A 144179-nucleotide genomic window follows, 5' to 3' on the forward strand; every position below is an offset into this window, starting at 1 on the left:
GGAATTCATGTTGCATTCATCATTTTGTGCTCTTTACTTTTAGGAGACCCCCGTCCCCCCAGATTGAGTAAGCTTCAGGAGCTCCACCCAACCTGGAGGAGCCAAGGCGGCAGTGGGGGCAGCAGCAGAGGATAAAGAGGATAAAGTGACAGAGGCAGAGAGCCGCAGGTTGGCCAGCCGGGAAGTGTGGATTCTGTCCTAAGGGCAATGGGGTCCCATTAAAAGGCTGGAACAGGAGAATGGTCAGGCCACTCCTGAGTCTGAAAGTTTTCTGCAGAACAAGGAGCTCTCCCAGTGCAACCCCCAGACCCAGGCAAGAGGAACCCCTGCCGTGGTCCCCATGCTTTGAAAGACCCTGTCCTGGCCCTCCAGCTGGGCTGCTCCCCATGGGCGAGGAGTCCATGGGCCCTGGAGGATGTGCCACCTGGAGCCCACTGCCAACCCCTCTTCCAGATCGCATCCTGGGGACCTGGGACCTGATTCCAGGATCTGTGCAGGCCTTGCCCCAGCTCCAGCCTCCCAAGGGTGGACCATACCGATGGTATGTGCATGGCTAGGCCCGAGGGTGGCTATTTTGGGGGTGTGGAGGGGTAGTTGGAGGGGGCCTAATGTAGAGCAGCAGGCAGCTGGAGCTGCTCTCAGGTAGGGGAGAAGGCCACCTCTGTGGCCTCTCTTCATTGACCTTCATCCTCTCCACAGTGATCTGTGAGCTCCTGCACTGTGCCCTATGCTGGGCTCACCCAGGGCCGGGCCAGGCTGGGCTTCCCGGGTGGGATGTGCTCTGCAGGCCTGGGTGCTGCTGGCAGGAAGTGCCAAGAATGGGTCCTGCAGGTGGATTGTGGAAGCCAGAGGCCGGGAACTGCACACAAGCAGGAGGGGTATTCCAAGAGGAGCCAGGCTGGGAACAGACTCTAGGCCAGACAGGGGAGACAGAGCCCCAGGGCTGACTGTGCCTAGGGTACAGACCCACGGGGAGGGAAGGGCAAGGGAGAGGGCCAAGACCCAGATGCCAGCACAGAGAACCCTCTGCTCATATTTGGTGCTTGTGTGTAGCACAGGAGTAGGTCAAGTGGCTTAAGAGCCCAGGGCTGGGGCAGAAACCCATGGGGAGAGGCCACTCTTGGCTGCGGAGCCTTATCTGGGGGTGGCCTATCCCTGGCCATCTGGTCTCTGGGACACAGGCCAGAAATCCCGTTTCTCCAGGAATGGGATTTCCACGGTGTCTGTAGCCCCCAAGAGGCAGCAGGAATCTCCCCAAAGGTGGGGAGGAAGTGCTTCTCTGGCCCAGCCTGGTAATTAGATCCTTCAATTGCAATTACTTTTGCAATTAGCTCAGCTGGTAATTGGAACTGGAGGTGGTAATTTCTGCCCTTCATGGAAGCTCCCTCTGAATTGGGCTTTGCTTATCTGTCCAGGGTACAGGGTGGTGCTCTGGGAGCCCTGGGCTCTGTGGCGGGAGCCATACACACTCAGCCCAGGGCTTTTGGGTTCTGCTGGAGCCCCTGGGGTGGGACATTTTGGGCATGGCAAGGGGGTGCTTTGTGTTCTCCCCTTGAGTGCAGGAGAACACTCTGGCTTAGTGCCTTGCTTCTAACCAACAGACTATGACAAAGGTGATGGGTGCCACTTCCATAATAGTTTACAAAACTATCCATGATGGTTTCATGGCTTGCTAGCAGACTCTCTTTCTTGCCTGTGGCTTGCATGCTTCGATGAAGTCAGCTGCCATGTGGGGGAGGCCCACGTGGCAAGGAACTGATCCAAGGTCTGTGAGGAACAGAATGCTACCCACAACCACCGAATGAACCTAGTCAGACCTTCAGATGAGACCGTAGCCCCTGGGCCGACACACCTTAGTTGCAGCCTCCTGAGACTGTGAAGCAGAAAAGTCAACTTAGCAGGTCCCAGATTCCTGATGCTAGACACTGTGAGAGAACAAATGTGTGCTGTTTTAAGTTGCTAAGTTTGGGGGTAATTTGTTATACAGCAATAGGTAACCAGTACACAGACAAACTATTAAAATTACATACGTTCTATCTTTTGACCTTGACAAAGTATACTTTAAAAACTACCTGGAAGGTCAGGTTCAAATCTAGAATCTTTAGACTCCTTGGAGATCTTTACCAGAACATGGTGGGAGAGACATTGGCATGAGGCCACCCCTCCTCTCTTCCACCTTGGCTCCATCCCCTATATCCCAGGTCTTGCAACATACTCAAGGGTTAAAACCCCCTACATCTCCCCCTGCAAATAGCCCCCCGGGGCCCAGCCATGCATATAGTGCATAGTCTGCCCTCTCGAGATTAGATCTGGCACAAGGGCTGCACAGGACCTAGAACTGGGCTTTAGCACCATGTGGCTGAGGAAATCCAGGGATCTAATTCCTCCAAGTGTGCTTTACAAGGGAGGAGCGGGTTCCTGTGAGCACATCCTCTTGGCCCGACAGACCCATGACCCCGGGAGGTGCAGCTGGAGGGCCAAAGAAGGATTTTCCAAAGCACAGGAACCACAGTGGGGGCCCTCTTGCTTGGCATCCATGGGTGATCTTGGGAGAGACCCTCATTCCAACCTTCTCAGATGGGTGAGGTACCCCCAGGGATACACCTGAGCAAAAGCCACCCCAGAGAGACAGGAATGAAAGGGAGGATAGAGGTCATGAAAAAATACCAACCCAGGGTCAGAGCTGGTGCCACACATCTGCTCCCTCCTCCCTGATTCAATATTCATCGGGATCCACTCTGTGCCAAGCTCTTGCCAGGCCCAGGCAACCAAGGATTTGAAGGGCACAGCCCCTGCCTTCTCAGTGAACCAGGGAAGACATAACTCGAAGCAGATCCAGTCCTTCTCCCCAAGCATGCATGCGGGTTCTTGAAAAGCTGTGCCCAGCAGAGGTTTTGGTTCGACAGACCCTCATTCAGTGAGAATTCACTGAGTACCTATTACATGCCGGGAGCTGGGTATTAGGCAGGAAAGGATTTATCAGCAGAGGGGTTATTAGAAAGCTCACAGATTTGTGGCAGAACTGGCTGGCTGGAGCTGTGACTGCGTCCCGCCCACCAGCTTGATGCACTGCTGCCTGAACCCACCACTTTTTGCACAGAGCTTCTTTTTATTTATTTTATTTTATTTTATTTATTTATTTTAACATCTTTATTAGAGTATAATTGCTTTACAATGGTGTGTTAGTTTCTGCTTTATAACAAAGTGAATCAGTTATACATATGTCCCCATATCTCTTCCCTCTTGCGTCTCCCTCCCTCCCTCCCTAACCCACCCCTCTAGGTGGTCACAAAGCCCCGAGCTGATCTCCCTGTGCTATGCGGCTGCTTCCCACTAGCTATCTATTTTACATTTGGTAGTGTATATATGTCCATGCCACTCTCTCACTTCGTCCCAGCTTACCCTTCCCCCTCCCCGTATCCTCAAGTCCATTCTCTAGTAGGTCTGTGTCTTTATTCCCGACAGAGCTTCTTTTTAAATCAAAGGCTCTTACTGCCTTTGATTGGGAAATTCTAAGTCACATGTCTGCATCCGAGGCAAAGGCAGATGTTTGCATTCTCCATTGGGCAGGAGAAATTCACAACAGAGGATACTACAAAAAAAGGGAGGGGATGCTCACAGGTTTGGGCAGCCATGATTGATAGCTGCCTGCCAGGGCAAGAAATAGACTAAATAGACGGAAGAACAAGTTTAGCAGGAGCAAACCCAGCAGCCTTAACTCAGCAATGTGCAAAAGTGCAACATTTACATTTTCTCCTAATAGCATGTCACTTTTGTTTTTGGAGACCACTGGTTGCAAGGAGGAGGATTGATCTGATCTTGCCAAATAAAGGATTTCAATCCTTTCCAATTCTTTGCAAGTCACATTCTATTTCAGCGTTGGTTAAATATTTAAACAACTCCATGAGTGCTCCTACGGCAGTTGCTGCAGTTTATAACCTTCAGCTCAGCGCTTCCTGCCCTTCTCACTTGTTCGTCACCCTCCCCCGTGTAGCTTCTGCCTCATATTATTCCAGAATATAAAAATAAGACTGCAAAATCAAAACTAATCAATGTTTATATTTAAACATATTCTGCAAGCAGTAATATTATGCCAGCTGGTGAACTGCAGTTGAATTCAGCACTAATAGAGTCATTTAAGATGGGGTCTGAAAACATCTTCATATGTTGACAAGATGTGGAGTAAGTCTCCCAGGTCAGTATATCTTCATCACTCATCAAACTACAGAATTATTTTAAACCTAGAAACCTTTACTACCTTCAGTTGGTGACATGTGAAATAGTTATTTACTTTAAAATTGTGGGACTTATAAAGCAAATATTTACTAGGTACCAAATAGGTGCTGGGTACTGTGTAGACATTGTCTTATTCAATCATGACCTGATCCTTACACTAATGGCCACTCCCATTTTACAGATGGGGAAACTGAGGTACAAATGAGTAAGTGACAAGCCCCAAAGTTTCCTTAGGACTTGAACTGGAGCAGGAATTCAGATCTTAAGGTTTTGAGGCTGAGAGAGGAGTGGGGTTCTTCTTAGTAAAAACCTTGAAACCCAGGGCTTGCGTATTTGCTTTCTCCTCCTATCTTGGGTCAAAATAGAATTTGGCTTTGTCAACAGTGATATGGTGGGCCAGACCACAATTTCAGAACAGTGAGAATGGGAGCCTTAACCTCCACTCCATGGCTGTTAAGAGTGATTTTGGTGTGGTTCTTGTGCTTGAAACAGATGGTGATGCTATTTTATAATGTTACTTTCTGTCCATGGCAGATCAAAATCGATACTTCTAGATTATCAAACAATGAAATGAGGATCTTTAAAAAAATTAGTTGATGACCTGACCTTGTGGACGTGAGGACATGAAATCCCTGTTGAGACCTCTTCTTTGCCCCTAAGGGTTACCATGGTTACCAGTGGTGAATGGATTACCCAGAAGACAGCTCAAAACCAGAATATTCTTAGTATTTCTTAGTGCCAGGTCCTCACGGCCTGCAGCAAAGATTCTATGAAACCAAATCAGTTGGCTGGCTGTTGTCACCAGGTAGTAGAAGGAGCCTCCTATTGGAATGCTTTCCCATGAAGTTTGGTGGGTTATGCAGAGGGGGAGGTGGGTTTTGTTGCCAGGACGGACAGCTGACGTGCATCATGACCCCAGCCTAACCCAGAGGCCCTGAAGCATGGCAACTGACAGAGAGAGATGACATAGTGGCCTGGAGATGTAGGAAGTCACAGGAGGGCATAAATTGTGCCCACCCTCTCCCACCAGATCCTGGGGAATCCCAGGTGGGTTTGGCATGAGGACCTGGGTTTCTGTAGCCTAGAATCAATCTCATCTTAGAAGTAAGGCAGGTGGGACCAGCTGTCCCTCTAAGAGATTGTCTCCAAGTACATAGCTATTTTTATTTCCATTTTACAGTTGGTGAAACCGGCACGCAGAATATGCCTTCCTCTTTTGTCTTGAGGGATTCCCGACAACAGAAGTTGTGACCACGGAGAATATCCCATATTAAAAATAATTTCTATATAATCATGAGTTGAGGTGATCTATGATGATAAGCTATACTTTATGCAGACATTTAAAATATTGTATTTTGTAGATATTTAACTAAGCATTTATCGATTCTTTAATTTACATTTTTCTTTTCATATTTTGGAGGCTCTGAATTTTTTTCAGGTCCCAAATATCTTTGTACATCTTGGAAGTGCTTGTGCTCAGGGTGTCCAGTGGATAGAATGACACTTCAGCAGCATTAATTCTCACTGGCTGTGGTTAGAAACCTGACATTTTGTTAAAGTATAATTTTTGAAAGATTAAAAACATGACATACAAACGTATAGTCAACATGTGACAGATTAATTTAACCCATTAATGAGGGAACAAGAAGGAAGGTAGAACCAGCTCAAAGAAGTATCTGAGAAGCAGCTATATATCCGGAAAAGAAGAATCTTGAAATTGCTAAATCAGACGCAAAACTGGCTGGTGTCCCTCAGAACAATAACCATAGCCTTTGGCCTTGTCTTTTCTACTGTACAGAAATCCTTTGCATTTCTCCTGGTCCAAAAGAAAATTATTTGCAACTTCGCACTCTTAAACAAGTTATGTAACTTTGCAGAGTCTGGTCCCTAATCAACAGTAAACAGTAAATCAAACAAAGGGATGTTCCCCTAGAGAATCAAGTAATCTCGGTCAGGCCTGCTATGTACACTCCCATATGACATTCAAAGGACATGTTGTCACCCTTTAGCTTTATTCCCAAGTTTTGAATGAATTTTCTTAACAGTAGAAAAGGGGTTTCCTGAGCAAGTCTTTGCCACGGTCAGGGCTGGACCTAGATGAGGGGGTACCCAGGCAGGTCAATAGTTTGGCACCCCTTCAAATCTATGCCTTTCAATCTCTGTTCCACGTTTATGCAGATGGGTCAGGGGAAAACTGATTTTTCTGTTAGTAAACACTACATACAGAAAGAAAGTCATTTACTCCTTCCTGTTCATCATCCCAGCAGAGTCAGTTCTGAAAGTATTCAGCTAAACATTTCCTTTTTTTTTTGATCATGGTTCCTTCCTCAGGTTCCTTTGGGGAGTATCTAAATCAAATAACTTAGTGGGAGGTAGAGCAAAGAGTTTTAATTTTAGGTAATACATTTTTTTTTTATTGGTAAGTAGTGTGATTTTTATTGGTAAGCAGCAGAAATGACTGAACTTCTAAATTTCAGCAGATATCACTGTGGGCACCAAGTGCTCTCCAACTGCACGCGTATACTGCAAAATGTCCAAAATAGGCGAATCCATAGAGAACAGAAAGGAGATGAGTGGTTGTCAGAACTGGGGGAGTGACTGCCAGTGGGCATGGGATTTCTTTTGGGCTGATGAAAATGTTCTGGAATTAGACAGTGGTGATGGTTGCACAACTTTGTGAATATACTAAAAAGGACTGAATTGTATATTTTAAAAGGGTGGATTTTATAGTATGTGAATTATATCTCATTTTAAAAAATTGAAAACCCAGAGAAGGATCAGCACAGCAAGAGATTTTTTTTTTAATTCCAAAAGAGGGTGACATTTACTTTGTTGCAAGTGTAGGGGTCAATGCACATTTTGCCATCTAAGAGAAAAGAATGGTCTGGATATCAGAGTGAACATATTTGAGGCTTATTTCCATGGTGTTTCAGAGCTCCCTACCCTGCCTGCCTGGCTCAAACCATAGTTCAGCTTGGGCTGAGACTGTCTTTAGTGACCTGTTTCAGTGGAGACAGGCTCCAAGGACTAAGAGGACCCTCTCATCTCCTCTTCCCACGTGTAATATGAGTCTAAACTTTTTCAGACCATTTGAAACACCTGCTTAGATCCACCTGGTGCTTTAGCATTTTATGCTTGTGAGACCTGCTCTTCAAATTAGAAATTTCATCATGTTGTGTCTAGCATTATGAGGCAGCCATTTTTTGGAGGGTGTAACCATGAAAAAATCCACTTCAGATCATTGTCTCAGTGTATTCATCAATGGTTTTTTTCATCATATCTCTTAAACCTACAAGGTAGATTTTATGAACACTGTGTAACCAAAATGACATCTGAGGCCTCCCGATCCCTTGAGATCTGGACAAGGTTGGTTTGATCCCACTCATTCACCACCCTCTAAGAAGTCCACAGTCATCCCCAAGACTCTGGTGACTTCCCAAAGGGCTCAGGCTCTCAGATTCTTACAGTCTCCTCTGTCTCTGGGTACCTACCTCCTCTAGGGTCCCTTCTGTTATGTTCTACATGGACCCAGGTGTGAAACTCCACTCCCTTCCCAGATTCCCCCCAAAAGCCACTCATACGAAATATGCACAAGGACAGTGGACTCTTCTGGAGATCTTTTTGGAGGAGGAGATGTGGAGAAGGGTTTACATCACATTAATGCTCCCAAAAATAACATGAACACTAGGCATTCCCTTTTCCTTGAAGTGCCATTTTGGGAATGTGCATGATTCCCATCTTGGTGGCTCTTGTCTCTTTCCTCTTTTCCCATCCCTCCTCCTCACCATCTGCCACCCCAGACTGTGCCTCAGGAACTCCAAATTCTTCTCCCAAATAAATGTGTTTTCAGATTCATCCAGATGCTAAACAGAAAAAAGGGGACTCAGTTAACAATAAAGGGGCCTTCTCTTAAAAAGGCCATTTAGGTTAGAAATAGCATAAAGGAAAATGTATGCAGCACCACCATTTCATGGATGAGGAAATGAGGGTCAGAAAGGACTGCATCTGTCACTCTCATTGTCCTGTCTGGCTCAGCCCACTAGATCAGATGCACACTGGATCCCAGGGAGAAGGGCTTGAAGTAAACTCAGAATGATCTTCATCCCTAAATCTCTATGAGATATTGGGTACCCAGGGAAGCCCTGACTTGGTCTCACATCCTGGACTGAGCTCCAAGGGTGGTGGGGGATTTCCCCAACTTTGGGGAAGGGGTGGCTTGCCAGGTCTCAGCACTTGGAAGACTCAGAACTGACAAAGCAAGAATGCACAGCCATTCAAGGTAGGGTGTGTACATCTCATGGCTGGAACCTACGTCCAGATGGGAGCACCAAGGGACAGCATGGCTAGATCAGGCAGTGTTGTGAATGCCAAGCCAAGTAGCCTGGTCTGTATCCACAGGTTATGAAAGCCACACAGGTGCTTAAGCACAAGAGTGCCGAGAATGATTTGCCTTTTAGCGGTAACAATGGTTGACGTTTATTGAGCATGTATTAATATCTAAGTTCTTTTATTGCATTTTTCTAAGCACCTTGCAAGCATGATCTCCAGCAACGCTGGTGTGCAAGGAGGTAAAGTAACTGGTTCACACAACCAGATTTCAAAGCCAGACTGAGACCATGATCTACTCACCCTTTGTGGGTGCAACAAGGTGGCCGGACATATTAGAGGAGGAGAGAAGTGAGACTGCAAAGCTAGTTGGAACCCAAGAAAGCACAGCTAGGCCTGATCCAGGCTGCTGGTCATGGAGATAGGAGGAGAGAGCACATCGAAGACCCTTTTGGCGGACCAGGAGGCTCTTTGGATCTCTCAAGCACTGCAGAGAAACGTTTTTCAAGACAGAAGCAATTCACGTTCTCTCCATGATTTTTCTCCTCTGCTCTCTCCCCACCCTCACCACCTCACCCAGAGGGAGAAGGGAAGCAGGAAGGGCTGGGAGTGTGGTTGATGGAGACATCCTCAGTGATGTCTGCTCTGAGTGGGAAGCTACATGCCATATCCCTGCTCTTTCCTCCAAGGTTTCCTGCAGAGAAACAGGGCACTTCTCCTGTATCTGAGGCCAAGTACTGGGCCTTCTGGTCAAATGTGGCCTGTGAAAAGTCTTGGTTTTGCCTGTACAGTGTTTTTAAAAATTTTTGCCATCTTTTCAAAGATCTCTCTAAGATCTATTTCAAAGATAGATATGCCTATCTATCTATCTATCTATCTATCTATCTATCTATCTATCTATCTATCTATCTATCATCTGTCTCTCTATCTTATTTATCTATCTTTCTATTATCTATCAATCTATCTATTCATTCATTTATTCTAACACTTCTGCGATATTTATTATGTGCCCAGCACTTTTCTGAGATCTTTATAAATGTTAATTCATTGAAAATTACTAATAGAAATCCAGATTTATGGCTTCTCTTAAAAAATAGATTCAGGCCCCACATCCCCAAAAAGTAACATCACTGTGCACGGAGTTGCTGCAGCCCCTTTCAGCTGGGGTGTTACTCAGAATATATATAATTAGTATGGCAGGGGCATAGACCAACTGCAGGAATGTTGGTCAAAAACCACCAGTGTGCCCTTTTCTGTTGTCTTACGCCAGTGAACTTAGGTGGCCCCTCTGGGCATCCGAGTCTGGGAACCCCTGGGATGAGTGAGATGTGTCCTGTGACAGAGACGTGCACCAGGAAGAAAGTGATAAGCTATTCTAAGACGGGGCAGGGATAGTTTTGAAATGGAGGTGATGCCGAAGCTGAAATTTGAAGTATGGCTAAGGGAAATTCTTCAGGTTGGGAAGGGAACTCTGCAGGGGACATAGTCATAGAGTGAGACTGTGCAAGAGGCTAAGGCCTTGGGCTGGATGGGGAGGGTGGAGCATAGGGAGAGAGGTACGAGTTGAGCCTGGACCACTAGGCAGAGCCAGACCGTGGTGTGGCCCTGAATGCCCTGCTCAAGTGATGATAGTTTGAGGGAGCAGTAGAAATGGTGGTGGTGGAGCACTGAAGGGTTTTCAGCCAGGCAATACCAAGGCCCAGATTTGAGTCTTAAAGATCTTGCTGTAGGCCAGGGTAAAGAACGAGCATAAGGTATGTAGGAGGCTGGAAGCAAATGTAATATTGAGGAGTAGGAGATTTAGGTAGCCCCAGGGAATTTCCAATCACTTGAGAGACCCAGGTCTCCTCCATCCTGAGGATGTCGAGATTTGGAGTCAGGCAGACTTCAGTTCCCACCCAGACTCTGCCACTGTAGTGCATTAGATGGTCATCCAGTAACATTCATCCCTCACTCCACCTCAATTCCGTGGGAGGGGTAGATATACTCACTCCGTCCTTGACTTGTCTATGAGACTTACTTTGGTTAATGGTATGTTTGCAGGCAAGATGCTCAGGAGTCTGAAATGCACTTGTGTTCTTGGGCTTGCTCTCTGTGTCCCTGCCATTTTTGTGAGAAGAACATGCCTGGGTTGGCCTGCTGGTCCCAAGAGAAGAAGAGAGATTTATGGAGCAAAGATGAACAACCCCAGCAGAGCCCATCCTTGTTAGCCAGCCTACAGCTTCATGAGTTATATAAATGTTACTGTCATATGCTGAGAGTGTTTGTGGATGTTTGTTACGCAGCACTACTGCGGCTCTTGTGAACTGATACAACCTCTCTCCAGTGGTGTGGCTTCGTCAAGGCTGCCCTCCGCTAAAGAGACCCCAAGGCAGAAGGCAAGGCTTGGTAGAGCTCATGGGAAACCTGGGGCAAACCCAAGGGGGTCTCTGAAAATTTCTTCTACCTAAATGACTTGCCTGCACTGACTGGAGGTAGGGCATCTCTAGGAGGAATATTCTAATTTCTCAGAGATGAAAGAAGCCAGAGGGCATGGTAGAAAAGGCACAAGTGGATGGTGGGACTTTGGGGAGCCAGGCCCCGCCTAGTGTTATTGGTGGGAGCTTGAACGAGCTGTGCCTCTCTGGAGGGCTATTCAGCAACCCATATGCTCCTTATCCACAGTTACACTTGTAGGTATGCTAAACACACGTGCACAGACAGACGGACACACACACGCACCACCCCCAATAACAACAGAACCCACTTGCAGGTGTACACAAGGAAACATTGTTTTAGATGGTCAGCATATTATTATTTTTTAAATTGAAGTATAGTTGATTTACAATGTTGTGTTAGCTTCAGGTGTACAGCAAAGTGATTCAAATGAACTTACTTACAAAACAGAAACACCACTCACAGACATAGAAAACAAATTTATGGGTTACCAAACAGGAAAGGGTCAGGCAAGGGATAAATTAGGAGTTTGGGATTAACAGATACAAACTACCATATATAAAATCGATAAACAACAAGGATCTATTGTATAGCACAGAGAGCTGTATTCAATATCTTGTAATAACCTATAATGGAAAAGCATATTATTATTTAAATAGCTAGAAATCAGAAGCGATTCAGATGTCCACGGCTAGGGGAAACAGCTAAATGAACTGTGGGTACCGATACCATGGGACAAAATAAGGAAGGAGCCCTTTATGTGCTAATATGGTTGAACCTTGAAGACAGATTATTGAGTTCAGTTCCTGAGGTGCAGTATAACTTTTATGTTGAAAACCAAGCAAAACTGAACCAAACACCATACAGCAAACTTGTTAGCAGTGGTTGCCTTGGAAATCACTAGAGGAAAAGGATGGGCAGGGGTGGTCCAAGGAACTCTGGCTTTCTCTGTAGTGTCACAATTTTGAAAAGAGGCTGTGTCTGATTATTGCTTAATCCTTACAAATTAATTTCATAATATGAATGATTAAAAAAATGTCTGGACTTTGGAGACAAGTAGGTCTGGGCTGGAAACCACGTCACTTGGATTTTTAACTTGGGGTGGGCCCTGTCCCTGTTCAGGCCCCAGGTGGTGGGGATGTTAACCTCTGCCTGTGCCCAGTGGAAAAACTGGACCAGTGCCTGTGGAGGGGCTGACGTAACGTCTAGATGCGTGAAAGGGCTGGTAATTGTCAGTTGAAAGTGAAGGACAGGTTTATCCGGGAATAGCACAGCCCAGAGGGCATGTCCCTCTGGGGCTCTATTTCCTTGGGAATCCTGCCAGACCCACCGGGCACATGAGAGCCTTCGCAAAGCCCCAGGGAGTGAGGACCGAGGTCCAGCCAGGCCGGTGCTCTGACTCACACGGTGGCATCTCAGGGTGTGAGAAGCATGTTGTTCTGCGTGACCCCGAATGGGGAGGTTGGGGTCACGGCTCAATGGCCTCCAAAATCACAAAATTATGAGCCCCGTAGGGCTGCTGGCAAGGCGAAAGGGGCCTTTTCCCAGTCACCCTGTGGGCTGTTGGTGACCATTGAGGGCTCCTGAATTATCACTGGAATGTTTGGAATTCTGGTGGGATTTGGGAATTGGGGTGGGAGAAGTGTGTCCTAGACTGTCATTCCTTGCTTGAGTGACCTGGAAAGAGCCCCTTAAAATGGACAATGAAGACGATAAACTCTCCCCCAAAGCTCCAGATGGCGTCTGATCAGCCAAGTGTTGACTGTCAGCGGTTTAGCTGAGATGAGATGCCAAGTGGATTCCCTCCATCCTGGCTCCGAGCATTCCTACCACCTGCCACACTTCTACCCTGCGTTTAAACACAGCCCGATGTGCACCAGGAATGTTTCCTCTTAGAAGTTCATGCTGCTTTGGTCCACATCCTTCCACAAGCCACACACACACAACTCCCACACTTTCCACCCCGAGCGACCCCAGCACTGGCCCCCATGTCCCATTCCTTCTCTCATTCCCTGATAATGCCTGTCTCTCTGGAGGGCATGGAGGGTCTGATTCCTTTGGGTTCCCAGCCTGTAGCCTGAAGTCTGCTGTAGGGTCTGGGGTAGATCCTAATAAGATGCAGCTGTCAACCCACCCCTGCAATGGAGCTGCCTGCACTCACTCCGCCTCTACCCGCTGCCCCCTCAGTGGATTTCCCCAGACTGGACTCTGAAAGATCTTTTTATAGTACAGACCTCATCATTTTAGTCCCCTCTTGATGATGGCCTTTCAAAGCCTTCCCATTACTCACAGGATGAGACAACGTTCCCTAGTGCAGCTCCCTCTAGAACTTCTCTACTCCAAGACTCCTGCGGTAGCCCCTTGTACCCACCTGGGCCTACTTCCCCTCCTCCTGTCCCTCCCCCCTTGGCCTACTTGGCAACAATGGTTTTGCTTCTCCTCTGCTTCCCACTGCTGGAAGCTGAACCTGTTGGAACAGGATTCTGGAAATTGTGGTTCCCAGGCTTCCAGCCCTGGCTGGGTGCCCCGATATTCACTGCACACACAGTGATCATTCAGGGGACACTACCCCATCCTTTTTATACCACCTACATAGAACTGCTTGACATCATCTAATGACTCCATCGGTCTACTACTTTCATCTTCCCCAAGGACCTCTTAACACGCTTTGTCTTCTCTGCCCTGAAATATATCAAAATCCATTTCTGGCAGATCAGCTCCTGTAAGCTTTGATTGTGATGACTCACGATCGCTTCTCTGCCTCCTATGGAAATTCATCATGGTGTGTCTTGGTGCCTCCTTCTGCAAGGCCCGAAGTTCAAGATTTCACAGCCTCCTACAGCCTCCTCCTTCCACCCCAGGGGACACTGCTCACTACCGACACTGCAGTTATCAAATGGTGAACTTGACACTGGTCAACTCCCTCCATTTTCCAAACCTTTTCATGGGTGCCTTTGGGAATCATTCCTTGCACAGAATCGATGAATTTTTTCCTTGACCTGGTTTTTTACTTACACTTCACCCACCTACTCGTGACTGTGGAAGACTTCCCCGATTGACAAGTTTTCCATTTTAAAGATGTCTTTTTCTCCCACCTACCAAAAGCATCTCTGCATCGGACAATTTCTGAAATATTCCATTCCACAAACACTTACTGAGTGCCTACCATGTACCTGGCTCACTAGGTGAGCAGGAAGAAGATCTGATGTTTATAATCAGCCCGTCCCTCATTTCTAACAGGGCATTTCAAGATGAGACCTAATTACCTGAAAACTCTTTTACCTTTTAAGGCAATTTCCCAGTTGGCCTTTACCCCAACATTTTATGATAATTCTTTTTCTAAATCAAGACACACCATATGATGAAGTTTGGGAAGTATTTCCTCACCAGGAAGTTAAAAAATAAAACCGCAAGGCAGCATCTGTTTTGATAGCTTTATTGGAACACGATGGTAACACAAAACAAGGATTTGGGGGCCCACCACAGATGGTTCTCCTCTAGGGAGCATGCGCCTCACTTCTGCAGCCAGCAGGGGCTCCAGGAGGCCCCCAGGAGGGCAGGGGCAGCTAGAGACAGACCTGCAGTGGCAAGTGGCATGTGAGCACCTTGACCTCAGCCCTGACCAGCTGAGTCTGTGATCAGCCAGACCAGTCTTATGCTCTATCTACTTGGCCATGACTTAGAGATTCACCTGTCTCAGACTCCTGGGGAAATTTCCAAGAAGGGGATTCTGGGGTTTCCAGAAGGAATCCAGCCAAGAGACTGAGCATCTCTGGGGGCCACTGGGGCAAATCGTGCCTTCAGGTGTATTGGCAGATAAACTGCTTAAAGCTCCTACTATATAGGCCAAACAGTCTTCTAAGGGCTAGGCATACAATGGTCAACAGAAACAGGCAGGACTCATGACCTCCTGAGTAGGGGAGACGGACAGGGGTCAGGGAACCACACAGATGACTGTAAATGACAACCATGCCCATGGCTTCCAAGGACAGTTCTGGGGGTATGGGTGGGAGGACTGACCCAATAGGGAGGGTCAAAGAAGACTCCCTCAAGAAGTGATGTTTTGGCTGAGATCCTGTGGCTGAAAGGGCAAGAGGAGCTTTTCAAGTCATGAAAGCAGCTCTGTGTGCGGCCTAGTAGCTGGAAGGAGCAGTGAGATAAATACACCCAAAGGAGAAGGCCGGTAGGGTTGGGATGAAGAGATGGAAGGGAGTGTGGGGCAAGAGGAGGCTGGAAGGCACGTCGGAGCCCACCACGCGGGGCCTGAGGGCTGTGGGAAAGATGGTTTTCTGTATGGGTTTGCATTTTGCACAGCCCAGTGTGGCTGTGGGGTGGAGGGTGGGCTGGGGGGAGGCCAGTGGGGAATATGGGAAGCTGTTTCAATTGTCCTGATGGAGGGGATGGCAGTGGGACTGAGTGATGACAAGGCAGGTGGAGAGAACCAGGTAAACGGTGGATACAAGTGGGAGCTAGGATACAAGAGGATGGACCATGCGGAGCCAGGAGAAAGTTGATGCCAAGATTGACTTTTGAAGACAATGGCAGGGCTTCTGTCCGAGAAGGGGGACCCTGGGAGAGGAGCAGGTGCAGGGAGATGGTCAAGGTGCAGTTGTGGACATGCTCAGGGTGAGGTTGAAAGCCGGTCAAAGGCTCCCAGAAGGAGCCTGGGCTCCAGGTACACATGTGTGAGTAATCTCCTTAGAGATAAGTCTCCTGGTACCTTCAGAGGGTGGAGACGAGGCCACAGAGGGCGAGAAATCGCAGTGAGAGGAGAAGACTCAGGACTGAGCCTTGGGGAACAGCACATGTGGTGGCTCGGGAGAGAACGGTGGGCTGAAAGAGGGACTGAAAAGGTATGGGTGGATGGGGAGGACCACAACAGGGGTTCTTGGAACCAAGGGAAGAGTGGGCTCAGGGAGGGGCAGCGGTCAGCGAGGAGAGCCCAGGAACACCCTTTTCTCTCTGGGGCTCCACCTCCTTGGGCCTCTTCAACAACCCTGAAAATAGGAAAGGGGAGCGTAGCCCCTGGGGCAGAGGAGTAAAGAGCTACTCCAAGGTGTCCGCCGCTACGCCCACGGTCCCACATCCAGCAGAGAGTGCAGCGGGGCCAACTTCCTCACCCCCGCCTGTCATGTCCTCACCACCCCACCTCTCCCTGTCCCTCCCTGTGGCCCCGCACACTTTCCCCAGCAAGTCTGCTCCATGCCCCTCCTTGTTGATGGAAAGCACCAGAGAGGGTCAGAACTGCAGCATGAAGGGACCCCCCAGGCTCCGGGTCTGAGCCTTGCTAGCAGGAGGGTCGGCTGAGTCAAGGAAATATCGTGGCCTCTCTTGAGAGGCAGTGTAGTGTTGTGTCAAGAGCTTCTACCCATCCTCTCATTTGTCTATTCGTCTGTTTCTTCCTTCCTTCCTTTAACAACTATTCTCAAGTGCCTCCTATGTGCCAGGCACACTTTCTAGCTGAGTGGCCCCTTACTTCTCTGAGCCTCAGTCTCCATTCCTGTAAAGACAGGTCGACCATCCCTGCCACATGTAACGAGGATGACGTGAGCTCATGCGGCATGAGCTCATGTGTACTCGGCACACAGTAGGTGTTCATTAAAGGCTAACGTCCTTCCTTTCCCTTCCCTTCCCTCCCTTCATCCCGCAGAACCCACGAGGGAGTGAGAGGCCAATGCTTCATGCCAACAACCCTCTGCTGTGCTCAGAGGGCAGGCGTGTGTCTGCACATACACCTCCGTGTACGCACCTGTGTGCACATCCCCGAAAGTCCCACCGTCTCTGCCCGTGACTCAGGGCCAGCACCAACGTGAGCTCTGAACCCATGGGATTCAGCAGACCCAGACCCAGGGGAGTCTGAGCGCAGAGCAGTCTGCTCCATCCGAGGCCAGAGGACCCCAGAACCCACCATGTGCCCTGGGAGTCCCCAGACTCAGGCTAGGGTGTGTCCTCGGTGGTTTGGGGGTGCTGCTGGGTCCTTAGTGGCTCCAGGAGTCAAATTTTGGTGACCAGAAGCAGGATCTTCAGCGTTTTGGGGCTGGGTCTAGACAGCCTCGGAGGGCAGCATCCTCACCGATTCCTGGGCCAGTGTCCTTAGCAGCTCCTCAGACAGTGGCTTTCCCGGCTGCTCCTCCAAGGGGCCTCCCACGTGTCTCTGGAGGAATCTAAGCGCCCACAGGCTCTTGCAGCAGCTCAGAAGATTGCTGGAGCACAGGGTGCAGGACATTGCTGGCTTCCTGGGGAGACACAAGCATAGGTTAGGGCTGAGGTGACCACCGAGCAAGGCCAGTAGGGCCAGACCTAGCCTCTGGCCTTTGCTTCTTCTAAGCCGGGAGCTGGGAAGGGTGGGGTGGTATGGGGCGGGGAACCTCCCACGCCTCCCACGTGCAACAGGGACTTGTTCCCTCAACCCACAATGGGGAGCATTCAGGAGACTTGCTTTCAAACCCTAAATCAGCTTCTAACATGCTGTGTACCCTTGGTCAAGTTACTTAACCTCTCTGAACCTTAAGTGGAGGTAAAAATAACCACCTTTCCAATTCTTGAAAGGATTAAGTGTTATAAAATATGTTTGAAAGTATCCCACACATTGCCTGGCTCATGGTAGGAGCCCAATGAATGTTTGCTATTTCTGTGTCTGAATAAAATGATGCCTGAACACCTACATCATGTTTTGCATGAGTTGGGGGAAGGCTGGGAGAAGAAGACACAAAGATTTATTCACCCTTGCATTAAAATCAGTTGTGAATGCGTCTGTCTCTCCATTAGAATGTGTGGTCCCTGAAGGCAAGGCGCTTGCCTTTCAAACCCCTACTAAGTGGCTGCCGGCGCATAGTAGGCCCTCAGTTGTGTCCATTGAGTCAAGCTGATTGAAGGTCACTGAAGGTAAGTTAGCCAAACACTTGGGAGGAAAGTTTTTAACAAAGTATTTGACATACATTTTCAGAAGGATGAAGACTTCCCCCGTATCTGGTTATACAAAATTCCTTTGCCCTGTTGCCTGCTAAGATGTAGACAGCTGACCTGCTTTTTCCTTCTGATACTTTCAGTGAGTAAGAATTCCTTCATCGTTTTTATTTCAAGCCTTCTGAGGTCAAGAGAAAAAGCCTCAGTGTGTAGGGTCTGTGTTTTTAGCACTCAACACGCAGGTGTCCCTTTATAACCTGGAGTGGGGACAGGCTCAGAGCTTTAATCAGGCAATGGGATCTGGCCAAACTTGGGTGGCATTGTTCTGTGTCATTGTTTCTATGATCACAAGTACTTTCTGTTTTCCACAAGCGATACTGCATTTCCATTTATGGTGATGATATAAAGTCTTATAAATATATTTCAGTGAAAACAGCCAGGTGGTGTAGAGATTTAAGTGAATATAATGCAGCTGGGAGAGGACTGTGGGCTGCACAGGGAAGGGGATTTGCAAGCGAGTGTGGTTTGAGAAGTGTCCTTGCAAGTCCTGGCCCATCCTGGCTCACGCTTGGCCCCAATGCAAGAGAAGCAAAGCATTGCTTGGTGTCCCTAGACACTCTGCCTGGGGTCTCTGCAGCTTCAGGGCAGGACAAAATCTGGCTTTAGCTCTGTCTAAGGCAATGGATGCCACCTAGTTTCTTGTTTCCCTGCCTAGGCTGGAGCAGTAGTTTTCTTCGTCCAGTTTCAGGCTGGAAGCTAGCCCTCGCTTGGTCCTGAGACTCACTGTGGGTCCTCCGGATGTCCCATGAAACTCGTGCCTGGCCTCAGCTCTAGCCATCATCTGTTAAGGTATTCTGGCCGCCAGAGGAATCGAACTCACTCCCTTCCGCATGGAGAGAGAGAAAAGCATCATGCTTCCCCTTAGAGACCATCAGAGGGGAGGTGTAGATTTGGATGCCTGCCTTTGTAAAGGCTTTGTGAACAACGACACAGCCAGCACCCACAGCCAACACCCAAGCTTCCTTCAGTGCATGGTGTGTTCTGGCTTAGCCAGTGCTGGAGGCCTTGCATGGCCCAAGCTCTCTCGTGGGTTTGGCCAGCCCCACCGTCCCCAGAACACCTGCCCTCACCTGGACCTCCAGGTCACACCCCTGCACTTCAGAGGCTCCGGTTCTTCTCCGCGCCAGCAGTGTACATATTTGATCAAGTAGGCAGGTATCTACCCTTGGATTAACATTCCAGATGGAGCCTGAAGTGTGATAAAGTGACTTTCACGTAGATTAGTGAAATTATCAAAGACAAGCTAGCTCGAGGCTAGGAAATTACCTCCCTTCTTCTAAAAGGCTGTAAAATCATTTAAAATAATATTATTATGGAAGTATCACATGTTCATAGTAAAAAATTCAGAACATAGAGACTAACAAAAAGAAGAAAATAAACATCTCAAATAACTCCTCTACTCAGACATATCCTTTTGCTACATGGAGATTGTGTCATTAAATATTTTTATATGAAATACATCAAAGAGGCTACATAAAAAACACATATGTGTGGCTTAAAATATTAAAGAATATTAAAATGAATACAAGTGTAACCACCTCTCAGGTTAAGAAACAGAATTTACCAGCCCCTGACTTGTTTCAGCAAATATGTATGTACCCCTGAATAATATACTGTGTTGTTCTGCCAGCATTTTACTTTTATATAAATGGAACCATGTTTTAGGATTTTTTTCTGTAGCTTCCTTTTTTTAGTTGTTGTTTAACATTATACTTTTAAGATTAAACTCTGTCAATGTGTGAATGTGTTCATTTTCACAGTCATAAAGTATTCCATCATGGGAAGATACTCCAATTTATTTATCCATTCACCTGCTGGTGGACATCTGGGTTGTTTCTCATTTTTATCTTCTCCCTTCTCATACTTGTTTTCGAATCTATACTCTACTGGCCTCATCAAATAAACAGGAGAGTTTCCCTTTTACTCTCCTCTGAAGAGTTTGAGCAGGACTGGAACAATCTGTTCCTTGAGTGTTTGGTAGAAATCCTTGGCAAAACCAAGTACTACTGGTGTTTCATTCACTTTCTTTATTTTTTATTTTTTTTTTTATTTTTTAAACAATCTTTTCTCCTTCTCATTTTTTTTTTAAATTTATTTATTTATTTATTTATTTATGGCTGTGTTGGGTCTTCGTTTCTGTGCGAGGGCTTTCCCTAGCTGCGGCAAGCGGGGGCCACTCTTCATCGCAGTGCGCGGGCCTCTCACTATCGTGGCCCTTCTTGTTGCGGAGCACAGGCTCCAGACGCGCAGGCTCAGCAATTGTGGCTCACGGGCCCAGTTGCTCCGCGGCATGTGGGATCCTCCCAGACCAGGGCTCGAACCCGTGTCCCCTGCATTAGCAGGCAGATTCTCAACCACTGCGCCACCAGGGAAGTCCACTTTCTTTATTTTTTAATGGTTATAGGACCATTCGGGTTTTCTACTTCTTCCCAAGTCAGTTTTGGCAAGTTCTGTTGCTAGGAATTCGTGCATTGCATCTGAATTTTCCCTTGTTTTGGGCATAAAATCGACCACAATGTTCTTATCATCTTTCTTAATCTCTGCAAAATCTATAATAATATCTCCCTTTTAGTCTTAATATTGTTTGCTTATGATGTTAATGATTAATTTCTCTTTGTAATTTTGTCAATATTACTTTGTCAGTTTTACTTTTTGAAGCTGGTTTATTTGGTACATACAAGTTTAGAATTCTTATCCTTCTAGTGAATTGAATCTTTTTTCAAAAGATGGTGACACTCTTTATCTTTAGTAATACTTTTTGCTTACAGTTCACTTTGTCTGCTATTAATATAGCTACCCAGATTTCTTTTGGTTAGTATTTGCCTAGTGTATCTTATTTTCCTTCCTTATACTTTCAACTTTTTTGTTTCCTTAAGTCTATCTCTTGTAAAAATATTTGTTTGGGTTTAAAAAAAATCAAGTCTGACAATCTCCATTGTTTTAATTGGCCCAGGTTATTCCATTTACATGTCTTGTGATTACTGATATATTTTGACTAATTTCTTCTATGTGATTTTGTGTTCTACATTTGTCCCATCTTTTCTAAAATTTCCAGTCTTTTTTTTTTTTTTTGCTTTGTTTTAAACTGCCTTTTTTCTCCTTCTCTTTCCTCCTTACCATATGGACTTTCCATCCTCTTATTAAAATTTTTTGCCATGTGTATTTAACTTAATAATGTCTAGTGGTATGGAGTCCTTCCTCCTTTACTTAGCTTCCCATTCATGCCAAATGTAAGTTGGGATGAGACACTAAGCTGGATTCCCACACTGTGTAGACTTCATTACATTACACACGTCTAGAGATACTTGTATGTTTAATATTCCTGGACTCCTTTATGGCCCATCTTTGCCCTGAGCTCTGACACTTGAGGCTCGGAGATGTTAATGGGGTTCTAGGAGAGCACATAATAGGTTGTCTGCCATTCGGTAAGTGCTTATGGTAAACATCTTATTTTTACCTTCCCATCATCAATCCCCCTTCTCTTGGTAATAACATCTTGATTCTTCTTTGGGATCCAAACTTCCCTACTCTTTGTCCATGTGGGTGAGGTGAGATTTACCTTATTCATTGCATTGGCTCCAGGTCTGGGTACAGAGGTAGAGACAGGACCCCATCCAGCCAATGAAACTTAAGCCTAAAACTTTCTGTTGGAATGGAAGGAAAGGGGCATGTTTTCCATTGGGGCTACTAAGATGGTAAGATGTAAGCTTGGAGCTCCTGGTGGCACCATGGGGAGACTCTAACTGAAAATGAAGGCAACACAGGGTGAAACTGCGTTGAAAGCTGGAGAAAGACAAATTTATGATGATATTTTAGCTCCTGAATCCAACTTGAAGCTACTCTTGATTTCTTCAGTTCTATAAGCTAGTTCCCTACCTCCACCAATCCCAGCATCTTTTAACTGGGTTTCTGCTACTGGCAGTTAATAGTGTCCTAATAGCTTTCTTAAATAAATGTTCTTTGAATATCTTTTCACATGTGGGTGCTATAATATATTCAGCCACCAGGGGTCAGGACCCAGTTTCAATGAGAAGCCTTGCTCAGTCTCGCTCTGAACCTCGGTTTTCTCGTCTGTGAAATATGTTAATAATATCAAACTCACAGGACAATTGTAAGGACTCAGATAATGACTGTCAATGACCTTTTCCATTACCGTCTACTACTGCTTATAGTACAAATTATCACACAGAACCACCTCATGCACACATTACTCTGCTCTGTCTTGTACTTGCACCTATACACATGTCATCCCCATTGCTTGAAATTCCTTTACCTTCTTTGCTGTGCACTTTGAAGTGTTTCAAGGTTCTGTTCAGGCATCACCTCCTCTGGGAAGGTGTCTCTGAGGTCTCTCAGGATTACTGATTCCCTCCTGGCTCCTACAGCCCCTCCGCTGAGACACTTAACTTCCTTGGGTTAACCATCAGTTTACCTGTCTATCTCCCAGACTAAAGGCAGGTGTTGGATCTTTCATCATCTACCCCACTGTCCAAGTTTATAGCAGGTGTTCAATCGTGTGTGTGAACTAATGAATGAAAAACCCAGCCAATCTCATTTTCGATAGTGATTCTCCCATTTTCTGACTTCCCAAGTTCACAGGTCAGCAGAAGCAGAAGCACTTCCCCTGGCTGTGGGACAGCCCTTACCCCTCTGTGTGGTGTCTCATGCTTTATTTCTATATCTACCTTCCCACTACTACCAGCCCAGAAGAGCATTGTGAGCCAGGACCTTGGGACAGACAGTGAGGCATGGTGACCATTTCAGCAAATACCTGCTGAGCACCAGCCCTGCGTTGGGATGATTGGGACAAAATGTGAGATTTAGAACCAGGAGTCATGCATTCAGTTTGAGGCTTCCTCACTCCCCTGCTGTCGGGTCTCAGACAGCTCCACCTCCCTGTCGAAGCCCATCTCCTCATCTGTAAAATGGGCATAATCCCAGGGGAAGTGCTGTAGAAGCCAGGAGAAGTGATGGGAGAAGAGAAATGTTTAGAAATTCCAGAAGATTCTCCCTTTCTCCCTCCTCCTTTGTTTCCCGCGATAGGTACAGCCATTAGCTGCTTTTCCCTGAGGGTCACCAAGAACTGGCACTTGAGGGACTGCATGTTGAAGGCTGGGCTGATCCCTGAACCCAGACCCTTGCTTATCCCGCACCCAAGCATCTGGGGGAACTGCCACACCCAGAAGGGCAGTTTCACATATATCCTGCAAACTGGGTCAGTGCAAAGTCCCCTCTCCTTTTTGAGGAAAGGGAAGTGGAGGAACTTAGAAAGGGGAAGTGGCCCTCTAGTGTCCTGGGAGCCAGCCACAACCCACCAAGTGTCTGTCCCCTTGCCTTACACTTTTGCCAAAATCAGGGGTGACCCTCTTCTCCAAGCAGACCTAATTTCTGGTTGTCCTAAAATAAGCTATGAGGTGGAAATTTCAGGATGCCAAGTTACCCAGGGCCCACTCATATGAGTGTTATCTTCAAATAACTTTGTTTCCTACCACAAACCAGTACTACCCAGTATTTGGCCGAAATGACCAAACTTCAGCCCTCCGCTCATGAAAGAAATGATTTTTTTCAGGGCCTTCTCATACTTTTCTGGAAGTAAACACAGAGGGTTTGCCTGCATCAGCGTCTGCTTTGAAGGGTGGAGGGCCGGGGTAGGATGATGGGCGCCCATGGCTAAGTCCATAGATGGAGCTCTCTTTCTGTCCTTCAAGCTGGGCAAAGGCTTCCTGCAGGAGTTTTGCAAAAACAGTGTTCATTTTCATGACAAATAAGGTGGGAGAAGCATGCACCCACCACTGGGAGAGCCAAGGCCTCAGGGCATGGGTCTGGCAGTTTCCATGGGGTCCTCTTTAAGGCCCTCAGTCAATAGTCACGTTGAGTGCTTACTGTGTGTTTGGGGTGCCTTGGGGGCCCCACCACCCACTTCTTTACAGATGAGGGAACTGGTTCTTCGTGGGATTAAGTGACCTGCCTGACCAAGGTCACACCAGTGCGTGGAGGAACAGGGCTCTGTGCCACGTCTGCTAGGTCCAAAGCCTGTGCTCTGAGCCCTAAGAGCAACCAGATGACAGCCGCTATGCACGGAGCTCCTGCTGCACGCCAGGCCTGGTTCTGGGCGTTTTGTAAATATGAGCTCAACCTCAAGGGGTAGGTACCGTTAGTCCCCCTATTTGATGGAGGAGGAAACTAAGGCACAGAGAGGTTAGGAAACTTGCCCGAGGTCACACAGCCGGTAAGGAGTGTTGGGCATGTTATAGCACACTGGGCTTGCTGCTTGAAGGAGCAGTGAAGGCGTGGCGCGGCTTACTTCCACTCAACCCTTCCTTTGCCTCCGTGTCACCCACTTTTTGCTGATGAATGAGACGGCAGAATAATAAAACGTTGAGAGTGATCATGGGTCAGGCACTTAACGTTGAACTCTCACAATATCCATGTGATACATATGATAGAGTTACGATATTCTTATCTCCAACAGATGAGGAAGTCTGAGCCCAAAGAACTTTAGTTCACTTGCACAGCCAATAAGTGGTGGAGGATTGAAAGAGCCCAGCTTGGCCCACCTGCAAAGCTGGAGATTCCCTGCCCCCACCTCCCCTCCCCGTCCAGTGCATGTGGACTCTGGGCCATGCTCAGATCTCCCCAGTCCCAAGGGAGATCTTGTGTTCACCCTGCCCGGCTGCTCCAACCCTAAGTAACCTCTCTTTGAGACTGGCTGGCTTGCCCAATCCTCTCCCTGAAACTCTGGAATGTTTTTTAAAACCGAAGGAAACCCCCAAAACCCTGCCCGCTCACGCCAGTGGCTGCTCACAGAAAAAGAACCCACAGTGCCCGAGGCAACTCTCAAAGTCATGTCCTATCACTCACTCCATCCCACCCCGCTGAGGCAGGCGAAAGGTCACGCCCATTTCATAGATGGGAAATTGAGGCTCAGAGAGGCTGCCATTTGCCCAAGGTCATCCAGGTGGGTCAGGCGCTGCATCCTGGGCTCAGCTCCTGGCATCACTATGCCAGTTCTTTTGACTGAAGACTTATTTGCTCTGTAGTCTCTGAACGGCTCAGGCCCTGGGCGTGGGCTCACCTCTCTGATGGTTCCTCCTTAGCCCTTTCTTCTCCCTCTTCCCTGCCCCTCTGTCCACCCTTAAATGCCAAAGACCTCTTCTCCTTGCCAGCTATACCTCTGCCCTAGTCAGCCCCCCTCACAGCCCTTCTGGGACCCTCCCCCTGCGTGGCGTCCAGGAAGTGATGCCTTCAGAGGTGGCTGGTGGGCCCCCGTACAGCCAGTCTAGAAAACAATTAAGCAAAGTGTAACAAAAGGCCTCAAATATCCCTCTCCTTTCACCAGTAATTCCGGTTCCAGAAATTCAGTTTCTGGGGAAATAATTTGAAAGAAACAGAACAGTCTCGGCATGGAGATGTTCATCAGAGGATTGCTTATAAAAGCAAAAATAACGTCGAGACAAGGGCAAAATACAACAATAGGGGAACATTTTAGTCAATCTCAAGGCTCCTCATGGAGCCCCATGCCTGCCACTGAACTGCTGTGGACGATACTGTTCTCGGGCCTGTATATCTATTCTCTCCTCGAACCCTTACAACGACCTTTTGAAGCGGGTACTAGCAACATCCCCATTTACAGATGAAGAAGTGGAGGCACGGAGAGGTAACGTGCCCAGGGTCAATCAGCTCCCAGGCAGTCTGACTCTACCAGGCTCAGCCATTCCCAGGGCAGTGGTGGTTACTAGTCACCATCACCGGCTAGTTAGGTGTTGAACGTGGGCCAGTGTGTCAGGTGTGTGGTGCGTTGCTGGTGGGGTAGGAGAGGGTACTAATTTGAGATGTAGTGGGCTTGTCCCCATTGCCAGTGCCGCCCCCCACCCCCCACTCCGCCATTCAGGCAGTGACTCGGAACAGAAACAGAAACAATGGTGAGAGAGTTCAAGGGCATTTGGCTTTCAGGAGGCTGTGAGAGCAGTTCCCCAGCACCCAGAGAGGAAGCTGGGGCAGGAGGCTGAGTTAGCTGCTAGAGTGGGCCCTGCCCCCAGCCTCTCCTTTGGGGTCAGAATGCTCACTGGAGGCGAGGTGAGGGGGTCACCGGAGGATGAGTGTGAGTGTCTGAAAGTAGAGGGGCTTGTGTCCGACTTCCTAGGACAAGGCGGGGGGTGGGCCTGCAGACATGGCCGTGAGGAGGCTTCACGGAGCTCTGTACCCCAGTTCCTCTGCTCTCACATGGGGTACAAGAGGCCCCTAAAATCTCCCAGACCTACAGTGAGCCCTAGCGTGTGGCTAGGCCTTGGGGCGTGCCTGCTGGGGGATTCCTGGGGGCCTGGGGGCCTGTAGCAGAGGCCGAGGCCCTTGGGAGGGTGTGACTCTTCCTCAGCAACCCAGGGGAGGCCTGGAGCAGGCCAGCTGTGTCCTCAGGGCCCAGGCATGGCATGGGCACCAGGGAGGGAGAAGATAGCCATGGGGGCCAGACAGCCTCCGGGAGCTTAGCTTGCCCTGGAGGGAAGGAGGGGGCAGTGGAGAGACTCTTGTGTTGACTGAGTTCAACTTCCAAAGTCATCATGTTTACAGCTGGAAGTGCCTGAGAGTCCCTGACCTGGAAAATGTACGTTTTTCCACCATCTGTGAAGTGGTGGCCTGTGGGCGTCCAGAGCAGAATGAAGCAAAGAATCTTACACGTGAGCGGACTCAGCGCTCTGCCCTAAGCTTCCGTCCCAGGTCAAGCATTAACGCCCCTGGTCCTTTTCCCAGCCCTGGGAGGGAGGGGCTGGGATGATCAGTCCTACTTTTCAGATGGGGACAAAGTTTTAGCAAAGGAAGTACCTGCCCATCAGTCGCCTTCCCATCATCTGTGAATCCCCGGTCCCTCTCTCCCTTCCCCGTCCCTCCTTTCCTCCCCCACTTCCAGCCTCCTCTGCCTAGGATGGCACCTCTAACCTCTGCCCTTCAGCTTAGAAAACTCCTGCTTGTCCCTTAGGAGTCAGCTGAGCCATCACCCCTTCCAGGAGGCTTTGCCCGATTCCCGGGCCACCCCGGGGCCCCCTGGGCGCCCACACCTGCCAGGTCCCAGCACTTATCCCACAGCTCATCTCACAGATCCATTAGTCGCCCCCTTTACCCCCCACCCCCACACCCTACGGGGAAGGGCCAGTAAAGGGCGACTGAGTGAATGAATCAGTAAGACTCAGCAGCCTCTAAAGCAGAGACCCGTTTAGGATCTCCACATGTGGATCCTCTTGTCGCCATGATATTAGGACCACATCTCTCATGAGTGACAGAAAGGGAGTACGGAGCGTGACTTCAGGGCTTGTGTGAGATGGCAACAGGAATGGGGTTTCTCTTTGACTTTCAATTTTAACGTTCCATTTCAATGATGATGAAGTATTCGTAAATATTCTGTGTTTCCCAAGTCAGTGTGGAAAAGGCAAGTTCCCCCAAATCCGCTGGGTGCTGGGGAATGCCCTGCTGCCCACCCACCCAGAGCGTCCGTCCCTGGGTGACATTGGCATGTGCTCAGTCCTGGAATGAGGAAGCCCTGAGTCTCATCCACCCGCCCGTGGGTCCCAAAGCCTGTGGCCCTCCCTGCAAGCTGCAGCCTTCTGCACGGTCAGATGTGGACAAGCAGAGCCACGTGCCACTTTGGGGAGCTGGGACAAACTCCCCTGCCCCCCACCTCCCTGCCCAGAGGTGGGCAGCGAGGGAATGGTCCTCACTTCTCAGGGGTTCCTCAGGGGCTGTGGACGCCCTAAAATACCCACTGGGTCTCAGGCACACCCCGTCCCTGTCCCCTGACACGACCACAAACAGCTGCTGTAGGCTTAATGAACACAGCATCACCTGAAAACAGAGAGCCCTGTGGCTCACTGCTGTTGCTTTAAGAGCAGTGACATCTGCTAGAAGCCTTAGCTCTCCTTGACAGATGAGGAAACTGGGGCTCAGAGAGGGATGTGATCTTCTAAAGGCCATACAGCCTGTCAGTGGCGGAGGCAGTGAGAAACCCCGGTCCCCTGTCTGCCAGGCTGGGTCTCTCTAGGAGCTCTGTCCTGCACCCAATCTGCATCCCTACCTGCCTGTGACCCCTGCACTCAAGGCTCAGGTTGCGACAAGGACATGTTTTACTGCATTTGCCTCCATACTCAGGGTGACTCATTAGTATGAAAAACAGGTTCCTCCTCGCCCTCGCCAGAAGATTTTTGACACAAACACAGTTGGGGGTTTGGCATAATTTCTCTCTCTTGTTAAGCATTTATATATAATTAGTGTTGGAATGGTCCCCTGAGATGGATCCAAGCCCCCCATTTTCAGAGGAGGGACACGAGCCTCAGGGTCAGGGTCCAAACTGAGCGATTCAGTGGCACAGCGGAGACACAAGTCCACAGAGCCTGCCATGGACTTTTCAGCTGCTCCTTTACAGAGGGGCCACAGGAGGGAAGGAAGGAAGGAAGGGAGGGAGGGAGGGAGGGAGGGAAGGAGGGAGGGGGGAAGGAAGAAATAAAGGGAAAAGAAAGGAAGAAAGAAAAATTACCCCTTACAAGCATCTACCCGGTGTCGGGAGCTTTGCACAAATCGGTGCTAAGCCTCATCACAATCCTCACAGGGAGGTATTTTTATCCCCATTTTGCAGATGGGCAAGCTGAGGCTCAGAGAGGGCAAGCCACCTGCCTACAGTCCAGGAGCCAGCAAGTGCTGGGGCTGGAATTGGCACCCTTTTCTTTCCCCTACACCAGCGGTTGGCAGACGATAGCCTGTGGGCCAAATTCAGCCCACCGCCTATTTTGTTGAAATGGTTGAAAAAAAAGTGAATAGAAGAATAACATTTTGTGACTGGTGAAAATGATATGGAACTCCAATTTTGGTGCCCATAAATAAAGTTTTATTGGAAGACAGCCACCCCCATTCATTTAAGGATCATCTGGGGCTGCTTTTGTGCCATACCACCAGGGTTGAGTAGTGGTGACGGAGAACATAGGCGCCGCAAAGCTAACTTATTTACTATCTGGCCCTTTGCAGAAGAGGCTGGCAGAGCCCTGCCCTCCACCCTGCCGTCTCCCAGGGGTCTGGAAGGTCTGCAGGGCCTCCCTGTAGTTGTGCAGGCTGTTCTCTGCACAAGAGCATCGGGGCTGAAATCCAGACCTCTTTCTGCTTGCCAAGCTGTGTGGCCTGGGGCTGGGTCCCCTGGAGAAAGGGCTTTCTCTTAATTTGTTCACCTAGAGTGTTCACCTTTTTCTCATGGGTACGAAGCTACTAGCAGCGGCCCCGAAGGCATGGTTCCCCTTTCCTCCCCTTCACAGCCCCTGGGAAGGCAGTTCCATAGCAATCCTGTCAGATCTGCGGCACAAGGAGCCAGAAGGGAAGGTGGGGAGAGCGCAGGGGCAGGGGTCTGTGCAAAGCCAGGGAGGGAGGGAGGATGGCGGGGCACAGACGGGGCCTCCAGCTCGCTTCAAAGGCATAAACACCAGGGAGGTAAAGGAGGGGTTCTCTACCTTTCAAGTGACTCCTGGGGGGGCCACCATTTATTCTCCTTGACTTCTGAGGTTGTAAAAGGCTTCCCACCTCCTCTCCCTCTGCTCTTCCCCTGACTTCCTCTCCAGGGCTGGGAAGGGGGTCTCACTCCCCAAACTCTCTGAAGAGACAGAAGATGAAAAGGGTTAATACCTTGCTGCAGTCCGCTGCTCTGCCCGCAGCTGTGTAGAAGTGCGGGCCCCGCAGGCCTGAGAACGGCCTTTCCGAGCCCACCCAGGTGGGAGGTAGGGACGTGGGCCACCTGCGGGTCCAGGATGCAGCCTCCCGCCCCCCTCCCCAAGGGCCTACCAACCGCCGAGAGCTGCCATAAAGCCGGAGCGCTTGGTGAAGGAGAAACGGGACCATGAACACAGAAGGGAATGGGGGAAGGGAGGGAAAGAAAACACAAAACAGAACGGAAAAAGGAAAGGAAGGAAGAACAGACAGAAAATAACGAAAGAATCTCAACAGCATTATGCTAAGTGACACAGCCAGGCACAAAAGCACACGGATTATCTGAAATGTCCAGAATAGGCACATCTATAGAGATAGAAAGTAGATTTGTGGTTGTCTGGGGAATGCAGGGATCGGGAGGTTGATAGTTGAAGGCTACAGGGTTTCTTTGGGGTGATGAAAATGTTCTAAAATTGATTGTGGTGGTGGCTGCACAGCTCTGTGAACAGACCAAAACCCGGAGAACTGTACACTTGAAATGAGTGAATCGTACAGCATGTGAAGTATATCTCGATAAAACTGTTATAAAAAAGAAAGATAGAAAACGACAGAAAAGAGACAAAATGAAAAGAAAGAAAAAGAGAAAGAGATGGATGGCAAAGAAGGAAAATTCATGTCTGTTAAGTCTGTTAAAGCACCTGCCACCTGCTAGGAACTGTGCTAAGTGCCTGTATCCTTGACTCCATTATATTCTCACAATTCTGCGAAGTAGGTCTGATAATTATCATAGTTTTATAGGTAAGGAAACTTCAGCTCAGACTGTCAACGACTTGTCTAACATCACCCAACCCCTAACTAGTGGGGGACCAGGGCTCATACCGGGCTCCCTAACTTCCACACAGAGGCAGGAAGACACCCCAGTAGCCTTGTGGTGTGACCACCAGGCACAGAGGGCAGAGGTGACAAAGCAGCAGCCAGCAGGATACCAGTGTGCAGGGGGCGGCCAGGCCCCTTAGCCGGGGGTAGGGCGGGGGCTGGGAGGTTGGCGGGGAGAAGGGAGGGGGACCAGCTACTCTGGGCGCCTCTACAAAGAGTGCTCAGAAAGGCCCCTTAAGAGATGCTGGAATCAATGTGCCAAAAAGTTAGACTATTTCAGGACCCAAATGATACAAATAAACAAGTCTGGGCTCTTGAAGGGGTAAATTATGCAAAACTTCCTTTCTGAGCAAAGTTCCTTCTTAAGAAGTGTGTGTACATCAGTCATGTAAACTTTTTACTGCTAAGGGAATTGCAGCCTCCTCCGCCAGACCAGACTGGACTTTGAGCAGAAGATAAAGCCACCTCCGCCCTCCCCCAGCCCCCAGACTCTGGCCAAATGGGGACATGGCGTGGAGACGCAATGGACCGCATCCAGCTTGTCCGAACTCTGGATTCCCATCCCGACTCCTGGATCCCTTCACCTCTCCTGGGAGGCAGGGTGAGGGGTGTGACTCTTTCCACCCGCAGACTCTATGATTTAGAGCAGCTGGTGGATTCCTCTGTGAGGCCCGCTGCTGACACCACTACTTGGAGGGAGGCCCACGGTGATGTCAAAGTTAGAAAAGGGAACCAGGAATTTCTGAGTTCCCACTGTGTTCCTGGAACTTAGCATTTCGAGACTTGGTTCCCTGATCTCTAAAGCGACTGGTGGTATTAGTCACTTCTCAGGGCTCTTGGGGACCTAGAATGAGATATTCATGCATTCATTCATTCACTTATTCATTCAACAAATATTACTGGGCGTCCTGTGCCAGGTACTGTGCTAGGTGTTAGACAGGGACCAACAGAGACGTGAGCCTGCCCCCAGGGAGCTTGCGGTCTTGGGGAGCAGATACAGAACAGATAGGATGTCCCAAGATGGGTAAGAAGACTGTCTTGGGCTGAGAGGAGGGTGCGTGGGATGGGAATAGGCATGGCCTGGGGACAGGACCGAGGGGCCCAGAGGAGGAGTTAGGGCAGCGGAAAGAGTCGGGCAGGGCAGGGCCTTGTTGGTCAGGATAAGAACTCTGTATCAGAGTCCAAGAGCACCAGAAGGGCAGAGCAGAGGCCCATTCCCAGCTGGAGGAAATGCTCTCTCACTGGCAGCAGAAGGAGGGCAGGCCCTGGCAGTGCTGGCGAGAGGCCTGTGAGGGGAGAGAGCTGGCAGCAGGGGGGCACCTGTGGCTCCTGGCCTCCCTTTGCGCCTCTTCTTCCTGAGCTCTGACTCCAAACTCCAGCCCCCGGGAGGGTGACAGCCGCAAGCACAGGGCCTCTGCAGAGAGGAGGAAGTGCCCGCCCGCCCCGGAGAGAGACGGCTGGCGCTCAGGAGTCTTATCTCCCTGCCTGGGGAGATTACGCAGGGCAAGGGAGTGTATGGGGAAAGACCCAAGAGCCCTGGGCAGGGGTCCAGAGATACACGGTCTACTACCTGCCCCTCCCCAGCTTGCTCTGGGCCTCAGGTCACTTGCCTCCCTGGGCCTTAGTTTCCCCATCTGCTGTCTATGGGAGTAGCACTCTGAGCCTGGGCTAAATTCAAGTCCATTCAGCATTTCCTCATGGAAAGAGCCTGGCTTTGGGGTCAGACGGGCTTGGGTTGGAATCCTAGCTCTGCCACGGATGGATGAGGCTGAGTGGCCCGACGTCATCTACTTTGCTCCCAGAAGCCTGCTGCTGGCTGGGGGCCCACATTTTGAGAACCACTGCCCTAGAATAACATCCCTCTGGGAGGAGGGCCTCTGCTTGGCTCACTGCTACACCCCCAACAGTGCTGGCGTGTAGCAAATTCTTGGTGAGAGCTTGTGAATGAATGAACGCTGAGTGGTTTGTTTTGGTGGGGGCAGAAGGGGCTGGAGGGTGGGTGTGGCCTGGGGATGGTGTCAGGAGGTGGTCAGGGACCAAATCATGAAGGGTCTCTAATGCTAAGCCAGGGAGCTGGGACTTGTGGTAGCTGAATGTGGACCCCAGACGTCTACATCCTCATCGCTGGAACCTGAGAAAGTTATCTTATATGGCAAAAAGGACTTTGCAGATGTGATTAAGTTAAGGACTTTGGGATGGGGAGGTTATCCAGGATTATCCCAGTGGGCCCTAAATGTAATCACAAGTGCCCTTATTAAAAGAAGGAGGCAGAGGGAGATTTGGCTACCGAAGATGGGAAGGAGATGTGACCATGGAGGCGAGAGGTCAGAGTGATGTGAGGAAGGGGCCACAAGCCAAGGAGAGCGGGTGGCCCCCAGAAGCCGGAAAAGGCAAGGAAACGGATTCTCCTCTGAAGCCTCCAGAAGGAACCAGCCCTACCAACATCTTGATCTCAGTCTCTTGATCTCCCAAACTGTAAGAAAAGAAATCCGTCTCGTTTCCAGTCACCAAGTTCACCATCATTTGTTACAGCAGCCCTACCTTGGAAACGAAAGCAGGCCTGTATTCAGTAGAAGCAGTGGAGGTTACTGAGCAGGGTCAGTGGAGCAGAAGGGGTGAGGTTGGGGACCCGGGACCAGAGAAGGGCAGAGGTGATAAGGGGCGGGGTAAGGGTGGACAATGGGATCAGGAAGGGGCAGACAGAGCATCCTGCTGGGGAGGTGGCTGCTGGTTGGCCTCGGGGCAGGGAGGACCAGCCAGCTGTCACTGTCTCCTGGAGTCTCCCCTTGGGTGACTGTGCCGCCGCCCCCCGCCCCCCCCCTGCAACCTCCGCCATCACCAACCAAGGGCAGACACCTGGCCCCTTGGCAGGGATAAGGGCTCTCTGTCAGGTCAATGCTGGGATTTGTTCCCAGATGGGGAGCAGGAAGGACACACTATCGGTCATCAGGGAAGCTGGGCGCCAACCTTATGGAGGGCCACACAAGTCCCCAGTCGCCCTGGCAGCCTCTACTGGAAAATCAAACTCTGGCTGTCCCTGGCTTCCTGGGTCCCCATCCCCCCAACCATAGGACGAGGCCCTCCAACTCGTTCCCCATCCTCCTCTGCCGGACCCCTCTGCTCCGCGGTTGCTGTGTGTGACCCAGGCAGGCACGGCCTCTCAGCTGGCCTTGGTGGCCAGGGTGGCTGTGATGGTCAGAAGAGGAGGTGGACACTCCCTGCCCCAGCGTGCCCGGCACCCAGAAGACAGGTGGTAATGGGGCTGCCGTTTCCGTTTTTGCTCAGCTCTTGGCTTTGGCTGCATCACTAGCTTGTGTCCCTTGAACAATTTACTTAAGTTCTCTGAGCCTCAGTTTCCCCATCTGCAAAGTGGAAACTAAACAAGCATCAACTGCACAGGGTTGTGTGGAGAATGAAATGAGGCCCCGGGTCTAAAGGGTCCAGCACCACCCTGGAGGAACGGGTCTTTCCCCTCCGCATTTGAGGCTCAGCTCAGAGGTCTGCTCCCGGGGACGGGCTCTTTGGACCAGGCGCTGCCTCCTTTGGCTGCCCTGCGCACTGGGTTTCAAGCCTGGGCACGTGCTGCTCTGAACCGTGGCCAGTCTGTTCCTCAACCAGACAGGTGGTGAAGGTGGTGGCATGAGATGGGGGGCTGGCTTTATTTCCCTTTGCACCCTAGCACCTGGTACAGGGGTGGGGATAAGATGCCGTCACAGAAAGATTAATACCTAGGAATAGTGGCAAACCTAAAACTGGTACCTAGTGGGTGTTCAGTGAGGGCTGGCCATTGCTGGTGAGTGCCTGCTGAGTGTCTCCCTAAGGACTGGGGGTAGAGGCAGCCTATTAACCCGGGTCCCACAGGTAAGAGCAGTAGGAAGTGGGATGGCAACGAGAATGAACGGTGCCAATGGCCTCCTCTAGAGTCCACACCCCGTGCTTTGTCCTTTGTTTGTTTTGTGAACTAACTCTGCTTTGTACCAGAGTCTGCTTCCTGAATGAGGCAGTGTGGAAGGACAGGGTCATCTTATCTATCAAGGCCAGACGTGGAAGCCTCCCCATCTGCATTTGGGAGAGATGCCTTTGGGTGGCTTGGAGGATGGATTTGAGAGGGAGAGTCTGGAGGCAGGGAGGCCTGGAGGAGGCTGGTTGCAGGAGCAATGAAGCTTGTTCCCGAAGGATAGCAGTGGACGGGTGGAGGGCCCAGGACCCAAGTCTATGGGGGGACACTCCACACCTGGCTCCTGCAAGGACCAGAGGGACACAAGGCCGAGGGGTCCAGTTGGGCCGTTTCACCCCCACAATGCTCCACAGGGCCCAGCGCCCAGAGGGGGTGAGTGTGCCGAGTCCATCCAAGCTTTTCTCAAGTCTGATGCTCAAAGGTCGAGAGACGACAAGCATCCTACCGGGGGTCCTAGAGCCTGTTGGCGCCCCTTAGCACATGTGTGCTTCAGGTGGCTCTGGGAGGTGACCAGGGCAGGCTGCTTGAAGACAGACCCCACATTCTACGAGATGAGGAAACTGAGGCCCAAGAGGGGCAGAGACTCGCTCAAACCACAGAGCTGAGACCGAGGCTGTACAGTTGACCTGCCATACCCGTCCATCAAAACAGATGCCAAAATGTCACTTCTACATCTCTGGCGCTCAGCACTGTTCCTGGCATGTGATAGGAAGTTGACAAATGTTTGTGAATGAATGAATAAATGAATGAATGAATGAATGGATGGATGGATGAGTCAGTCACACAGACCAGCATTCTGGGGGGCAAAGGCATGGTCTGTGGGAAGACAAAGGAAAGTGACATTTATTGAGCATTTGTATGTGTCAGATGTTTTACCAGCATCCTTTCATTTATTCCTCTCAACAGCTAGATAGAGCTTCCTCAGACCTATAAACCTTCTCTCCATGTGTGAGCTTCCTCAGGCCACTCAAGTCTTTGGTGAGGTACCCCTTAATACCTGGCATGGGCTTTGTCAACAGTGAGTTGATCTCAATGTCATTCTGATCCTGTTTATCTTTTCAGCCTGGGTACCTCTCGGGGGTGGAGTCCTGGGGCATCCTCTCTCTTGCATCTCCTGCATCCCAGACATCCAATGGTCTACAAGACTATTTTTTAATAGCCTCCTAGATTTTGCTCTGTTCTCTTCTCTCTCATGGACCAGTACCACATCCCCCTTCACTGTTGTCCCCATCTCATTCTTCTGGTCCATGTGTTAGGGGACAACCAGAGCCCTCTTTCCAAAGTACAGAGATGCTTGGGTTATACCCATCCTTGCTTCTGATCCTTCCATCTTCCCCTAAGACCTACAGTACAATGTCCAAGCCTGGCTTTCAAGGCTTTGCCTCCCCAACTTGGCCAGTCCTCTTTCTCCTCCCACTTGAGCACCCCGAAAGTAAGAGCTGATGCATAAAAGGTGCTCAGTGATGGTGGGCTGAGTGGGGTCTCTGATTTAACCCCCAGGCAGCAGCATTATTACATGGCCATTTGAGGGCTGTCCTGGCAGATTTAGGTGAACACTTATGACCATTAACCAAGTGGCCGAGTTGGACCTCAAACTTAGGACTCCTGATTGTAAGGACAAGGTAGCTAGAAAAAAAGTCCACCAGTTCTGAGTCAGGGGAGCTCTATCCAGATCCCAACTGTGTGGCCCTGGCCAAGTTCTCTGAGATTTGACTTGCTCCTTTTAAAAATGGAGGTAAAAAGTTCTACCTCAGGGGGTGTTTGGGAGGATGGAATAACACGAGGTTTGCAAAGTGCTCATGAAGAATTCCCAGCACATAACATCCAAAGCAGCACCTCGTGAACAGCTGTTACCACGAGTGGGACCCCGTCCCTGTGCCCCATCCAACACACGAACTGCCAGGACAGTTACCTGTCTGTGGCTCCCTGGGGGGCCGTGACCTCTGTCCCACTCCACACCTGGAGCCTCAGGGGCCTCTCTTCCTGCCACCTGGGTCCTTGGCTTGGAATCCTCATCAGCTGAGAGTTGTTGGACTTCAGAGAAGTTCTGTGGGTGTCGTGGTCGGTGGGGCTGCAGCAGAAGAGCTGCTGGTATGCCGTGCGGAAGTCTCTATTCAGTGCAGCGTACAGGATGGGGTTCAGGGCTGAGTTGGCATAGCCCAGCCACAGAACCACGGCTTCGAAGGTCTCGTTGATGGCATTATCCCCTTTTAGCCCACGGTAAACAAACACGGTGAAGTAGGGGAACCAGCAGATGATGAAGGCCCCCATCACGGCTGCCAGGGTCACTGTGGCTTTGTGTTCCCTGATGGTGGCAGTCCTCCGGGAGCCCACGTTATGGATCCTCTTGGCCTGGTCCCACGCGATCTTGAAGATGCGGTAGTAGGTGATGCACATGACCAGCAGAGGCAGGTAGAAGGTGACCAGCCCGTCCACCAGGCCATACACCAAGTTGACCTGGACTTTGCACTTTGGGATGGTGTGATTGGCACTGCTGGTCTCAGTCCTGCTGTTCCATCCCAGGTGGATACACAGGAAGGATAGGGTGACGGAGATGACCCAAATTAAGACCAGGGAGATGGTGACACGGACAGGGGTGACCAGCATGGGGTAACGCAGGGGATCTGTGACGGCGCAGTACCGGTCGAGGCTGATCATGAAGAGGTTGAGGATGGAGGCCGTGCAGAGCATGACATCTAGGCTGGTATAGATATTGCAGAAGACCTTGCCGAAGTTCCACCTGCAGGACAGCTGGTGGAAGGCCGAAAAGGGCAGCACCAGGAGGCCGAGGAGCAGGTCAGTGATGGCCAAGGACACGATGAAGCAGTTGGTCAGACTGCGGAGCCGGCGGTTCAAGCCCACGGCCAGGCAGACGACTACATTGCCGGCGATGGTGATGAGGATGAGGAGGGTGAGGACCACGCTGACGGTGATCTTCAACGCAGCAGGGTCCAGACAAAAGGAAGAGGTCGTGCCATTGGACGCCATCCTGGGACCCTACGGCTCCTTCCGCTGCCTCCGGCCCCTGGTTGCTTCTCTTCCAGCTCCCCAAAGGGTCAGTTATGTCAACCACTGGGTTCCAAGCTGCCCAACAGAGCCAAGAGAAGTGTCCAAATGTGGAGAGGCTGCAATGACCGATCCAGTGCTGTTTTTCTAGAAATAAATAAAGCTGTCTCTTAGGAGGTGTTGGGCATGAGTATGAAGGAAGATGAGGGAAAGCTAGTCCTTGAAGCGAGGTTCCTGGTTCAAACCCCAGTCCTCAAATGACCCCTTGGCAGAGCCGGCTTCCTCCTGGGACTGAACAGATCTCCACTCTCCAGGTTTTGCATAGAGACGGACGCACCGGGGCATGAGTCAGGAGGTGGCTTTGGTTTTATTTGGGAGGCATCATGTGGAGACATGGCTGCAGCCTTCTCCATAGCGGGCGGCTGCTCCCATCCACGTGACGGGGGTCTAGCACTGTTGCCTCTCCCTCTGGGGTCCACTGGAGTGCGTGAGCTAGAAATGCAAAGATTGAGTGTTGAGCATGTTGAAACCAGACTGAGAGTGTGACCTGATTCAAGACGAACCCTTCTAGACCTTGACCTCCCTTCGAGACACCAGGAGGCATGGGACCAGTCCGGCACCACTCCTTAGAAGGGACAGAAGCAATCAAGATACATAGCGGGAGGAGGACGGGAGACAGGATGCAAGGGGCTGGACCACCAAGTCATCATGTGAGATACACTTGGAGGGGCTAGGGTTGTTTATACTAGACAAAGAAAGATCTAGACACAGACTCTAAGGTCCATGAAAACAGGGGCTGTATCTGTAGGTTCACTGCTAGTTCCCAGTGCCTGGCCCCACCGGTAGGCATTAAGCCTATGAAGAATAAATGAAAAAAATGAATGAAAAAGTAAGCAAATGTAATACATTTACTCTGATAAAGCGCCTAAAACAGTGTTCCACACTCTCGTTTTACAAAATGTCACCATACTCTAAATGCGGAGCCAAAAAACTTTTTCAGGAAAGGGCCAGGTAACGAATATTTTCTGTTTGCATTCTTCAAGGTCTCTGCTGCAATTACTCAACTCTTGTTTAGTGTGAAAGCACCTCCACAGACAATGTGCAGATGAGCGATCATGGCTATGCTCCAAGAAGACTTTACTACGGACACTGAAATTTGAATTTTACATCATTTTCTCGTGTTGCAAAATATTCTTCTTCTTTTGATTTTTTTTCTCAAACTCTTTAAAACAATTTCCAAGCTAAAAATGTAAAAGCTATTCTTAGATCATGGGCTGCACAAAACCAGGAAGAGGACCAGATCTAGCTTGCTGTTGTAGTCTGCCAACTGCAGCCCCTCTCCACACCCGCTCTTAACATCTCTCTAAACCTCACTTTCCAGGTCAGCTGGTACAGAACTCACTCAGTCTTTCTAATGGCTGCATAACAGTCCCCAGGTTGGCTGGCTGTGGTTTATTTATCATCACTCTATCGCAGGTATTTCGGTTGTTTCTAGTTCCTTCCTTCCTCTTTCTTTCTTACCTCCTGTCTCACGGCAAACATCACTTCAACAGAATGGCTGCATATGCAATGCTTCTTGGTTAAATCTCAGGTTAAATTCCTTCCTACTGGTGATATTCCATGATTCCAATTGATGCAAAACAAGCAAAGGCCCCGTTTGATTCCTGGACCCTTTATCTCAAGCTGATCCTGGTTTTCCAGAGAGCAGCCAGCAGGCAATCCCCTGGGATCCGGGAGTGTGCAGAAAATCAAGCTGACAGCGGAACCCCTCTCAGAAACAAGCTCATTACCATCTGACAAAAATTAAGCCTCTCCTAGGCTCTTGCCTGGAGCGGTTTTGCAACCTGAATACGAGAGACATCATTTAGTCATAACCACTGTGTCGGTGCAGGGATCACGGCTCCTGGTCACCTTCTGCCACTCTAGCAGGCTGGGCTAGAGTGGTGGTTCCTTTTTTCTTGGAGTTTCAGATAAGAACCACCCCTGTCATGTTTCTGTCTTACAGCCTAGGTCCCAGAAGTTTCCAGTGACCTTTGTGAAGGCAGGAGCTTTTGCCAATCTGTGGGTAGAATGATGGCCCTAGAGGGTCAAGGCACCCCAAGATCACCGTCATCATGATCACCGTCATTGTCACTATCACAGTTAATATAAAAAACGCTTTCTTGAACTTTCCTTTCAAATGTTAAAAGCAATGACATGCTTATTGAAGTAAACCAAGGGTCCTGAGGTATACAGGAAGGGCCAACTATTTGGGCCATCACATACCCAAGCCCTCACGCCAGGGAGGTGACCGTTGCTCACCATTTGGTGTGATGGAGACCATACATTCTTCCTCTGAAGCTCTGCATGTACCAGACACATGTAGGACACTGTTTTATACACACTGTACACATTACACTGCTACTTCTTTTCCTCGTTTCTTTTAAAATGCCTATTATATAACGGACACCCCTCTGGATCACTTAGATCTAACTCATTCTTTTGGGAACCTAGGCTGTGGCAATACAACCACCACCATGAGAAGAGCCATGAAGAAGGACGTCTGCATCAGCAGGTGTGCAAGTGGCAAACAATGGGAGGCAACCTGAATGTCCATCAGCAGGGGAACGGTTCAACCAAGGATGGCACATCTGTACTGTAGAAGAGTCCTGGGCAAGGTGATATCATACATATTAAATGAAATATCATCTCATCCTCACAATGACCCCCAAGTGAGGGGAATCACTGTCTCTATTTAACAGTTGAGGAGAGCAAGGCTTGGAGAGGCCAAGTGACATCTCACCCTTAGTAAGTGTCCAGAGAGCCTGGCTTCAAACTCGGCTCACACCCTTCCAGCCTGCCTTCATGTCCGTTCTTGCACCAGACTTCAACTTGTCCTTCTAAGTGGATCTCACCAAACAGCCCTGTAATTGTCCCCCTGACTCTGCCGTTCAGGCAACCAGGACTTTGCCCAAATGCAGCACGTCTCTTCCCTCCTGCCTTTGCCTTTGCTGTCTCCTTCACCTGGAGTCCCGTTCTTCCCTGTCTTCAGTCAGCTACTCCCTTTTCAAGGCCTGGCTCAAACACGTTTCCCCCCCCCCACCCATCTGAAAGTCCAGCATTCTTTTGAAACCTTTAGAAAGCTGAAATGGCGTAAAGCAAAGAAGTTATCTTAGGACACATCTTGACAACGGATGCACAAAATAAATCGAGATAAAGCACAGATGCTCAGACACAGTTCACAGCTACGGTGACTTGTTGCTGAGATGCTGAATGTGGTTCCTGGGGAAGGAGCTCTGGGGGGGCCACCCTATGCTTGGGGTGCAGGCTGCCTCTGTGATGGCTTACCGCAAGACAAACCTGAACGCCATTTTTGCTTTTCACATTTTTTCGTAAAAGCAAAAACCCTCCTTGGGTTTCTTTCAGTTAGCAAAAACAGGTACTAATGTAGGTCTTTGGTAAAAGAGAAGTGGGGTAAAGTGAACTTTCAAAAAGCAGGGGCACCCTGAACCCATCCTGAACGCCTGCAGGCAGGGACACCCTCTCCTGAACTTTGTACTGAGTTATACTGCTGGCACCTTGCATTGTTAATACGGCTCTGCGTCTGTCCGCAAGCAGGTCCTGGATCTGGACCACCTCTCTCCACCTTCCATCCACCTATCCATCTGTCCTGTCCGTCCATCCATCCAGCAAACATTTCTTGTTGTCTAAGGGAGAGGTCCAGGGTACACAGAGTGTGTGTGTATGTATATATGTGTGTGTGTGAAAATGATATGGGATTCATTAAAACCGGCTTCAGCCACTTCCTCTCCCCATCTTGCAGGTTGACCACAGATGCTGCAGTTGAATGTGTCACACTGCTTCCTCTCACATCATCTCATCTTTGTCTTAAGGGCCTCTGAAAAGGCACTTTCTGGAGAATTTGCTCGTGGGTTGCTGTGCCCCTCACTGCTCCCTGGGGAGGCTTCTGACCTTCACCTACAGTCATCACCTAGCAAATGTGGCCGTAACAAAAGGCAGGGCCCCGCTCAGTCTGACTCATCTCATCAAGTGCCTCTGGGAGGCCACGGTGGCCAATTAGCCCTGAAGAGCAGCCACAGCTGAGTATGTTAAATGCACTCAATGTGCTCATAGGTGTGTATTAAACCCACTGTGCTGGGCTCTGCCTGGGGAAGTCTGCTTTGATCACTCCCATTACCAGCCTTGGTTGTCTCTAAGTATAGATAGATCTTTGATGTGACATTTAAGGTTCTTCGTGACCTGGTTCTGCCTTCTCTCTTTAGCCTTAGCTCCTGCTGCCGAGTGCCCTTTAGTTGGACAACACTTTGAGAAACAGCTCTGGTGGCATTTAATTCCTCCTGGTTTTGAAAGTCCTAGGCCCATTCTGACTCTGTGCCTTTGCACATGCTATTCCCACTGCCTGGAGTGCCCTTCCTCCCTTCCATGCTTGGGGAACTCTCACTCTTCCTTCAAGACTTGGCTTCCGCTGTCACCTCCTCCAGGAAGTCTTCCAGAGGTACCTGCTCCATCCCGTCTCACTTTTACCTCCCATTTATACCCACCTCTGGCAGAGGCTTGTGATTTCTGGGGTGCACAGGAAGGAGAGGTTCTTTAACGCCAGTGGGTAGAATTCTGAGTTTCCAGGGCCCTAGGAAAATTCTCCTCTGAGTGTGGTCCTTGGTGATTCCCCATCAGAATGTGTCTCCCTAGGAATGAGTTGTGGTGGGTGGAATCCAGAATATCATTACCCTCCTCAATCCTCCCCTGTGGCAGCAAAGAAAATGGGGGCTTGAAGGGTTGAAGTTCACCCCACCAGCAGAGGTATAGCCCAAAGGCCGACCGGGTCTGCCTGATGCCCCAACTCCCCTCTCACTGCTCCTCACCCACAAAATCCCAGAAGAGTTGTCACTGGTGGTATGTTCTGTTTGCCAACAGAGGGGCGAGGTCATCTAGAAGATTAACTAGTCTGGGGGCTGGAGTCTCCTCCCATCAAATTTTATCAAACCGAGTCCAACACTTTTCTCTTTTCATTAGGAAGTAAAATGAAGCTCCCCTTTTCTGTTACCCCAGGCACAGCCACTGGGGGAGTAGCCAGCAATTTGGGGGAATCAGTTAAGGCTCCTTTGGGTTTCTCACTTGACCTTGAAGATGAATCTGATTTTCCAGGCAATCATTTACAATTGTTTTCTTTAAACGATATTCAGCAGGCAACCACTGTGTGCCAGGCACCTTCTGGGGGAGCCGGTGGGCAAGTCTGCGGAGTAGGTCGTTTGATCCTTATTCTGCAAAAATTGACACTCAGAGAAGTGAAGGGAGCCCCAGGGGCTGAAAGGCAAGGACTTTGACATTGGACAGATCTGGGTTTTAATCCCAATGGTGTCATTTAATAACTTTGTGACCTCAGGCACAAGACTGCAACTTCTCCGAGCCTTAGTTTTCTCATTTGTAAAATGGGGATAATAATATGTCCTTGTTCACTTGGTGAATGTGAAAATGCAGAGAGTAAAGGTCTGTAAAACACTTAGTACCTGGCGTATGGCAGGTTACATTATACATAATAATAGTATAAGATTATTATTTCATAATAATAAATATTATTTTTTATTATTGTCTAAAGCGGCACAACCAGGAAATAGCATTCACATATGCTCCATATATTTATGGAGTGCTTTTCAGGGGCAGACACTGTGCTGGGTGCTGGGGTACAGCGGTGAGCCTGGCAGGCACGTCTTGGAGCTTCTACAACAGCTTGGTGTGGGGCAAACGTGAAGTAACTCACGGCAGAGCTGCTGATTTAACTGCAGTGTGTTGACAGTTATATAAAGGGGCAGCATAGGGAGACACAGGAATATGTAGTGTGGAGACCTGACTTGGTCTGGGGGATATGTGAGTTGAGATCTGTACAGACAGGAAAAAGGTTAACTCAGTGAAAATGGGGAACAAGCAGATTCCACAGAGAACAGCCCCCTATAAAAACCTGGAGGCAGAGAGATGGTGGATTTTAACCACAGAACCATGGGAAGCCGCGGGGGTGGAGGGGGGAGTGTGAGCGGAGGGGATGTGAGTGGAAGGCAGAAGACGGCTCCACGTCCGGCTGTCCTGCTGGGAATCAGGCGCTGGGGGAGCGGCAGCGGGGGCAGGCCCAGCTGGGCCCTGCTGGCCGCTCCCAGTTACCACCACAGGTAATGAGATGCTGGTGTCGCTGGGCCCCTGGCAGGCAGTTCCTCAGCTTTATGAGCCGTAATGTCTCAGAACGCTCCCCCTGTCATTGGCCGTTTTGAATGTCCTGGGTACCTGGTGCCGAGGGCATCAGCGAGTGGCGGCAGCATCAGACCCTCGGGAGCTCTGCCCCTGGCAGGAGTCCCAAAGGGGCCTGAGCGGCGGGAGTTACGTCAGCGGGGTGACTTTCATTCTTTAAGGACGGAAGACGAGCCTTCCAAGCCCCACGGTGGCCGCCACACATGGGGTGCTGACCCACGTGACTGAGGCCCAGCCACTGGCTGCAGCTCCACTTCCGAAAGGCTGACGGCGCTTTGGGGCTCCCTCTTACCTTCACACAGGAGCCCGAGGCAAGATGCGGGCCCAGGGCCGGGAGACTAACCTAAAGGACGAGGGGGGTCCCAGACCCCGGCGGTTCAGACACAGCCTAGCGGTGAGTAGCAGGGGCCGTGATGGGGGCAGCAAGAGGCTGTGCGAACTGGGAGGAATGAGGTTTGATGCTGTGGGTGGTGGCCGGTGACAGCTGTGTGCATGTGTGTGTGTGTGTGTGCACATATGTGTGCAGAAAGCAACGTTTTATTGGGCCTGGAAAACCCCATGAATATTAAAAACAGACTACTGGGGCTTCCCTGGTGGCGCAGTGGTTGAGAATCTGCCTGCTAATGCAGGGGACACGGGTTCGAGCCCTGGTCTGGGAAGATCCCACATGCCACGGAGCAACTAGGCCCGTGAGCCACAATTACCGAGCCTGCGCGTCTGGAGCCTGTGCTCCGCAACAAGAGAGGCCGCGATAGTGAGAGGCCCGCACACCGCGATGAAGAGTGGCCCCCACTCGCTGCAACTGGAGAAAGCCCTCGCACAGAAACGAAGACCCAACACAGCCAAAAATAAATAAATAAATAAATTTTTAAAAAACCAAAAAAACAAAAACAGACTACTGACCCAGCAGTTGCACTTCTAGGAATTTGTCATGTGACCTGGAAATGGTGTAAAAGTGCCTGTGGTGACAGTATGCAGTGCAGTCATCAAAAGGACTGTTGCACTGGTTTGCTGTACTTTTTAGATTCCACGTATAAGTGATATTATACAGTATTTGTCTTTCTCTGTCTGACTTATTTCACGTAGCATAATACCCTCCAAGTCCATCCATGTTTCTGCAAATGGCAATATTTCGTTCTTTGCTATGGCTGAGTACTATTCCATTGTATACATATACCACATCTTCTTTATCCATTCACCTGTTGATGGACACTTAGGTTGCTTCCATACCTTGGCTATTGTAAATAGAGCTGCTATGAGCATTGGGGTGCATGTGTCTTTTCAAATTAGTGTTTTTGTTGTTTTCAGATATATACCCAAGAGTGGAATTGCTGGGTCATATGGTAGTTCTTTTTACAGTTTTTTGAGAAACCTCCATACTATTTTCCACAAAAAGAAGCAGACTCAGATATAGAGAACAAACTAGTAGTTACCAGTAGGGAGAGGGAAGGCGGAAGGGGTGATATAGGGGTAGGGGATTAAGAGGTACAAACTATTATGTATAAAATAAGCTACAAGGATATATTGTACAACACAGGGAATATAGCCAATATTTTATAATAACTATAAATGGAGTTTAATCAAATAATTGTGAATTACTATATTGTATACCTGTAACTTACATCATATTGTACATCAACAATACGTCAATAAAAAATAAATAAAAATTAAAATTAAAAAAAAGGACTGTCGCAGGCTTTCGGGCTGACGTGGGATGGGTTCCACATGTGTGGAGTGTGACATGCGAAAGGGGGAACGTGTATGTGCACTCGTGCATTGACACACAGACTGGCCCAGGAAGGGCACATGTGAAAAGGGACTGACTGCTTCCAGGGTGGGATATGGGGGCTGGGCAAAGAGTGGGGGTAAGACTTCTTTCACCATATGTCCTTTGGGACCTTTTGAATCTTCTTACCTGGGGTAGATGTCACCTACTGCCAAACTAACATCCAGGCCACACGGTTTGGCGGGTGGAGAAGGGAAGAGGGAGGGCACACGGGGTAGAGGGAACAACAGTAAAGGAAAGGCAGCTGTGTGCTCAGGTGGTGCTTAGGAGGGGAACCTGCTTGATCAGGGCTCCAGGCCAGGGCTGGCGCTCGGTCTGCTCAGTCAGGAGCCCCTTAACAGTAAGTCCACCGCTCCAAGCTCATCACCCTCAGGGACCTCTCTCCCCGCAGACACCGCGCAGGCCTTGGGCTGGTCAGGCCAGGCCCCTCCAATGTTTCCCCTGTTGTTTGCATAAAGATGCCAGTGCCTGCCAAGCCCTGGCCCTGCATGATCTGGCCTCTGCCAACCTCTCCAGCTGATTCTCAGGGTGGGGGTGGAAATGTAGCTGTGGATGGCGTGCTAAGGAGTTTGGATTCAGTTTTGAAGGCAATAGGCAGCCCTGAAGGTTCAATCAACAGGCCCGAGGTTGCCCAGGGAACTGGTAGCATCTGGGACCCCAGATCTCTGGATCCCAGTCAGCCATCAATCAATGAGGCTTCTCTCACTCATTAACAACTGTAGGATGCTTACTTCACAACACGCCTGGGGCTCCCTGCTCTCTGAACACCCTCTCACTTATGCTTTATTGCAACATCCTGTGGCAAGAGATCTTTTCCTCTTTTTACAAATGCAGAAACCCAGGCTCAGAAAAGTTAAGTTGCCCAAAGTCTCAACATCACCAAGTGGAAAAGTCAGGATTTGAACCCCAGGCTGTCTGACTCCAGAATCCCTGTTCTCAGTTGTTACTATTTCACTTTTCCTATAGAGAAAGAAACTACCCTTAGGGGTTTTCAAAGAGACAGCACGAGTCCCCTGGCATTTGCAGCAGAAAATACTTCCACCTTTGCAATACCATTCCAGGGTGTCTTTGATCTTTGTGGTTGCAGATTTCTAACTCTTTCCTCACAGTGGGCTGGACGTTTGGTAAAAGCCTCTTAAGGCAGTAACAGATTTCTGGTTGAGGCTGTTCTTTAGAGAGAAAGGCTCTGGGCTCCTGGTGGTCTGAGTTTTGGTCCCACTCTTTCATTTCTTCTGAGCCACGAGGGGCCAGAAGCCAGGATTGTTTTCACTTCTGTTCTCAAGCTCATCTTGTCCCAAGCACTGCAGCCCCCCGGGGGGTCCCCTCTGCACAGCCTGAGAGGTGAACGAACCCAAATATTGTCTGGAATTTGGGGCAGGTTCTGTAACCATGGCTGAAGAGCCCCACCCACCCCTTCGAGGTGTGTACCAGCCCAGAAAGGGATGATGGCATCAAAGTGGACATTTTCTTATGATGAATGTTATCACTCGAGCATCACCGGGGAAGGTGACCTGGACCAGAGGCCAGGACACTGACCTTTTCCATTTACTGAGAACCCACAGATAATTTAATATCTTTGTGAGGCAGAGATTATTATTATTCCCATTTGACAGATGGTGAAACTCAGGTTCAGAGAGGTTAAGTCACTTGTCCAAGGGCACACAGCTGGTAAAGAGGCAGGCAGGGCTTTGACTGACTCCATAGTCTCTGAGTGTCCAAGCCAACCACCCCTCCAAGACATGCATCTAATCCAGTTCATTCGCTGACTATTTGTGTGACCAGTTCTTTTTGTGGTGTTTTCTTTTCAGTGAAAGACCCCAGGCCATTTACCTGGCTTCTGCCAATGGCTGATGTGGGAACCTGAAGCCACATCTGGTGACAACAAATTCCCTTGGTCACTGCTTGTTTAAGAGAGTCTTTATTTCTCCTTCATATTTTTTTTCAATTTAGGTGAAAGGCACATAACGTAAAATCAGAGTGTACAATTCAGTAGCATTCAGTCCATTCACAATGTTGTGTAACTACCATCTCTATTTGGTTTTAAAACATTTTCATCACCCCAAAAGGAAACTCCAAGGCCATTAAGCAATCACTCCCTCTCCCTGGTCCCTGGCAACCACCCACCTGCTTTCTGGCTCCATAGATTTGACTATTCTGGACATTGTGGGCACAAAGTGCATGTAACTTGGGACTGAGGGAGGATCCCTGAGTCTCTTATCTAGCCTCTGCCTCCCCTTCATCCACCTAGGGGATCAGGCTACATATTCAAGCATCATCCTGGACTCCTGTCTTTCCTTCATCCCCGGCATCCAACCCATCAGCAAGCCCAGTGGATCCTGCCTCTGAAATACCTACATCTTGGATACGGCTACTTTCCTTGGTTGCTGCCATCCTGGTCCTAGTCCAAGCCAGCACCATCTCTTGCCTGGACTTTTGCTCCCGACAGACATCCTGCAACTCCCTTCAGCCCCCAGCACCACCCTCTTGCTTCTGTCACACCCACACTGTCCCTTTACACACTCCCATTGGCTCACAAGGCCCCATGGGATCTGTGCCCCACCTCTCTGACCTCCTACCTTACCCTCAGGTCTCAGTGGCTACCTGGCCACAGTGCCCCTGCCCCAGTGCCTTGGACATGCTGCACTCTCCTCCTTGGGGCTCTGCCTGTGATCTGCTGCCGATGTGGACGTTGGCACCTTGGAGCAAATATCAGTTCTGTGGGGGGGGTCCTCCTCGACCCCCAAAGCAGCTCCCTTGACCTTCCATCACATCCCTGCCATTTGGTTTTCTGCAGAGCACAATTTTTCTTGGCTTTTTTTCTTGCTTCCCTATTTGTTCCCTATATCTCTCTCCCAAGTGGAATGTAGGCATCGTGAGGACCAGGATCAATTTTTTGTTCCTGGACAGGCACTTAATGGGGGCTCTTAATTTATTAAATAAATTAATATTTATTGGATTGACTGATGCATACTGAAAACAACCATCATAATATAATATCCTATTTATGGGGCGCTTGGAAAGTGTAGGCAATGTTCTAAGTATTTTATATTATCCAATTTAATCTCTCTGCAACAACCCTCTTACATGGACACCATTACTTATCTCCATTTTATAGATGAGGAAATTGAGGTTTACTGTGTTTTGTAACTTGGCCAAAGCCCACAGCCAGCAGTGGGCTGGCAAGTGTGGGAAAGACCTTGGGTGGACTTTTCAGGGCAGGGGTTGGACAGGGCCAAATGAAAATTCTACCTTGGTTCTTCTGGGGGAGGTGAGACCCTGGATCGCCAATGTTTGCAGGGGGGGTCTGAATCTCTGCCACCCAGGGGCAAAACTCCCCAGGGGGGAGGGGAGGGGTGGAGAGGGCACTGGGCTGGGAATTTGGACCCTGAGTTTGAGTCCCTGTTATGACTCTGACTTGCCATGTTACCTCCCACTAGTTTAGTGCCCCCAGTTTCCTCAGCAAAAAAGTGGGGAGATGGGCTTAGAATATTTCAAAGGTTTCCTCCAGCAACTTGATGTGTGTGTGTGTCTGGAGGGGGTGGGAGGGAAGGAATCAGGAGCCCCCAAAATAATAAAATAGGAGGGCTCTGGGTAGAAACAAAACTCAGTGGTCATATGGTGTTCAGGAACCCCTTCTATAGCATCCCAGAGAGGCAGTCATCCCTGATTGCCTTGCATACTTCCAACGATGGGGGGCTTACTATCTTACAAGTTATTTGCCAATCAGTCATGGCCATTTAAAAACCTTATAGAGCCCTATGTATTCTTTTTCCTGGAGGCATACCCCATACTGCATAATAAATGCATTGTAATATCCATAGAACACATTCCATAGAAAATAGGATTCATATTTAGCTGTTTAGTTTAATGAGCTGCCACTGACTAGCTGTCATAAGTTTCCAATTAAACAATTATTACTTGAAATTTTGTGGGGTCTTTTTTGTATTTTAGATCTGGTATTTGTGTGTGTGTGTGTGTGTGTGTGAGTTTGCAGACATTTTTGTAGGCTCCTGAAAAGCTCTGAAGCCCCAGAGAACAAATCTAAGTCCCTCCGGGCAGCCCCGCAGAGCTCTTGAGTTGTTGCTTCTCTATGGATACAAAAGCCCTCAGGCCCTCCAACTGGTCACATCACTGCCATTGTCACTGCCAGTATTGCCTTCACCAAAATCACTACCATTATCACCACCACCACCTCTATCACCACCAGCGGCGGCAGCAGAGCTGGGCACCAGAACCACCCCCGCCAACATCATAGCTTCCTTTCTCTCTGTTCTTCTTTCCCCCAAACTCACTCCAGAAAGATGTTGCCCTTCCAGCAGGGTACAGCTTGCTCTTACAAGGCGAAAGTCCTGAAGCCGGCTGGGTCACCTTAAAGATATCCACAGCAAACAGCTAACGCTTGCCAGGAACATTCACACACACTGGTTATCTTATGTAATCCTCTTTGCCCTCCCCCACTTTCCATGGTCCCTCCACATGCTCATTACCTCATCCTGAGTCCTGCCGGAGAGCTCTGTGGAGCCGCCAGGGCAGAGTCACTATTACTCCACTTGGCAAAGATGCCACAGAGAGGCTGAATGCCTGGGCCGAGGCCACACAGCTGGTCAGAAGTGGGAAGAGCCCTCTCGGTTTCCAATTGCCAACAGTGTAGCCTGTCCTAAGCCTCCTGTGTTTCCCAAACCTCATGCGTTCAGGTACCAACTCCATGATTTTTGCCAAACCCACAAAATACCAGTTCTATTTTGTACTTAACATTTTTCTTTAAAGTGATGGAATTAATTGCAAAAGGAACTGTTTTATCATTACAGTAACCACCAGGATCACTTTCCCTCAAATAGATTACCCTGAAAATAAAGGCAGTGGAAACACAGATGGTGCTGTTAAATTCCGTGTAGCTACTGCTGCCTGAAAAGCCAGCCTAACCCTCTCCTAATTAGAAAGGCTGTGCTATAAGGTATTAAAGACAGATTAGCACCTAACTGATAACTTTCTTTGACACAAAGAGGAAAGCCTGAAGGAGAACCGAAAGCAAAACCCACTCACTGTATGATTGGATGGTTGTGGTTATCTGTGCCACTGACCACCCAAGTCCACTTCAGGACCCCCAGGACCGCCTGCCCCACATTTAAGGGAGTATTTTGCTCATGCCAGGAAGCTAACACCGTAGAGTGGAAAGGAACCCGGAACCAGTCGGAGGCTCAGTTTTCCCACCTGTAAATGGGCATAAAACCACAGCACATGATGCTGGGAAGATGAAATGTGAAGGTAAGGGGATGGCGCTAGAGGCGTGATGCCTCCTCGGTAAACGTCCCTCCCCTCCCCATGGCCATTCTCTGGTCTTCTTGTCCTCCTCTCCTGCGAGAGAAGGCACCCAAGTAAACACGTCTTCATCTGGAAGAGTCTGAGTACAGGGGCGGCTCCCGGAGTCTGAGTTTGGGGCAGAAGGCTTCTCCTCCCAGCGCACCCCTCACCCCACCCCCATCTCAGCCTCCAGGACCCCCTGATGAAAATCAGGTCTTTTCCAGCAGCTGCTGTGGGTTCAAATCCCAGCTCTGCTGCTTGCCAGGGAGGCACTGTTAGCTGGGTGGCTCTGATTTGAGCCTCAGTTTTTCTTCCTGAGAAGTGGGGATAATAATCCCAACTACACAAGGGTGCCGAGAGGCTTGTGGGGGTTAAGAGCAAGGTGCTCCTAGGACCAGCTACCTGGGTCCAATTCTGGCCGCACTGCTTCTCTGTGTGACCGAAGGGAACAACGGCTTACATTCTTCCCTCCTCAGGTTCCTCACCTGGCAGAATGGAAATAACAATAATCCTCACATTATCTGGCTGTTGTGAGGAGTAACTGGGCAAACGTGTGTGAAGCCCCAGCGCTTACCAAGCCCTCAGCAGGTGTGAACGCTCTACGGATGCACAAGCACTCAGCACAATGCTGGGCCCAGAGCCTGCCTTCCTGCAGCTGCCCACTGGCCTCCTGGTCCCTTCTCCCTCCAGGACCTCACCCACATCCCCTCCCTCAGCTATGCTCTCCCAGCCCCCCAGCCACCAGCCCTGGGGGACCAACTCATGGCTACTCAGCTTCTGCTCTAGATGCCAGGCTTTCTGAAGGTGCTCACTCAACACAACTCCAAAGACATACAGAACTGTAGGTTTCACTATTATTTACGATAGGTGAATACTGCAAATGCCTTTTACACGGTCAAAACTAGAAGAACAGTTGAGTAAATGATGCCGTAATGGAATTACTAGAGCTGTTGCTATCACATTTTGGAAACTATGAAATAAGGGAAAATGCTTATATTTAAGTAATAAAACAGCAGGATTCAGATTGTATATAGAGGGTGACTAACTACGCCTACCCTGTTAACCTGCAGGGGAGAAACACAACAAATAAAATTTATGTGTAGAAGGGTAGGCTGAATGGTAATAGTGGTTTTCTTTGGATGGTAGTACAATGATTTGTCACTGTTTTCTTCTACATCTCCTTATTCAAAATCTTCTACACTAAGAATTAATTCTACAGGGACTAAAAATCAACACGAAGATGCAAAATTGTGTATAATATGCTCCCCTTATGTCAAAGGTGAGAATACATACGTACATAGACATGTGTTTATATATGAAATGTATATGTTTTTGGATAAAGAAAATCTGAAAAGATACATCACAACAAAATAACAAAATTGACCCCCTCTTTTGGGCAGGGCAGACAGGGCCAGGGTGGAGGGGGCCTTTGTATATTGTACACCATGTGCCTTTGTATGTTGCACTTCTGAACCGTATCAGTGTTTTATTTAATCAAAAAGTGAAAAGAAAAAACCCTAACTATCTAATAAACCTTTCGAAAAAGGCAGTATTTCCCCAAATGGGGACAGGGTGCTACTTAAACAATGGAATCTGTGCTGGGAATGAATCAGGGGCAAATCAAGTCAGCTGGGGCCTTACTGTGGACTTGACTGAGCTCACGGGCATGTGCTGTGGCTGACAGGGGCTATGGATTGCAGGGCTTCCAGAAAGTCAAATAAGGTCCTAGAACCCGCTCTCCACCGCCACCCCCAGCCCTATTTTTACCGTGGAGGCTCCCCTGAGAATGAGGCTCCTAGGACCCGTTTAGGGAATGCAGGGCAAGGGAAAGGCATGGGGGTAGAGAAAGTTAGGAGGCTGGTTCTGCCTCCCAGATCCAAAGGCCTCCTGACCCAGGCAGGCTGTGTGTGAACTGTCTGCACCCTCTGTGGGACTGTGTGGGTGCGGGCATGGTGACCCAGAGAGCGGATGCGTGCCTGGGCCAGAGGGGTGGCCACTGTGGTCACTATGGGCCCGGTGCCCCCCAATCACCACATTCTGCAAGAGAAGCTGGAAATCTGGCTTTTATGTGAATTCTTCTGGCTTTAAAATAAAATATCCAAACTTTTCAATGAAACCTCATTTTTAAATGTTGGCTCTTTTTTTTAAAAAAATATCTTAGAGTTCCCTGCGCATATCCTCCACCAGCTACCGTCTATGATCTTGGCACGCTCCCGGTATTCTCGGAGGGCAAGTTCAGCCCCCAGGATTTCCCTGCTTCTCTAACCACCCTCCCACCTTTCATTATGCCTTTGAGAATTCTGCCCTAGACCAAATTCATTGGTCAGTTGTTCGGGGGGAGTCTGCCTTCTTCCTGGTTGAAGATCAGGCTGACGTTTACCCATCTCTGCCCTGGAAGTCTGGTAAGGAGTCCAGGAGAGGGGTGACTAACCCTAGCGATGGGCTTTCTCGGGGGTAGTGAGCGCTCTGCGTCTGGAAGTGATGGTTTAATAGTGCTGTAGCTGGGACTTCTGCTCCGGCATCTAACAGCCTCCCGATGCCAGAGCCTCTGCCCCTCTGCCCTCCCCCGCCTCAGTTTCCCCTCCCCTCCTATCATGCCCTCTGTGCTCCAGTCAACCAGAAAGCCTCACCCTTTCCTTAACTCTTGACATTCTCACACCTCCGTGCCTTTGTACATCCTGACCCCTGGGTCTGGATCACCCTCTCCCGAGGCCTCTATCCTGTCTCTCAGCCACCTGGAAAATGCCACACTCGTACGCCAGCTCCCGCAGCTCCCGTGCCTCCTTCGTCATAGCTGGGACCCTGGGAGGCTGGCATCAGCTCTTCCCGTGTCGTTCATTATTTAGACTCTCTCACCTCCTTCACGTGCTTTTACCTCCCAAACAGCTTTTGAATCTGTTGTCTTCTCTCCAGCTGCAGCATTTCAGCCTTCATCCCTGCTCACCTGGACAAGAGCAAGGGCATCCCGATTAGGTGCCTGGCCTCCCGCTCTCTCCTCAGCCCCACCTGCCTCCGTGCTGTCTGGAGAAAGGGCATTTTCAAAAGTGCAACCTAATCGCCTCTATCCTCAGCCTAAAGTCTCTGCGTGACTCCTGCAGCCTACAGGGGCAAAGTCCAAACTCCTCAGCTTGGCATTGCAGGCTTTTCATGATCAGGGCCCTGGCAAATCGAATCCTCCGTTACCTCCTTCCACTGTCCCTGGCGCCTCAGGCAAAACCTAATTCTTCTGAATGCCCTGAGCACACCTGGAGGTTTCGCAGCTATGTCCCTGCACACCTCTTTCTCCACCTTTAATACCCGGACACTCTCTGTCTACCTGCTGCACTCCATTTCACCTGCACACCCAGCTCTGCAAATCCTCCCCTGATTCCCCCAGGGCAGTGGGTAATGGAGTCTCTGAGGTTTGCTCATGGCTTCAGGGCTGCATGTGTCCCACTGTGGGTTACACGTCTGCCTTCCCCACTACACCGGGATCTTTTGGCAGGTGTCCCATTCATCCATCCCCGTGTCTTCGGCACACTGCCCAGGACTAGGGCACAAGCAGACCCCCGGGACCGAATGGCTCTAGTGCTCAGAGAGGGTTTGGAAGTTAGAAGATTATTCTCATGGGAAAAGTGGGTGACTCCAGAGCTGAAAGTGGCCAAGGTGGAGACCTTGTTGGAGCTGTTGACAATTCTTCCTGCCGTTCCTGGAGGCTGGGCACCAGGTCCAGGCTGCCACGTGCTCCTAGAGACTGTCCCCACGGGGCTGGCGATAATCAGCCACGCCACCTGCTCCGTTCCGATCCGTGACCAACTTGGCTCCAGCCATCTCTCCCTCACTGCCACGGCGCCAAGCCTGCGCCCTCCTGGCAGCACTGTCACAGGGAAGCCGGCATCAAAGGAGGGCAGAGCTGAGAAGGCCCTATGAGATCAGTCAATACGGCCCCCTCTGGTTTTCAGATGGGGCAGCTGGGACCCAGAGAGGGACAGCCGCTTGCCCAGGGTCACACAGGAGGCCAGTTCCTCTGGATCTTATCAGATAGTAAAAAGAACGATCAAAAGAAACCTTGAGATGTGCTAGAATGGGCCTAGGGGTGGAGGGAGCCCCTTGAGACTGAGAGAACAGTGAAGCCCTTTCTGAGGCTGACCCCAGAGCTGCTATGCAAATGATGACCTGGGCAGAGGAAACGACCAACCTTTCGACCAACCGTGCAGAGGTCTTGCATGGGGACCAGCTTGCTGCTTTGAGGCCAGCGTGGCCAGAGCAGCGTGAGTGAGGGGAGGTGCAGTAGAAGGTGGGGACAAGGCCCAGTCCTGTAGGGCTTGTACACCTTAATGGGGTTTGCATTTCGGTCTAAGTAAGGGAAGGACGCAACCGAGTTTCAAAAGATGATTCTGATCTGAATAGACAGTGCTGCAAACAAGATACACAAATGGCCAATAAGCACCCGAAAAGATGTTCAAATTCATTAGCCATCCGGGGAATGCAAATCAAAACCACAGTGATATCGCTTCACACCCACTAGGATGGCTAGAATCCAAAAGTCAGATCGTAAACATTGGTGAGGGTGTGGAGAAGCTGGAAACCTCAGACACTGCTGGTGGGAATGTAAAATGGTAACACTGCTTTGGAAAACACTCTGACGGTTCCTCAAAGGATTAAACATAGCGTTATCATATGACCTAATAATCCTACTTTTAGGTATATACCCCAAAGAAATGAAAATTTATGTCCTGACAAAACCTGTACACAAATGTTCAGAGCAACATTATTCATAAAATAGCCAAAAAAGTGGAAACAACCCAAATAGCCATCAACTGATGAATGGATAAACAAAATGCTGTATATCTATACAATGGAGTATTATTCTGGCCATAAAAAAACGATGAAGTACTGACACACGCTACAACATGGATGAACCTTGAGGACATTATGCTAAGCGAAATAAGCCAGACACAAAAGGCCACACACTGTATGATTCCGTTGGTATGAAATGTCCAGAATAGGCACATCTACAAAGAGAGAAAGTAGATCAGTGGTTGGGTGGGAGCGGGGGTGGATAGGGAGTGACAGCCAATGTTTACAAAGTTTCTTTTTGGGGTGATGAAAATGTTCTGGAATTAGATAGCAGTAATGGTTGTACAATTCTGTGAATATACCCAAAGCAACTGACTTGTATAATTTAAGGGGGTGAATTTTATGGCATGTGATTTATATCTCTAAACAGCTTTTATGTTTTAAAAAAAGAGACCACTCTGGTGGGTGGTGGGGGCAGAGTGGCAGCAGGGAGGCCAGACAGCCAGCAATGCAATCACAGGCTCAAAGGAGGCACTCAGTAAATATGCATGGAGGCTGAACCCTGTTCAGGAAGGCCCTTCTCTTCTGAGCCAGGGTTCCTCAACTCAGCACTGTTGACATTTTGGACAGGTTAATTCTTTGTTACGGGGGCATTGTGGGATGTTTAGCAGCACACCTGCCCTCCACTCACTAGATGTCAGCACACCCCCCCACCCCAGTTGTAACAATCAAAAATATCTCCAGACATTGACAAATGTCCCTGGGGACCAAACTGTGCCCCGTTGAGAACCACTGTTCTAACCTCTCTTACTCACCTGGTGGATTCCTGCTTAGCTTTCCAGAAGCATTTCAGATATCATCTTGTCTGGGGAGCCTTCACCCTTTGTCCTCTGAGGTCCCACAGTTTCCTAAACAACCCCACCTGCATGAAAGCCCTGGGGACACTGTTTACACACCACTCTTCCCCACACCCGTGTAGGGAGGGCACCTTATGTACCTTTGGGTCCCCAGCATCCAGCACAAGGCCTGGCACTTTGGAGGTCACTGCTGTGCCATTTGTTTTCTTTTTTTAAAAAAAATTTAACTTAATTATTTTTTTTCTTTTTTTTGGCCATGCCATGCAGCTTGTGGGATCTTTTTTTTTTTTTTTTTTTGACATTTAAAATAATTTTTTTAATTGAAGTTTAGTTGATTTACAATGTTGTGTTAATTTCTACTGTACAGCAAAGTGATTCAGTTATACATACACATACATTCTTTTTCATATTCTTTTCCATTATGATTTATCACAAGATATTGAATATAGTTCCCTGTGCTATACGGTAGGACCTTGTTGTTTATCCATTCTATATACAATAGTTTGCATCTACTCACCCCAAACTCCCACTCCATCCTCTCCCCACCCACCCAGCAACCACAAGTCTGTTCCCTATGTCTGTGAGTCTGTTTCTTTTTCGTAGGTACATTCATTTGTGACATATTTTAGATTCCACATATAAGTGATATCATGTGGTATTTGTCTTTCTCTGTCTGCCTTACTTCACTTAGTATGATAATCTCTAGTTGCATCCATGTTGCTGCAAATGGCATTATTTTGTTCTTTTTTATGGCTGGTAATATTCCATTGTATATATGTACCACATCTTCTTTATCCATTCATCTGTCGATGGACATTTAGGTTGGCTAATTATAAATAGTGCAATGAACATTGGGGTGAATGTATCTTTTCAAATTATAGTTTCCTCCAGATATATGCCCAGAAATGGGATTGCAGGATCATATGGCAACTTTATTTTTAGTTTTTTGAGGAACCTCCCTACTGTTCTCCATAGTGGCTGTATCAATTTACATTCCCACCAACAGTGTAGGAGGGTTCCCTTTTCTCCACACCCTCTCCAGCATTTGTTATTTGTGGACTTTTTAACGATGGCCATTCTGAGCCATCAAGATGTTGAGCATCTTTTCATATGCCTATTGGCCATCTGTATGTCTTCTTTGTAGAAATGTCTATTTAGGTCTTCTGCCCATTTTTTGACTGGATTTTTTAAAAAAATAAATTTATTATTTATTTTTGGCTGCGTTGGGTCTTCGTTGCTGCACGTGGGCTTTCTCTAGTTGCGGCGAGCGGGGGCTACTCTTCGTTGCAGTGTGCGGGCTTCTCATTGTGGTGGCTTCTCTTGTTGCAGAGTACGGGCTCTAGGCGTGCAGGCTTCAGTAGTTGTGGCTCGCGGGATCTAGAGCGCAGGCTCAGTAGTTGTGGTGCACAGGCTTAGTTGCTCCATGGCATGTGGGATGTTCCCAGACCAGATCAAACCCACGTCCCCTGCATTGGCAGGTGGATTCTTAACCACTGAGCCACCAGGGAAGTCCAGGTTGTTTTTTTGTTATTGAGTTGTATGAGCTGTTTGTATATTTTGGAAATTAAGTCCTTGTCGGTTGCATCATTTGCAAATATTTTCTCCCAGTCTGTAAGTTTGGACATATTTTTAAGATAAAGCCAATGGTATTTGATGATGGATTGCATGTGATACATGAGAAAAAGAGAACTTTTAAGGATGGCTCCAGGAACCATACTCAACATCTCGTAACAACCCACAATGGAAAAGAATCCGAAAAAGAACACATGTACATATAGGTATCTGAATCACTTTGCTGCACACCCGAAACCAACACAACACTGAAAATCAACGAGACTTCAACTTAAAAAATTGATTAAAAATTTTTTAAAATAAATAAAATAAAAAAGAAAAGGATGGTTCCGGGATTTTCAGTCTGGGCAACCAAAAGGATGGAATTGCCAATGAATTGAGATGAATAAGAGAGCAGGTTGGTCAGACTTTGGGGAAGGACAGGAGTTCCATTTCTGACATGCTAAGTATCAGTCAGAGTTCTTCAGAGAAGAGAAACAGAACCATTAGGATATATATATATATATATATATATATATAAAATATATGTTATTTATATATATAATATATATTTTTTCATGGCTGAGTAGTATTCCACTGTATGTGTGTACCACATCTTCTTTATCCATTCATCTGTTGATGGACATTTAGGTTGCTTCCATGTCTTGGCTATTGTAAATAGTGCCGTTATGAACATTGGTGTTGATGCTGCCATCTTTATTTATTTATTATTTTAGTTCCATGACCAGGGATCGAACCCGGGCCCCCACAGTGAAAGTGCCGAGTCCTAACCACTGGACCACCGGGGAATTCCCTGAGCCATTTCTTTACCTATAAAGTGCAGAGATGCATTGCTTCCCCCAGGGTTTCTGTGATAGGTACTAAAATGTCAGCCAATGGAGTCTGTTGACACTTCCGGACTCTGGCTAGGAGTGTAGACTCTGAATTTAGATGGCCTGGGTTTGAATCCTGTGTGACACTAGGCAAGTGGCTGAAGGTATCTGACTCTTGGTTTCTTCTCTGTAAAATGGGGTATTGATAGTACCTGCCCCATAGGGTTATCACGAGCACACAGTAAGAACATAACCAATGCCAGATATTAGTGGTCTTAAAATTTTAGTATTCCTTCTTCCTTCTAAGGTGTCTGCCAGACCTCAACACAGAGGTGTCCTTATTACTGACAAGCATCCGTGCGCCAGCCCTGTCCTGGGTGCTGACCAGGAGGAGGTGGGAGAGGGTGGGGTATATTGTCACTAGAAGCCAGACAATTCTATGTCTGCTAATTATTATAGTATAAAATACTACATTTGCATAAAATCTGGAAAGTTCAAAAATTATAAAGAAAGACTAAATCTCCCACTGGCAAACACTGTTAACACCATTTGACTTATCTCCTTCCAGTCTTTTTTACGTGCTTGTCACCAATTTGTGACTATGCCATATATACGCATATGCATAAGCATAAGCATGTCCCCATCCATTAAGAACTGTCCATTTTTCATAGAGAAGAGACTGGTGGTGGCCAAGGGGGAGAGGGTTGGGGGAGGGATGGAGTGGGAGTTTGGGGTTAGCAGATGTAAGCTGTTATATATAGAATGGAAGAGCAACAGGGTCCTATTGTATAGCACAGAGAACTATATTCAATAGCCTATGATAAACCATAATGGAAAAGAATATTAAAAAAAGAATGTATATATATATGTATATGTATAACTGAATCACTTTGCCGTACAGCAGAAATTAACACAACATTGTAAATCAACTATAATTTAAAAAAAAGAATTTAGGCTTTTAGTCTGAGATGGGTGACCATTCAAGTTTGTTTTTTATTTTAATATTGTGGTAAAATAGACATAACATAAAATTTATCATTTAAAAAAAAGAACTGTCCATTTTTAGTAGCCACATGGTTGTCCCATAGTTTACTTAATTGATCTCCTACTGTCAGACATTTAGGTGCTCTCTGATTGCTGCTGAATATCTTTCCAATTGAAAGAGCCTTTGTCCATATTTCCATCCTTTTGTTTGGATGTCCTCCTCTTCTCTTAAAACATTTTTGGCAAAGGAACCTCTCCAGCCTGCTGGGACACCCATTTTCCCATAGCAAGGAGTCCATTTTCCCATCACCAGAGACTTTCTCCCTAAGCTGAGCTAAATCCTTGGGATTGGGACGTAATCCTGTTTCCCTTTCTCTGGGGGCCTTAGTGGAGATGGACAACAGCTGGCCTTCTTTTCTCGTTGGACACATCAGCTGGTAGGGTTAGTTGCATTAGTCATCAGGGGAGGATGCAGAAATCGTTCTTGCAGCCCAGAGAAGTCTAGGCTGAGGTTAATGGAGGTGAGGTGAACTGGGACAAGGTGGTAGAGGAAGGAAGAGAAGTTGGTGGGCTGGAATGAGTCAGCCTGGTGTCTGCTTCCTAGGTGGTGTTGAGTCGTGACCTTCCTTGCTTCCAGACCCCTAGAGAAATCACCTGGCAAAGGCACCCCCCACCCCACCGCCAGCCTTCAGACTCACTTTCCCCAGTGATTATGCAGCAGCTCTTCCTAGTACATGTTTAACAAGAAACCAGCCAACAAGAAACCAACTAACCAGGTGCCAGGAACACCATTCACAGACATATTTTGGGGGTGGTTTGGTCCTATGAGAAGCACTCTACAGTCAGGCAGAACTGGGGCCAATCCCAGGTCAGGCACATCCCACCAGTGTGACCCTGTGGAAATCACAGACCCTGTGAGCCTTGATTTTCTTATCTGTAAATTGGGGTTTAATGGCGCTGGCTTCCATGATTATTGTGATGATTACAGCCAATACCGTATACATAATGCTTTGAGTACCAGGTCTTCACGGGGCAGGTGCAAGAGAAGTGTTCTTTTCTCATTCTATTCAATCTCCTCATATCTCAAGCTAGAGATGTCAATAAATCTAATTTACTAATTGCCTTTCATAAACTCCAGCAACAGGAATTCATGAATAGAGAGGAATTCATAACTTTCTATTACAAATAAGGAAACTGAGGCTCGGAGAGATTCAGCCAGGAGTCTTTACTGGATATGAGCTGTCATCTCAAAGATTTCATGTCTAAAAGAAACACCAGGATGTATGTCTGGGTCGGGGAGTGGGACCCCTGACACCCCCGCCCCCCATTCTCTGGGCCCTGCTTCACGCCCAGCTGGACCACTAACCACCTCTGGCAAATGAGACCAGAGAGGACCTGGCACGTACAAATGAGTTCCCAGGAGGCAACCAGCACCAGGACTCTGGCCACGCGAGTTAGGATATGACAGCTGCCACTGGGGAATGCCACAACCCGCAGGTACTTTCCTACCCCCACCTCCTTATGCTCACAACCACCTCAAAGGCGGCGGTAGCACGGCCCTTTTCATGGGGGAGGAAACTGAGGCTCCCACGCTCAAGGTCAGCTGTACTACTCAAGCGGCACAACTGGATTTCCAAGCCTCTAAGCCGAGGCCACTTGCCTGGCTCATCCTGGAAGCTCCCGCTCCCGGGCATCGGGCATCCGGGGGGACGAAGGCTGCCTGAGGAGCTAGGAGCCTCCTCCCCGCCCACCCCCTGCCCTCTACCTGCTTTCCTTAAGCAGAAAGTCGTGCCCTGTGCCCGCAGACACATGGTCCTGAGAAAACGCCAGCGCCCAGACCCGGGAACAAAACAGGGGCTATTTCGGCGAAAGTGGATTTTCCAAATCCACCCCCAAGGGGGTTTGAGCGGACCTCCACCCGACCCCGCGCCCAGAGCACTGCCGCAGACCGACCGGGGTTGCATCCCGCGCTCGCAAGGCGTCCCAGGGCGCCACCCCTCGCCCCCGCCCCCGCCCCCGCGAGTCACAGAGGGTAACTGAAGCTCGCCAGCGCAGCGACGTTCCCAAGGTCAGGCACAGTCAGCGCGCGGAGGGGCCGGGGTTCGAACCCGGGGTCAGAGTCAAGACGGCGGCGGGGAACCGGGAGCAGCCGCCCGAGGCGGCTCCTCTACTCACCAGCGCCCGCCAGGGGACCCCACCCCGAGCTCAGGCCCCGCGGGGAGGCGGCGGCGGCGCTACCTGGAGCTGCTGCCGCTGCGGTGGCTCCGCTCCGGCTCGCCTCCGTCCGGCGCCCGCGCCGGCTGCGCTCCGGCCGGGGATGGAGCTGGCGGTGCGCCCCGCCCGCGCCCTGCGCCTCGCACCCACTTCCTCGTCTCCGCCTCCAACTCGCTCCTCCTGGCTTCCAAGCGCTGCTTCCCTTCCTTCCCTCTCCAAGTCTCTTTCTCTCCCCCTCTCTCTCCTCTCTTTCTCCCACTCCGTGCGCGCGGCGCGCACACACTCACATTCTCTCTTCCTTGGCTTTTCTCCCTCTCCACACGCTCTCCCACATTCTCTCTTTTCCTTTCTCCTGGACCTTCTTTCCTTCTCTCTCTGGCTCTGACACTTTCCCTTTCGTCTTTCTTTCTGTCAGGCGGCCCCCTCTTTCTCTCGCTTTTCTCCCCCCACCCACTCCCCGCACTCCCCCCAACTGCCTGGCCTGGGAGCCAGCTTCCAGCTGTGCAGTAACCGGCTGAGTGCAAGGGGACTTCCCTCTGCGGCCCAGCGCTGGCTTCTGCCCATAGCTGGAGGGCCTGCCCTGGGAGGGCTAGACCCACGGGATCAGGTGGCACCCCTTCCCTTGGGTGCCCGGCTCCTAGCCGCCTGGAATCAAGCTAGAAGAGGGAGAAAGAACTAGTTTCAAGGGAAAAGTCTGGATAATTCTGGGATCCGAAGTCTGGAAAGACAGAGGGTCCGAGGCTTAAGGCACAGAGAAATCAGTTCAGGGGTTATTAATTTAAAAAAAGAAAAAAAAAAATCAGTGGAGCTTCAGAAACCCCCCGAGTGGATTTGCTCTAGTTGAAGGGATAGATGGAGAGAGAGAAGAGGTAGGGAGGAGGGTCTTGGGAAAAGGGGCTCTTGGGGTAGGGAAAATGATACCCACCTTCCAGATGAAAACATGGAGGCTCAATGGGAGAAACTCTCTCTTAAATATCAAGATGTCCAGGCTGTTGTGCTAACCACGCAGACCTCGGTGGAGCGGAGCCTGCGTGGGCAGGATGGCGAGGGTTGTGCCAGGCCTGGCTTGCTAACCCAGAGTAAGCGAGGCAGGTGGTCAGATGGGCTGCCCCATATGATACCTGGAGGGGAGTTCCAGCAGAAGCTTGACAAAGGAGAGGGAAAGGGAGCTGGTTCTGCTGAGTGTAAGTTTCAGGCACGTGCTACTGATGATTGACACGCCATCCTAAGTCATTCTGTCCCTGTGGGCCCACCCTGTGCTATGTGTGTGCTGAGATGCAGAGACTAAGGTCACAGTTCCCTGGACCTCTGAGGTCACAGCTTCTGGGAGGCTGTTGAAGGCTGTGCATCCAGGTCACCAGCATCTTGGAATGACAGCAGGAGCCTCCAAGCTGGTCTCGCAGCCTCTGCTCTTGTTCACCAGCAATTCACAAAGCAATATAGGTCATCTCAAAAAAGTATAAACCAGATCACGCCTCTCTACTCCCCTGATGAAAACCCTTCCGGGACTTCTGGTTGTAGTTAGAATTAAATCCAAGCTTCTTCTCACCGTCAACGTGATCTGGCCACGGCGCACCTCTCTGAGCTCATGTCTCACGATTCTCCTCCTGCCTCTGGGTGCCTCAGCGGCAGTTGGTTCCTCCTTGTGCCCAGAACAGGCCAAGCTGGACCACACGACAGGCCATCTGCACTGGCTGTTCCCTCTGCCGGGAATCCTCTTCCCCACATCTTCCCACGGCTGCCCAAATATCAGAGAGGCCACGAAGCCTGATCATCTTACCTAAAGCAGTCACCTCCATGCCACTGGGTTTTTCCTATCATCCCTTTTTTATTGTAATGAAAACACGTATCACCGTCTAAAATTATTTTTTTTATTCATTTGTTTATGTGCTTATTGCCTGCTTTAACGCACCAGAATGGAACGAGTGAAGGAGCAAGAACCTTGTTTGTGTTATTCCTTGTGTCTCCTCAGAGCCTGGAGCAGTCATAAATGATCAAAAAGTGTTGGTCAAACGAGTGAATGAATAGATGCTATAATGAAGAGGTTTAGAAAAAGGAAAAGTTGGTTGACCCTGCCAAAGGAAACAAAAGTTGTCTTCAGAGAGGAGTGGTTTTCGAGGCAGAGCTTAAAAGGAAAACAACATTTCACAGTGGAAGGGCCACAGAGGCAGAGGAAACAGCATGGAGACCCGCAAAAGGCATCAAACAGCCTGGGGCATTCATGGAGTGCAGGCCGGCAGGCCGGCAGGAATCAGACCATGGGACACTTATAAGGACACAGGTAGGACTTTGGAGCAATGGGAGGCTATGGTAGGTTATTGCACTGGGTGGCTGGAAGGGCCGGGATGTGCATCCTGGAGAAGAGACGGCTCCAGTGACCTTCGTCTCTCTGCTCTCTGGGCAGAGGGAGCTGATGAGACAGCAGCACTTGGACCAACAGTAGAAATAGAATGAGACAGACTTTGGATCTGTGAAGGATATTTTTTTTTAAAGGATCTGAAGAGGAAAATGGGCTCCATGTGGATGAGATTATTGTCCACCCATATTCAGTGTCCCTCCCAGGAGAGGAGGAAATGTCTGTGACCTGATTGGCCACTGATGTATTGGTGGATGTGATTTGTGTCACTTCTGTGCAGAGGCTCTGGGCCAGTGAGTCCTTGTCATTTCCCTTTCCTGTGTGTCACGAGACTGGCTCTGTTCAGGAGATATGCCAGGAAGAGGTTGCTCCCTTACTTTGGGTCCCAGAGTGAAGTCTCAGAAGCCCAGCCAGCCCCTGGTGGACACGTAATGTGAGTGAGAGATAAATTTGATTCAGGCCATTTAGATTTGCAGAGTCACAGGTAATCATGGTCCCTTGGTCTTCCTTGCTGAGTCAGAGCTTCAGTCAAGCTGGTTCCAGCACTTACTATCTGTGACAGATTTTCAAAGATGGCCACAACATGGCCCTGGCTCCTTTGCAATGTGACAGCACCTCCCACTGAGAGTGGAGTCTATGTCCTTTCCCCTAGTTTGGGCCTGCCTTTGATGGCTAGAACCCAGAGCAAGTACTGCTGTGCCATTTCTGAGGCTAGGCCTTAAGAGGCCTTGATGCTTCGGATTTTACTCTCTTGGGATAATGCCCTGAGGCCACCAGGCTGTGAAGACATCTGAAGGACCACATGGAGGAAGAGGGTCAGCTGTCCGCGCTCTTATAGCCATATGGGTGAACTCAGGCAAGCCCAGCAGAAGACCCACTCAGCCAACCCACAGAACTGAGGGAAATGACATATTCTTGTTGTTTTACACCAGTAAGCTCTGGGGTGGTTTACTACAAAGCAATGAATAACTAGATAAGGGGCCTTGGGAATCAGTTTGCATCTCTAAGCCCACTTAGGAAATAGGCTTTTTTTTAAAAAAAAAAATTAAAAAACATTCAATTTTATTAGTTAACGTGTCAATTTCATACATAGTCTAAATAAAACCTTTCAAAATCCGCTGTAGGATCCTTAATCAAAATACAGATTACAAGCATTCAGAAACATTCTTGTTCTTCTGATATAATGGTCTGAGAATTACAGTTTTCATGGTTTACAAAACCGAGGCTAACCATTTAGAAAATATGGATGGACATTAACTTTATGACCTTTTACTGAAGGGGTTACCTATACGTTTCTTGGGTATCTGTAAAGATGTCTTTATTTCAACCATGTCAACTCACCATTAAATAAGCATAACAGTAACTTCTGCTTCAAAGGGTTTGGATGAGGCTCACATGAAAAAAGAAATGAATATTAAATTCATTCATTCTTTCAACACAGGATACTGGACCTACAATGTGTCAGGCACTGAGTTAACTCTGGGATACAGTGATGAACAAGATAGACAAAGATCTGACATGCTAGAAGGCATAAAAAGACAACGAACAAGCCGGATAATTTTAGCTAAAGAGAATCGCTATGAGAAAAGCAAAGCAGAGTAGTGTAGTTGAGCGTGACTGGGGGCGGTACTTTGTTTAAGACAGTTGGAGAAAGTTTTTCTGAGCTTGTGACATTTGAGCCGAGCCAGGATTATGAAGATAAGGGGGAGAAGTGTCCCGTGTAGAGGGAGCAGTAGGTGCAAATGCCCCAAGGTAGGGACGCGCTTGGCCTCAGCAAGGAACACGAAGAAGTTCATCATGGCTGAGTGTAGGAGGGGGAGGGACCATGGCTGGAAATGGTATTGGCGCAAGGTCATGATGAGGCATGTGGACTTCATCCTAAATGAAATTGAGTCACTGGAGGGTTTTAATAGAGAACTGACACCCTTCATACACTGTAAAGTGAGGCAATCCATGGTTGGCCACCCAACAGATTGGGATGACATTTGCAAACTCTTCCAGCTCTGAAAGTTTCCAGTTCTGTACGAAAAATCTGAAGCCCTTTGGAAGCTAAGCACTTTGATCATAGAAGACATCATCATTATTACTGGTAGGCTGCTTACCATGCAAGAGGGCTTTGGGATCTGATGACCTCAAATTCCTCCTTGCTCTGAATAGGTAAGAACCATCTATCAAAGGAAGCCGGAAGAACCTTCTCATTCTGAGGAAACCCAAATCACTATTTGATCAAAATAGAAAAAAAAAAAAAGAAAGAGAGAGAGAGAGATTACTCATCTTTGGATGAGTAATCTCTGCCGAGTCTGACAGCTTAAAATTGAAAAAAAAAAAAAAAAGTTTGTGACAATTAACATAACGAATGACATGGTATAGTGATAATATTTACTGAAGTGGTCTGCAGAAAATTCCAATGAAACCCACTGGTTTTGTCATCAGTTATTTCTTGTCTCCGTCCTGCGCTCTGAGGTGACTCTGGGTTTGTGGTAGGGCACCTTAGACTGTGGTTGGGATGCGTGGGGTGCATTTCCTGGCCATGATGTGCTCTGAGTCTTGAGAGAAGCATCAGAAAGGTCTCAGGGCTGGAGTCCCCAGACAGATGCAGCAGCTTCCCACCCTACTGGGGCTACTCCAAGGAGCCCAACTTGGCTATTTTCCCAGTGACTTTAAGATTGCATGATGCCCAAGTTCTGGCTCACAAGATAGGAGGTAACACAATTTATTGAGCAGCTACCATCTTCTGTATACTATGCTGTGTTCTTTGTATAACACATCATCTCAAATAATTCTCACCACAGCCCTGTGAGGTAAATACTATTATTTCCCCCAGGTTGCAGATGAGGAAACTGTGGCTCAGAAAATCAGAGTTTTCTCCAAGGTCTTGCAGTTAGCTGGGGGATTCACTTGACTCCCTCCAAAGCCCCTGTTTTTAAATAGTCTGCTCTCCCAGCCCACTCCACTAGAAAATACACTGTTCCATGGGAATCCAAAGGAGGAGATGATGCATTCATCCTGGGTCTCTAACCAGCCAGCCCACCCTGTGGATTTTGGACTTGTCAGCCTCCTTAATGGCATGAGCCAATTCCTTAAAATAATTCTCTTTCTCTCTCTAGCCACATTCTATTGGTTCTGTTCTCTGAAGAACCCTGACTAATGCACAGAATAGGAGCTATTAGCCATGTCTTAAAGCAAGGATGGGAGACAATATTTAGAGCAGCTGGAGGATGTGTTGGTGGACACAGGCAGCCCAGAACTGAGGACTCCTGGAATAAAGGAAAAGCCAGGTCTGGGAATCGTGCTAGGCTGATCCTCTGGGAGCCTGGCTGGGTCACTAAGCAGAGTCCTGGGAGGCAAGGAGTTTGGAGGTGAGACTGGGGCCCAACTTAAGAAGTCTTAGGCAGCTTGTCCCTGGTCCAGGCAGGGGCAGAGAGCAGAGAGCTGTTGTCTACCACACTGATTTCCACCCCTCCTTTGTCCTTGCTTTACCTACCTTAAAGGCTGGAAAGTCCAAGACTTGCTTTGCCAGCCTCCATTATAGATAGAGACTATCATGTGACCCAGTTTGGCCAATGAGACAAAGGGGAAATCTTCGGGGCAGGGGTGGGAAATTTCCCACCTGTAACAGGAAAGAGGGATGGAAGGCACACCTTCTCCTGCTGCCCTGCCTGCTTGTTCTGCGACTTCCTTCTTTGGATCGTGCAGCTGAGGCAGCCATGTTGTGACCGTGAGGGAAAAACCATGGAAGAAATGGACTCAGAACCCACACGCTGTAGGGCTCCTGCACCAGCCCCGGAAACACGACCTGCCAACTTTTTCCCTTGTGAAGTAATGAAACACCCACTGTGATTCAGGGTTTTTACAATTTACAGCTGAACACATCTTGTTTCAAGGAGGAAATATACACATGTGCAGAAAATGTGATCCCATCCTCAATCCTCAATTTGCTGCTCTTTGAGAATATGGTGACTCAATTTTCCTCTGTTGGGGCATTCTTTTTTTTTTTTAGTTTTTTAAAATGTATTTTATTGGGGCTTCCCTGGTGGCGCAGTGGTTAAGAATCCGCCTGCCAACGCAGGGGACACGGAATCGAGCCCTGGTCCGGGAAGATCCCACATGCCGCGGAGCAACTAAGCCCGTGCGCCACAACTACTGAGCCTGTGCTCTAGAGCCCGCAAGCCACAACTACTGAAGCCCGTGTGCCACAACTACTGAAGCCTGCGTGCTTAGAGCCTGTGCTCTGCAACAAGAGAAGCCACCACAGTAAGAAGCCTGCGCCCCGCAACAAAGAGTAGCCCCTGCTCACTGCAACTAGAGAAAGCCCGCGTGCAGCAGCGAAGACCCAATGCAGCCAAAAATTAAATAAATGAATAAATAAATAAATTTATTTTAAAAAATGTATTTTTGAAGTATAGTTGATTTACAATGTTGTGTTAATTTCTGCTGTACAGCAAAGTGATTCAGTTATACATATATATACACACATTCTATACATATATATATATATATATATATACACATTCTTTTTCATATTCTTTTCCATTATGATTTATCACAGGATATTGAATATAGTTCCCTGTGCTATACAGTAGGACCTTGTTGTTTATCCATTCTATATATAATAATTTGCATCTGCTAATCCCAAACTCCCAATCGATCCCTCCGCCACGCCAGGCATTGGTAGTTTTTAAATCTCCCCCCATAATTCCAACGTGAAGGTAAGTTTGAGAACCTGTGCCTGACCAGTCCTTCTCAATCTCTAATATTCATACAAACCACCTAGGGACCTTGTTAAAATGTAGATTCTAATTAAGTAGGAGTGAGACCTGAGAGTCTGCATTTCTAAAAGCTCACAGGTGGTGCTGATGATGTTGGTCCATAGCTCACACTGGATTAACAAGGTCCCAGGGACTTCCCTGCTGGTACAGTGGATAAGACTCTGTGCTCCCAATGCAGGGGGCCTGGGTTCGATCCGTGGTCAGGGAACTAGATCCCACATGCATGCCGCAACTAAGGCAATTTTCCTCTGTTGGGGCATTCTTCCTTTTTCCTCTCCACCTGCTCCCCTGCCAAGCTTAGGTATTAACTTTCTCTGGAAGTTCAGTTTCAAGTTCCCAGTCTGGATCCCATGCCCCTCCATGAAGCCTTCTTCACCTGATGCCCCTTCACTATCATAGCACATGTCATATGGTCTTCCAATGGCCTCTTTCCACCAGGGGACACTTTGTGGGGCCAGGAAGAAAGGGAAATGGGAGAAAGCCAGTGACGTTTGTCTTCCTTTTGGACTTCCACTTATGTCTCATTTGTCCAGACCTATCACATGGCCATCCCTAGCTGTGACCATAGAAAGTGACCATGTCACCCTTCCAGCCTCTATGTGGACAGCAGGCAAAGGAGAAGAGGGCTGGGAATGGAAGTGTTGGGTTGGCCATTAAGCGGTGTCTCCCACATATGACAAAATATATTTTTTAAAGTTGATATATATAGTTTATATAGTTGATATTTTAACTATATATTATGATTGTTTTTTCTAAATGGAAATACTTTCATTATTATTATTATTTTGATTCTCAAAGCAATAAAGCTTGTTTAAAAATTCAAACCATATGGCCTTCATGAGTTTCCCGAAATCTTATTCCCTGAGATAAGCTTATGAGTAGTTTGATCTATATCTCATTCCAGACTTCTAGCTATTCATACAAATATTTTTAGACATTTATTTGTAAAAATGGGATCATATCACATATACTATTCTGCCATCTACTTTTTAATTTTTTATTTATTTATTTATTTTTATTTTTTATTTTTTAAAATTTATTTATTTTAAATATTTTTGGCTGCATTGGGTCTTCGTTGCTGCACGCAGGCTTTCTCTAGTTGCAGCGAGCGGGCACTACTCTTTGTTGCGGTGAGCAGGCTTCTCATTGTGGTGGCTTCTCTTGTTGCGGAGCACGGGCTCTAGGCGTGCAGGCCTCAGTAGTTGTGGCACGCAGGCTCAGTAGTTGTGGCTCACGGGCTCCAGAGCGCAGGCTCAGCAGTTGCGGCGCACGGGCTTAGCTGCTCCGCGGCATGTGGGATCTTCCCAGACAAGGGCTTGAACCCGTGTCCCCTGCATTGGCAGGTGGATTCCCAACCACTGCACCACCAGGGAAGCCCCATCTACTTTTTTTTAAACACAAGAGTAACAGGGACATTTCCCTATATTTATGCAAATAAATCTAATGTAACTCTTTTTTTTTAAAAAATTAATTAATTAATGGCTATGTTGGGTCTTTGTTTCTGTGCGAGGGCTTTCTCTAGTTGCAGCAAGTGGGGGCCACTCTTCATTGTGGTGCACGGGCCTCCCATTATCGCGGCCTCTCTTGTTGCGGAGCACAGGCTCCAGACGCGCAGGCTCAGTAATTATGGCTCACGGGCCCAGTTGCTCCGCGGCATGTGGGATCTTCCCAGACCAGGGCTCGAACCCGTGTCCCCTGCATTGGCAGGCAGATTCTCAACCACTGCGCCACCAGGGAAGCCCATAATGTAACTCTTTTGGAAAGTGATAGTTTCTGTATCCGTGATCTACTGCTGCGCAACTAATGACCACAAACCTACCGGCTCGAAACAACACACATTTCTTATCGCACAGTTTCTGTGAGTCAGGGGTCTGGGTGCAGCTCAGCTGGGTCCTCTCTTCAAGGTCTCTTACTAGACTGTAGCCAAGGTATCAGCTGGGTTGGGTTCTCTTCTGAAGGCTTGAGGTGGGGAAGGATCTGCTTTCAAGTTTACTTACAGAGTTGTTAACAGGATTTGGTTCCTTTTGGGTTGATGGCCTGAGCTCCCCAGTGACTGTTGGCCTGAAGCTATCGTCAGTTCCTTGTCATACGGCCCTCCCCAACACAGCAACTAGTTTTATCAAAGCGGAGAGGCAGAGAATCTGTTAGCAGGACAGAAGTCAGGATCTTTTGTAATCCAATCACAGAGTGATACCCACTCAACTTTGAGGTGTTCTATTGGTTAGAAGCAAGTTATGGGTTCTGCCCACGCTCAAGGGGAGGACATTAAACAATGGTGTGAATACCAGGAGCCAGGCATCACAGGGCCACTGTCTGACATGCTGTCCCACTTATTTAATGATTCTCCTATTGATGAACACCTAGGTTGTTTCTAGTTTTCTCACCAATACCAACAATGTCATCATGCTTGAACTTACATCTTCCTGAACTGGTCCAATATTTTCTTTGGAAAATTCTTCAAGGTGGAATCTCTAAATCTAAGAGCAAATAGATTCATGGGTAAGTGCTCTCCCAAAGGTCGACCAAATGTATGCTTTCAGCCGTGTGTGAATGTTGACTCTTCCCACCCCCCATCACCAACACTGAGCATTTAACAATCTGTTGAATATTTTTCAATACGATAGGTGAAAATAGATATCTCTGTGTTCTAGCTTGCAATTCTTTGTTTCTCAATAAGGTTGGGTATATTTTCTTATGTTATCAGCTACTTGTTTTGGTCAGGATTTTTTGGTTACCAGGAACAAAAAGCTATTGGAACTCATTTAAGTTTAAAAAAAAAAAAGAGGCTGTTTTTTGTAAGAACACAGAGCAACACCATAAACAAATCACTGCCTTGCCTTACAGGAAGCTGAAGTCACCCATCCCCACTCCATGCAGGTACTTCATTCACTGATCACCCTCTGGGGACCAGGAGGGGTCTCTGCTTCTCTCCACCCACCGGCTCCTCTCTCTTCTCCTTCTTTACTGACAGCCCCTCCACTTAGAGGAGAAATCTTCCTCATTGCTTTCTATTAGTTTCCAAAGAAAACACACTTGTTATGAAAATGTTAATTAATAGAGACGTGCCTAAAGTCAAACGTAATAATGTCATCTCCACCCCAATCCCTTCTCTCACAGCTGTGGACATTCACAATTTGATGTGTATCCTTCCAGTTTTTCTTTTTTTGCTCTATGAATGATGATGGTGATGATAGCTCCCAGCTACTGAGCATTTAGTATGTTCTTAGAATTGTTCTAAGATATCATATGTTTTAATACTCATAAGACAACCATTTGAAGATGATTCAGTTATTCCTCATTTTATAGATGAGGAAACTGAGGTTAAGTAATTTGCCCAAGGCCATACGGCTAATATGTCAGAGCCGGGATTCCAACCCAGGCAATTTGAATCTGAAACACATACACATACACCACAAATTTTAAAAAAGAGGTTTTTTTAAAAAAAATTTATTTTATTTTTAAAAAGTGTAAAAATAGTGTTTTTAATATAGTTTAAAAATATAGTTTAAAATATCACGTTTCATTTCCTGCATTTTTTTCATGTATACGTAGATTGAACCTAATTCTTATTAATTCAAGTTGACAAGTGGAGCTCAGGGGCCCTGCAATTCACAGTGCTGCAGGATTGTAAATGATACCTAACGTGGAAAAATGCCTTGAGGTAAGTCACGAAAAAGGACTTGAAAGCAAGGCAGAATTGCAGGAACGGGATTTCAAGAGGGAGATTGGTGTCGCCTCGACAGCACATGGAAAGGGGCAGAACTTCTCCAACTATGCCTTTGGCCAAAAAGGGCGTATGCGTTTTTCCTGAATATATTCAGGAAAAACGCATACGCCCTTTTTGGGCAACCAAGCAGGTGCGCGGTGCAAATCAACACTACAAAGTGGTATCACTTCGCATCAGTCCGAAGGGCCATCCTTACAAGGTGCATTATATGGAAGGGGCAGTGTGTGGGGCAAGCGACATGCCCAATACTCTGATCTCTCTCCTTCCAGTGTTGCCTGTTTTGTGTCCTTTGCCCATTTTTCTGTTAGGTGCTTTTCTTTTTCCTATGGACTTCCGAGAACTCCTTGAGTATCAAGTGTCGTCCGTCAAATACGTTGTGAATATATTTTCTCATTTCGTTCTTCGTCTCTGTGCTTTGTGCTATAAAGAAGTTTTAAATCACAATGTGATTATATGTGTTGATCTTTTCTTTTATCATTTTTGACCTTTGTGTCATGCTGGGAAACACCTTTCTCAACTCAAAATTATAAACACTTTCCCCCTTTATTTTCTCTCTTTCTTTCACGGCTTTTGTCCTACATTTAAATATCCGACCCATTTCCCTTTACTTTCTCTATTGCTTTTATGGTTTTTGCCTTACATTTAAATAGCTAATCCATTTCAAATTTGTTTTTAAAATCAAGTTAATCTTCTCTCAAATAATTATTCCAACACAGTCGATTGACTAAGCCACGCTTTCATACTGATCTGAGTTGTCTTGATGTCTTATCACATCACTGTGTGTAGGGGTTCCGAGCAGGGACATTGGAGTTGGACAGACTTGGATTCTGGGTTCCACTCTGCTACTCACTGGCTGTGTGACCTTGAGCAGGTTAAGGTCTCTGGGCTTATGTTTCCTGATGTGTAAAGCGGGGATCATCAGGGTTCCTGAGTCACAGGACTGCTGGGGGATGCAATGATACAGCACATTCAGAGCACTCAATAAACATCTTCAGGATTATTATTTCCTAAATCCCTGACTCTCGCTTTTCAAGAGCCTATATCTGGGCCCTCACTGTTTCTGTCTGCTTCTGCCCCAGAGCCACACCACTTACACGCCCCTAGCTCTATAGCTTATTTTAGTATCTGCTAGATTGTAAGCTTCTTGAGGACAAAGATGGTGTCTATATCTTCAGACCTATATAATAGGTTCTCAATAGATATCCACTGAAAGAATGCATGAGTAGTATGAGCTCCCCTCCTTCTTTCCTCTCTTGAACATTTTCTTGGCTACTCTTGAGCATGTTTTTTTTCAAATGAATTTTAAGTAATCTGCCAAGATCTCCCAAGCATTAATGGGATTTTTATTGGCATTACAACAAATTAATGGGGTAATTTGAGGAGCATCAACCTTGCAACCTCAGGAACATGATCTACGCTCCCTCATCCCAGCTGCCCTTTGTCGAGCTTTGCTAAGCTGTATCGGCCTTGCCTGCTTGCCTGTAAGTTTATTCCTGGGTATTTTTGCCATTTCTCTTGCACTTTTGAAGCCATCTCTTGTCTATTGTAGTGACTGAGCGCCTAGGATCTCGGGTTGGATTCCCTCCTGCTGGCATCAGTGGCTCTGCTGTCCAGCAGATCTGAGTGCGAATCCACTTAATAAGGGTGTGACCTTGAGAAATCACCCACCACCCTGAGTCTCAGTTTCCTGGTCTGCTCCACAAGCTCACTGTAAAGATTAAGTAAGATATTGTAGGTGAAGCCTTTAGGACGCTGCTAGGTAATGTGCAAATATGCAATAAATATCTGCTATTATGATTACTTAGTAAGTTTAATAACAAATATTTTATAACTCTAAGCAATGTACTATCATGCTGGGTGTCTTATTATTACTATATACAAAAAATATTTCTAATCCCTCCCCCAACCTCATCTCTTTGGTAGCTGGGAGGCCTTTCTGTTCACTAAGCACGTGTGTCAAGTACTCAGTCTAATGACCTTTCAGATTCTTGAAGGTGATCCTGATGTGGAGATGCTGGAAGAGTGACATTGCTCTGCCTAAGACCTGATGGAGACTGGAGCTGGGGGATAGGAAATCTTGAGAGGGATGAGGAAGATATACGAGGAATATTCTGGGGAGTGAGAGAGAGAGAGAGAGACCAGGGGATGGGAGAGGAGGGCAGAGAAGAAGTATCAAATGTCAAGGGGATTTGGGAGGGTAATCTCACCTCTTCCTATCTCCTCCACTCGTACTCACTATCATGGCTACCATGTGTGGCTTGTTTTTTTCTAACACCACCGAGCATTTCTCTGACACCAGCTGGGAGTCCTACAGTTCAACTCAATTCTGACCCTATCTACCTGGATGTGGCATCAGACCCCACATCAGTCCCGCAAGACTGTCCCGCTGCCCCACTTCAGATCCCAATCACAAATCCAAGTGGTCACTCCTGCTTCTGACTGACCAGCTGTAGATTAGAGGTTCCCATGACCTTGCATTTGATTACTTTCCTAGAGCGGCTCACATAACTCAGAGAAACCTTTTACTTACTAGCTCTCCAGTTAATTATAAAAGGACATAACTCAGAAACAGCCAGATGGAAGAGATGCACAGGGCAATGTAAGGGAAAGGGTGCAGAACTTGCATGCCCTCCAGGAGTGCACCACTCTCCCCAAATCTCCACGCATTCGCCAACCCAGAAGTTCTACAAATCCAGTCCTTTGGCGTTTTTATGAAGGGCTCATTACAAATAGGAAAGATTGATTAAATCGTGGCCTTTGGCAATTGATTCAGCCTCCCATCCATCTTCCCTTCCCAGAGGTGGGCGGCAACTGAAAGTTCCAAACTTTAATCATGTTGGTTCCCCTGGCAACCAGCCCCCGCCCCCTTAGGCGCTTTCCATAACTCACCTGATTAACATAAATTCAGGTGTGGTTGAAAGCGCTTTGTTATGAATATCAAGACACTTTTGTTGCTTTTAACACCTAGGAAATTCCAAGGGTGTTAGGGCTGTGTGCCAGAAATTAGGACAAAGACCAAATATATTTTTCTTATTATAAATCACAGTATCTTAATGGCCAAGCAAGGAAGCTTTGAGCCTCCTCCTCCCTGGCCCAGACATCTGTCTGGCTCTTTCCATGGGGCCCTTGAGCCTCCAGACAGAGCAACTGGGACCTAGCTCTGAGCTGCACCTGCCTATAATAGGTCCCTTGAAGGCCCCTCAGGCCCCCTGGCCCTGCAGAGACCTGAGCCCACCAGGAAGCTATGCGCTCCCTCCCACTCCCGGGGCAGGGGTGGGGGCTTGGGGGGGGGAGCAGGAGTGGGGAACTGGCTCACTGGTCCTGGGCCTGGCCTGGCTGCAGAGTCCCTGCCCAGGAGGACCTACAGCCCTGTAGACGTGGGTGTGGGGAGGGAGGCCAGAGGCTTGTTCCCTGCACCAGAGCCCTCCCCAGTGGCTGCTCCTGCAAGCTGGGCACCATTTCCCCAGCTCAGTGAGTTTACCAGCGTTGGAAGACTTTAACTACCACCACCCATCCCCCCCTTCCTCTACCCATCCCCACTTCCATCCCTGACCCGACCCTTTCATCCACCCAGTCTGAAATTCAGCATCAAGTCCCTCTGATGACACAGCTTATTTCCAACTAACACCATGTCTGAATAAGTGTATTTTCTTCTTGTTGGGCCCCAAGTGATTTTCCTGACATAACTCCTACTGGGAACATGCATTAGGAAATGTCCTGGCAGAAAAACGGGTGGCACAATCTGATTGGGTAATTTGAGGAATGAGGCAGAGGGGCTTTTTACAAAGGAGAAGGCAGGGTGCAGGGGAGCCACGAAAGATGGTGTGGCACCTTCAGCTGGCCACAGCTGGGCATCTTTACCTCCAGGGCTGAAGGGACAAGAGAGCTAGCAGGCTTTAGCACCGGGACACGGGGGTGGGGGGAAAGAACTGCCTAGAAGGAGCTGCATCCTTGGGTGGAAGGCAGCAACTGTGCCCTTGAGGGATACAGACCCAACCTCACTCTCCCCTCCCTCCAGACAGCACTGCCCATTGGCTGAGCACAATGAGATGCCAGGGGACAAGGGAGCCCTTTGAAACAGTGGGCCTCTGGGGTAGAGAGAGGGTCTGGAGGGCCAAGGAGAAGTTGGCTGTCACAGCTGGGAACCACACGTCAGTCTCCAGGAGAGTAATGGCGAACACGCAGCACTGCCCACTTGCCAGCCTCTTTGTAAGGACTTCATCTGTTTTTACGTATTTAATCCCCACTACAGTCCTCTGAGGTAGGTGCTATTATTGTCAGCATGTCTCATAGGGAAACTAGGCTCAGAGAGGTCAGGTACTTGCCCGGGGTCACCCAGCTACCGAGAGGCAGAGCTGGGACCTGGACCCAGGCAGCCCAGCCCAGACACAACACTGTACTGTCCACCAACTCCCACATCAGGGACCCCAGGCGAGCTGCCTTCCAATGAATGGCTCTGCACTGTGAAATGCACTAGGGTTGGGATGGACCCAAATGTGAAGGCAGTTCCCCTAGTAAGGTAAGATCTTACTCAAGAACTTCACTCAGGGGTGAGCCGATGGCAAGGTATCAAGCTGGCAGCAAATGAAAAGAGCAATCAGGTTGTCTTCATCAGCGGATGGCCTGCAGTCCCCTGTGTGTGTTTAAATCAGCATTTCAGCTCCCTAGTCCCAGTGAGAGCCCCGGACCCAAGCCCTCAGCTGTGAAGTTGTCCCGTATCTCTGGGCCAGATTCCCGGTGTGCATCCCAGCTCCATCACTTACCAGCTGGGTCTGGGTTTCCATAACAAAATACCAAAGACAGCTGATATAACAAACATTTATTTCTCACAGTTTTGGAGCCAGAAGTTGGAGATCAAGGCATCGGCAGGGCTGGTTCCTCCTGAGCCCTGTGAAGGAGAATCTGTTCATGCCATTCTCCTTGCCTCTGGTGGCCTCAGACATTCCTCAGCTTGTAGATGGTGATCTCCCTGTGTCTACTTCCCTCTGTATGCATTTCTGTGTCCAAATTTCCCCCTTTTATAGGGACAACAGTCACCTTGGCTTAGGTGCCATCCTAGTGACTTCATCTTGATCATCTGCAAAGATCCTATTTCCAAACAAGTTCCCATTCACAGGCACTGGAGGTTAACAGCAACTTTTGGGGGGGGAACACAATTCAGCTGATAACATTGTCATTCCAGCCACCTTAAGAGCTGAGACATTTATTCAGTCCTTCACTCACTCCCTCTATAACTCTAATGAGCATCTAATGTGTACCGTGTCCTGCATGTTGGAGAGGCAAAGACATGAGGACCAGTTCCCTGGTGTCAATATGCTTGAAACCCAGAGAGGTAAACCCATAAACAGGGGACTTTCCTGGTGGCGCAGTGGTTAAGAATCAGCCTGCCAATGCAGGGGACATGGGTTTGAGCCGTGGTCCGGGAAGATCCCACATGCCACGGAGCAGCTAAGCCTGTGCGCCACAACTACTGAGCCTGCGCTCTAGAGCCCACGAGCCACAACTACTGAGCCTGCGTGCTGCAGCTACTGAAGCCCACACGCCTAGAGCCCGTGCTCCGCAACAAGAGAAGCCACCACAATGAGAAGCCTGCGCACTGCAACAAAGACCCAACACAGCCAAAATAAATAATAAATAAATAAATAAATAAATAAATAAATAAATAAATAAATAAAGGGTGCTACTCTTAAAAAAAACAAAAACAAAAAAACTGAAAAACCCATAAGCAGGTGACAGGAGGGAAGAGATAGGAGGGGTAATTGGCCAGGGAGAGGGTGTGGGGAGGGCACAGGGAGGATCTTGAGAATGGTTCTGGTAAACAAACCTTCAATGAATCCGTTTGTATTTATTATCCAAGACACTGGCCTCATGTTTGCCAGGCATTCAGTGGCGGTGAGAATGGTGGTGGGGAGTGGAGTGGGGGGTGGAGGGGTGCTTCCTTTTTCCTTATTGTACAGGAAGCTTAAAAAAAAGTAAGCCTTCCAAATGTATCCCAAACTGATTCTCCCAATAAATTCCTTAAAAAATTCTCTCAAAACCGGAATCTGGTGCCCGGGTTTTTCAGAATCTCTTTTCCCACTTTCTAATCCTGCCCCATGTCTTCCCAGGAAAAGCATAAGCTCCCCTGATTCTACTCCAGCCCAGCTCCAAAAAGAGGGGGACTTCCCTACCAACCCTCAGCAAGAATTCTCCGGCACAAAGGAATGCTTCTCCCCAGAGAGCCTGTAGTTTTAGCTGGAGTCCTCAGAAAGACGCTAGGGTAAAAAATGTCCTATTTTGAGTATTTACTATCTGCCCCAAATTGAGCTAAGTTAACCTATATAAGTTCATTTTACCGTCATAAATAATCACCCCTCATTTACAAGTGAGGAAATTGGGGCTTGGAGAGGAGAAGGGCCTTGCTTATAGTTACAAACAAGGCAACCATAAACAGCTGCTCAGGCTGTGCACTGCATAACTCCAGGTGGTGACATTCATAAACTATGTGAATTAGCTGGGAAGAGGCAGTGCCAAGATTTGAACTAAGATCTTACTGGCTCCCCAGCCCATGCTCTCAATCACTATGCTACATGCCTTTTCAGAAAAGAAATGCTGGGAGGGACTCCAGAGTCTACCTTTCCCAGAGGTTGCAAACTGGGGAGATAAGAGTCGTGTCCAGCTTGTTTCATCTGTCTGGCACATTGCAGCTGATATTGACAAATTGGAAGATTTCACATAAAAATCCAGATTTTTTGTCTTTTCCTAAAGTGTCAGATATTGGGCTAATTCTTACAAAGGGGCATTGGATGGAACTGAGTAATGTCTCTCTCTTTCTGCAGAGCATGAGTTCTTTACTTCACTGAAGCTCCCACACATCCTTTGGTCTCAGACACCTGCCCATCTCACTCATGTACATCACCTCCCTGGCCCCCGCAGGCACTGGACTATGTGACTTTTGCTGCAAATATCTAACATACATACACGAGTCCTTGCCTGCTAGGTACTCACCAAACAAAACATGCCTCCCTGCCATCACTTCCTCCCCTGCATGTCCTTCTTCCTTTCTCCCCTGAGAAAGGGGAGAAATTCCTACTCAATCTTTGAGGTTCGGTTGTCACACCTTGAAGAAGCCTGCTTCCATCAGCACCTCTGATTGCCCCTCAAGAGTTATGATGAGCTATTCACTTGTCCACTCTCTGGATGATGGGCTTCCTGAGGACCCAGAGAGCGTCTTTGATCTCCGCATCCCCAGTGCCCAGCATGATGTCTGGCCCAGAGTCTACACAACCCTAATCAGCACTTATTCCCTTCTGTCTCTTTTCCCTCTTCTCCCTACAGGCAGAAAAACTGAGGATCAGAAAGGACATGTGATTTGTCCCAAAGCACATAACACAGACCCTTCGTAGAGCAGAAAGAGCCCTTGGTGAGCATGTATTCCCACTCTCCTCTTTTCTAGAATGGCAAGTGGAGGGGAGCGGGAGCTGGCTCAAGGCCCCACAATTGGTCTCCTAACTTCTGGTTTGGGGCTCACAATCTCTTTTTCCTCAATCAAATTCCGGCTCATGTCTTGCCCATAGTATAAGTATGAGCTCCCCTGCCTGATTGTACCCCATCCCAGCTCCAAAGTGTAGGGTCTTCCCTTCCAAACTCAGCACAGAGGGGGTCCTCAGATTCAACTCGACATAGGGGTCAACACCTACTAAGCTGTTAGTGACATTCCTCTTAAGTTCTATTTCCTAGAAGAGTCAGGGAATTCCTCTGGATTTCCAGAATGTTTAATAACATAGCTGGGCAAGCAAGGACAGTGGGGACCGTTGGCATTTTGCAATTCTCTGAGCTAAAAGACAGAACGCTGTCTGTCTCAGTCTATTTCAGAGTTGCTGACAAGAATGCAGAGGAAAAGCTCAGTTCCAGGGTGAACTGTGGGTGTCACCCCGGGCCCAACCACAAGGCTAGAGCACTGATTCTGGTCCCAGGACCTCAAACACTGCTGAACTTCCCTGTATGAAGGCTATTCATAGACCCTGAGAAGTCTCAGCTTGCAGGCAGCCAGCCAAGGCCTGCTCATTCCCTTCCTGCATGGGCTGCAACTTCCTTCTGGGGCCAGCGTTCCAGATTGCAACTTGCACTATTCCTCTTGCTGTCTTTCCTCTGGTGACGAACAGTCTTCTAGTACTCATCTGATTCTGTTCACCATTCACTGAGCTCTTCTCAGACTTTTGGTTGGGGGCAGGGTGGGGTCTCTGCCCTCACGGAGCTTCTGGTCCCGTGGGGAGGACAGAAAATAAGCAAAGAGTTACCATAAAGCAAATAAATAATACAAATAAATACAATACAGCAAAATAGTTACAGTGTGTGATGAGATACCATGATAAAGGAACATGTGATGGGGAGTATTGAAAAAATGGAAGTAACATAGATGTCGCCATCCAAACAGTGCACTGAGATGCAGCTGTTAAAGAGGGTGTCGATAGCCCTCATGACCGGTACGGAAAGGTGCTGAAGATAGGCTGCTGTCAAAGGCCCGCATCCAAAGACCACCAGGAGCACATCTGTAATCAAAAGGTAGGTTTGTTTGTCTTGCAGCAGCAAGGAGTATCACCCAGGGGAACCACAAGGCGGGGGCTGGGTTGACAAGGTTTCTTAGAGACTTTGGCCTTGGATGATTCTAAGGTGGGATTAAGGAAGCATGTGCTGGATTGGATATGGTCAGGGAGAAAGGGCAGTTCGGTCATTGGGTATCTTAAAGCACTTCATCTTGGAGGAGGCGGTAAAAAAGCAGGAATCATTCACATTAGTCAAATCAGTTATTTTTGTGGCTCTGAATGGCTTTTTCTCTGCCGTGTTCAAAACACAAACGTAGCATGGCCCAGTCTGAGCCCCACACCATTGGGACTAAATTTGTATTCTGTGAGCATTGAGTATCGTTTATATTCAGATGGGAACATCAGGGTCTGGCTGACAGCAGAGCCATTTTTTGCTTTCTCATTGATAAAAGAAAAAAAACGGATTTCTAAATTTGGAAAAGTACACACACACACACACACACACACACGTATATAAGTATAATGTGTTGGTATGACAGAAATTAAATAAATGATTTATTAATAGTGCTTTTTTTGTAGTTGACAGGCCTTTGTGGTATTTTTTAAGGTCTGGAAATTTCACATAAAAATAAGAAATTCTGGCTTCTACTGAATAAAAATGGGAAGATTTGCAACGATGAGCTTAAACGAATTTCTTTTCTAAAACAAATTATATCAAGGTCTTTTGAAAAGGAAGGTACTGGAACCCCCAAGCCTTGGTCTCTGATACTTAAAATTAGGAAATTTCATTGGGATACTCCTGATCTGAATCTGCTAGTCATCCCCAGAGAAGAATTCATCAGTAAGGAAAGGAAAGGAAAGTCTGGGTTTATGGGAGGAGCTGAGTTCATATGGCTGAAAACCCCTCTGGACCCAACTATTCTCTGAAGCTTGGGATGGTGCTTCAGAAAGAAGAGCTGAGTGTAGGATGTTCCCCAGGGGAGTTGAAATTTGGTGCCAATCAGAGGCACATCTGCAGCATCAACAGGGAGGGTCAGAGCAGCCAGGGTGAGCTGCTATGGTAGATGTGGCCACAGGACTGTGCAAGACCAGTGTTCAACAGCGACACCTTGTGGCAAAACATCAGAAGCAGCATTGGTGGATGATTTAATACTCCCTCTTCTCTCCATGATGTTTAGAAGCAGGACTGCACTCCACCTTTGGACTAAGAAAGACTTCAGAGTTCTTGGACAACTCAAAGAGTGAGGCAAGGCCTCTAAGGTCAAGCTGGTGTTCCTGTGCATAGTGGAAAAATAAAAGAGAGAGGCTTTAATCTGGTAAATAGTACCAGGCATAATAGTAGAAAAGAAGGCGTCAGAAGGCCAGGCAGCCTCCAGTAAGCAGACCCCATGAGGTCACTAAGTGGATAGCTGGGACCTCAGGCCTTGCATCCTGTTCTCCTGCCCAGCAAGTGGACAGTCCACCTAAGTTCTGTGACAAGCGCTCAGCTGACTTTTCTCTGGTGTGGTCAGTCCTGGCCTCTTTCCCAGAGGAGAAGGCCCTACACGACTGGGCCTCGCCTTCCTCTCTGACTTCATCTCAGAGCACTCGGCCTCTTCCTCACTCTGCTCCAGCCACACTGGCTGTTTCATGAACACACTGTGCTCATTCTACCTCAGGGCCTTTGCACTTGCTGCTTTCTGGGCCTGATCACTGTATATGACTGGACACTTCTCATCATTCAGGCTCCCCCGACCGCTCTGTCTCAGTGAGTACTAGCTCCCCCTTCCCATCACTCTCTATCCCATTAGCCTGTTTTATCTTCTTCATGGTGTATGTCACTCTCTGAAATGGACCTATTTACCCGTTTTTTTGCTCATTTATTTCATTTTTTGCTCTTTTTTTCAGTGGAATCCAGGTCTGTGTTTGGCTCGTTCATGGACGAATTGTGTAGAACAATGCCTGGCACATATTAAGAGTTCCATAACTGTGTGCTGAATAAATGGTGACTACTTTTCGCCTTTCACTGGAGACCATTTCACAGCCACCCGATTCTGATTGACCTGTGGTAGGAGGCACGGCAGCCGTGCTGTGCTGGATGAAGCCCTGAACTTGGAGTTCGCTCCGTCTCTGCCATTTTTTATCTGAATGCTTTGAGGCTTTTCTTCTCTTCTCTAAAAAGTGTGTAATGAGTTAACCATACAGGCTATGGACTCACTTGTAGGGGGAGGGTAAGTCAATTTTTGGTGTGTTTGTGAAATCTGAAGGGGGTGGAGAACATGAGTCAGCAGCTTCCAGAAGCAGACAGAGAGAAAGCCGAAAAAGCACATTTTTCAAAAACCGCCAAGGGCCAAGAACCTGACTGGCCCCACCTTCCTTGAAGCCTGAGGCCGGCTTCATGCCAGTGGACACCTTGGGGAATGGTGGGAGGGCCCAGCACTGATGGTCCCCCAGGCGCAGAAGTGGGGACGGTGCCACGTGTGAGCAGAGCTGAGCGAGGCGGGGAGTTCCCAGGGGCAGGACACCCCGGGAGGTGGGGAGGGGGGCTGTGGATGTTCAGAAGATGTAGAGTCCCTGTGGTCTCCCAGATTTCACTTTCTGTCTGTTCTGGAAGCCTGGTTTATCTCCCCTGGGCAGAATTAGCTGCTACTTCTCCAGTTCTCCCGCTGAAAATGGCCCACACATCTGTGAATGCCATCATCTGGTTGTGTTGATTTTTTAAAATTAATTAATTAATTAATTATATTTTTGGCTGCGTTGGGTCTTTGCTGCTGCACGCGGGCTTCCTCTAGTTGCAGCGAGCGGGGGCTACTCTTCGTTGCGGTGCACGGGCTTCTCATTGCGGTGGCTTCTCTTGTTGCAGAACACAGGTTCTAGGTGCATGGGCTTCAGTAGTTGTGGCACGCGGGCTCAGTAGTTGTGGCTCGTGGGCTGTAGAGCACAGGTTCAGTAGTTGTGGCGCACGGACGTAGTTGCTCCGTGGCATGTGGGATCTTCCCAGACCAGGGCTCTAACCTCTGTCCCCTGCATCGGCAGGCGGATTCTTAACCAGTGCGCCACCAGGGAAGCCCAGTATCGATATTTTTATTAATGTGTTTGCTTCTGTTCTAAACTCTAAACTCCTTGGAATTAAGGAAACATGAGTTTTCAACTTTTGTTCAAAGGCAGTATCAGGCAGGACTCCCTCTCCAGTGTTCCCACTGAAAATGCCCACACGTCGTTGACAGCAATTATCGGGTCGATTGGAATTGTTTATTCATATGGATGCCCTTCTGTTGACAGGGGTCATAAATCTTCATCTTGTGTGCCCAGCTCTCAGTACATAGAATGAACACTCAACAACGGTTTGCTGAATGATAAAAGAAGAATCCAGATTGCCTGATGACATTCCCATTCCCAAGTGCATTCTGTGGATGGACACACAATCATTGCTCTGCCTGTGAAATCTAGATTAGAAGGACTTACAGCCAGGATGGGGTTTTGCCTCTTTCAAAAAACTTATTATCTTTCTTTTGGACAGTAAGAGTCAACAGAATGATGACATGGGAAGAGGATCATCTCTTGAGTTCTTACCTTCACACCCTCACAACAACGCTTTCTCTGATTGACAGAGGCACCCACTAAAGCTTATAGCAGGATTTGAACCCAGGTCCAGGGAGGGCAGAGCCAGACCCTGTTGATGCATTAGGCTACCCGAGGGGCAATAATGAAACCCCTCTGATTCAGTGACAGCAGGCTCGAATGGTCTGCTCTCCTCCCATGCATGTGGGGAGAAAGTTGTTCAAGCCCTTGGCTAGGAACCTAGCAGAGCCAAGATTCCTGCAAGGGAGGCCAGTTGGCGGTGGGGTGGGGGGCGCTGTTTGGGTGCCTGGTGGGACACTGCTGGGCACAGGTTGTTCTGCAGAAGGGCACAGCTTCTGGAGGCCTCTAATAACCAGCTAATGATTGATGTGGCTGCCAGGGCCCCAGACTAACAGGCAACAGGCCTCCCTGTGACCTTACCCGCTGATCTTATCTGCAGCAGGAGGGCACCAGCCAGGGCACAATGGCATTCCCTCTGGGACACATGCAAAAGGCAGTCTTAGGGGGCCCGGTACAGCAAGAAGACACCACCACCACCCTGGTCCAGTCCCTGTCTGTGCTGTCCTGGATGAGCATATGGCCCGTCACCTCCCGCAATCCACAGCCACTGTCTGTGGTGACAGCATGTCTGCCTTGCTCTCCCTGGCCTTCAGGTCCCCTGGCTTCGCTGCAGCCTTTCCTCTCATCCCTGGAGAGGTCCCCGAAGCTCAGATCAAATCTGTTCCGTCTCCCATTAGAGCCACTCTAAGGCCTTTCAGCCTTTTGCTAGGATCTCCTTCCTGGACCCGTGTTCTCCCGCTCTTCCCCAAACCTGCCAGGTGGGAACTTTTGACAATGTCATGGGCTGATCTCCTTGTCATTGTGAATATTCAAGCCGAGGCTGGTAGGGGTCTCTCTTTGTGACTCTGGGGCCTGTAGTTCTAGGGTCCCCCTTATTTCGCATAAGCCCTGCAGAAGGAACAGTGTGGGCCCTGGTGTTGGCCCATCTCTCTTTGGAAGCAGTGCAGTAGTAAGCAAACCTTTCATAGATTTCCCTGGGCCTCCATCTTCTCATCTGTACAATGGGATGTTGACACCCACCTCACAGGATTGTTGTGAGGATGAAGCAAGTGGAGGTTTGTAAAACCCCTCACGCTGTGCCCGGCATACTCATGGCAGTTGTTGTGGGCCCCAGGTAGATCTGCCGCCGGTGCAGGAGCCCTGGCCATGGGCCTGAACTGAAGCACTTGAGGGTAGACAGGAAGCCCATTGCCCACTGGGAGGGCAACTCGAGTGTCTGCTTATCTCTCCCTTATTTCTATATTCCTTAAGTGTGGATTTCGTGTTCCCCAAACATGAACAGCAAGTGCAAATGTCCTGGGGCAGGAATTAGCATGAGGAGTTCCCAGAAGAAAGAAGGCCACGTAGTGGGAAAGCAGTGAGAGAGAGAACAAGAAGATAGGTGGGCAGGAGACCTGCCATGCTTTGCACTGATGCTGCTACTGCAAAACCCCTCCTCACCCATCTCCCACCTCCCCAAATTCAGAAGAGACTGCTTGGCTCTGAATTCCTTCTGTATCTGAGTTGCACTCTCTCACGAACATCACATGCTTTCTGATCTGGAAGTTATTCCTAAGCTTGCCTGACTCTGAGAGCCCCCAGAGGGCCTAACAAGGGTTATATTTTCATCCCTGTGTCTCAGGGCCCAGAGACAGCTTGGCACGGGAAAGTTCTCAAGAGTGGCCGAGTGATTGAATCAGCTGCTACAGCAGGGCAGAGCATGTTAATAACGTAGGAACCTGTATCAAGAAGCACTAATGTTCCAGCTCTACTGTGAATCTTGTACCACGCAAGCAATCAGAGCATCAGGCTATGCGTGGCCGATGAGAAACTCCTAGCATTAGTATGCTTTCTCAGAGTTGGGTTATCAAATCCCCCATTTCAGAAACTTTGATAGACATTGGGGATTGCCTGTACCACGGTCATTGCCCCTCTTCCTTGCTAATGAAACCCCAGTTTCATGCAACTGACAACATGTCTAACTCCACAGGAGGAAGCATGGTTTGTCTAAGCTGATCATGTGATCTGGTAATCTACTCCTGTGTAACAAGTTACCCCAAACATTACCAGTTTGAAACAACAAATCATCTTATATCTCACATGGTTTCTGTGGGTTCAGGAATTTAGGAAAGCCTTGGCCGGCTTGTTCTGGCAGTTGCAGTCACATGTGGCTAGAGCACTTGGGGCTGGCCAGGCATCTCTCTCTCTTCACATAAGCCCTCTCCATGTGGAAACTCTGTGATGGCTAATTGGGCCTCCTCACAATATGGCAGCCTCAAGATAGGACTGGTATGACAGCTAAGGATTCTAGCACATGTGCTGCAGTGAACTGGGTAGAAAATGAATCTCCTTTTATGACCTAGCCTCTGAAGTCACATGGTGTCATTTATGCCATATTTTATTGGTTGAGAAGTTCCTAAGGTTGGCTCAAATTTAAGGGGACCCCACCTCCTGATGAGAAGAGTGACAAAAATATGCAGATATCCTTGAAAACTGCCACATCATGTCATCTCTACTCTCTTTTGCCACTGATTGTTTTAGGGTTGTTTATGTGATCTATTTCTGGCCAATGAGACATACAGGAAAGTCTACTGGAAGTTTCTGGAGAATTTTTTTTTCCTGCATAATAAGAGAGGATACGCTCTTTATGCCATCTCCCTTCCTTCCTTCTTGGGATACATTTGTGATGCTTGGAACTGTGGCAGCTGTACTGTTAGCATTGGGAAATTAGGAAGCACGTGGGTCCTTGATGACACGGTTGAGCTACTACCTCTACCTTGGAATCATTTATGACCAGATTTCTGGATATGTGAAAGTAATAAACCGCCACTGTACAAGCACCTTTGCCTGCACTTTCTGTTTCTTGCCCCTCAATGCATCCCTTGCTGGCTAGTGTGGTGATGAAACGCACAGACTTTGAAACAAGAACTTTCTGTGCTTAAAGTCTACCTCTTCTTTTAGTCACTGCGTGACCTTGGGCAAACCACTTCACCTCTCTGAACCTCTGTTTCCTTACTGAGAAATGAAGGGAATAACTCTGCCTACCTCACTGAGATGTCGGGAGGATTACCGAGATGATGTATATAACACACAACGTAGAATCTGGCACACAGTCCGTGCTCAGTAAATTGTAGCTAAGGATATGCAGTGATTTTAAACCCAAGTGGCAGGAGCTATGACCTTCATTATCCCCACAATTCTGTGAGGTGGGTGTTTACATCTCTGTTTTTGAGAGGCGGAAAATGAGGGTCAGGAAGGTGAAGTGGTTTGCCATAAGTCACATGGCTGGCTGGTCGGGAGTGGAGCCAGGGTTTCCGGGTCTGACTAAGTCTGTCTGAGCCTTCTCTAGTTGGGTGTGTCATAATGACTCTTACTAAGCCTTCGTTTCCCCAGAGAACCAGCCTGTCGAGATGCTCTCTGGGACCTGTAGCTTCTCCACGATTCATGCTTCCCAGCGTCACCCTCTCTCAACTATCCACTCCTGTGAATTCTACCTCCCAAAGCTGCCTTCTCCCCTCCCCCAAGGCCAACCCCCCATCTCTGGGGTCACCGCAGTGTCCTGTGACTGGTCTTCCCATGTCCTATCATGGCCCCTCAAGTCCAGGGGATTCTTTTCAAAACACAATCAGCTTACATCCCTCCAGTGAATCTCATCGCTCCTGGAGGCAAGTGCAAACTCCCCACGAGGCCTGCCAGACCTGCACCCCTGCTGAGCTCTGAGGACACCCCCCGCTGCCGTCAAAGCCTCGCCCCCGCTGCCCTGCTCAGAACCCCTTCCCCAGGCACCCACCTCCTTCAGGTCTCACTTCCACCGGCTCCTCCTGTCTCTGTCTCCTGTCCCGTAACTTTATACCACAGAACTTTTCAGTGTGTGACTCTACATTCGATTTCTGAGTATTTGCAAGCCTCACCTAAGATGTGAGCCCCATGTGGGCAGCGAGGCAGTGCGGACTAGTGGTTAGGGGGATGGGCTCTGGACTCAGGCCAAGTGCATATCCTAGTTTGCTGCTCTTTGGGGCCCTGTCCCATGGGCAAGTTTTGCAGCTTCTTTCTGCCTTATTTTCCTAGTCTGAAAAAGGGGGTGAGGGGCGGACCCATCTTACTGGGTTGCTATGAAAATTAAATGAAGCAAATCCGTGCAATCTTATTAGAGCAGAGCCTGGGTCCTGGGCAGTGCTCAATAAATATGAGCAACTTACTTCTCTTGTTCTGTCGGCTGCACAATCCTTCCCCTCCCGGCTGACGTGGATAGCCCCCAGGAAATGCTCAGTAAGAACCTGCTGGTTGAGGAGCAAATGACTCCTCTGTCCTGCTCCCATCACAGTCCTGTGACGTGGGGGGCTAGATTACTGTCCCTGTTTTGCCAAGAAGGAAACAGAGGCACGGAGTGGGCAAGCAGACTGTCTCAGGCATACAGCAAGTCAGGGGTGGAGACAGGGGTCATGCTCAAGGCTCTTGACTTCCAGGTCTCTGTCCACCATCCAATCAGGGGGTGGATGAGGCCCTGGAGAAAGCCGGCTGGGTCGTCAGCAGCAGAGCACAAGGGACTCGGCCTGTCTCCTCCTCCACGGGTCAAAGCTGGAGCTTCGATGCTTATCAAGATGTCCCTTCCCTCCAGTCCTTGCTGGGTGCAGCTGAGTGATTAGGAGGCCTCTAGCAGATGTCCTTGGGGACACAGAGGCCGGGCAGGGGGAGAGTCCAGGCCCCAGATCAGGAAGCATACCACAGCTGAGAGCCCGATCCCTGCCATTGTCTGAGCACCCACTGTGTGCCCAGCCCTGTGCTGAGGGTACCTGCCTAGGCTGTGCGCCAGCCTCCCCTCCTGCATGGAGTGAGCTTCTAAAATACAGATCTAACCTCATCTCTCCTCTGCCCACAACTCTTTCAGGGCTCCCACCATCCCTTGGCCTGGCATTCAAGGCCCTTGCCCTTACTCGCATCTCTCTGAAACTTTCTCATTTACTCATCCACTGGTTTTTGGCCCGTCTCCTTCCTGCCCACTTTAAGCTCTGCCTCTTGGTCGCTGTTGCACCTGTAGAGTCTCGCACAGCGCCTGGAGTCTTTTGGTTCTCAGTGGATAGTCCTTAAATGGAGGAATAAATGAAGGAATGAAGGAATGATCTGGCCCCAGCTACCTTTCCACCACATCTCCTAACAGTATCCTCGCCCTGTCCCCATCCTAGATTTTATGTTCCAACAATACAGAGCCCTTTGCAGTTCCCGGACGATGGCCTTTCATGCCTCTGTGCCTTTGCACATACCATTTTCTGCCTGCAATACCCTCCTTTTTAGCTTCCTGACTCCTATCTATTCATCAGGGCTCAGCCGTTTCTTAAGCTTTTCTTGCCCTGTCTCCAACTTCCAGGTTCCTCCCTCTTATTCTTCCATGGCCTCTCTCATACTGTTTGGGAATTAATGATACCCTGGACCACAAGCTCCTTAAAGACGCCATGTCTGATTTATCTCCTGAACCCCAGAACCTAGCCAGGTCCTCGGACATGGCATACACTTAGTAAACACGTGCTGAAAGATGAATTAATTTAATCCTCACACACCCTAGGAGTTGGGGATCCTTTGTGTTTGGGAGATATGCTTACCGCTGGTCAGCAGCAAAATCTCTGTTTGATCCCAGGCGTGGAGCTGGGTGGTCCATATCTTAGGCCATGGAATCCAATAGACCTGGGTGTAAATCTTGGCTCTGCCATGTACCAACTGTGACACAGGGACAGGTCTCCTTTTTTCCACTTGTAAAATGGGGATAACAATAGGATCTCCTTCACTTGTAAAATGGGGATAACAGTAGGATCTCCTTCACAGCGATGTTGAGAGATTTCACTGACACAATATGTCTGCTGCTATTTTTGCTGTCATCGTTATCTTGACTCCACGTCTTCCACTCCATTCTGCTAACCAACTTGGTTACAGCTACACAGACTAAATTTTGCCAGAAAATAGAAAGTGACAGCACTGGCAAATTGTTTTTGACCATTGACTGCCAAGGTAAAAGTCAGTGACATTTGAGATAAGCTCTGTCTCTGGCTTTGATTTGAGGGCTGGGAAATTAGGATCTCCGATCCCGGGGTGGGGTTGGGGGTGGGCAGTTGGGAGAAGTAACTGCAGGGCTTATCTCAGCCTAGAATGAACGGCCCCAGTGGCCAGACCACTAGGACCTGTCCTATCCTGGCAGCCAGTAAGCAAGGAGGCTGCACTGTGAAACAGCACAAATGGGACCCACCTCGCTTATCAAAACCAAAGGGCTCACCAAGCCAAACAGAGGCCCTTGGTGGAATCCGGAAACTGATTAGCCATCACCTGCTCCGTGGCTGCAGTTTTCACATACACGAGCTTACTTGATTTTCCCCACCTCTCAGTGAGTCAAAGAGCCTGTGGGGAGATTTGGGCTCTTGCCAAACAGCACATAGACAGCCCCCAGCAATCCCTGCAGGTATGTGGGAGCCATGTAAAGACCGTGGGCCAGTAGCTTGTGAACAGAAGTGATGTCAGTCACTTCTGGGCCAAGACAACTGAGAGCCAGTGTACCTCCTCCACCCCTTCTATTCCCTCTGCCCTGGTGACCCTGGAGACCACGTGCTCTAGATGATGTAGTTATAGGACAGAACAGTGCTGTGAGTGAGGGCATGAGTGAGAAAGAAGCTCTGTTATGTGAGGATGCATTTGTTACTGTAGCAAATCCTAGCCAAATCCTGACCAATGGAGAATTATTTTTCTCTTTTCCAGGTGAGGAAAGGTAACCTTCTGGACTTGAAGTGACTTGGTCAAGGTCACCCAACTAAGAAATGGCAAAGCTGGGAATGTGCTGCTGGCAATTGGACCTAAGTCTTTTTAGGACTCATTTCAAGCCAGAATTCTAGGCTCCTCTTGAAGTCTTGGCAAGCTCAGGGTCTGAGGTAGGGATGAGCTATGAAAGTACAGCAAGAGTTCTTGGGCAGTGGTTGGGTGAGATGGGGAATCTGGACAGATCTAGGAGATGATATAAGCAAGTGAGGGTTCCTAGTCTCAGCTGAGGGAGTGAGGTTCAGGCCTGAAGTTCAGGATCCAGGTCAGAAGGAGATTTAGGGAAGGTCTGTGGGTACCTAAAGGTGAGCAGAATGAGTCCATATATGGTTGAAAGATGAGCTCAGCCCCTGCAGAGGTCATTTCCAGGGGCAAGATGTCTCCCAGGTTGAGAACAATAAGTGCAGAGCCTGGAAATTCAATCAAAGCTTTGGGGAGGGAGAGAAAGGGGGCTTCCCAAGGGAGATGTTGTATAATAAAGAATATATCTGGTTTTCATCCTGGCATGGAGCTCTAAAAACCTTTAGAATTTCCTGAGTGATAGGAATGTCTTTGTTGTGCTAGTGGGGAGACCCACGGTGGGACCCTAGATGGCTTCAGGATGGGGGCTGGTCACCAGAAAGACCAACCCTGTGATTAGAAGGTTGGAACTTTGGGCCAGCTTGACTTCCAGGGAGGGGAGGGGGTTGGAGACTGAGTTCAGTTATGTGACCAATGATTTACTCAATCATGCCTACCTAAAAACTCTGATACCATGGCATGGTGGAGCTTCCTGGTTGGTGAACCCATTGATGTGCCAGGAGGGTGACGTGTCTTAATTCCACAAACAGAGGGCAAAGAAGCTCTGCATCCCTCTCTTCTGACCTCGTCCTATGTGTCTCTCCTGGCTAGTCTGTATCTTTTAAAATAAAACTGATCTGTATCTTTTAAAATAAAACTGTAATCATAAGTATAGCACTTTCAGTGAGTTCTGTGAATCATTCTAAAGAATTATCAAGTCTGTGGGAGCCATGGGAACCTGTAAATTTATAGTCAGCCAGTCAGAAGTGTGGGTGGCTCCTGAGACTGGTGGCTAGCGTCTCAAGTGGAGACAGTCTCGTGGAGGAGCTCTTAGACTTTTATGGGGTATGACGCTAGCTCCAGGATATCCAGCTGGCCTCAGAGAATTGGTGTCAGCATACAAATGGGGCCACAGGTATTAGTTCAACTGGAGGAAGAGTTTGAACAGAAAGGCTGTGTGCAAGAAGCCCAGAAAAAAGGGATTCAGTGTGTCAGAGTACCCACCCAGAGATGCCAGGATCCACTTCTTTTGGTGGGTCTTCCTTGCATTGGAGATGGAAAGGACTTACGCTGAAAAACCCCACCCACTGGGACCAACCAATCACTCTTTGTTTGTTTGTTTTTTTAATAAGATGATCCTCACGATTATCGTCATCAACATCATCCCAGTTATCATTATCACCTCATCATCATTCTTATCCCTTCATCTTCACTATCGCCGTTACCATCACCATCAACAACATCATCACCAACACAGGGCAGGGATTAACTCAACTGATGGATGTAAAGTGGGAGTTGGCCAATTTTTTCTCCAAAAAAAAATTTCAGGTAATAAATGTTCTCAGCCATAGAGTCTCTGTCACAGCTTCTCAACTGCTTTTGTAGTGCACAAGTAGCAATAGAAAATATGTATTTACAAACACAGGCAGTATGCTCATTTGGCCTGTGGACCATGGTTTGCTGACCTCTGATGAAAAGAGCCTAGCCAGGGCCAGGCACACACAGCGCTGTGTATGACTTTCATGGTCCCTAGGAACTTGTGCCTTGTGGGTCTCTTCTACCATAACAGAATTTTGTGGATCCTAGAAATGTCTTTTTTTTAATACAAAAATTTTTTTAATTTTTTGTCATGATTTTAAAATAAATTAAATGATTTTCATGGGACACTAAAAGTATTGTGGGTCCTACGTGCTGTGCCCATGTGCCTGATGGACGGGTCCACACTTGGCTCACTATTACTAACTTTGATTGTGTGCTTACCATGTGGGAGCCTCTGCTGAATGCCCGCCATACATCCCATGGCAGCCAAAGACATAGAAATTATAATTATCCCCATTTTATAGATGAAGAACCTGGGGGCAGGAAAAGTGAAATGATTTCTCTGATAAATGCCAGGGAGGGTCCACCAGGATCTAACGCCCACTTGGCCTCACTGCAAAGCCTGAGCTCATAGTTACCTCCAAGTAGCAGCTGTCCTGCCCCCTTGTCTAATTCCGGGCTGTAATGGAGTAAACGTTTGTGCCTCCCCACCACCCCAAATTCATATGTTGAAGCCTTAACCTCCAGTGTGGATGTATTTGGAGATGGGAACTCTAAGGAAGTAATGAAGGTTAAATGAGGTCATAAAGGTGGGGCCCTGATCTGATAAAATTAGTTTCCTCATAAGAAGAGACATCAGAGAGCTTCTCCTCTCTCTCTCTCCCACACAATTTCTCTTTCACACAAAAAAGGTCGTGTGAGCACACAGTGAGGTAGTGACTGTTTGCAAGTCAGGAAGAAAGGTCTCACCAGAACCCGACCATGCTAGTTCCTTGATCTTGGATCAAGCCTCCAGAACCATGAGAAAATAAATTTGGGTGGTTTAAGCCACCCACTCTCTGATACCTTCTTATTGCACCTCAAGACAACAAAGACACAGTCCCACTCAGCAAAGAAAAGTGGGTGGGAAGGGGAATCTCATTTATTGAGTGTCTGCTGTCTGCCAAGTGCTGACCCATCCATCAGGCACATAGGCACAGCATCTATGGCCCACAATACTTTTAGTGTCTATAAAAATAGTTTATTTTAAAATCATAAGAAGGGGCTTCCCTGGTGGTGCAGTGGTTGAGAGTCTGCCTGCCAATGCAGGGGACGCGGGTTTGAGCCCTGGTCTGGGAAGATCCCACATGCCGCGGAGCGACTAGGCCCGTGAGCCACAATTGCTGAGCCTGCGCGTCTGGAGCCTGTGCTCCGCAACAAGAGAGGCCGCGATAGTGAGAGGCCCGTGCACCGCTATGAAGAGTGGCCCCCGCTCACCACAACTAGAGAAAGCCCTCGCACAGAAACGAAGACCCAACACAGCCATAAATAAATAAATAAATAAATAAAAATTAAAAAAAAAAAAAAAAGCAACAGTCTTTAAAAAAAAAAATCATAAGAAAAAAAATTTGCATTAAAAAAAAAGAAATTTCTATTATGGTGGAAGAGACCCACAAAGGCAAAAGTTCCTTGGGCCCATGAAAGTCATACACAGCTCTGTGTGTGCTCAGCCTTGGCTAGGCACTTTGTATCAGCAAACCATGGCCCGTGGGCCAATCAGCCTGCTGCCTGTTTTTGTAAATACGCGTTGCCTATGGCTACTGCAAAAGCAGTTGAGAAGCTGTGACAGAGACTGTACGGCCCACAAAGCTGAGAACATTTATTACCTGGCCCTTTGCAGAAAAAATTGGCCAACTCCTGCTTTAGGTCCATCAGTTGAGAATCCATGTCCTGTGAGGCTCAGGATTTTATCCTAACTTTTCTAGGTAAGGAAACTGAGGCTGAGTGTATCAAAATGACTTGCTGAAGATGCCACAGACTTCCAATGAGCAGTCTGTGACTTCACAGAAAGCCCATGTGCTTTCTACTACAACCGTTACCAGCTGGGGTGTTCGATCTGCTTCCTTCCTGAAATTTCCTTCTCTTCCCCCTCCATGTACCAAATGAATCTGCAACGTTTAAGCAACACTTGTTACCACAATTAGTTTCAATTCAACCAGTGTTTTCTGTGCCAAGCCTTTGCTGTGCTTGGTGCCATCAATATAAAGATGCTCATGACATATTCTTTAGAGGCTAGTGTCTGGCAGTGACTACAGTGTGAGTGTGAGTGAGCTGGAGTGACCCTGGGCAAGGGATTTTCCCACTCTGAGCCTCCGTTTGGTAGTGTAGTTGTTAACAGTGGGGCCCTGCTCCTACACTGTTGGTAGGAGTAATGTAAATTGGTGCACTCACTATGGAGAACACTATGGAGGTCCCTTAAAAAACTAAAAATAGAGTTACCATATGATCTAGCAATCCCACTCCTAGGCATATATTTGGAAAAGACAAAAACTCTAATTTGAAAAGACACATTAAACCCCAATATTCATAGTATCACTATTTACAATAGCCAAGGTATGGGAGCAACCTAAGTGTCTAACAACAGATGAAGGATAAAGATGATGTGAGATACACACACACACCACACACACACACACACACACACACACACACACACACACACACAATGGAATACTACTCAGCCATAAAAAAGAATGAAATTTTGCCAACTGCAGCAACATGGCTGGACCTAAAGATTATCATACTAAGTAAAATAAGTCAGACAGAGAAAGACAAATATCATATGATATCACTTATATGTGGAATCTAAAAAAATGATACAAATGAACTTATTTACAAAACAGAAATAGACTCATAAACATAGAAAACAAACTTACAGTTACCAAAGGGGAAAGTGGGGGGAGGGATACATTAGGAGTTTGGGATTAACAGACGCAACAGATATATAAAATAGATAAACGGCAAGGACCTAATGTATAGCACAGGAAACTACATTTGATATCTTAAAATAACCTGTAATGGAAAAGAATCTGGAAAAGAATAGATATATGAATAGATATATGTAACCAAATCACTTTGCTGTACACCTGAAGATAACACAACATTGTAAAACAACTATACTTTAATTAAAAAAAAAAAAAAAAAAAAAGAGTGGGGTTCTGGAGGCAACAGATGTGAGTGTGAATGCTAACCAGTAGCTAAATCTCTTTGCCTGTGTCCTCCTCTAGAAATTGGGGCTCTAATAGCTCTTACCTCATATGGTTGCTGTGAGAGGCAAAAAAGTTAAACATGTAAATGCCTTAGGACAGTGTCTGGCATAGAGTGAAAGCCTGATGATTATTAGCTATATTGTTGTTGTTGTTATTGTTATTATTATTATTATGCACCAGGACCACTCAGATTACTGGGCGTGGTGAAGAAGCCTCACATCGGGGTCGACTTGCTATGTGACCTTAGATCAGTCGCTTTTTCTCTCCAGGCCTCAGTTTCCCCACCTGCTCTCCAAGGTTCCACCCAGCATTAATTTTCCCCTTTTCTGGAGCTTTCTCATGGCTCTCTTCCTTCTAAGCCTTTTTTTCTTCAGGGCCCGCCCAGGGTGGTGCTCACCCCTGGCTCCACTGCCCAAGTGGTGAAGGTCACCCTTGCCTGCCCGTTGAAGGCTCAGATAGGGAGTTCCTGGGAGAGGTCAGAATCCAGGACCAGAACCTATCAGAGCCCGGAGAGGTAAATAGGGAAGGAAATGAGAAGAACAAGTTATTGCTTACTTAGCTCCTAGGTGTGTCTGTTTGCCCAGAGTATCAAGACAGGCCTAAAGGGAGAAAACAGAGCTCCTGGGAGATGAATTCTTCACTTGACACAAGAGGTGACCCCAGAAGAGCAAGGGTGTCACATCTCACAGGTGTACAGCACACTACAGTTTACACAGCATATTTGGGGCCAGGATGCGCCCTTCTTCTTGTCACTTCCTCCAAGATGTTCCTCCTCAGTTGGAACAAAATCCAAACCCTGCTCCCTGCCTTCCCACACTTCGCTCACCACCTTCCAGCCACACTGGCCTCCTGGCTGTTTTTCTGAGAAACCAAGTCTATTCCCATCACTTTTGCTGTTATTTCTGCCTGGAATGTTCTCTGCTGTTCCTTTAATGTCTGGTTCTTTTCTAATTCTCAGCTGGAACACCACTTTTTCTGGGAGATCTGCTTTCTCTGGCTGCCCTTAAAAGCAGCCTTCCCCAGAAACCCTTGGGCTTGTCTTCTGGGGCACTTTTACTCTGGGAGTCTCCTATTTGCTTATGTGTTTATTGTCTGTGAGCTCTGTGAGGCCAGAGGCCTTGTCCGTCTTGTCCCTGCTGCAACCACGGGCCAGGGCAGTGCCTGGAGCCCAGGATGTTCTCACTGATACCTGCTGAAGGACTGAATGAGTGACATTCACAGACATCTTAGCCCTGGACCTTTCATTTTCTATAAGAGGAGGATGAAGACCTGGGAGGAGAAATGATACTGAGAGCATTTTTGAGATAGCTGGTAGGATCACTCAGGCTCTGGGCCAGGTTGCTGAGAGGCTGAGGAAAGAGTACAGGCTTTGGAAAACATACGTGGGTTTGAGGCCTTGCTCTATGGCTTACTAGTCGTGTGACCTTGGGCAAGTGACTCAACCTCTCTGAGCCTCTTCTTCTTTATCTATAAAATTGTTCCCTGAGCAGCATTCTGCAAAATGAACCTGATGAGTGAGTGTGAGTGCTTTGTGTGCTGCTGGGGGTGTGGGGACACTCTTCTTGTTTGTCCCTCACCCTGTGCTGCCTTCCCAGGCCTGGACCAAAAGGGTGTTAGGTACAGCAGACCCCACACCTGCCTAAAAAGCAACTTACAGCTCCACCAGGGGACGGGAAGGACCACCCCTCCACCCACACCTTGGGAACACATTTGGGTCTTCTTGGAGTTTTCAGGACTGTGGCCTTTAAGAAAATATAGAAAACTCTGGGTTGTTTTCATTCATTCATTCATTCATTCACATATTTATACTTCTAATTGTGGTTAAAATACACATAACATAAAATTTAATGTCTTTTAAAGTGTACAGTTCAGTGGTATTAAGTGCATTCACATTGTTGTGCTACCATCACCACCATTCATCCACAGAACTTTTTTACCTTGAAAAACTGAAATTCTGTACCCGTTCAACAGTAACTCCCCATTTCTCCCTTCTCCAGCCCCTGGAAACCACCATTGTACTTTCTGTCTTTAGGAATTTGACTACTCCACCTCATATAAGTGGATTCATACAGTATTTGTCTTTTTGTAACTGGTTTATTTCAATTAGTGTAATGTTTTCAAGTTCCATCCATGTTGTAGCATATGTCAGAATTTCTTCTAAGACTGAATTCCATTGTATGTATACACCACATTTTGCTTATCCATCTATCCATCAATGGGCATTTGAGTTTCTTCTACCTTTTGGCTACTGTAAATATTGCTGCTGCGATTTTTGGATGTACAAGTATCTCTTTGTTCCTGCTTTCAGTTCCTGTGGGTATATACGCAGAAGTGAAATTGCTAGATCATATGGTAATTCTATTTTTAATGTTTTAAGGAACCACCACACTGTTTTCCACAGCATCTGTACCATTTGACACTCCCACCAACAGTTTCAGTTTCTCCACATCTTTGCTGATACTTGTTATTTATTTTTGATAGTAGTCATCCTAATGGATGTGAAGTGGTGTCTCATTGTGGATTTGATTTGCACTTCCCTAATGATTAGTGATGTTGAGCATATTTTCATGTGCTTTTTGGCCATTTGTGTATCTTCTTTTTTTAATATATTCTTCTATCTTTTATTTACTGTGAATTCTTTTTTTCCCTTTTTTTACATCACATTGAAATGACTTATTTATTTTATAACTGGAGGACGTTTATACCTCTTGACCCTCTTCATTTCCTCCACCCTTTCATCCCCCTCCCCCTGGCAACCATCATCCTGTTTTCTGTGTCTATGAGTTTTGTTTTCTTTTGTTTGTTTGTTTGTTTGATTTTTTAGAGTCCATATATAAGAGAGATTATACTCTGCCTGACTTATTTCATGCAGCATAATATTCTCAAGGTGCATCCATGCTGTAGCAAATGGCAAGATTTCGTTCTATGTTATCTTTTTTGAAGGAATGTCTGTTCAAGTCCTTTGCCCATTTTTTAATTGGACTGTTGGTTTTTTTGAGGCTGAGGTGTATTAGTTCTCCATATATTCTGATATTAGGCCCTTATCTGATACAAGATTTGCAATTGTTTTCTCCTGTTGGGTTGCCTTTTCACTCTGTGGACTGTGTCCTTTAATGTGCAGAAGTTTTAAATTTTGATATAGTCCAATATATCTATTTTTACCTTTGTTGTCTGTGCCTTTGGTGTCATAACCCAAGAAATCATTCCAAATCCAATGCCATAAAAATTTGCCCTCTTTTATTCTAAGAGTTTTATGGTCCTGAGCCATTTTAAAGGCCAATGAAAAAGACAAGATCCATGCTCATCCACCAGAACAGAGGCAGCAGTCCCCTCCACCAGGAAGCCTGCAAAACCCACGGAACCAACCTTAGCCACTGGGAGCAGACACCAAAAACAACGGGAACTACGAACCTGCAGCCTGCAAAAAGGAGACCCCAAACACAGTAAGTTAAGCAAAACGAGAAGACAGAGAAACACACAGCAGGTGAAGGAGCAAGGTAAAAACCCACCAGAACAAACAAATGAAGAGGAAATAGGCAGTCTACCCGAAAAAGAATTCAGAGTAATGATAGTAAAGATGATCCAAAATCTTGGAAATAGAATGGAGAAAATACAAGAAACGTTTAACAAGGACCTAGAAGAACTTAAGAGCAAACAAACAATGATGAACAACACAATAAATGAAATTAAAAATTCTCTAGAAGGAATCAATAGCAGAATAACTGAGGCAGAAGAACGGATAAGTGACCTGGAAGATAAAATAGTGGAAATAACTACCACACAGCAGAATAAAGAAAAAAGAATGAAAAGAATTGAGGACAGTCTCAGAGACCTCTGGGACAACATTAAATGCACCAACATTTGAATTATAAGGGTCCCAGAAGAAGAAGAGAAAAAGATAGGGACTGAGAAAATATTTGAAGAGATTATAGTTGAAAACTTCCCTAATATGGGAAAGGAAAGAGTCAATCAAGTCCAGGAAACACAGAGTCCCATACAGGATATATCCAAGGAGAAGCAGGCCAAGACACATATTAATCAAACAATCAAAAATTAAATACAAAGAAAAAATATTAAAAGCGGCAAGGGAAAAACAACAAATAACATACAAGGGAATCCCCATAAGGTTAACAGCTGGTCTTTCAGCAGAAACTCTGCAAGCCAGAAGGGAATGGCAGGACATATTTAAAGTGATGAAAGGGAAAAACCTACAAGCAAGATTACTCTACCCAGCAAGGATATCACTCAGATTTGACAGAGAAATTAAAACCTTTACAGACAAGCAAAAGCTAAGAGAATTCAGCACCACCAAAACAGCTTTACAACAACTGCTAAAGGAACTTCTCTAGGCAGGAACCACAAGAGAAGGAAAAGACCTACAATAACAACCCCCCCCCAAATTAAGAAAATGAAAATAAGGACATACATATTGATAACTACCTTAAATGTAAATGGATTAAGTGCTCCAACCAGAAGACACAGACTGGCTGAATGGATACAAAAACAAGACCCATATATAAGATGTCTATAAGAGACCAACTTCAGACCTAGGGACACATACAGACTGAAAGTGAGGGGATGGAAAAAGATATTCCATGCAAATGAAAATCAGAAGAAAGCTGGAGTAGCAATTCTCATATCACACAAAATAGACTTTAAAATAAAGACTGTTACAAGAGACAAAGAAGGACACTACATAATGATCAAGGGATCAATCCAAGAAGAAGATATAACAATTGTAAATGTTTATGCACCCAACATGGGAGCACCTCAATACATAAGGCAAATGCTAACAGCCATAAAAGGGGAAATTGGCAGTAACACATTCATAGTAGGGGACTTTTACACCCCACGTTCACCAATGGACAGATCATCCAAAATGAAAATACATAAGGAAACACAAGCTTAAAATGGTACATTAAACAAGATGGACTTAATTGATATTTATAGGACATTCCATTCAAAAACAACAGAATACACTTTCTTCTCAAGTGCTCATGGAACATTCTCCAGGATAGATCATTCTTGTGTCACAAATCAAGCCTTGGTAAATTTGAGAAAATTGAAATCGTATCAAGTATCTTTTTTGACCACAACGTTATGAAACTAGATATCAATTACAGGAAAAAATCTGTAAAAAAATACAAACATATGGAGGTTAAACAATACACTACTAAATAACAAGGAGATCACTGAAAAAATCAAAGAGGAAATCAGAAAATACCTAGAAACAAATGACAATGAAAACACGACCACCCAAAACCTATGGGATGCAGCAAAAGCAGTTCTAAGAGGGAAGTTTATAGCAATAAAATCCTACCTCAAGAAACAAAAAACATCTCAAATAAACAACCTAACCTTATGCCTAAAGCAATTAGAGAAAGAAGAACAAAAATCCCCTAAAGTTAGCAGAAGGAAAGAAATCAAAAAGATCAGATCAGAAATAAATGAAAAAGAAATGAGGGAAACAATAGCAAAGATCAATAAAACTAAAACCTGGTTCTTTGAGAAGATAAACAAAATTGATAAAACATTAGCCAGACTCATCAAGAAAAAAAGGGAGAAGACTCAAATCAATAGAATTAGAAATGAAAAAGGAGAAGTAACAACTGACACTGCAGAAACACAAAGGATCATGATAGATTACTACAAGCAACTCTATGCCAATAAAATGGACTACCTAGAAGAAATGGACAAATTCTTAGAAAAGCACAACCTTCCAACACTGAACCAGGAAGAAATAGAAAATATAAACAGACCAATCACAAGCCCTGAAATTGAGACTCTGATTAAAAATCTTCCAACAAACCAAAGCCCAGGACCAGATGGCTTCACAGGCAAATTCTATCAAACATTTAGAGCATAGTTAATACCTATCCTTCTCAAACTCTTCCAAAATATATCAGAGGGAGGAACACTCCCAAACTCATTCTATGAGGCCACCATCACCCTGACGCCAAAACCAGACAAAGATGTCACAAAGAAAGAAAACTACAGGCCAATATCACTGATGAACATAGATGCAAAAATCCTCAACAAAATACTAGCAAAAAAAATGCTAGTATTAAAAGGATCATACACCATGATCAACTGGGGTTTATCCCAGGAATGCAAGAATTCTTCAATAAATGCAAATCAATCAACGTGATAAACCATATTAACAAATTGAAGACAAAAAACTATATGATCATCTCAATAGATGCAGAAAAATCTTTTGACAAAATTCAACACAAATTTATGATAAAAACCCTCCAGAAAGTAAGCATAGAGGGAACTTACCTCAACATAATAAAGGCCATATATGACAAACCCATACCCACATCATTATCAATGGTGAAAAATGGAAACCATTTCCTCTAAGATCAGGAAAAAGACAAGGTTGTCCACTCTCACCACTATCATTCAACATAGTTTTGGAAGTTTTAGCCACAGCAATCAGAGAAGAAAAAGAAATAAAACGAATCCAAATTGGAAAAGAAGAAGTAAAGCTGTCACTGTTTGCAGATGACATGATATTATACATAGAGAATCCTAAAGACTCTACCAGAAAACTACTAGAGCTAATCAATGAATTTGGTAAAGTAGCAGGATACAAAATTAATGTACAGGAATCTCTTGCATTCCTATACACTAATGATGAAAAATCTGAAAGGGAAATTAAGGAAACACTCCCATATACCACTGCAACAAAAAGAATAAAATATCTAAGATTAAACCTACCTAAGGAGACAAAAGACCTGTATGCAGAAAACTATAAGACACTGATGAAAGAAATTGAAGATGATACAAACAGATGGAGAGATATCCCATGCTCTTGACTGGAAGAATCAACATTGTGAAAATGACTATACTACCCAAAGCAATCTACAGATTCAATGCAATCCTTATCAAACTACCAATGGCATTTTTCACAGAACTAGAATAAAAAATTTCACAATTTGTATGGAAACACAATAGACCCCGAATAGCTAAAGCAATTTTGAGAAAGAAAAATAGAGCTAGAGGAATCAGGCTCCCTGACTTTAGACTATACTACAAAGCTACAGTAATCAAGATAGTATGGTACTGGCACAAAAACCAAAATATAGATCAATGGAACAGGATAGAAAGCCCAGAGATAAACCCACGCACATATGGTCACCTTATTTTTGATAAAAGGGGCAAGAATACACAGTGGAGAAAAGACAGCCTCTTCAATAAGTGGTGCTGGGACAACTGGACAGCTACCTGTAAAAGAAAGAAGTTAGAACACTCCCTAACACCATACACAAAAATAAACTCAAAATGGATTAAAGACCTAAATGTAAGGCCAGACACTATCAAACTCTTAGAGGAAAACGTAGGCAGAACACTCTGACATAAATCACAGCAAGATCCTTTTTGACCCACCTCCTAGAGAAATGGAAATAAAAACAAAGATAAACAAATGGGACCTAATGAAACTTAAAAGCTTTTGCACAACAAAGGGAACGATAAACAAGACGAAAAGACAACCCTCAGATTGGGAGAAAATATTTGCAAACGAAGCAACTGACAAAGGATTAATCTCCAAAATTTACCAGCAGCTCATGCAGCTCAATATCAAAAAAACAAACAACCCAATCCACAAATGGTCAGAAGACCTAAACAGACATTTCTCCAAAGAAGATATCCAGATTGCCAACAAACACATGAAAGGATGCTCAACATCACTAATCATTAGAGAAATGTAAATCAAAACTACAATGAGGTATCATCACACACTGGTCAGAATGGCCATCAGTAAAATATCTACAAACAATAAGTGCTGGAGAGGGTGTGGAGAAAAGGGAACCCTCTTGCACTGTTGGTGGGAATGTAAATTGATACAGTCACTATGGAGAACAGTATGGAGGTTCCTTAAGAACTAAAAATAAAACTACCATGCCATCCAGCAATCCCACTACTGGGCTAATATACCCTGAGAAAACCATAATTCAAAAAGAGTCATATACCACAATGTTCATTGCAGCTCTATTTACAATAGGCAGGACATGGAAGCAACCTAAGTGTCCATCGAGAGATGAATGGCTAAAGAAGATGTGGCACATATATACAGTGGAATATTACTCAGCCATAAAAAGAAACAAAATTGAGTTATTTGTAGTGAGGTGCATGGACCTAGAGTCTGTCATGCACAGTGAAGTAAGTCAGAAAGAGAAAAACAAATACCGTATGCTAACACATATACATGGAATCTAAAAAAAAAAAAAAGGCTCTGAAGAGGCTAGGGGCAGGATAGGAATAAAGACGCAGATGTAGAGAATGGACTTGAGAACATGGGAGGGGGAAGGGTAAGCTGGGAAGAAGTGAGAGAGTGGCATGGACATATATACACTACCAAATGTAAACTAGATAGCTAGTGGAAAGCAGCCGCATAGCACAGGGAGATCAGCTCAGTGCTTTGTGACCACCTAGAGAGGTGGGATAGGGAAGGTGGGAGGGAGACGCAAGAGGGAGGAGATACGGGGATATTTGTATATGTATAGCTGATTCACTTTGTTATAAAGCAGAAACTAACACACCATTGTAAAGCAATTATACTCCAATAAAGATGTTTTTAAAAAAATGGAATAATAGTCAAACAAATAAGAATCTGAGTTTAACTAAAAGGCTCTATTTGTGTGCATGTGTACGCTGTGGAATGCTTAGGTGAAATAAAATACTTTGTATATTAAAAAAAAAAAGACCAATGAAAGATGTTAAAATACAAAATGATCTCAGTGTGGTTTGGAACCCTGACCCAGAGGTCCAGAGCCCAGAGTCTGGGGACAAGGAGACCATGTAGATGGGTCTGCTGGAGCATCTTCTGGGGACTCTGGTGGTTGCTGCCTCCTGAGGTCCAGTTTGTGGGTAGAGCAATACAAAGTAGGGAAGCAGGGAGCATCCTTTCTAGGAATTCCCTGCATCCCCACTTAAGGATCTTCTGTTTTCCCATCAGTAAAATGTCCCAAGCCCTGTTTGGGTTTGTTGTGAGGATTGAATGTGAAAGGATGGAAGATACCTGGCCTTTCCTATTCATGGGGGCAGACAGGGTTAATATTGCCAGCCCTGATTCCTGGGTGTGAAGGTGGCATGTGAAAAAGTCCAGGTTACTAATTTAAAAATTCCTTCACATGACATAGATACATCTTGAAAACAAGAAGCTAAGGAAATGAGCCAGTCATAAAAGACAGCATAGTATATGATTCCATTTCTATGAAATTCCAGAGGAGGGCAGGGTTTCTTTTTGGTGTAATGAAGATTTTAAAAAATTGATTGCGGTGACGGATGCAAAACTCTGTGAATACCCTAAAAGTCATTGAATTGTATACCTTAAGGGTGAATTGTATGATATGTGAATTATATCTCAATAAAGTTGTTTTAAAAAAATCCTTTCACATTCCAAAGATACAATTAGGCTCCAAGAGGTGAAGTTACTGACCCAGAGTCACACACCAGCAGGTGACAAACCTGGGATCCAAGACTAGTCTGCAGGACCCCAAAGGCTGCTTATTCTTTTGCTTCTGCTACCTCCCTCAGGACCAGGTGAGGAAGGTGAGGGGTATCATTTGTCTCATGAAATATTAAACATCTCTGCAAAAGAGTGTTAGCTAATATTTTAACAGTGTTGTCTCTGGGTGATCAGATTTTCTCTCTTTGTTCTTTCTGGTATTGTATAAGTATTTTAATATAATTTAAAAAACCCATTTTGAAAGAAAACATTATTCAGGAAAGGTAGGTGACAGTAAGTATAATAGGCATCCAGAGTAAACAATTACTCTTGTAATTGTTCAGCTAAGGTTGAGTGCTTTCTACATGTTGGGTGCTGCGCTAAGTGTTCGGTGCATATTATTACTTTTATAAGGTAGAGGCAATTATTGTCCTCATTTTACAGATGAGAAAATTGAGGTTGCAAGAATGAAGTGGCATGTCCAAGGTGACACAGCAGGTCTGGGACTTGCTCCTGGGTCTGGCCAGCTCCAGAGTCTGCTTCTAATCAAGCATTTTGTCTACACCAATAGACATGAGGGTCTGGCCACTGGCCACGCTGATGGGTTGCAATGGTCAATTCCAGACTCTGCATTTGTGGAGGATAGTAGGCAATGCTAGTAGGTAGAGGAGTGAAGGCACAGGGGCACGTGTTGTATAGGAACAGCTGGAGGTCTGAGGAGGTAAGGGGTAGGGCTGCACCTCCATGCTGCTTCAGTCTCTGCCAGGCTGTGCTGCGGTGGTCTTGCTTTGCGAGGCCAGGAAGGAAGAACAGAGGGAGCTAGGACTAATGCGTGAACCCAAGTGGGGTGGGGGTAGGTTGGGATCTAACTATCCAGAGACGGGATTAAGCAGCCTTGTAAGGTAGTGAGCTCCCATCACTGGAGGTGTGAACGCTGAGGCTTGATTTCAAATGGGCAGTACCGGTGAGGAGTGGCTTTAGGCATTGGGCAGAGGTTGGACTAGATGCCCATATTAGTCAGTGTGTACTGGATAACAAACAACCTCCCCCAACACTCAGCAGCTTGCACCAATAAATGGTTGTTTTTCACTCCCTGATCTGTGGGTCAGCTGTGGCTCGCCTGGGCTTGGATTCGAATCTGCTCCAGGTGTCTCCAATTCGTGGTCTTCCTGAAGTGAGCTCTTTTCATGGCCAACGCTGCAAGCATGAGAGCAAGAACACAAATAGGCAATGCATCTTAAATTCTCTGCTTAGAATGGCCACACTGTCAAGTCCACTCAGGTTCCATTGGTCAAAGCAAGCCACATGGCCAAGTCCAAGTCCATGGGTTAAGGGTGTATATTCTGCTCACAGGGTGCAGGACGGGAGCGGATACAGTCGACCACAATGACCGTTCAGATGATCTGATCCATACCAAAGAGATAGATTGGCACTTCTCCACATGACTGGACCCCTCCAGGAATGTGTGATAATCAGTACATTCATGGCCGACTGCAACTCCAAAGTGCCCCCTTGCTCCCTCCCTTTCTCTTGGTTTGTGTGCCTGCCATCCATTCATTTCTTCTCTCTTCCATCATCCTTCCCTGGCTCTGGGGAGAAACGGGACTGGTGAGATGAATCAGAAAGAAAAACAGCAACATACAAGCCCTGGGACTTCCTTTGTTCCTAGGGACGGATCCCTGACCTAGAATTTGGTCACAGAAAGGGAAACGATTAAATCAATGCCTTGCAGGCTCTCCGTGCAGCTCAAGGATGGCGAGCAGGCATGGAGGGCCCTTGGATGGGCTGCGGGTGTGCCCCAAGCTTCTAACAGAGTAGGAACCAGAGAGCTAAATTCTCCTAGTCGAGAGGAGATTTAAAATGGAAAGACAGGGAACTGAGAGGGGCTGCCAGGCTGTCCTGGAAGGGAAAGACCTGGAAAATGTCAACAAGCAAGCATCTAGCAGCAGAGGGTCCACGTGGCCAGCGAGAGATTCCTCCTGGTGGGATTTTAGGATAATATTCAAGTTAAAGCTGTTGCCTCTACTGAGTGATGTGCAATATCCACCCTGCATCCTCCTAAACTTTGAGTGAAAATCTGTTACACACAGAACCTTTTGTTCCTGGTAATTTGGGCGAGCGAAGTAATCAGGCCTGCGTCCAATGTGGGGTGGGGCAGAGAGGCAAAGATAGCTTGGAGGGTGAGAACTCAGCAGAAGTAGGAGATAAGAGCAAAGGCTGCCTAGGAGAAATGTAGCTATCTAACATGGGGATGTGAGCTACCAATATTTTTATTTAAATATCCAAGAGCAGGCCTAGCCCAGCAGACAGGAGCCCCAGAAATCTTCAGGGGGTTGCCACCTAACTTATATTTGGGGCATATTTGGGATAATTTTGGACTCTGTGGGGGACCCTTTGCAGCTTGGGCTAACCACTGGCCTAGTGCTGAGACAGAATCGTGTCCTTGGGGAGAACAGCCCTGGGCTGGGCAGACTCTCAGAACACACCACAAAATCAGAAGGAAGTTGTGCAAACAAGTCTGAAGTTAGCCCGACAGATTTTGGGGTGTGGGGTTCCTCCGTTTGAAGCTGAGCATTGCAGACAGTGTCAAGGCACCTGCAGGACTAAGAGAACTTTCTAGAGCCTTTCAGCCAAGACTATCCCCTGAGGCATATAGATTCGAGGCAGGACAACCCCAGGTGGTGAATACAGGGTAATGGGGTGTGAAGAGGATATACTTGGTTCAGGGAGGTGTGAGGGGAGAAGCCATCAACTCTGCCCTGGAGGCTCCAGAAAAGCTCTGCTGCAGATGGGACCTTTCGGCTGGGCCTTGAAGATAAAGAGGAGTTAGTTACCTGGCGATGGTGGGGATGGGCTCCTTAGGCAGAAGGAAGAAAGTGAGGTAGACTCTAAAGAAGGATGACACGTAATTTCACTAGTTAACATAAGCTTTTTAATCTCTTTCCTCATGTATTTCTATTTCCTGTTAAAAAACGAGAAATGTATTCAGATTTATGCTAATTGCATACCCTGCACCCAGAATAGACAAAGTCGTAGGCAGTGGCTGCAGAGTCGTCACTGCTGTGGGAACTTCTTGCTGTGTTTGTGGCTTCCGAGGAAGAAATCCAGACCCTGGAGCCTTACGCTCGTCCTGGGGTGGCCCCGCGCTGCGGACACGTCCCTGACCACGCAATCACGTGGACTGGGGGTTCAGTGCCTGACTCTGGCACTTGGGGGCTGCGTGACCTTGGCCAAGTCATTTTGCCTGTCTCAGCTTTAGTTTCCAAAACCTAAAATAGGGATGCAGATCTGTCCTCCTGTCACTCTGTCTCCTCCAGGGCTGAGCACTTAAGACTATCTCCCTGGTAGTTTGCCAGCTGGACGCCCAAGGCACGTTCTTACTTGATCCAGAAGGTGTCTGACTGCCTGACCCAGAGCACAAGGTCACTTTGATCCCTGTTTCACTCAGTTGCTAAAACGGCCTTTAAATAAGCAGGAACAGGCAAGCACATCCCTCTTCCCTCCTTGCCGCTCAAGTCAGCTGCCTGGTAACTTCTCTCCCATGGTCAACAGCCCCAGCTCTGTCAGTGGGGCTGCATTCTCACATCCCTGGCTTCAGGGTGATGCCCAGAGAGGACCTGTCTCCTTTTTACCCCATGCCAAGCAGGGTAAGGTCATCCCTTCTCTGGATCTGGAAAACCCGGGAATGTCCAAGGCCTGGATTTGAATCCTGGCTTGGCTGTGATGCCTTGGGCAAGTCCACTAACCTCTCTGAGCCTCTGTTTCTTAGTCATTTAAATGGACATGACAGCACTGACTTCCCAGACTTACGATGAGGAAGCCACTAAATGGGAGAGTAAGTGCCAAGTGGCAGATTGTGACGACTGTATATCTGCTCTTTGTCCCTGGTTCCTGGCACAGAGCTCCTAAAACCCTTGGAACACTCGGGAGTGGCAAGAATGCTTTTGATAATACAAATGAATCTATATACAAAGACAGAAACAGCCTCACAGAGAAAACAAACTTATGGTTACCCAAGGGGACAGGGAGGTGGGGGAGGGATGAATTAGGAGTAAGGGGATTAACAGATACATACTACTATGCACAAAATAGATAAGCAACAAGGATTTACTCAGTAGCACAGGGAATTATACCCAATATCTCGTAATAACATATAACGGAATATAATGTGCTGAAAAAAACCCATAATCGCTATACTGTACTTCTGAAACTAACACAATGTTGTAAATCAACTCTACTTCAATAAAAAGAAGAATGTCTTTTATATGCTAATGAGATGACTGGTGGCTGGGGGCCCCTAAATAGCTTCAGGAGGGGGAATGGCTGGAGGGTTTGAACTTTCAGCCTCTCCCTTAAGCTCTGGGGAAGGCTGAGGGGCTGGAGATTGAGTTAATCACTAATGGCCAATGATTTATGCCTATGGAATGAGACCTCCATAGAAATCCCTAAACAATGGAGTTCAGAGGGCTTCTGGGTTGGTGAACACAGCAAGGTGCTGGGAGGGTGGTACGTCCAGAGAAGGGATGGAAGCGCCCCTTCCCTCCCCCATACCTTGCCTTACGTACCTCTTCCAGCTGATGCTTCCTGAGTTATATCTTTTTCATAGTGAACTGGAAGTAGTAAGTAAAGCACTTTCCTGAATTCTGTGAACCGTTCTGGCAAAGTATTAAACCTGAGCAGGAGGTTGTGGGAAGCCCCTGAATTTAGAGCTGGTTGGTCAGAAGTACACGTGGCAACCTGGGACTTGTGACTGCTGTCTTAAGTGGGGCAGTCTGTGGCACTGAGGCCTCAACTTGAGGGGTCTGCACTATCTCCAGACGGTGTCAGAACTGAATTAAATTGTAGGACCCCCAGTTGACGTCCAGAGAGTCTGTATCAGACCTGATTGTTGGCGTTGAAAAAAAGCAGTTCACAGGCGAGTAATGAGCACTGAATAAAGAGCAGCTATGCACCTTCAAACTGTGCTGAATCTATTGAAAAGCTTGTGCATTGAGAGTACTGGTGGGTTTTACACACCGCCTCATGGTTTATAAAGAACTTTTGCTTAGGGTACTAAATTTGACAACAAATTTGGGACTTTCCCCCATTCTGTTGCTTCAGTGGGGAGCCCACATAGGGTCCCTGCTGGGCTTAGGGAAGGGTGTCCTGGAGGAACTGAGCACACAGCGTGATCAGGGAAGCAATAAGGGGTACATTGTCTCAGAATTGAACAGTAACGACCAAATGAACAAAACGTCAGTTTGCTTATCATCACCATGTGCCTGCAATTCTAAATAATGTTAGTGATAAAATATTCCTCCCTGAAAATATATTTGTTGATGTAAGTTCTAAACACTTGCTTTGGTCCTGGTTGAGAGTTTTAATCATATATGTCTGCTTCCTATTAGCACATTTTTATTACATGTTACATATTCTTAAAAAATATATCATTCTACCTGGAAATTAATTCTGAGAACACCCAATTGTACAGTTGACCGTGATACACTCGGGCTCAGCTACAAGCTCTCGTTTTAAGAGTAAGTTCATAAGGATTTGAAATTGTTTTCACTTTAGGAGGGGTTAATGATGCTGTATATTCCCAAGTTTGGACAATAGATTTGAAATAAATGAAAGCATAGACAAAGACAAGGAAAGACAAGGAAAGACAAAGGAAAGTTCCCTCAAAGACAAGGAAACTGAACTTGCGTTTCTTCAATTCTGTCATTCCACGTGGCTACTTAGAGCTTGTATTTGTGTTTAAAATTTAAAACAGTGGGACAAAGTACCATCTGTGAGGTGTAATATTTTTGTTTGACAGTGCAAATTTTAGTTTATACACAAAATATGTCCATTTCACTTTAGAATATTATTTTATTTCAGATTATTATAATTGAATATCCCCCTCATATAGAGCAAGGAATGCTAAAAAATGATCCACTCTGGGTGTCAAATATGGTAAGTACACTCCTGCCAGGGACCCAACCAGGCTGAAGCCAGGTCCCTGGGGGAGCTGAAGTGGTTCCTGCCTTCCCCCCTCAGAGTAGGACTGCCCAAGGGTCTGGGAGACTGAGCCTGTGTGTTGTGGTCACATGAAGGAGGCAGCAGCTGGTGTGACAGATGAAAACACCAGCTTTGGAATCAAAGGAGCAGGTTTAAATAGCTGTGTGGCCTTGAGTAAGTCACTGCACCTCTCTGAGCCTCAGTGTTGTCATCTGTAAAATAGAGATGATCTACCACCTACCTTCTGCTATGATTGGAGGGTACAATGAGATCATGTGGCCAAACTCTGTCTGGCTCACATTTGGTGGACAGGGGTTAGTGGCCATTGTTATTGATATAATTTCCATACACTGAGGGCTGGCAGGGAAGGGAAAGGCAGGAAGGCGAACAGAGTGTGAGCGTGGGTATTTCCAGTATGACCCGGGGTGGCTGCGGTGACCAGAAGAACAGAGGCTCTGTTTAAGGGCTCAGGTCCAAGTGCAAGAGCATCTGATTTCTCAAAAGAAGCTGGAAATGGGAAGTGAAATCTCTCATTTGAAAATGTTGGCTCAAGTAATTTTAAAACACTGCGAGGGTCCAACAAAACATAACCGTGGGCTGAGTTTGATCCATGGGCCACTAGCTAGCAACCACAGTCTAAGAAAAGATGGACCCCCAAACACAACAACAAGGAAGTCTACTGCTCTGAGAAACATCAATGAAACTCTCTTTCCCTTTATCTCTGGCTCTCGATCTCTGTCTTTGTCTCTCTCCTGCTATCTACTTTATCTGCCACTCTGTCAGTAGTTGTCTCGAAAGATCAGGACTCTAAAAATGTAACCACAATACCATTATCATACCTAAAAAATGAACAATACTTCATCAGTTACGCGGTAAATTGTCAACATTTCCCCTGTTGCCTCACATATGCGTACTTTACAATTTGTGTGTTTTCAAACCTTTTCTTCATCGTGGCCCCCTTAAGGAGCGATTTAAGACATTTTCTCCCCCCCAGTCACAACCCTTCCCACCCTGCTCCGTGAAATTTTAATACCACAGATGAACTGTATTTCTTTATGTACTGCGGCCCTTTGGAGGGCCACATTCCATTGTAATAGCTAAGATTTTTCCACTCCCCCAAGAAGCAAGTTTTGCTCCCTTAGGGGGTGATTGGCCCCCTCTTCCCTCTTTAAAAACGATGCTCTAATGGGATCCAAGTATGGCATGGATCTCACCATAACAATTGATTGATATGTCCTAGACCCCTTTTAAGGTTCCCCCGCCATCTCTCTCTCTCTCTCTCTCTCTCCCAGTTTTTAAAAGCAATTGTTTGTTGTTGAGGAAATGTGTTCATTTGTCTTGTTGCTCCCGCCCCTCCCCCTCCCCACGTTTGCTGACTGCAGCCTCCTGGCGCGGTTTAACTTGGTCTCTGTCTCCTGCACTTCCTGTTCCTTGCTGGCTGGGTCCAGTCGAGGCTGAATCAGTATGAGGATTGATCTTTATTTTCTTTCTTTTGCAAGACGATGCCTCTTTTTAAAACGGGAGAAGACACTGATGATCAAGGCCTGGATCCACTAATTCATTAGGAATTTCTTTCCCTTGTAAGGAAAAGAGTTCTAATAGTCAATTCCTCAAAGGGCTGGAACTTTTAGCATTTCTTAAGGGTTTAGCCATTGCACTCCCCTGCAAAGATATTTTAAACCTGTTTAATCTAAGACGCAAAGTCTCTAGTTAAAAGTTCAGTTCTGGTGGCTTTTGGAAGGCAGTAAGATAATATACTTGAAATTCACGCATTTCACAGCCCTCTACAAACACGAGGGAAAAGGACGACCAACCAGAAAAGGTCTGTCTTTCTGCCTTCTCTTCCTTCTTTCCTCCATAAACAAGTACTTTCTAAGCACCTACTGTGGGTGCTGGACCCTGTCTGAGGCACTTGGGATCCAGGACTTTAGCTGGACTGAGCGGAGAGCTTACATTTGCAGAATGGACCCACCCCTTCCCTGCAGCTCAGTCACAATGTGTCTTTTCTCTTGCCCTGAATTTTTCTGTGGCATGAACAACAACAGCAAAAGCATACACTTGGTTGGGCCAGGGATCCTGGGGCAGGCATCGGGAAGAGTCCAAGCTGGGAACTCTGGAAGAAAACAGATGTCTCCTTCGCTGCTTCGGGAGACCACCCCCTTCCCCTGCATGACTGCAAGCGCTGGTCCCCTTTCCTGCCTGCCTGCACCGCCATGTCCCAGGATTAGGGACAGTGGTTCGTTGTGAGAAGGACTGGCAATCCCTGGCTTCTGTCCACTCACGTCCCTCACGTGCAAATGTCTTCCCAAGGATCACCAAGTGTCTGCTGGCGATGCTGTTTTGTCCTTATTTTCGCCACGTCTAACTTCCTGTCCCTTCCCCATCGCAGATGCGGGGTGTCACATCTCGGGGGCGGCAGGAGACTCCATGCTCAGCTCCAAACAAGAAGAGCTTTGCCCCTGGTCCTGCCATCTCCAGCTCCTGCCCTCTGTTTTCGTCTTCTTAAAATAGAACGCCACCTCCCACCTGCCACCACAAGGGGAGGAGGCTGGAAAAGGATCTGCTAAGTAAACCCTTCAGGGACGGGCATTCAAAGATTATCTTCAAGGTGTTTTCAGAAGGAAAGAGGAGAAGCTCCTTTAAGAGCCAGTGTAAGCTTGGAAGGGAAATAGTCCAGCAGAGCTGGTTGCAGTGTAATTTTCACCCAAGGCCAGATTGTGCAGGGCCAGGCTTAGCCAAAGACTTGTCTGCAATGCTAATTAAGCAGAATCCTTGAAGAGTGGAGGGAGAAAATGTGAGAATCTGAGAGGGGCTAAGAACTGGGATCTGCCTTCCTCCCTGAGCTGCTGTCTCTGGGTATCTAGTGGGTGATCAAAACCAGCTCTTTGAACATTTCAAATTACCTGAAGATCAAGTGAGATCATGTACCTAGAAGTGCTTTTGCCATCTGTAAAATGCTGTAGTGGAGTGAAGGATTTTCTTTATTAAGGTGAATTTTTATCTTTTTTTTTTTTTTAATGGATTTTACTGGAGTATAATTCTTCACAACACTGTTAGCCTCTGTTGTACAACAAAGTGAATCAGCCACGTGCACACATACATCCCCACACCCCCTCCCCTCTGAGCCTCCCTCCCACTCTCCCCTATCCCACCCCTCTAGGTCATCGAAAAGCACTGAGCTGATCTCCCTGCGCTATGCTGCTGCTTCCCACTAGCTATTTTACACTCTGCAGTGTATATATGTCGACAACTCCATTCTCTTTGTCTACGTTTTTATTCCTGCCCTGCCACTAGGTTCATCAGTTCCATTTTTATTTTTATTTTTTTAAATTCCATGTGTTAGCATACGGTATTTGTTTTTCTCTTTCTGACTTACTTCACTCTGTATGACAGACTCTAGGTCCATCCACCTCACTACAAATAACTTAATTTCGTTTCTTTTTATGGCTGAGTAACATTCCACTGTATATATGTGTCACATCTTCTTTATCCATTCATCTGTCAATGGACACTTAGGTTGCTTCCATGTCCTGGCTACTGTAAATAGTGCTGCAATGAACATTGTGGTACATGACTCTGTTTGAATTATGGTTTTCTCAGGGTATATGCCCAGTAGTGGGATTGCTGGGTCGTACGGTAGTTCTATTTGTAGTTTTTTAAGGAACCTCCATACTGTTCTCCATAGTGGCTGTATCAATTTACATTCCCACCAACAAGGCAGGAGGGTTCCTTTAAGGTGAATTTTTATCTTGACCTTGGAGAGTGAGGGTGGAGTAAAGAATGTAGGAAGGGGCGGGAATATTATATGCCAAGTGCTTTCAAAACGTGGATCTCGTTTAATTTTTATAAACTTTATATGAAGTAGGAATTCTTATTCCATAATTTATCAGACCAGAAGTTCATTTCTTATTTTACACATTCCAGAAACATACTGGATTGAGTGCTAGAATGAAGAAAGCCTTCCAGACAATTCTCCCAATCTGTTCATTTCTTTATTCACTCATTCCTTAAATATGTACTGAGTGCTTGCTTCCCAGCCATTTTACAAATGAGGACAGTGGAGTTACAGAGCCAAGGGCTTACCAGCTGGGTGACCTTGGCCAAGCCACTTTCCCCTCTGCACTTTCATTTCTTTATGTGTACAACGGGGATAATAAAATGGTCTTCTGGACTGCTGTCAGGATTCACTGAGAACCTGGCACACAGTGGGGACTCAATAAAGCCACAGATCAGAAGTTTTCCTTTACCACATCGACCTGGGATTCTTTCCTGGATAGTAACATCTCCAAGGGGGGCATTTTGCAAATGGAGAGCAGTGATTCTTATTGTCACAAAGATTGGGAACGCTGCTGGCATTTGGGGGAGGGGACCAGGATGCTTGAGTCCTGCTCTGGGCATGAGGGTCCCACACAGCAAGGTACAAGGAAGAACTGTCTGCATCTCTCCAGGCTTTAAAATGTCTCCCCCCCGGCTAAACAGTACAAATATAAATGATAACACTTCAATATTTTAAAGGAAAACTTTTTACAATACGCTGCATGAAATCCCAGTAATTCAGGAGAAGGTTCTTACAGAGGGAGAGACTTAAATGGAAGAAAAATTCTGTCTCGAGATTACTGACCAATTTCTCCCATCCAAGTACTAACCAGGTCTCACCCTGCTTAGCTTCGGAAATCGGGTGCGTTCAGGGTGGTATGGCTATAGCCAATTTCTCTCTTACACGCATCTAACTCATCTTCTCCCATCGAGTTTCCAACTTCATATTTAGTTGAAAAGGGCTTCCAGAAGACTGCAAAGCAGTCACTCCTTGCATGTTCCTTGTAAGAGACTTAGAACCAAGTTGTATTAAATTAGTGGTGATATGTGACGTGTAGAACGCTCACTAAATTTCATCACTAAAAATTTCCAAAATATTCAAAATTCTTGCTGTTCAAGATAATTTAACATTTTCTTTTGGCCTAATGATGAGAGAAATCTATGTTCTGAAAGTTACACATTAAATTTATTTATTTGGGGGTTGCCTGTGATTTTCCATTTTTACTCTGGTAGGGTTTTCAGTTGACCATATAAATAGGAGCCATCTTCTAATGTAGTCAGGTCAGTGCACCGACATAATGAAATATGTATTATTGTATTATGAATTATTTTCTTTTACACTATGGGTGGGAGAGTTCATATATATGTGCATATATATTAAAATCATGTGTATAGGTACATTTTATTATCTAAAACTTCAGGATAGTAAAGGGAACACTTTAAAAAAAAAAACTTAAGCAAATCCAGCTTCACTGTAAGAGAGAGCTCTTTGTAACAGCACAGATTGGATATGCCAGTTACACATATTTCTGATTCACTTTCAAATATTTATCATAAAATGGTGGGTATTGTGTGTATGAGGACTGGGAACCTCAGATCTGGAAGAGTCCAAATTACATCGGTCTCTGCGGAATTCAAGGCTCATATTGTGGCCTCGGGGTCCCCCCCAGGACATGTCTCCTCCCTGCTCTGCCCTCTGGCCTCTGTCACCCCCAAGTGACAGGTTCCCCGCATCCCTCCCTGCTTACCCACAATCAAGGAAGGGCATTCAAGACAGACAATACAAGCCCTTCATGTTTGGAGAAGCAGACCCAAGCACTAGTCCGTCTCTGTCCTCTCGGGAGGCTCAATGAGTGGTTGGAAGGATCCAGGCAGCTCTTTACATCATGCCTCCTGAATCACTACTTTGGTGCATTTTGAGGCCTTAGAATGGCTGAGGCAGAAGGGATGGCTTGCTGGGTGCTTCCCAAAGGCTAGTGTTTGGAGGACCATTGTTTGGAGGACATCGCCATGTCCTGCCTATGTCATGAAGAGGCTGTTAAGAACACAGAACCTACGTCTCAGCTGCCTAGGTTCAGATTCTCCCTCTACTCCCTACTGTGTGGCTATGGGTGAATTACCCCACCACTGTGTGCCTCTGTTTTCTCCATCTGTAAAATGGGTATAATTATGGCACCTACCTTATAGGATTATTTTAAGTCTTTAATGAATTAACCCATGAATAACGAGTAAGCATTATAGAATTGCTGGATACACATTGTTTAATTAATATTTTCTTCAGCTCAGTTCACTTTAAAAAAACACTTGTGTAGCTCTACTCTAAGAAATAGTTATCCATAACAGCACAGACTGGATATGTGAGTTATACATTTTTCTCATTTACTTCTGAATAAGCACACAACTATTAAAATGAAGACTGCAGTGTGCACTTCACATCTGAGGAGGGCAGGTAAATCTGGTCCCTTCGATGCTGGCAGGGAAGGCCTATCCTGAGTCCTCAGCATCCAGGGCCTGGGCAGAGCAGGTGCTGCTGGGTAGTTCTTGGGTAACTGATCTGACAATTGAGGGAACTGAGTCCTGGGGCTTGTCCAAAGGCTGCTGCCTGCATCCCCCTCCGCTGCCTCTGGATTCATCACCACTGCTCCCTGGAGCTGCCAGGGAGACCGTGATTCCTTTTTGCTGAAATCATGTGTTTTGGAGTTATTTGGCTTGTCTCACACCCGCCTCTAGTGGGGGTGGCTGTGGAAATCACGCTTTGGAAGAGAATTAAAATTTCAGATGAGTGAGGAGCCAGGAGGCCTGCATCTTCTTCCAAGGAGATGTATTCATCAGCTGGAGGAGAGGGCCCAACGGGACTCGGAGCCGCCCGACCTGCTCTTCAGCCCGGCTACCCTGTGCTCTGCTTCAGGCTGCAGCCTGGTCTCGCCCCTGCGGGGGTTCCTTACCTCCAATCCAGCCTGAACACAGCCCTTTCCAGAGCAAAGAGGACTCTGCCTCTCTTGATGAAAGCCCTTCTGTGGTCCCCATTACCCGACCAGCGGTTCTCGAAGTGAGGTTCTCCCAGATCAGCTGCAGCATCGCCCAGGAACTTGTTAGAAAAGCAGATTCTTGGCTTCATCCCAGGCCTACCGACTCAGAGACTCAGGGGGTGGTACCCAGAAATCTGTGTTTATCAACCTCCCCCCCACAGGTGATCCTGATGCTTGTTGAAGGGGGAGAACCCCTGCCCTAGACAATGCCCAGCCTCATCAGCTGGGTGTCCAGGGCCTTTAGGGTCTGGCATTGGCCCTGCCTGCTGCGTGGCAGCATCTCTGTCGTCGAGTCCAACCAGACTCGGGGGTAGCTTCTGCACTGGCACTTACTCTGTGTCCTTGGGCAAGTCCCTCCACCTCATGATGCCTTACCTTTCTGCCTGTGCAATTACACACAGGAGTGTTGAGACTTGAAATGGGATGGCCGCAGAAGGTGGCTGGCTCAGGGCTTGGGGTGGAGCAATTCAATGACTGCTACTCACTGAGCAACTACTATGTGCCAGGCACTGTTTTAGGCATTTGGGGATAAGTTGATGAACAAAACAGATAAAGCTCCCTGCCCTCAGGGAGCTTATGTTCTACCTGGGGAAATACAGACCACAAGCAAAAAAACCCCACCATAAATCAGGGTGGTCAGGGAAAGAGACACTTGAGCAGGGACATCAGGGAAGGGCGTCCCTAATGAGCAGACACAGAGCCAGAGCAGAGGCCCTCAGCTTGCTAGAGCAGAGGGCGCGAGGGGAGCATGGCACAGAGGGGGTCGGAAAAGGCACAGGCCCGGACCTCGTGGGCGGCCCAAATTAGAACTAAGGCTTTTCTTTGAGTGCAAGGGGACTCCGTGGGAATTTAATTTTAAGCAGAAAAATGACATCCATCAGACTTATACAGGCAGACCTTGTTTTACTGCACTCAGCTTTATTGTGCTTCCCAGACATTGCATTTTTTACAACCTGTGGCGAGCAAGTCTATTGGTCCCATTTTTCTGACAGCATTTGCTCACTTCCTGTCCCTGTGTCACATTTTGGTAATTCTCAAAATATTTCAGACTTTTTCATTGTTATTATATTTGTTATGGTGACCTGTGATCAGTGATCTGTGACGTTACATTGCAAAAAATTACGACTTGCTGGAGGCTCACATGAGCGTTAGTATTTTTCAGCAAATGGACATATATACACTACCAATTGTAAAATAGATAGCTAGTGGGAAGCAGCCGCATAGCACAGGGAGATCAGCATGGTGCTATGTGACTGCCTGGGGGGATGGGATGGGGAGGGTGGGAGGGAGGGAGATGCGGGAGGGAGGAGCTATGGGAACTTGTGTATATGTATAACTGATTCACTTTGTTATAAAGCAGAAACTAACACACCATTGTGAAGCAATTATACTTCAATAAAGATGTTTAAAAAAAAAAAAGAACTGTTAATTGAGGTATGTACATTGTTGTTTTAGACATACGCACACTTAATAGATTGCAGTGTAGTGTAAACCTAACTTTTATACGCACTGGGAAACCAGAAAGTTCGTGTGACTCACTTTATCGAGATACTCGCTTTGTTTCGGTGTCTGAGGTCTGCCTGTGTTTGAAGAGGCTCACCTTGGCCGCTGTGTTGGGTAAGTGCTGTGTAGGGACCAGGGCAGTGGCAGCCGGGGCCTCTCAGGAACTGCTGTAGATCTGAGCGGAAGACGGCAGCTCTCAGGCGAGAAGTCGTGGAATCCCGGCTCCATTTCAAGGGAAGCACTAGGAGTTTCTGACAGCTGGGACGAGGAGTGAGACAAGCACTAGGAAGTCAGCGAAGGCTCCAAGGTCGCGGCTGAGCTGATGGAAGCCCGGGAAGAGGGCAAAAGGAGGCGGGGAAAGCTGTGAGTGAAATGGGGTTTTGAGGGAAGATCTGAACTAGGTTTAGACAGATTGACTTTGTCTACTAGGTGCCCGGGTGGAGATGTTGAGTAGGAGGTCAGAAAAACAGGCTGGAGTTCAGGAAAGTGTTCCGAAGACGTGAACTTGGGAGTTGAAAGACAAGGAGACATTTAAAGCCTTCCGGCTGACAGCTCCACAGGAGGGAATAGAAAAGAAGCTGAGCCCTGGGCACCAAGGACATTCAGAAGGAGGGAAAGGAGAGCAAAGGAGGCTGAGAGGAGAGACCAGAGGTAGGGGGACCAGGAGAGTGGGGTGTGAGCCAAGGAGGACAGCATCACCAGGAGGTGGGGGAGGGACGCACCACACTCAACACCACGGGTCAAGGGTTGCGCAAGAGGAGGATGGAGACCTGGGCCGGGATCTGCCCTGTGGATCGTTGTGACTGTGGCAGAACAGTTTTGGTGGAGGGTTGGGGGAAAAGCCTGACTGAAGTGGGTTTAAGGTGAACAGGAGAATGGGAAACCACAAACATAGATGGCGGGACCCTCACGCCCCTCACGGCAAAGGGGAACAGAGAAACAGAGAGGTAGCTGGAGGTGGGGTGGCAGGGGGAGAGGGGTGAGATCCAGATACCAGGTGGGTATTTGCAAACTAGACATACGGAGGCCGTGAGTTAGCGGTGTTGGCGCTCAGGGGAGGCTGGTGCTGTAGCGGGACTGTGTGTGAGTTGCTCGGGAGGGGGGAGTCACTCACATCTCCATCAGCAACTCACAGTCTCCTCACCCCCGACCCCCTACACAGTCCCAGTAGAAACATTGGGCCAGCTCTGCCAATACAGCAAATTCAGGAAATCCAGGGCAGGAGCTGGGCATGTACATTTTTACCAGCTTCTCAGGTGATTCTATGAGTACCCCCACTAATCTAGGACCTTCTTTGCCTGGCAAACTCCTCCTCCTCCTTCAAAGTCCGGTTCAGTTGGGAAAGTTCTGTAGGTATTTTTGAGGCAGGAAAGTCAAGGGCACAGCTGGGGGGGTTAGGGGAGGGTGCCCCTGGGAAGACACGAGACATTCTCTATTTTTCAGTAGCTGGGGATGCTCAGAGAATTACTACTGTTGGGTTTAAAAACAATGTCTGGCAGACCCTTTGCGGTTTTCTGATTCTCTAGGGGTCTGTGCCCTTCATGGTCTTTGACCGAGCTATTCTACATCTCTGTAAGCTGTAGAAAACTGACAGTAAAGCAAATAATTCTTGTCCACATTGATGCAAGTGAATTTTGCTGTGGAGGCTCAGTTGATTTCTGTCATGTGGAAGGCTGGATTTGCATCCGCTAACAAATTCATGGCAGCGTTCCTGGTTGCTGATTCAAGTCTGTGCCTTGGATTCTCCTTGAACCTGTTGTGATATCTTCCTCGTTCCCTCATGATTAATGAGCTAAATCATATCTTTGACACAGGTTCATTTTGTATTTGTATGACAGTCATGATTTGGTCTTTTTAAGAAATGATCCTTTAACAATTGTTTAATTTGAAAATGATAGCTAGTGTAGTCTGTGGTGAGTAAGCAATGGGGGTGGGGATGGATAGAGAGCAAAGAGAGAATGTTTGCTTTCCAAGGGATAAAACCCATCCAAACTAGTCCAGCTAAAGTTCAGTTTTACTAGAAAGATCCAGGGTCTTCTTATGAAACCAAAGGGTAGGCAGAATGGTCAGGCCTCATCTAAACCAGGAAGGGGATAGGGGACTAAGTTTGGCTGTGTATAACTGAAATAAAATATATGAGAAATATAAAAGAAGTATAGAAGTCCGAAACTCAGGGCTAGTATGACAGCTTCTCAGTGTCATAAAAGACTCAGATTCTTATTTTTCTGCCCTGTCATCCTCAGCATGCTTCCATCCTCAAAGTCACCTTTGTGCCTCAAATGATTGCTAAAGCTCCAGCCATCACTTCTGTACTCCAGGCACCAGGAATGAGGAAAGGAAGAATGACTTCCTTTTAAGACAACCTCCAGCTAGATTGGCTACGCAAGATTTTAATTGGCCAGAACTTAGTCAATGACCATACTTAAATGCAAAGGAGGCTGGGAAATGAGGCTGATTACAGCAAAATTAGAAACTCACGGTGTGGTTTGTAGATGTATTTTGGCTGGCCTTGACAATTCCGAATGCTTAAAAACATGATCAGACATTTAAATATTATAAGATTTAACATTTCTGGCCTCTCTTAAAAAAAGACAAACTCAGAAGGTCTGACAGCCCCGGACTTTTTTTTAAAGCCCAGCTTGCCCCACCCCTTCAGGTTGTCTGCAGGGCTCATGACTTTGAACTCCAGCCTTTCCAAGGGAGGAGCTGATGGTCCCAGATCACCTGGAATAATATCCACTCCTGACCCAGTCGTGCTGGCCGCTGGGAGAAGGGGTCGGCGGCCATGGGGCAGTTCTCCAGATCAGGCCGTGGGGCAGCCTGTCTGTTAACAGATGAGAATTCATCTGCATCGGCACCCTGGGGAGTCTTGCAAGACAGGGCCAGCTGTCAGAGCCTTAAACTACCCCTTTCTGAGCACCTACTATATGCTGCATCCATTGGACTCCAAACCCGGTTTTACTAGAGTTTCTCAAATTGTGGCACAGAGACCTGCCTCTGGCATCAGCATCACCTGGAGAGCCTGTTGAAACCGTTGACTCCTAGGCTGCGTTCCAGAACTGCAGAATCAAACCGTCTATGTGGGGGCCAAGGACTCTGCATTTCAGCAGCCTCCCCAGGGAATTCTGACGCTGCAGTTTGGGAGTGACAGCATTATGTCAGTCAGCCCTGCAGTTAGGAGCGGGGCCAGGGGTCTGTCCGGGGAAGGCAGGGAGTCAGCAGAAGCTCTTTTATCAAGAGGCTGCTGGCCCTTGCAGGGCTCTCTATCAAAGGCACTTGGAGGCCACCAGGGCATCTTCCACCCTCACGGCTAACCCTGGGCTGCATGGAGGGTTTCTCTCTTAATTGTCTGTTTCACTCAGGAGCGGGGAGGGAGAGGGACAGACGGGAAGCCTAGAGAAGAGAATGGTCACATCAAGTTCCCCTCCTCCCTCCACCCTGGGCCGGGCTCACTCTTTGAGGCTGTTTCCTCCCCTTTATGTGGGCAGTCATTAGTGTAATGGCTGATAGCTCTTTCATGCTATCTGAATGCTATCAGTTTTTACTTATCTATTCGCCCCTTCTGCTAACATCACTTTCCTTTCCTGGGGGAGACTTCCCCATGCGCAGTGTACCAGGATGGGCCAGTGAGAGCCCGAGTTAGAACTTGAGTGGAAACCACGGGGAAGAAGGACATTCCCCTCCCTGGCTGGGAGCTGTGGGGATGTAGGCTGGGCCAACTTGTTCTCTCAAAGGGCAGTTCTGCCTTGGAAGGAAGCCAGAGTGAGGGAAAGCAGGGCTGAGAGAAGAGAGGCCAAGAAAGCATCAGATGACATCCTGTAAGCCCCTGCCTCAAAGCTAGGTCCACTTCAGTATTAACGTGCCAGTGGATTCCTGTTTTCTGCTAAAGTTCACTTGAGTTGGTTTTCTATTGCCGAGGGAGTGACAGAAGGCCCCAGCAGCTACCAAATCTGATAACCTGTGTTTGCTGTTAAGTATTGCATGGCTGCTATGCAGTCAGTGCTTGGGCATTGTTTTGGATCTTCTTTGGCTTCTTATAATTTGTGCTAGATATTTGTTCTTTTTCCCTTTATTATTTCACTCCTTACTGCTTGACCCATGGTAATAGCTGGTAGAGTTAAATGTGTATGCAGGAAAAAGCTTTCATGTAAGTGACAACTCTTTCCTAATTGGCTGCCTGGAGTGCTGGGTTAAGAAATCAGTGGGAAACAATGCAGGGCTTGATTAGCAATGTCTGCCATGGGAGCTGCAATGTAGTGTGGGTGTGTATATTATATTCTTGCCAGTGCAAATTATTCTTTTATTGGTGTTAGTTGTTCCAAACCAATAAAAGGGAATTTTAGAGGCTGTGTGCTCCATGATTTCCCAAGTTGGGGCCACTTCTCAGCTCAATTCAGAAATTGGAGGATGGGAAGATTTGTGGCCAGAGGTGAGTGAGGGAATTTGCAAAGGACTTGGGGCAGTGGCCAGAAGCCACAGTTAGTGTCTGCCACTTGCTGGGTGATGCTGGGCAATCACTTTCCCTCCCTCAGCACCAGTGACTGAATCTGCAGTGAGAGGGATTTGAACCAGGAGGACTGGAGGAGGCCCTGTGACTTGTGTGCAAGAGACATTGCCTGTGCTGTCCTGCCTCTGGTCTTAATGCTCTGTTGACGTTGATGTCATTCTCCAAACAAATTGTTTTGTCTCTGTCCCTTTGAGGACATTTGTCTCCCTGTGAGACGCCACCCTCACGCACTCCTCATAATTCCTCAGCACCCTACTCAAATATCCCCTCTTCCTCCTCCTCCTCAGACAGAAGGGCTCAGAGCCTCTACTTGGCTTGTTGTTTGTGCTGTGAGCTGCCTGAAGCAGGTACAGGTCGGATTCAGCTTGTGCCCCAGAGCTTGGCCTGTGACCTGGCACAGAGCAAGTGTTCAGACAAGGTTTGTTGAATTAATTAGTAAATAACCGCTTTTCAGAGGCATGAGGCTGCTGAGAAATTGAGGGAAAGGCAAAAATCCCAAGAAGTCTCATACTTTCTGTATTTTTTCTCCCGCCCTCCACTCCCTTCTTTCATCTCCCTTAAAATTTCCAAGAAGAAAGGGCCTGTGAGATCACTGTCACCACCTTTGGAGGTGAAACCCCTGACTCGTGGGACTGGCCTGGGCTGGCAGGGCTAGACAGGGTGGGAAGGCTCTGAGGTTCCTGATCTGCTCTCACCTCCAAAGGCTGTGCAGCCAGGACTCTCCTAATACTCAACCAGAGCCACTGTTTACATGCTAAAGCCTGTTTTTCTCTGAACTGCCTGCAAATTGGACTGAATGTGCTAAATACATAATGAATCTGCTAAACTATTTAATGCACTTCCAGTACTTATTGATTTCCTCGTTGATTACATATAATTTGCTGAACTGATTTGGCTGTGTGACTTGAAAGACATTTGGGAGAGATCTCTGCAATTTGTCACTCAACGCGCCCTGGACTTTAAAATGAATACAGAATGATACATTAAAAGAAATCTTGGGGTTGTGATCTCAATTATCTTCAGCTGATGGCACCACGTTCGGTGCAGCAATTTTTTAAACCGAGTTCTGATTATATGCCAGGCCCTGTGTGAGCTGCTGGGGTTTCACTGATGAATAGGAGTGCGTTTCTGACCTTGGTGTGCTTACAGTCTATGGGGTGGGGGGTGGGGGGTTAGATGGATAGGCCCACAGGTGCTTACAATTCAGAGAGCAGGAGCACAGAGGAGGAGCATATAAACTCGTTTGTGAAGGTCAAGGAAGTCTTCAGAGAGAATTTGACCCTTGAGCTACCTCTTGAAAGATGTGCAGGAGTTTCCAGGCAGGCCAGGTGGAGAATGTAGCTGCTGCTTTTGCCTGCCCAGCTTCCCTCCTCCCTTCACTGCAAACAGCATGCAGATTTTCTCTGAGAACTCGCCTCCTGCCTTCCATATCCCATGAGGTACTAGAGAAACCAGGTGTACCCCGACCCCCATCCCACAGCCAAGATATGGGTCCTTCAGACCTTATTCCTGGGACTCTCCATTTGCCAAGGTGTCTTAAAAGGACAGAAGGCAGCTGGAACCAAGACATCCCAAGACGGTCCTTGAATTTCTGCTGCTGAGATTCAGCCCTATCTGGATTGTTTTCTTCTTGAATCTCAGTCTCTGAGATGCTCGGTAACCAGGGTTGATTTCTGTGGCTCATAATCAAAAGGCCCTAAGTGACACACTAGGTGTCAAAGGACTTTCCCTCCTTCAATCACTCTGGGGAAGAATCGCTCCTTCCCTTCTGGTGAGACCATGAGACCACAGCTATGCCTCTATCAGGGCCACGTGCCCATGACTCACATTTATATCTCCATCCCTGAGTTCTCCACTGAGCTGGGAATTTGTATATCCAACTGCTCTACTGACACGGTCACTCGGAGACCTAATACACATCCAAAACATCAGTCCCTCAATCCCCACTCCCCTGCCCGCCAAACAACCGCTTCCTCCCCATCTAAGTAAATGACATCACTCTCTACCTCTGAGCTCAAGCTAGTTGTAATCTGTCTACTTGGTTCTCTCTCTACCTGCCCAGTGCCATCCACCTGCCAGTCCTGTTGGTTCTACTCTCCTTCCCCTACAAGTTCCATTTTGAACGCATCGTTTTCTTTCCATTTTTTTAAAAAATTAATTAATTAATTAATTTTTGGCTGTGTTGGGTCTTCGTTGCTGCGTGCGGGCTTTCTCTAGCTGTGGCGAGTGGGCGCTACTCTTCGTTGCGGTGCACGGGCTTCTCCTTGCGGTGGCTTCTCTTGCTGTGGAGCACGGGTTCTAGGCGCACGGGCCTCAGTAGTTGTGGCTCACGGGCTCCAGAGCGCAGGCTCAGTAGTTGTGGCGCACGGGCTTAGTTGCTCCGCGGCATGTGGGATCTTCCCAGACCAGGGCTCGAACCCGTGTCCCCTGCAAGGGCAGGCAGATTCTTAACCACTGTGCCACCAGGGAAGCCCCCTTTTCTTTCTATGTTGACTCCACACCCCTAGACCAAGGCACCCTCTCTCCTGGATCTTGTATTAGCTTCTTAAATCCAGTCTTAGACTCCTCAATCCTATATGCCCCTCTGCTTAAAACCTTTCCGAGGCACCTTATTGCAGTTGAGATACAATTCAAATTTCCCACTGTGGTCTTCTGGCACATCCTACTCCATCTAGCCCTTTCTCACATTCCTGTCCTCATCTCCTACGCCTCTTCCCTTGTATCCAACCCTCAGCCGACTGGTCTTCCTGTTCCTGGCTCTCTCTGTCTGGGTGTGCTTCTCCCCCATCTTTACCTGGCGGCTCCTTCTCATCATTTTGCATCAGGGTCTCCGCTCAAAGGTCTTCTCCTTAGTGAAGTCCATGTTGATCACTCCAGGCACCTCTCTCCCCCACTCCAAGCAGATCTATCCAATTTTGTTTTTTGTTTTTTGTTTAAACATCTTTATTGAAGTATAATTGCTTTACAATGGTGTGTTAGTTTCTGATTTATAACAAAGTGAATCAGTTATACATATACATATGTTCCCATATCTCTTCCCTCTTGCATCTCCCTCCCTCCCACCCTCCCCATCCCACCCCTCTAGGTGGTCACAAAGCACCGAGCTGATCTCCCTGTGCTATGCGGCTGCTTCCCACTAGCTATCTACTTTACATTTGGTAGTGTATGTATGTCCAAGACACTCTCTCAATTTTGTTTTTCTCATCGCACATATTGCTGTCAGACATTGTCGGGTTCCTTTGTTCACTTGTGTGGTGTCTGTCTTCCTCACTGGAATGAAGGCTCCAGCAGAGCAAGCACTTGTCTGTTTGGCTACTGCTGCATCGCTGCAACTCTGCACATAGAATGTGCTTAAATATCTGTGTTGTGCAAACACATGAGTGAGTGAATGAACAAAAGAATGAATAGCACATATCTTAGTGTTTTGCACGTGCCATCTCTCCTGCTACTCTGAGCTCCTTGAGGACAAGGACTGGGTCTGTTTTTAATCTCAGTATCCCCAGCACCCTCTAGATAGCTGGCACACAGTAGGTGTTCAATGAGTGTGTGTTAAAAGGATGAGGAAGTAAATGGCATTCGTAGCAGAGGGAACAGGATAGGGAAACATGCAGAAGCTTAATTTATGTTAAGCAGATTCACATACTCTGCTCTTGGAGAAGCAGTGAGCACAGCTATTTACGGTACAGGAGTGTGCATGTACACACATGCAGTGTTTCGGGGAATAGGTGAGGCAATGGAGTTCCATCTGATAAAACCTTTAACATGAACCCTCCCTTCCCATCTAAGGCAGTCCAATAGAAATGATTTCCAAGGATCAGAGTTCACAGGGAGAAAAGATGGGAGTCATGAATTCCCCTGAGAAGGGAAGTGGTGGGAGGGATGTTGAGACTTTGATAAACATCCAGACTTTGTAAGATTGCGGGGTTAAAGGGGGTTTGATATTCTTCTAGGCCAGAAGTTCTCCAACATTAGCAAACATTAGAATGGAGATTTTTTTTTTTTTGGTAATAGCTAAATTTCTTTCTTTCTTTTTTTTCTTTTCTTTTCTCTCTTTTTTTCTTTCTTTTTTTCATTGAAGTATAGTTGATTTACAATGTTGTGTTAGTTTCAGGTGATTCAACAAAGTGATTCAGTTATACATATATACACACATATATATAAGATTCTTTTCCATTATAGGTTATTGCAAGATATTAAATATAGTTCCCTGTGCTATACAGTAGGTCCTTGTTTCTTGTCTATTTTATATATGGTAGTGTGCATCTGTTAATCCCAAACTCCTAATTTATCCGTCCCCCACTTTGGCAAGCATCAGTTTGTCTTCTATGTCTGTGAGTCTATTCCTGTTTTGTAAATAAGTTCATTTGTATCATTTTTTTAAGATTCCACATATGATTGATATCATATGATATTTGTCTTTCTCTGTTTGACTAACTTCACTCAGTATTATAATCTCTAGGTCCAACCATGTTGCTGCAAAGGGCATTATTTCATCTTTTTATATATATACAATAGAATATTACTCAGCCATGTAGATAGATAGATCGATACATAGATAGATAGACAGATAGTTAGATACCATATCTTCCTTATAATAGAGATCTTGAGAAAGGGGAAGATTCCTGGGGCTCATCCCCAGAGATTCTGGTTCTGTAGGTCTGGGCTAAAGTTTTGATCTGTGAATCTATATTTTGACAATCACCCCCTGGTGACTTTGACATAGGTAAGTCATCAACCCCCAGGCTGGAGAAACCCTGAGCTGAAGCAAACCCTACTTGATGTCTTGAATTCTCTCTGTAACATCCCCTCTGAATGCCCTTCTTTCTGCCTGTGATACCCTGTGGTGCAAACTCACTGTCTTTGGACATCTAAGACTGTTAGGAAGTTTTATTCTGTGTGCATGTCTGTGTGTAAAGAATGCCATTTGAAGCAGAAGGTACAGCATATACAAAAGCTTTTAAGAAGAAGGAAAATTGCTGGTTTGTTGCTGAAGGGTGAGTGGTGTAAAGCAGATGCAACATTGGATGACAGGGAGATGTGCAGAGCATGGAAGCTGGGATTGTAGATTGAAGCCAGATCAGGAAGGCCTTGGATGCCAAAGGGTGGAGTTTGGACATTGTTACCAGACACTGGGGACCTGCTGAAGATTTTTTAGCAAAGAACATCTTACCTAAACCAGCACAGGTGGGGTATGATTACTGATTGGCATGACTTGATCCAGTATCCAGTTTCTTTCTCTCCCCTTCTCTTGGCTATACTTTATTACCAGGCCTCATGTCATAAGAAGGCTACAGCAGTTCCAGCTCTTCCACCTTCTCTCTAATTCCTCTCTAGGCAGGAAGAGCCACAGTGTATTTCTTAAGTTCACAGAAATGGGCTAAGGGCATCACATTGGCTCTAAGTGGATCAGGTGCCCATCTCTGACCTCATCATCATGATTAAGGGAATACGACATTCTGATTGGCCTGGCTTAAGTCACATGTCTATGGAAGGGGTAGAGTCAACTCTACTGGAAACAAAGCGATTGCCTGTGGAGGATGGGTGGTCCCCCAGAAGGAGATGTGCTGAGTCAATTTAGAATGATTTATTCAACGAGTACAGAGAACTGCTCTACTCTTAGCAGTGTGTTGGGTGGAGCAGTGTGTTCCCTCTCTGTGGCTCAGGGAACCAGGTCCAGGGAACAGGAGGGTGTGAGGTGGAGACAACGGAATGGCAGAGGAGGAAAGTTTTGGAGGAGACAAACGAGAGTGCGTGACACTTAGCAGGTCAAGTCCTGGCTCAGCCATTTACTTCCTGGGTGGCCTTGGACATATTATGCATTTCTCTGAGCCTTATTCTTCATCGCTAAAGTATGACATGAAGTGTTTCCTTTAGAGAGCTGCTGTAGGGAGCGGATGAACTTATGTATAGTCCCTGGCACAAAATAACTGCTCAAATAACAATCAGCAATTACAGTATTTCCTTGGTTCTATAGAAGCAGTGATTATAGATGAATCATTGATTTAATAAGCTTTTGGAGAGAAAAAAAGCTGTCATATCAATGGTATGAAATTTCAGAAATGTTGAAATTTGAAAAAAGACGTGTCTTTGAATTGAGGCAATGGACAGCAATGATGATGATGGTGATAATGACGACGACGATGATGATGATGGTGATGATGATGGTGATAATGATGATGACGATGATGATGATGGTGATAATGATGATGATAGTGATGATGATTTTTGGGGGGCAGGTGATCAATTGGTAAGAGCACAGATCTGGAGCACAGAAACCCTGGTTTGGGCACCCACTAGCTGCCTGATGTTGAGATATGCAAACCATAAAAAAGGACTCAACAAGCGGTAACTTCCTCTCCTTGCCCACTCGGTGCCTCAGTTTCCCTTTTCACTCTCCTGTCCCAGGACACCAAACTTCATGATTTTTATCTTCCTTATACATAGTTGTATTCACCTACTTTTCTACAATTTTTAAAAAAATAATCAAATTGTTTTGATAATTTAGGAAAATTTCTTCTAGAAAATTATAAAGAAAAAATCATCCTATTTCATTCCTGCCCCCTGAAGATGGCTCTTTACTATTTTATTGGATTCCCTTCTATGGTATTTTTCTGAGTATAAGGTTTTGTTGTTGTCAAAGTCATAATCATCCTGTAATTTCAATTTTGTATCTATTCCCCTCCCGGTTATTACCAGCTCTCCCTAAATAGAATTTTAATGACCATAATATTTTTCATCATGTGTCTGGAATTGGTTGACTTAATCATTTCTATATTTGAATGCTAAGTAGTTTCCAAGTTTTCACTGGTGTTGGTAACATAGGGATGAACACTTTTCTGAAATATTTATTTCATATTTCTGATAATATCATGAGGAAACAATCTTGGATGTAGAAATATTGGGTAAAAGTTGGGACATGTTTTCAGTTCTTGGGTGCCAAAGTGTTTTTCAAGATAATTTCAACACTATATGATCTGGTAGCTATCTGAAAGGCCTGTTTCAAATGCTTGGTGTGTACACAAATGTGAGTGCATGCAGAAACACACACGTGTGCACACATGCTTAGCATTTGCCATGAGTCACCCCGAGGACTAGGAACAGTGGGTCTATGCAACCAGAGAAACAGCCCTTCAAAACCGTGCCACCCTCCACTCAGTGTTAAAAGAACCCGAAGAGGCTGACATAGGAGCAGGTTGGCAGGGCCCATTTCTCTTTCCAGTTCTGGCTCAGACACTAGGTTTCCGCCATAACTCTGGGGCTTCCCCCTTAAATAAGGCTGAAACCTTCTTTCCTTCCTCCCTGCGCAGGGCAAAGTCCCCAGGGTAATTCCTTAGGGCTTAAGTGATTATTTCCCTCCTATGCTTTCTTGTCCCGGAAATGCTCTGCTGGGCTCTAGGCAGCTACCCTCACCAGGGAAGTTTGCTCTCACACAGTGCAGGAAAATACACTGGGATGTGAGAATCAACGTTAGAAGTTCTCATATTTTTAAAAACTTTTTTGTGGTGAAAAATAGTACATGTTCAGAAAGGTACATGCAATACAAATGTACAGTTTAATGAATTGTTCTAAAATGAACATCCATGTAACCACCACCCAGGCCAAGAAACAAAAACTGGTCAGTGCCCCAGAAGCCTACCCCTTTCCCATCCAAGTACTAACCAGGCCCAACCTCGCTTAGCTTCCGAGATCAGACAAGATCGGGCGCTTTCAGGGTGATATGGCCGTAGACCCTACCCTTTTCAATTACATGCCCTTCCATCCCTGCCAAAAGTAACCATTGTCCTGCCTTTCATGGTAATAGCTACATTAATGTTCTTCATACTTCTGTTATTTAGTTATGCATTCTTAAAACACTCCAGCTTAATTTTCCTGCTTTTGAGTTTTCTATAAATAGAATAAAAAATATGTTTCTTCTTATATCTGACTTCTTTTGCTCAAAAATACCTTTTTAAGATTCATCCATGTTGTTCTGTAACTTTTTTGTTGGAAAGTATTATTCCATTGTATGAATATACCACAATTTATCTGATCATTCTACCAGGGGTCTGCAAGCTACTGCCCATGGTGCCAAATCCAACTGAATGCCTGTTGTTTATAAATAAAGTTTTATTAGAACACAGCCCAGCCCTTTCATTTACATATTGTCTATGGCTGTGTTCACTCTCCGAAGGAGAGTTGTTTAGTTGTGGCAGAGAATGTATGGCCCACAGAGCCTAAATATTTACTATCTAGCCTTTTGCAGAAAAAGTTTGCTAACCCCTCCCTTCTGCAGTTGATGTACAGTTGTTTGCCAGTTTGGGCTTATCACAATTATTTTATGCACATTTTTCCTGGTATGTAGGTGCCCAAGATTTTCTGGGGTATATACTTCAGAGCAGAATTGTTGGTTCACATGATATATATATGTTCAAATTTTCTAGATAATGCCAAACTGTTCCAAATTAGTTGTATTAATTTATACCCCTCACTCGTGTATAAGAGCTCTGGTTGTTTCACATCTTCTGAACACTTGTATGGTGAGACTTTTTTTTTTAATGCAACATGAGAAGTTATTAATTATTATTACTGCTGCTCTTAAGGACCTTGCAGTCTAATGGGGAAGGGCCATTGAGCAATTATTGCTAGGTTTGCAGAAAATACGTGTTATTTTTCCTTGAGTGTTATCTTTCCTGCCACCCTGACTCTTGTCTAACTTTGGTATTCATTTGGGAAATTACAAATACAGCTTATGTTGATCATATCTAGTGTCTCTGGAGTTTAGATGATGGGGGGAAAGTGCTCTCAGGCAACTATGGGTAAGTTCCTCTTGAGAATGTAAGAAAAGATCACATCCTTCTTGTAGACAAAGGTGCCATTAGCTAGTTGTTCACTCTGGTTCCAGATTCCTTCCTATGTTGCTTCCCATTTATTGAGCAAGAACACCTCTGGGTTTGGCCTCTGTTTTGCTTGGAAACAGTAGAGGAAGACTCAGTTTTTAGCTTGTTTTTGTCACTACCTGTGACTAGAGGTGTTTCAAAATAAATTGACGGGTCAGATATGCCTTTACAATCTTACTTATGGTTGATAACCTCACTGTTTTACTCCAACTTTATCATGCTAAGGTGGTCAGACTTTTAAAATTTTGTCAATATGATGGGTGTGAATTAGTATTTTGTAACTTAGTATTTACATCTCCCCGATAACTAATGAAGTCAGGCATTTCTTCATTTGTGTTTTGGCCCTTTTATTTTCTTCTTCTGTAAATTTCTTGGTCATTTTGCCCATTTTTCATTCAGTTGTCTCATTTTTTCCTCTTGATTTATAGGAATTTTTTTATAGTATTCAGTATATCAATCTTTGGTTGGTTATGTATTGCAAATACTTTTTCCCTGCCTTTGACTAATCAATTTCACTTTCTTGTTGGCCATTTTCACTCAGAAGTTTTAAATTTTAGTCAAACCAACTCCTTTTGCTTGTGGTTTGTGCTTTTTGTATATTATCCAAAAAAGGTTTTTCCTATTCCACTATTGATGACAATTTTCCTATAATAGCTTCTAAAATTTTGTCTGTGGGAGTCATTATATACATCATCTTAGTCCTTTAGACAGTTCTGTGGAGTGGAGCTTTATGTCCCCAGTTTAAATGAGGAAAGAGGTTCAGAGAGGTCAACGACCTGTCCGTGGTGGCACACCTGATAAAAGCCAAAATGGCATCCGATCTAGGCCTGCTTGCCACTCTCCGGGACACAGCCTCCAGAGTCCTCCCAGAATATCAAATCTTTCCTCCTTAACCGACTGGAAACAGGGCACACGGTTCAATTCCATTGCCCTGGAGGAAGAAGTTGAAGCTCCGAAAGGGAGAGTGCATTCAGTGCTTTGCCCAGGGCAGTGAAAAGCATTGTATTTTTATGGGGCAGGCGGCACTAGGATGCAGACCACAGAAGCACCCCAGTGGCCTGCTTCCAGTGGGCCTCAGAACAGCTGGCCTGGATGCCAGCCCAGGCCAGCTGCCCGGGTAGCAGGGCTGTTTTTAGGTCCCGGTCAGATGTGGCCTGGTCCTGGGGCTCCCTGGGGCTCAGCTGCAGGCAACACGCCCATCGCTTTCCCACGGTGGGCCTTCAAAGGTGGATGCCTTCCAAAAGGTCCTCTACTTTTCCCAAAAGTGGGAGCCCTGCTTCCCAGTCTGCCTGTTCCAGGCAAGAAAGCTCACAGCAAGGTGTTGGGTATGTTTCAAGGACACACTTCACAGGTCTTAACCACTTCTGCAGGAGGATCCATTTTTGGGTGGCCATTGGGGTCATGGTCCTGAGGATGCGGAATCCGGGTCTGCCTCTCAGTGCTTCCACCGGGACACAGGGGTGAATCAGACGTGTTTCCCACCTTGGACACCTCTCTCCATGGGTTGTGAGTTGTGATGTAACCCCAAGTCCATAAGCAGCCTGGCCCCTTCACGGGGTTGCCTTTGATGATGGGGACCTAAATGCAAAATTTACTCTGGGGTCGAGTATTCAAATATTCCCCTCAAACCACAAAAGACATCCCTCCTACTTGGGCATTTGACCCCATAAGACAAGAAGTTACTGTTTGGGCTTTATGTGCGTCATCTCGCTGAGTTCCCATAACTGGTCCTATGAGGTCCTATTCTACAGATTAAGAAACAGAGGCTTGGGACAGTCAGGCACCTTGACAACAAGGACACACTCCTGGTAAGTGGCAGATGCACGATGATTTGTTTATTCATTCAACACATACAATTGATATCTTACTACATGCCAGGCACTGTGCTAGATCCATGCAGAGATCTGTGGGAACAGGAATCTTGACAGAGAGAATAGCCAGCTAAAGGCCGCAAAGTAGGAACAAGCCTGGGGCTTGTTCCTATTTTGAGGAACACAGAGAAGGCCAGTGTGTCCAGAGCATGGTGATGAGGGGGAAGTGGAGTGAGGGTGAGGTCAAGGCAGGCAGGGGAAAAATCATGCAGGGCCCTGTAGGCCACAGGAAGACTAGATTTGATTCCAATGCAATGAGAGCGCTTTACCTAGGGCAGGGACAAGACGTTATTTGCACTTTAACAGTAGCACTCTGGGTGCTCAGTGGGGCAAGAGAGGGAGCATCAGGACTAGTCCCAGGGCCACAACTTCAATTCAGGGTGGAGCTGGCATTAGAGTGTGGGCAGAGGAAGTATAGACAGGCTAGGGCAGAGAGAGAACCCTGTATCTCCCAGGGTTCTTTTTTTAAAATTGAGATATAATTTACATCCCATAAAATTTACCCTTTCTGAGTGTACAGTTCAGTGATTTTTAGTAGATTCACAAGGTTGTGCAACCATCACCACTATCTAATTCCAGAATCTTTCATCATCCCCAAAAGACGTCCCATTCCCTTTAGCAGTCACTCCCCATTTCCTCCTTCCCCCACCACCTGGAAGTCAGTAATCTCTAGCGATCAGTCTGGTCTGGACATTTCATATAAGTGAAATCATGTAGTAAATGGTCTTTTGTGTCTGGCTTCTTTCACTTACCATAATGCTTTTAATTCACCCATATTGTACCATAAATCAGAACTTCATTTCTTCTTATTGCCAAATAATGTCCCATTGTATGGATATACCATATTTTGTTTATCCATCAATCAGTTGATGGACTTTTGGATTGTTTCCACTTCTTAGCTACTATGCATAAGTTATTCCTATGAACATGTATGTTCAAGTTTTTGTGTGGACATATATTTTCAATTCTCCTGAGTATATTCCTAGGAGTGGAATTTCTGGGTCATGTGGCGACTCTATATTTAACTTTTTGAGGAACTGCCAGATTATTTGCCAAAGCAGCTGCACCATTTTACATTTTTATCAACAGTGCTATGAGAATTCCAAGCTTCCACCTCCTCATGAGCCAACACTTACTGTCCATCTTTTTTATTCTAGCCAACCTGTGGTTGTGAAGTGGTATCTCATTGTGATTTTGACTTACATTTCTCTGATAACTAATGATGTTGAGCATCCTTTCATGTGCTTATTGGCCACTTGTATATCTTCTTTGAACAAATGTCTATTTAAGTTCTTTGCCCATTTTTAAATTGGATTATTCATATTTTTATTACTGAGTTGTAAGTGTTCTTTATATATTCTAGATATAAATCCTTTATCAGATATAAGATCTGCAAATATTTCATCCTATTCTGTGGGTTGTCTTTTCACTTTCTTGATAATGTTCTTTGAAGCACAAAAGTTTATAATTTTGATAAAGTCCAATTTATCTATTTTTGTTATTGTCATTGTCTGTGCCTTTGGTGTCATGCCTAAGACATCTTTGGCTAGTCCAAGATCACAAATATTTACCCCTATGTAAATACAAGAGTTCTATAGTTTTATCATTTATATGTAGGTCTTTGGTCCACTTTGAGTTAATTTTTGTATATGGTGTGAGGTAGGGGTCCAACTTGTTTCCTTTCCATGTGGATATCTAGTTGTCCCAGCAAAATTTTTTGAAAAGACTATTCTTTCCCCATGTCCCAGGGTCCTTGAGAGGACCTGATGAAAAACAGGAGGGGAAAATGCTGCACAGATGAAGGTTTCCCCACAATAACCTATCCATGAAATTCCATCTAGTCCTGGGCCCTCCATGTCTCCCTCGTTCCTGGGGAGAGAGCACAGTTGACTAGAGAAATGAGCTCAGAATTCAATGGGCAGTTCCTTGATGCCTCACAGACTCAGAATGATGTCCCCAGAGACTGGGACAGGAAGATCGGCTGAGTCCAACAGCCTCACTTTGCTGAGGAAGCATCCAAGGCTCAGAGAGAGGTGACTTGCCCAGGGTCACAGCCAGTTAGCTGTAGCTGGGCCCAGAGCAACCTCAGCACCCTCAAGATGTGATCTCTAAGTGAGCACAGAAAAGGCCCTTCCTCCCCTGCAGGCCTGGAGAGTCCCCGGGGCACAGGGCTACCTTTGAGGACTCTGGGGGAATGAGCTGCTTCTTTGGCATAGACTCAGCAGAAAATAAAATAATTATCACTAATTGCAACATGGAAAAATAATTATGGCTTTTAAAAATGCAAATGTTGAAGTCCTCTCTCTCTAGAAGGAATCTCTGCATTGCTGGTGCTGCTGGGCCGTCACAAACAATCCTGTAGGTGGGGGAGACGCCAATGGTTGGTGGGAGCAAAGGTTTCTTAGAAGAGAGGGCTTGGGAGGGGGCCTTCAAGGACAAGTTTGTCCTTACCTGGAGGATATAGTGTCAGGGAGAAGGAGGCATGTCAGTGGAGAGAATAGCAAGGGGGAAGGCAGAGATGGTTCTTCGGCGACATCATTCATCAGAGACTCAGTTTCCTCTTCTGTAAAATGAGGTGTATCCATTGAGATGCTTTTGGCTGTGTGAACAAAATACCTAACAAAAGTGGCTAAACATTGGGGTTTTTTAATGTCCTCGTTTGACAGGAAGTCTGGAGGTTGACAGTTCCAGGCTGGATGCCCCAACTCTGTTTGTCAGGACTTCCAGGCGGCCTCTCTGAGAATCTCTTTCCTTCTCATGCTTGCAAGATGGCAGACCTGGTTCTCCAGTCTAGTAAGGCAAGGCAGGTCATAATCTATCAATAGAATGCAAGCACATGCATGAATGTGACATGTGATAAGTGCCATGAAAATGGACACAGCATGGTGACAGAGAACAACAGGCGGACTTGACATATATAGGGTGTCAGAGGAGAAGCCTCTGAAGGCTCCTACTTAGACTAAGACCCAAAGTAAGAGAAGGAGCCAGATGTCAGAATGACTCAGGGAAGAGAGATCCAGGCAAGGGCCCCGATCCAGGAAGAACTCAGCTTCTCACCTCCTTAGCTTGTGATGACTAAAGTGGTGCCCCTAGGGCCCATCATGGACAACACACAATCAGGAGTCTGAAGTTTGGTGCAGGTACGCAGCTCTAAACGGGTCATCCAGGGCCTTCGGAATACACTGGCATTCACTTCCCAGTGATAACCACAGACATTTTTAGAGTGTAATAAACAGTCCAGGTGAGAGCAAGGAATCTCTGAGAATAGGGTCTCATGGAAATGCTAGTTCACTGATCTCCTTGTTTCTTGTCCTCCTACAGTTTATTCTCCAACCAGAAACCAGAGACATATGACATAAATGTCCATTGAGATAATGTCATCCCTTTGCCCAAGGCCCTCCAATGGCCTCCCACTGCACTAGAACTAAACCCAGAGCCTTTCCCATGACTGCTAAGATCCTGCAGCATCCAGCTGCTTGCTACTTCTCTAATCCCTTCTCTCACCATCCCCTCTCACTCGCTCAGTTCCAGCCTTCCTGGCCTACTTTCGGTTCACTGCTGCCTCGGGGCCTTTGTACATGCTGTTTCCTCTGCCTGGAACCCTCTTCCCCAAATATCCACATGGCTGACTCCCCACTTCGTCCAGGGGTCTGCTGCAAAGTCACCTGCTCAAAGTCACTCTCTATCACCTTGCCCTGCTAATATATCATGGAGTTGTCTTTATATTGTCAGCTTCATCAGAGCAAAGTCTTGTTCTCATGTCTCCAGTGCCCAGACAGACAGTGCCTGGCACGTGGTAGGCATTCAATAAGTGTTTGTTAAATGAATAAATGAAAAAAACATAGACCCACATTTGAAATCATACAGGTATTTGATATCCCAAGTTATGGTTTCTGAGCATGGCAGCGCTGTTCACAGCGACTTCAGGAGAGGGGAGTGGCAGGGAAAGAAAGATGGTGCGCCTGGTCAGAACACTGTGAGGTTGAGATGTCACTGAGGCGTCCTGGAAGATCATCAGGAGGGTGGGCTGGAGAAGGGGACTTAGGAGTCATGGGAATGATGAGGGTAACACAAATCACAGGGTCTGCCCATGGGAGTGTGCAAGACGAAATGGGAGCCCTGTCTTGTGTGGACTGGGGGGACGAAGAGGAGGGAGGAAAGAGCATTAAAAAGGGGATGAGGGGGACTTCGCTGGTGGGGCAGTGGTTGGGAGTCCGCCTGCTGGTGTGGGGGACGTGGGTTTGATCTCTGGTCTGGGAGGATTCTGCATGCCGTGGAGCACCTGGGCCCGTGCGCTGCAGCTGCTGGGCCTGCGCTCTAGAGCCCATAAGCCACAATTACTGAGCCCACGTGCCACAACTACTGAGGCCCACGTGCCTGGAGCCCGTGCTCCGCAGCTGGAGGGGCCGCCGCAGTGGGGGGCCCGCACGCCATGACGGGGAGTGGCCTCCACTCGCCGCGGCTAGAGGGGACCCACGTGCAGCAATGAAGACCCAGTGCAGCCATAAATAAATAAATAAATAAATAAATAAATAAATAAATAAATTTATTTAAAAAAAGGGGGATGAGGAAAGGCAAAAGAAATAAAAGCAAAAATAAACAAATGAGACCTAATCAAACGTGTAAACTTTTGCACAGCAAAGGAAACCATAAACAAAACGAAAAGACAACATATGGACTGGGAGAAAATATTTGCAAATGATGCAACCAACAAGGGTCCATCATTTAGCATTTGTAATATCCAAAATATACAAATAGCTCATATAGCTCAATATCAAAAAAAAAAACCAACTCAATCAAAAGATGAGTAAAAGACGTAAATAGACATTTCTCCAAAGAAGACATACAGGTGGGCAACAGGCACATGAAAAGATGTTCAACATCACTAATTATTAGAGAAATGCCAATCAAAACTACAATGAGGTACTACCTCACACTGGTCAGAATGGTCATCATCAAAAAGTCTACAAATAATAAATCCTGGAGAGGGTGTGGAGAAAAGGGAACACTCTTACACCGTTGGTGGGACTGTAAATTGGAGCAGCATTATGGAGAACACTATGGAGGTTCCTTAAAACACTAAAAATAGAGCTACCATATAATCCAGCAATCCCACTCCTGGGCATATATTTAGAGAAAACTCTAATTCGAAAAGATACATGCACCCCAATGTTCATAGCCAAGCAACCTAAGTGCCCATCAACAGGTGAATGGAGAAAGAAGATGTGGTATATAGTCAATGGAATATTTCTCAGCTATAAAAAAAAATGAAATATTGCCATTTGTAGCAACATGGATGGATCTAGAGATTACCATACTGAGTGAAGTAAAACAGAGAAAGACAAATATATGATATCACTTATATGTGGAACCTAAACAAAATGATACAAATGAACTTATTTACAAAACAGAAATAGACTCAGAGACATAGAAAACAAACTTACAGTTTTAAAGAGGAAAGTGGGGGTGGGGAGGGAGGGACAAAGTAGGAGTTTGGGATTAACAGATACACACTACTATATATAAAATAAATAAACAACAAGGTCCTACTGTATAGCACAAGGAACTATATTCAATACCTTGTAATAACCTATAATGGAAAAGAATATGAAAAACATATATGTATAACTGAATTACTTTGCTGTACACATGAAACTAACACAACATTGTAAATTAACTATACTTCAATTTAAAAAAAAAGTGGTGGGGTGGGGATGCGGGTGGAGGAGAGCCAAAGAGGCCCAGGGGACAGCGGCAGTGTCGCAGGGAAATTGAGGAAGGGAGGACTGAGCAACGGTAGTGCTTTCAGGCACAGTGAGAAAATGAGACCTGGAAATGCATTTTTAAAATCAATTGTTTCAGTTGGCCTTTGGAAAATAAAGTGACATTTCAAAAATAACCATGAGGTTTAAAACTAAAAGCAGACAAGTTATTCCCGGTGTGGAAAGGACTACTTTTAATCAGAGCAATGAGGTTTGGCTTTTTTCCCTAAGTCCCAGATGAGGGGCTCACAAGTTACATTGGATCCACAATAGGGCTGTTCAGGGATCTTTAAAAATTCAGAATTTGCTGCTAACACTTAAAAATTGGGAGAGTTTCCATAAAAACCCAATTTCAAGCTTTTTGAAAAATGAGAATTTGAAAACACTGGCCTCTAATTCCCATGAAGTATCAGTTAGCTGTCCTCTTTATTTTACATTTAGTTTTGAATGTTTCGGTTAAGCAAATAACAATTTTAAAAAAGACCTTTTTATTATGAAAGCTTTCTAACATACTAAGAAGTAGAGATGAGAATAATATAAGGGCACCTCCGTGTATCATCACACAACTTGACAATTTTTAACATCTGCTTTTCTTGTTTCCTCAATTTCTTTTTTATTTAAATATTTTTTTATAATTTATTTTTATTATTTATTTATTTATTTTTGGGTGCGTTGGATCTTCATTGCTGCGCATGGGCTTTCTCTAGTTGCCGTGAGCGGGGGCTACTCTTCATTGTGGTGTGTCGTCTTCTCATTGTGGTGGCTTCTCTCGTTGTGGAGCACGGGCTCTAGGCGCGCAGTCTTCAGTAGTTGTGGTGTGCGGCCTTCAGTAGTTGTGGCGCGTGGGCTCTAGAGCACAGGCTCAGTAGTTGTGGCTCACGGGCTTAGTTGCTCCGAGGCATGTGGGATCTTCCCGGACCAGGGCTCAAACCCGTGTCCCCTGCATTGGCAGGCGGACTTTTAACCACTGGACCACCAGGGAAGTCCCATGTTTCCTCAATTTATATCCCAAACTTTCTTTTGTTTTTTGGCAGGGGGAGGGGAGGGCTGAAATATTTTAAGTCAAATTCAAGACATCATATGATTCCACCCATAAATACAATAGTATTACTTTCTAAGAGATGAAGACCTTTAAAAATCATAACCACAATGCATTATGACACTCAACAAAATTAGTAACAATTCCTTAATATCATCTAATGTCTACATTATGTTCAATAAGACCCACATACTGCATTTGGTTGACATGTCTCCTAAATTTCTTTATCTACAAGAGCTCCTTCTCCCTCTTTTCTTTTTCATTTTTTCCATTTATTGAAGAAACTGGGTCATTTCTCCTGTAAAGCTTTGCATATTCTAGGTTTAACTAATTGTTTCCTCCTGCTGTATTTAACATGCTTGTCTATCTTTGTATTTCCTCTAAAGCAGTTAGAGTTAAAGGCTTGGTTAGAATCAAATTTATTCTTTTCTTTTTGTTTGCAAATCTTACTCTTTGGTAGTGCTGTTTATTTCCTATTGCTTTGTATCATGTCTGTTGTTCCACACTTTTAAGAATGATTAACAAGTTCAGATGGTGTCAGTGGATCTCACCGCAGTAAAGTTCACCATCATACCATCGATGATTATTGTCTAGATCACGCATTCTTACTGGGGTGACAACGCCTCCAAGGAGACAAAAAATTGTTCTTGGACGGGGGCAGAAAAAGCTTTGTTTTTTCCTATGCGTAAAGCATAGGAGAACATATAGTACATAGGTAGGTATACAGTATATTTGTGGTATTAAAATTTCATGGGAGGAGGGTGTGATTAGCGAGAAAAAAAGTATAAAAAGACTCCTTAGGGAGGTGATAATGAAAAGTAAGTTGACAAACACTGACATGGATATACTATTTCATTAGGGACTGCAAATTGGTGAATTTCTAATGTTATCATTCCTTCGCTATGATTCTTCTATATAGAAGAAATTTTCCATACTATTTTATATCCCTGAAATCTAATCCATGCAGGTAAGGCAAGTAAATGCTTAAATCTTATACTTTATCAGTGTTCAGCATAATGAGTTGAAAGAAACCAATGAGATTTTAAAAGTATAATTTTGAACTTAGAGATGTCATATATTTTGTGTGATTTCTTTCCATCTATTTCAGTGAATATTCTTTTATTATTATTATTATTATTATTTATTCATTTATTTTTGGCTGTGTTGGGTCTTCGTTTCTGTGCATTGGCTTCCTCTAGTTGCGGCGAGCGGGGGCCACTCTTCATCGCAGTGCGCGGGCCTCTCACTGTCGCGGCCTCTCTTGTTGCAGAGCACAAGCTCCAGACGCGCAGGCTCAGTAGTTGTGGCTCACGGGCCTAGTTACTCCGTGGCATGTGGGATCTTCCCAGACCAGGGCTCGAACCCGTATGCCCTGCATTGGCAGGTAGACTCTCAACCACTGCGCCACCAGGGAAGCCCCTCAGTGAATATTCTTAATGCTCAAATTAATCTTGCTTTGGCCAATGAGAGCCCCTTCAGATAGGCTTTTATGTCCATTGACATGCTCCCAATAGTCTGATAGATTCTTGCTTTCACAGTCATGACAAGATGCCCCAGATTTGTCTTTGACATTTCTTTTGCCAGATCTTCAAATACCTATTTCTCTGAGGAGCACTGATTCATTTTAGAGAGAAATGATGTTTAGAGGCCACAGTGAGTGCTAAGGATGCTCATTGCTACTTGGTTGTCAAGGCTTCAGTAGTTGTGG

The 144179-nt window shown here is 46.8% G+C and overlaps 1 protein-coding gene across 5 annotated transcripts; it reads right to left on the reverse strand.

The window, feature by feature from the left end:
• Window positions 1-12937: 12937 nt before the first annotated feature.
• On the reverse strand, window positions 12938-62168 carry HRH2 (histamine receptor H2). 5 transcript variants are annotated; one of them, XM_082454475.1, is made up of 4 exons: window positions 61981-62168; window positions 36384-37969; window positions 23547-23687; window positions 12938-17234 (listed from the first exon to the last, which is right to left on the reverse strand). In XM_082454475.1, the coding sequence occupies exons 2-4, from the start codon at window positions 37457-37459 to the stop codon at window positions 17042-17044; spliced, it is 1410 nt and encodes a 469-aa protein (XP_082310601.1). In that variant the 5' UTR covers window positions 37460-37969; window positions 61981-62168; the 3' UTR covers window positions 12938-17041. The 5 variants fall into 5 exon arrangements, 4 of the variants coding, with proteins under 4 accessions (XP_082310601.1, XP_082310603.1, XP_082310604.1 ...); XM_082454477.1 differs by having other exon boundaries at window positions 62044-62113; XM_082454478.1 differs by lacking the exon at window positions 23547-23687.
• Between the last annotated feature and the right edge of the window lie 82011 nt (window positions 62169-144179).

The sequence above is a fragment of the Balaenoptera physalus genome, assembly GCF_965194825.1.
Source record: "Balaenoptera physalus genome assembly, chromosome: 3".
Classification (NCBI taxonomy): Eukaryota; Metazoa; Chordata; class Mammalia; order Artiodactyla; family Balaenopteridae; genus Balaenoptera; species Balaenoptera physalus.

What these genes read in the sequence shown, in the direction of transcription:
- HRH2 (XM_082454475.1), bottom strand. Translation starts at nt 37,459, where the DNA reads ATGGCGTCCAATGGCACGACCTCTTCCTTTTGTCTGGACCCTGCTGCG. An exon ending in CCCCAGGGAGCCACAGACAG is followed by an intron (nt 23,688 to 36,383) that starts GTAACTGTCCTG and finishes AAACTCCTGCAG; the next exon opens with GAAGCCTTTGCCCAGCTTGA. An exon ending in CTGTGTTTACTTCCAGAAAA is followed by an intron (nt 17,235 to 23,546) that starts GTATGAGAAGGC and finishes GTGTCTCCCCAG; the next exon opens with GAAGCCAGCAATGTCCTGCA.